The sequence below is a fragment of the Takifugu flavidus genome, chromosome 6 (assembly GCF_003711565.1).
Source record: "Takifugu flavidus isolate HTHZ2018 chromosome 6, ASM371156v2, whole genome shotgun sequence".
Classification (NCBI taxonomy): domain Eukaryota; kingdom Metazoa; phylum Chordata; class Actinopteri; order Tetraodontiformes; family Tetraodontidae; genus Takifugu; species Takifugu flavidus.
The window spans coordinates 5,464,965-5,587,663 of NC_079525.1; the positions used below are offsets into that span (position 1 = coordinate 5,464,965).

At 43.8% G+C, this 122,699-nt stretch overlaps 15 protein-coding genes and 1 long non-coding RNA gene across 28 annotated transcripts in view; 6 read left to right on the forward strand and 10 right to left on the reverse strand.

Moving 5' to 3' along the window:
* The window catches only part of myo15ab (myosin XVAb), a 31,247-nt gene extending 5,712 nt beyond the window's left edge, over positions 1-25,535 (forward strand). Inside the window, exons 4-76 of the mRNA XM_057034922.1 lie at positions 1-398; positions 497-616; positions 756-1,073; positions 1,185-1,382; positions 1,491-1,732; positions 1,836-2,229; positions 2,320-2,402; positions 2,739-2,802; positions 2,916-3,025; positions 3,314-3,388; positions 3,573-3,663; positions 3,777-3,782; positions 3,868-3,971; positions 4,185-4,248; positions 4,453-4,566; positions 5,239-5,400; positions 5,535-5,648; positions 5,728-5,786; positions 6,089-6,212; positions 6,308-6,403; positions 6,735-6,866; positions 7,247-7,372; positions 7,448-7,525; positions 7,831-7,982; positions 8,528-8,573; positions 8,670-8,794; positions 9,375-9,492; positions 9,602-9,777; positions 10,601-10,685; positions 10,784-10,816; positions 10,889-10,970; positions 11,083-11,213; positions 11,352-11,447; positions 12,123-12,251; positions 12,337-12,443; positions 12,574-12,752; positions 12,828-12,900; positions 12,980-13,171; positions 13,682-13,755; positions 13,837-13,910; positions 14,672-14,774; positions 15,155-15,223; positions 15,315-15,379; positions 15,467-15,853; positions 16,112-16,193; positions 16,277-16,372; positions 16,506-16,566; positions 16,871-16,964; positions 17,051-17,168; positions 17,779-17,894; positions 17,977-18,036; positions 18,225-18,300; positions 18,402-18,517; positions 18,605-18,723; positions 19,069-19,210; positions 19,333-19,444; positions 19,536-19,610; positions 20,177-20,382; positions 20,448-20,566; positions 20,761-20,830; positions 20,959-21,031; positions 21,301-21,374; positions 21,469-21,551; positions 21,665-21,795; positions 21,876-21,970; positions 22,086-22,163; positions 22,246-22,342; positions 22,980-23,140; positions 23,206-23,339; positions 23,791-23,924; positions 24,449-24,582; positions 24,785-24,925; positions 25,019-25,535. The exon at positions 1-398 is cut by the window's left edge and continues 1,693 nt beyond it. Coding sequence (XP_056890902.1) covers positions 1-398; positions 497-616; positions 756-1,073; positions 1,185-1,382; positions 1,491-1,732; positions 1,836-2,229; positions 2,320-2,402; positions 2,739-2,802; positions 2,916-3,025; positions 3,314-3,388; positions 3,573-3,663; positions 3,777-3,782; positions 3,868-3,971; positions 4,185-4,248; positions 4,453-4,566; positions 5,239-5,400; positions 5,535-5,648; positions 5,728-5,786; positions 6,089-6,212; positions 6,308-6,403; positions 6,735-6,866; positions 7,247-7,372; positions 7,448-7,525; positions 7,831-7,982; positions 8,528-8,573; positions 8,670-8,794; positions 9,375-9,492; positions 9,602-9,777; positions 10,601-10,685; positions 10,784-10,816; positions 10,889-10,970; positions 11,083-11,213; positions 11,352-11,447; positions 12,123-12,251; positions 12,337-12,443; positions 12,574-12,752; positions 12,828-12,900; positions 12,980-13,171; positions 13,682-13,755; positions 13,837-13,910; positions 14,672-14,774; positions 15,155-15,223; positions 15,315-15,379; positions 15,467-15,853; positions 16,112-16,193; positions 16,277-16,372; positions 16,506-16,566; positions 16,871-16,964; positions 17,051-17,168; positions 17,779-17,894; positions 17,977-18,036; positions 18,225-18,300; positions 18,402-18,517; positions 18,605-18,723; positions 19,069-19,210; positions 19,333-19,444; positions 19,536-19,610; positions 20,177-20,382; positions 20,448-20,566; positions 20,761-20,830; positions 20,959-21,031; positions 21,301-21,374; positions 21,469-21,551; positions 21,665-21,795; positions 21,876-21,970; positions 22,086-22,163; positions 22,246-22,342; positions 22,980-23,140; positions 23,206-23,339; positions 23,791-23,924; positions 24,449-24,582; positions 24,785-24,925; positions 25,019-25,120 — 8,867 coding nt within the window. The 3' untranslated portion in view covers positions 25,121-25,535. The remainder of the gene's footprint in view (positions 399-496; positions 617-755; positions 1,074-1,184; positions 1,383-1,490; positions 1,733-1,835; positions 2,230-2,319; positions 2,403-2,738; positions 2,803-2,915; positions 3,026-3,313; positions 3,389-3,572; positions 3,664-3,776; positions 3,783-3,867; positions 3,972-4,184; positions 4,249-4,452; positions 4,567-5,238; positions 5,401-5,534; positions 5,649-5,727; positions 5,787-6,088; positions 6,213-6,307; positions 6,404-6,734; positions 6,867-7,246; positions 7,373-7,447; positions 7,526-7,830; positions 7,983-8,527; positions 8,574-8,669; positions 8,795-9,374; positions 9,493-9,601; positions 9,778-10,600; positions 10,686-10,783; positions 10,817-10,888; positions 10,971-11,082; positions 11,214-11,351; positions 11,448-12,122; positions 12,252-12,336; positions 12,444-12,573; positions 12,753-12,827; positions 12,901-12,979; positions 13,172-13,681; positions 13,756-13,836; positions 13,911-14,671; positions 14,775-15,154; positions 15,224-15,314; positions 15,380-15,466; positions 15,854-16,111; positions 16,194-16,276; positions 16,373-16,505; positions 16,567-16,870; positions 16,965-17,050; positions 17,169-17,778; positions 17,895-17,976; positions 18,037-18,224; positions 18,301-18,401; positions 18,518-18,604; positions 18,724-19,068; positions 19,211-19,332; positions 19,445-19,535; positions 19,611-20,176; positions 20,383-20,447; positions 20,567-20,760; positions 20,831-20,958; positions 21,032-21,300; positions 21,375-21,468; positions 21,552-21,664; positions 21,796-21,875; positions 21,971-22,085; positions 22,164-22,245; positions 22,343-22,979; positions 23,141-23,205; positions 23,340-23,790; positions 23,925-24,448; positions 24,583-24,784; positions 24,926-25,018) is intronic.
* A 6,235-nt stretch (positions 25,536-31,770) lies between these two features.
* Positions 31,771-35,251, forward strand: alkbh5 (alkB homolog 5, RNA demethylase). The gene is made up of 4 exons (XM_057034874.1): positions 31,771-33,094; positions 33,184-33,264; positions 33,344-33,466; positions 34,422-35,251. The coding sequence occupies exons 1-4, from the start codon at positions 32,376-32,378 to the stop codon at positions 34,582-34,584; spliced, it is 1,086 nt and encodes a 361-aa protein (XP_056890854.1). The 5' UTR covers positions 31,771-32,375; the 3' UTR covers positions 34,585-35,251.
* Positions 35,252-36,097: 846 nt separating this feature from the next.
* Positions 36,098-41,607, forward strand: mief2 (mitochondrial elongation factor 2). Its single transcript, XM_057034846.1, has 8 exons — positions 36,098-36,233; positions 37,430-37,591; positions 38,235-38,400; positions 38,526-38,620; positions 39,506-39,682; positions 39,756-39,919; positions 39,995-40,147; positions 40,245-41,607. Exons 2-8 carry the CDS (start codon positions 37,454-37,456, stop codon positions 40,750-40,752), a joined length of 1,401 nt encoding a protein of 466 aa, XP_056890826.1. The 5' UTR covers positions 36,098-36,233; positions 37,430-37,453; the 3' UTR covers positions 40,753-41,607.
* Positions 41,608-42,238: 631 nt separating this feature from the next.
* LOC130526811 (guanine nucleotide exchange protein SMCR8-like) lies at positions 42,239-48,937 on the forward strand. The gene is made up of 6 exons (XM_057034760.1): positions 42,239-42,904; positions 43,518-43,930; positions 44,348-45,081; positions 45,173-45,583; positions 45,675-46,161; positions 46,234-48,937. Exons 1-6 carry the CDS (start codon positions 42,722-42,724, stop codon positions 46,673-46,675), a joined length of 2,670 nt encoding a protein of 889 aa, XP_056890740.1. The 5' UTR covers positions 42,239-42,721; the 3' UTR covers positions 46,676-48,937.
* On the reverse strand, positions 47,365-53,296 carry zgc:112980 (uncharacterized protein LOC503706 homolog). Of its 3 annotated transcripts, XR_008950866.1 has the most exons (20): positions 53,207-53,296; positions 52,304-52,440; positions 52,115-52,223; positions 51,945-52,038; positions 51,698-51,848; positions 51,488-51,605; positions 51,286-51,411; positions 51,151-51,213; positions 50,952-51,074; positions 50,328-50,483; positions 50,188-50,241; positions 49,820-50,052; positions 49,664-49,743; positions 49,470-49,559; positions 49,305-49,382; positions 49,140-49,244; positions 48,938-49,043; positions 48,196-48,303; positions 47,729-47,779; positions 47,365-47,634 (listed from the first exon to the last, which is right to left on the reverse strand). XR_008950866.1 is itself a non-coding variant. In XM_057034797.1 (18 exons), exons 2-18 carry the CDS (start codon positions 52,431-52,433, stop codon positions 48,251-48,253), a joined length of 1,866 nt encoding a protein of 621 aa, XP_056890777.1. In that variant the 5' UTR covers positions 52,434-52,440; positions 53,207-53,296; the 3' UTR covers positions 47,365-48,250. The 3 variants fall into 3 exon arrangements, 2 of the variants coding, with proteins under 2 accessions (XP_056890777.1, XP_056890776.1); XM_057034797.1 differs by having other exon boundaries at positions 47,365-48,303; positions 49,820-50,049; XM_057034796.1 differs by having other exon boundaries at positions 47,365-48,303.
* A 378-nt stretch (positions 53,297-53,674) lies between these two features.
* Positions 53,675-57,249, reverse strand: ptcd1 (pentatricopeptide repeat domain 1). The gene is made up of 8 exons (XM_057034786.1): positions 56,670-57,249; positions 56,454-56,594; positions 55,900-56,118; positions 55,685-55,786; positions 54,833-55,489; positions 54,622-54,738; positions 54,300-54,482; positions 53,675-54,016 (listed from the first exon to the last, which is right to left on the reverse strand). Exons 1-8 carry the CDS (start codon positions 57,147-57,149, stop codon positions 53,759-53,761), a joined length of 2,157 nt encoding a protein of 718 aa, XP_056890766.1. The 5' UTR covers positions 57,150-57,249; the 3' UTR covers positions 53,675-53,758.
* A 675-nt stretch (positions 57,250-57,924) lies between these two features.
* fbxl18 (F-box and leucine-rich repeat protein 18) lies at positions 57,925-61,751 on the reverse strand. Of its 2 annotated transcripts, none has more exons than XM_057034788.1 (7): positions 61,600-61,751; positions 60,759-60,956; positions 60,279-60,425; positions 60,059-60,194; positions 58,888-59,966; positions 58,403-58,621; positions 57,925-58,325 (listed from the first exon to the last, which is right to left on the reverse strand). In XM_057034788.1, the coding sequence occupies exons 2-7, from the start codon at positions 60,803-60,805 to the stop codon at positions 58,169-58,171; spliced, it is 1,785 nt and encodes a 594-aa protein (XP_056890768.1). In that variant the 5' UTR covers positions 60,806-60,956; positions 61,600-61,751; the 3' UTR covers positions 57,925-58,168. The 2 variants fall into 2 exon arrangements, with proteins under 2 accessions (XP_056890768.1, XP_056890767.1); XM_057034787.1 differs by having other exon boundaries at positions 60,279-60,628.
* A 1,435-nt stretch (positions 61,752-63,186) lies between these two features.
* Positions 63,187-66,773, reverse strand: actb1 (actin, beta 1). The gene is made up of 7 exons (XM_057034863.1): positions 66,558-66,773; positions 65,555-65,680; positions 65,229-65,468; positions 64,542-64,788; positions 64,251-64,442; positions 63,981-64,162; positions 63,187-63,846 (listed from the first exon to the last, which is right to left on the reverse strand). The coding sequence occupies exons 2-7, from the start codon at positions 65,675-65,677 to the stop codon at positions 63,703-63,705; spliced, it is 1,128 nt and encodes a 375-aa protein (XP_056890843.1). The 5' UTR covers positions 65,678-65,680; positions 66,558-66,773; the 3' UTR covers positions 63,187-63,702.
* Positions 66,774-69,040: 2,267 nt separating this feature from the next.
* On the reverse strand, positions 69,041-77,526 carry si:ch211-14k19.8 (uncharacterized). The gene is made up of 11 exons (XM_057034743.1): positions 76,831-77,526; positions 76,212-76,595; positions 74,089-75,927; positions 73,928-74,010; positions 73,784-73,842; positions 73,195-73,358; positions 72,680-72,845; positions 72,395-72,586; positions 70,937-71,158; positions 70,522-70,681; positions 69,041-69,926 (listed from the first exon to the last, which is right to left on the reverse strand). The coding sequence occupies exons 1-11, from the start codon at positions 76,871-76,873 to the stop codon at positions 69,852-69,854; spliced, it is 3,387 nt and encodes a 1,128-aa protein (XP_056890723.1). The 5' UTR covers positions 76,874-77,526; the 3' UTR covers positions 69,041-69,851.
* Positions 77,527-77,936: 410 nt separating this feature from the next.
* Positions 77,937-81,523, reverse strand: LOC130526850 (perforin-1-like). Its single transcript, XM_057034829.1, has 10 exons — positions 81,418-81,523; positions 80,777-81,027; positions 80,624-80,703; positions 80,433-80,478; positions 80,181-80,317; positions 79,951-80,089; positions 79,599-79,679; positions 78,896-79,389; positions 78,719-78,812; positions 77,937-78,474 (listed from the first exon to the last, which is right to left on the reverse strand). The coding sequence occupies exons 2-10, from the start codon at positions 81,023-81,025 to the stop codon at positions 78,259-78,261; spliced, it is 1,536 nt and encodes a 511-aa protein (XP_056890809.1). The 5' UTR covers positions 81,026-81,027; positions 81,418-81,523; the 3' UTR covers positions 77,937-78,258.
* A 252-nt stretch (positions 81,524-81,775) lies between these two features.
* pin1 (peptidylprolyl cis/trans isomerase, NIMA-interacting 1) lies at positions 81,776-84,792 on the reverse strand. Its single transcript, XM_057034915.1, has 5 exons — positions 84,624-84,792; positions 83,789-83,871; positions 83,143-83,251; positions 82,953-83,060; positions 81,776-82,491 (listed from the first exon to the last, which is right to left on the reverse strand). The coding sequence occupies exons 1-5, from the start codon at positions 84,679-84,681 to the stop codon at positions 82,382-82,384; spliced, it is 468 nt and encodes a 155-aa protein (XP_056890895.1). The 5' UTR covers positions 84,682-84,792; the 3' UTR covers positions 81,776-82,381.
* Positions 84,793-86,018: 1,226 nt separating this feature from the next.
* LOC130526936 (uncharacterized) lies at positions 86,019-86,763 on the forward strand. The gene is made up of 3 exons (XR_008950901.1): positions 86,019-86,076; positions 86,340-86,538; positions 86,628-86,763. It is a non-coding gene; the product is annotated as an uncharacterized LOC130526936 (long non-coding RNA).
* A 300-nt stretch (positions 86,764-87,063) lies between these two features.
* LOC130526814 (proto-oncogene vav-like) lies at positions 87,064-97,380 on the reverse strand. 2 transcript variants are annotated; one of them, XM_057034765.1, is made up of 29 exons: positions 96,680-97,380; positions 96,143-96,238; positions 95,948-96,064; positions 94,612-94,728; positions 93,074-93,132; positions 92,760-92,825; positions 92,570-92,678; positions 92,382-92,474; positions 92,235-92,303; positions 92,041-92,144; positions 91,745-91,844; positions 91,458-91,553; positions 91,306-91,374; positions 91,148-91,234; positions 90,978-91,063; positions 90,758-90,893; positions 90,569-90,678; positions 90,370-90,471; positions 90,203-90,297; positions 90,105-90,127; positions 89,997-90,021; positions 89,779-89,915; positions 89,280-89,345; positions 89,119-89,150; positions 88,280-88,390; positions 87,873-87,960; positions 87,650-87,788; positions 87,343-87,494; positions 87,064-87,259 (listed from the first exon to the last, which is right to left on the reverse strand). In XM_057034765.1, exons 2-29 carry the CDS (start codon positions 96,227-96,229, stop codon positions 87,206-87,208), a joined length of 2,529 nt encoding a protein of 842 aa, XP_056890745.1. In that variant the 5' UTR covers positions 96,230-96,238; positions 96,680-97,380; the 3' UTR covers positions 87,064-87,205. The 2 variants fall into 2 exon arrangements, with proteins under 2 accessions (XP_056890745.1, XP_056890744.1); XM_057034764.1 differs by having other exon boundaries at positions 92,382-92,477.
* A 103-nt stretch (positions 97,381-97,483) lies between these two features.
* sh2d3a (SH2 domain containing 3A) lies at positions 97,484-105,934 on the forward strand. 7 transcript variants are annotated; one of them, XM_057034770.1, is made up of 19 exons: positions 97,484-97,641; positions 97,833-97,924; positions 98,006-98,123; positions 98,664-98,722; positions 98,837-98,979; positions 101,547-101,586; positions 101,732-101,848; positions 101,974-102,117; positions 102,421-102,686; positions 102,763-102,848; positions 102,926-103,039; positions 103,248-103,405; positions 103,506-103,685; positions 104,001-104,162; positions 104,239-104,354; positions 104,481-104,652; positions 104,741-104,852; positions 105,007-105,192; positions 105,375-105,934. In XM_057034770.1, the coding sequence occupies exons 2-19, from the start codon at positions 97,835-97,837 to the stop codon at positions 105,557-105,559; spliced, it is 2,448 nt and encodes an 815-aa protein (XP_056890750.1). In that variant the 5' UTR covers positions 97,484-97,641; positions 97,833-97,834; the 3' UTR covers positions 105,560-105,934. The 7 variants fall into 7 exon arrangements, with proteins under 7 accessions (XP_056890750.1, XP_056890748.1, XP_056890751.1 ...); XM_057034771.1 differs by having other exon boundaries at positions 97,542-97,682; XM_057034768.1 differs by having other exon boundaries at positions 97,494-97,641; positions 97,833-98,123.
* Positions 105,935-106,856: 922 nt separating this feature from the next.
* On the reverse strand, positions 106,857-118,402 carry trip10b (thyroid hormone receptor interactor 10b). Of its 3 annotated transcripts, none has more exons than XM_057034817.1 (16): positions 118,112-118,402; positions 117,561-117,611; positions 113,998-114,113; positions 113,855-113,908; positions 113,446-113,593; positions 113,303-113,365; positions 113,033-113,137; positions 112,785-112,913; positions 112,519-112,665; positions 112,090-112,251; positions 110,173-110,196; positions 109,422-109,531; positions 108,833-108,965; positions 107,923-107,990; positions 107,468-107,574; positions 106,857-107,385 (listed from the first exon to the last, which is right to left on the reverse strand). In XM_057034817.1, the coding sequence occupies exons 1-16, from the start codon at positions 118,124-118,126 to the stop codon at positions 107,240-107,242; spliced, it is 1,578 nt and encodes a 525-aa protein (XP_056890797.1). In that variant the 5' UTR covers positions 118,127-118,402; the 3' UTR covers positions 106,857-107,239. The 3 variants fall into 3 exon arrangements, with proteins under 3 accessions (XP_056890797.1, XP_056890799.1, XP_056890798.1); XM_057034819.1 differs by having other exon boundaries at positions 117,561-117,788; positions 118,112-118,396; XM_057034818.1 differs by lacking the exon at positions 110,173-110,196 and having other exon boundaries at positions 118,112-118,401.
* Positions 118,403-118,808: 406 nt separating this feature from the next.
* LOC130526899 (microfibril-associated glycoprotein 4-like) lies at positions 118,809-120,535 on the reverse strand. Its single transcript, XM_057034904.1, has 4 exons — positions 119,941-120,535; positions 119,721-119,861; positions 119,491-119,624; positions 118,809-119,173 (listed from the first exon to the last, which is right to left on the reverse strand). The coding sequence occupies exons 1-4, from the start codon at positions 120,108-120,110 to the stop codon at positions 118,893-118,895; spliced, it is 726 nt and encodes a 241-aa protein (XP_056890884.1). The 5' UTR covers positions 120,111-120,535; the 3' UTR covers positions 118,809-118,892.
* Between the last annotated feature and the right edge of the window lie 2,164 nt (positions 120,536-122,699).

A 122,699-nucleotide genomic window follows, 5' to 3' on the forward strand; every position in this document is an offset into this window, starting at 1 on the left:
GCCCAGCCCCATTGCTTCATGATGCTTTACACAACAGGTCTAGTTTGCACAATGTCACAGCTTTAAGATCCCCTTTGATGCAACGACATAATCCTTATGCACCGGCTGGACCTCAGGTTCACAGTGCTCTTCAGAAAAATCCAAACCTACGCTATGCATCTTATCAGACACCCATCCAAATCCGACGCACGCCGTACGGACCTCAGCCCCCATCTTCACCTACATTGGGAAGGGCTATACAAAACCCGCAGGTCATGCAGGCATCGTACCGGCTCCCAGACGGGACCTTGGTGTCACCATATGCAGATTCAGGTACCTCCCCGATGCTTAGCAATGCGCTGCAAAATCAACAGATACGTGGGGCCTCATACATCTTGCCTGATGGCTCAGTTGTCAGAGTACGTAGTAATGAAAAAACCTCAAAATACCTTAGAAATCATGATAGACGAACATGTCTTTTATATGTCTTTATGTTTCCTGGCTGTCCTCAACATAGGACCCATATCTGCCTCAGAAGCCTATGTCTCCCAGCCTTTATAAAGCTCTTCAGAACCAGAATGTCAAGACTGCCTCATATACACTCCCTGATGGCACCATCATAGACCCTAGAGAGCAAGTAAGCATGATTTGTTTATATTTTTATCATTAAATATACATTTCATTGTTGTATTCCTTTATTGTGTTTGTTGCTGTTGTTTTTTAATAACTTGAAGTTGATTAATGATTTTTCTTCTGTGTCGCCTCGGCTCATTAAGCAACCAGTTTCCCCAAACCTGGCCAAGGTGCTGAATAATCCAGCTTTGCGTGAAGCCTCCTATTCTCTCCCAGATGGCACCATTGTGATTGACCCACGGAAACCGAAATCCCCAACGCTGAATGCAGCACTTCAGAACCCATATCTGAAAAGCGCGTCTTACACCCTCCCTGATGGTACTATTATAATAGATCCGCGAAAACCTGCCTCTCCAAACCTGGGTAGTGTTCTTCAAAGCTCTGCTCTTCGAGATGCCTCCTTGACCTTACCACAAGGGATCAATGACCCCAATACACCCATTTCACCGAATCTAATCCAGGTATGTCAACTTCAGGTTTTTCACTAACATCCACTCCACATGTAATACCATTCATTTTTTCTTTTTACTCTACTGTTGATCCTTTATTATGAACATTTTCTGATTATCTAGGCCCTCAGTAATCCAGCTTTGAAAGGAGCATCATACACCCTTCCAGATGGAACAGTTATTGTGGATCCAAATAAACCAAAGAGCCCAAACCTGTTAGCTGCCCTGCAGAACCCTTATCTAAAGACTGTGTCCTACACTCTGCCTGATGGAACTATCATCATCGACCCACGGAAGCCAGTTACCCCTCAGCTGTCTAAAGTAATTTTACAATAATTACCTTGATTTCATCAATAACATGGTTCCATGTATTTGATAACCAGACTCTTAAAAATAAAAACACCAGAACTCAGATGTCTTTTTACGCAGGCTCTTATGAATGAGAGCATTCGCGGTGCCTCATACCAGCTTCCGGATGGTTCCCTGGTTATTCCGGGCCAAAAGCCATCCTCTCCGAACCTTGCTGCTGCTCTGAGACAAACCCAGGGAATGCGGTCCTCAAGTACCTTCCAGTTGTCTAAAACGTCTGGCCTAACAGGAGCACCTAAACCCTCCACTCCCAAAATAGCATCGGCTCTGAAGAGGGAGGATCTTAAAGCTGTAAATTTCAGGTAGAAAACTTAAACATGCGTTAAGTAGAAACTAAAAAAGGAGAATGATCTTGTAGAAAGTGTGAAAAGCCGAACATCAAGTAAAGAATTCTTGTTTCCACAGGCTACCGGAGGACTCTCTTCTTGTGCGTCGGTTCCACAACCCAAATCTATCTGATGCCATTCAAAACCAGCATCTCCGGTATGCCTCATACAGGGTGCCAATGGGCCTTCAGGGTGAGGATAATCGTTATGCAGTAGTTCCTCCCTATGGACCACGCTCAGGGCACTGGGCCAGGAGTGCTCAGGGAGAGGGGGTTGGGGGAGATGACATTTGGTCAGCTGAGAGAGTTTTGCCACATGGGACAGTCCAGAATCTGTCAAAGTGGTCCATGTACAGAGAGGATGGGGTATTAGGAGGATATACACCCACCTCCAGAGCTGTAGATGGACAGCCAGAGGACACTGAATGGACTCCGGAGAGAGAAAATGTACCTGGTCAAAGTTGGTATGATAAGGTGTGAAGTAATGTATTTATTCATATGCACTGTCAAGCTTTAGCAATGTAGGGCAGAACTGATCAATAAGAATGTTTCATGAATGTCCAGGTCTACGCTATCATATGCATGCCAACAGCATGCCACAGGCCAAAGCGCTGGGCCGAGGGAATGGAGGACATGACACAGCTGCCGTAAGTAGCTCATGGATTTACAAGAACTTTAGCCCAGAGCATTTGACTCTCTTAAAAACCACCACCACCAAGAACTCAGGCATGTAGGCTTTAACACCTTCAGAAGGAATCCCGAGAATTAAGTGTAAGAGCATGCACATTTTATCAAAATGGTGAGATTAATCTCACTTCATGTGTGTGCACCCCTGCATTTGATACTAAAAAGGATTCATTAACAGAATAAATACATGGATGTAAAATACTTCCTCTCCATACAATAAATATATGTATAAATTTGTCCCACACAATTTTTATTTCTGTCAATGTGTCATTAAGTTCTTCTGTATTTGACTTCAGTGAGCTGAATGAGACTACAGTTGTGATGAACCTGAAGAAGCGCTATGACCAGGAACTCATATATGTATGTTTGATTCTATTGATGCCTGCCATGACCATGACCATGACCATGACCATGACCATGACCATGGCCTGGTGCAGTTTCTCATCATTCCTTTTTTGTCCCTCTACTTTCAGACCTACATAGGCAGCATCCTTGTTTCAGTAAATCCATATAAGTTGCTCAACATTTACGGTACAGACATGGTTCTTCAGTATGCCAGCAGCAGCCTGAGTGACAACCCTCCGTAAGAGTCAAAACTGTGTGTGTGGGCGCGTGTTCACATATGGTGCTCTCTGCCTGACATTTGCTTTGTGTCTGAGTGTATTGCTCTATGTGATCCTACTGTTAAACTGCATCTGAGTGTGTGTTTTAAGGTGTAAATGCCAACACTCTCAGGTGTTATTAAGAGGCTCCTGTTTCTCTGCTTTGTTTGGTTGCTAGGGGAGAGTTTGGGTGATGGATTTCACTTCTTCAAGCACAAATACACTCAATATTTATGCATACAATGCTTTTTTGTTTTGTCCTCTTGCAGTCATCTTTTTGCCATTGCAAATATCTCTTATACCACCATGATGGATGCCAAAAATGATCAGTGTATTATAATAAGGTGGGATTTTATTTTTAAATTACCGGTACCCTGGTTTGGATGCATCATATCATTTTACTTGGTTCAATGTTACATCCAGATTTGTTTGAGGATCCTGCTATTTGAGTTACTTTGTTAGTTCCATGTCTGACCACTGTATCACAGCATGCACAGACTTGTCTTTACTGATTATGTGCTACCACAGTGGAGAAAGTGGGTCAGGAAAGACCGAAGCAACTAAACTGATCATGCGCTACCTGACAGCCATACATCACAAATCTAACATCATGCAGCAGGTAGTATTTTATTAAAGTTGTTGATAATCTAAATGTTTGCTTACGCACACCATCTATGCTACAATCCAAAAAATCCTTAACTCTCTTTTTCTTCTCCTGTCTTCTCCCGTCAGATTGAGGTAAGCTCGGTTCCCTTGTAGATTTTGATGCCATTCCACTCAGTATCGTAGTTAAAGGAGACGTTTCTGTTGTGATTGGACACAGATACTTGAGGCCACCCCCCTGTTAGAGTCATTTGGGAATGCCAAAACAGTGCGCAATGACAATTCTTCGCGCTTTGGCAAATACACACAAATATTCATGGAGGAGTGAGTAATAAGAAATTCTATTATTCCATTAAGTTGACAACTCTTTGCTCATACTTGTGTGAAAGAGCTAAGTGGTGTGAAGACTTCTGTGTTTCAGTATTACAGGCCGATGAGTAGTTGATCTAGTAGAACTGTGTCAGAGAGATCGGAGCCCATTACGCATGCATGACCTGTTACTTAACGCTGACTCCGTGCCTATATGTCATTTACAAGGGGTGTAATCAGCGGTGCCATAACATCTCAGTACCTGTTGGAAAAGTCCCGCATTGTCTTTCAGGTGAAGCTAAACACAGACAAACAAATTGCAACTTAATATTTGTTCATAAATTTATGTCATCTCAGCATACATACTAGTTTTTTCTGCATATGCACATACATGAAGACATACATATGCCACAAGATATAGAAAACATTTAAATGGTGTATCCATATGATGCATATCATACCTGATGTATATATGTTTCTTGTTACTTTTCATCAGGCCAAATCAGAGCGGAACTATCACATTTTCTATGAGATGTTGGCAGGTCTTCCTCCAAATGAGAAGCACCCACTCTATCTGCAGGAAGCTGAGACTTACTACTATCTGAATCAGGTGGTCTTCAAATTCTCTGCCCACAACAGCCACAGAACACAGATCAGTGGACACTGTAATCATTTTTACTGTCATGTTAACAAATGATGTGTCAGTTTACTGGACTTATGTTATTAATTCTAAAAAGTGATTAATGGCACCACCATTAAACTGCTGGATAAAGAGCAAGCGACTTTTGTATTCTGGAGGGAGAGGTGTAATTTCTAGATCTTTTTCTAAAATGGATATGTACCTTGCTGTTTCTGCATTGGATTTTGGTCAATACCGTGATGTTTATTTTATACTACTGTTTACCCAAAAATAGGTCCGAATGTTTTTATCCAGGTGCTCATTGGATAAAAAGTTCTTATGTCAATGTATTTTTAAAACATATTAAAAGCTAAGTAGAATTTTACCAACCGGCTGGCTGAAAAGTAGTGCTTCACTGCCCTCTCTGGTTGAAAATGAGCCTTTTTATTTGCCGTGGGGGTAATCCCAATCAGCATCAATGATGAAATAAACTGTCCCGTGCTGACCTCTATGGCTGTGTGAGGGTGAAGAGCTAAGTCACCGTAAAAAAACCTGGGGCTGTTGATTAATAGAGGTTGTTGATAATTTTTAATTAGAGGAGTGATTAAACAGTCTCAGGGCATAATATTGTGAGTGTGTGTATGTGTGTCTCCCTGAATATAGGGAGGGAATTGCACCATAGAAGGAAAAGATGATGGAGAGGATTTTAGACGTCTGTTGAATTCCATGGACATCCTGTGTTTCACTCCAGAGGAGCAAACCAGCATCTACAGGGTGCTGTCCTCTGTCCTTCATCTGGGAAATGTCTACTTCCAGCCACATCAGGTCTTAGTTGTCATAAGCACCCACCTGTTACTAGATACAAAAAGTTTGTCCAGTTTGTGTGACAACCAAAGGATAAGCTTGATGATATTGATATGTAATAATGAGGGGCTCTGTGTCTGTGGATGTGGGTACAGGCTGAGGGTCAGGAGGTGGCATCTGTTGTGAGTGCACAGGAGATCAGGGTGGTTGCTGAGCTGCTGCAAGTTTCCCCCGAAGGACTTCAGAAGTCTGTCACATTCAAAACAACAGTGTGTACCACACAAAAATGATTTAAAACTACATAATGTAGTAGTTGGTGTTAGATAACTGATGCATTTATCCCTCCAGGATACAGTAAGGGAGAAGATCTTCACTCCACTCACTGTGGATAGTGCTGTGGATGCCAGGTGAGACTGCGGATCAAGGTCAAAATATAGTGTCTGTTGAAATGACAAAACTACTTTTACTCAAGCTACTTGTGCTGGAGACCAAAGCCAGTCTGGCAGACTGTCCCCATTATTGTGCCCCATCCCTAAAATCACAGTAAGAGCCTGAGAAGCAAGACGATTAGATATTCTCTTCTAATCTTTGTGGAGGCACATAAGGACAAAGGATGTTAGAGCTGCAAGAAAGATTTTTCAGATGTCCTCTGTTTCCATAGGAACCAGTATTCTGTTTCCATAGAAACCTTGTTGTGTGTTTCTCGTAGAGATGCTGTTGCCAAGATCCTGTACTCGCTGCTGTTTAATTGGCTAACAGAGCGTGTCAATGGACGGGTTTATCCACGCAATGAAGCCCTTTCAATCTCCATATTGGACATATATGGATTTGAGGTCAAGCCAAGGAATGATCTTGCATGTTCCTGATGCAATTAAGTGGCGTTTACCCGCTCCCATGTTCTGAACTGTCTCTTCCTTTTGCCCTCCAGGACCTACAAGTGAACAGCTTTGAGCAGCTGTGCATCAACTATGCCAATGAAACGTTGCAGTTCTTCTTTAATAAGGTCATCTTCCAGGAGGAGCAGGTCGGGAGGATTACAAATTAACTTTTTCACATTATTAAATTATTTACAGGGAATTGACGGTGAGAATTCACAGCATTTAGTAGCTAGACTTCTCATTATGTCATTAAAATATTAAACCCTCCCATTTTGAAATGAGGTTTCCTTTATTTTTGTACGTACAGCACAACTGCTTAAGTTGTGACATCTTAATGTTTTAATCTAAACCCAATCATCAAAATGTGCTTAATGGGGCCACAAATGAGTTGAAGAACCTCCTTAAGTTTAAGGGAGGATCATTTATTGTTCCATGACAGAAGCTTTCATTAACAGAACTTTTGCGCTCTGTGTGTAGGAGGAGTACATGCGGGAGCAGATCCAGTGGCAGCAGCAGCCTTTTAGCCACAACCAGGCCTGTCTTGATCTCATTGCAGCTAAACCTCATGGGATTTTGCGGATACTGGATGACCAGTGTAATTTCCCACAGGTACACACTTGGCTAATTAAACCGAACTTTAAAACAGAGGTGATATAAATGGAAAAACAGTCACTCCAAAAAACACAGGCATAAAAATACCCCCATTTCAGTTATTGGATTTCTTATAAACCTCTAAAGTGCTTTACAGCAAATCAATACAGAGCTATCACACACACTGACTTAATTCCCGCCCTGCTGCTGTTATCATTTTCCTGAGGCTCCATATCCAGCTGAGATGGTAGCAACATGCTATGGATTTTCTCCAATCCATTAAGTGAAATTTGAACATTGCATTACATGAGTTAATGCCCGAGGCTATCTGCTAAACACACAGGCAACATGTGCTGGTATCAACTTCATCAGCCTATATATCTTCTTATTATTGCCAGGCAACAGATCACACCTTCCTTCAGAAATGCCACTATCATCATGCAAACGAGCCACTCTATGTCAGGCCAAAGATGCCACTGCCAGAGTTCACCCTGAAACACTATGCTGGGAAAGTCACATATCAGGTGATTTTCTTTCTCAAAAGCTGCAGATGTTAATCTGTTCACTCTTGAATTGGTTTTAATACATTTCTGGTACAGGTGCACAAATTCTTGGATAAGAACTTCGACATGGTCCGTCAGGATGTCTTAGACCTCTTCATTCAGAGCAAGAACAAAGTAAGACATCATTTTTATATGGAAAGAAAATTTCTTAAATTATCTGTATTTGTTTTACCCTGTTTTACTCCAATATAAGATTTAAGACGACCGTTCTTCATGATCTCCCCTCAATAATTATAAAAACTAAGGTACAGTTAATTAGACCAATGGTTTGACCATGTAAGGACTCACTCATCTATGTAACGCATTTGTTGCAGCTAACAAGAATGAGGTCTTGCTAAATCTGGTACTTTTTAATGGTGTATTTTGGGCTGACTGATATTCTTCCTGCCTTGTGTTTCTTTGTGTCACTGTGTTTGCAGATGGTATCCGGCCTCTTCCTAAAACATTCCGAGTCTCTGTCTCAGCAGCGGTCCAACATGAGGCGCAGCAGCACAGCCCGTCGTTATCAAGCCAACACCGTCAGCGCGAAGTTCCAAACCAGCCTGCAGGAGTTGCTCGACAAAATGGAAAGGTTTGGACGCAACACCGATTGAAGTCCAGCTTGTATGGGATGACTTCTATTGTCCTTCCAGCTGATTTGCTCGTCCACATTGCAGATTAATTGGAACTGTGGGCTTAATTGCTGCTGTGGACATGAACCCTTAAGCTATATAAAGTGAATCTATTGATGACTCATCATGGCTTGTTTGCTGCAAACAACGGTCTCTAAACATCGATTACATCTCAGTGTACCAGTGGACTAACGAGTTTAAATCTTGTAAGCCCCTCTGTTGCTACTGTTTGGATCATTTATCTTGGGAAGATTAATGTTGTTAAGAACCATACGCTTAATCTGTCTCGTAGAAATGCAATCAGAGGACTCAGGAGCTTTTCTGATGGTTTTTACACATACACATAAATGAGAATAAATTGGGATATGTGTGTAACTGCCACTGGGAGACGGTGCTTCTTTTTCTGCTTCCTGCTTGGAAAGAAAGCAGAAAGATTTGTGGTGTGTTCTGAGCTCCGGACTGCTCATTTTGACCATATTTATCCATCCATTTTTACTGTCAACAGGTGTAGCCCTTATTTTGTGCGATGCATCAAGCCAAACCATCTTAAGGTATATTTCAAAGTTTTTTGGTGTGCGCAGGTTTGCCATGGATTTTTAAGATGCTAACTAATGTATAATGTTTTATTCATTTACAAATGTATGTAGGAGCCAGGGGCATTTGATATGGAGCTGGTTAGCACACAGCTACGCTACTGTGGTATCATGGAGACCATCCAGATCAGGAAGGAGGGTTATCCAGCCAGGTTCCTTTTCCAAGCCTTTTTATCAAGGTTAGTAACACATCAGGTATGACTGAAGAGAAATGTTAGCTCTAATTGAACTGCTTATCTTTCCATTTCACAATTTACAGCAATGTCTGCCTGTTGTAATCTGGTATTCGTTGCTCCACTTTCAGGAGAGTAGCAGAAGCAGAACACACAACAACAGAAAGTCCAAATTATATTTTGACTAGGGTAATAACATTAATAAAATACCAACTCCCTGGAGAAGGAGGAGGCGAATGAGCCAAAGAGGATACCAATAGGTTCGCAAGTCTAAGATGTTGAATATTCCTTGGAGAAATGCAAATGTCAGTCAACCCAATAGATCTGCTTTGTATACACTAAAGAACAAACTGAAGATAGAGTGAAAGAAAGTAACACAAATCAGCTGCACTTGCAGTCTAGTAACGCATCTCCAGGGAGGGTTTGATGACTTCAGACAGCTGCTGACTGCAAATGATTTTCATCCAAGTTAAAACAAAGACAGAACAATAGCTCTAAAGTGTGAAATCATATTAAACATTGTTTGGTCTCTATTGTAAAGATTTACTATTGGATTTTCATTGTGGATTCATTTTTGGACCCACAGGTATAAAGGCCTGCTCTGTCTGAAGGATCTTCCTCCTGCAGATGGTGAAAACTGTGTTAAAATGCTTCACAAACTCGGGCCGGTCAAGAGCGGTTCCTATCAGCTGGGAGTCAGTAAGGTGTGTCCTCTCAGCACGCATGTACAGAATCAATAGACATTTTAGAAAGATTGCCCACTATTGTGTGTGTGTGTGTGTGTGTGTGTGTGTGTGTGTGTGTGTTTGCTAGATATTCCTAAAAGAAGAGCTGTATCTGCTGTTGGAGGGTAAGCGGGACCGCTTGCTGAGCATCGCTGCCCTCACACTGCAGAGATACGCGCGCATGTATTTTGTTCGGAAGAACTTTACTCGGTTTCGCCGACGCGTGATCATGTTCGAAGCTCGCAGCAGAGGCTACATAGAAAGGTAAGCTTTCACCAGACTGTTGCCCATAAAGGTGGCATCATTTTGTTTCCATACACATTACTGTTTTATTGTTACACATTCATGTCACATTTGACCAGATTGCTCAAGAAAGGTTTAAGAAGATAGATTCTTTAACTATCAAGAATAAATCTGTCAACGTGATGATTTCAATTATGGAAGAAATTATTTGTCTTCCTTTAATTGAATTTCAAAACTTGCAAGGACTATTCAAAAATACTCTTCTCAAATATCTGTTTTCTTTCATCACATTTTTGCTTTAAAGTGAGTTTTAGCTTCCAGCTATTGTTTGTTTGGTTTTAGACAGCCAAATAGAACAGAGCAAACCTTATAAGACATTCTGCATCTTTAGTCCTTGGTGAAAGCTGAGTGAGCTGAAGGGCTCGTGACTTGCTAATCCATCAGAGATGATGGATTCCTCGACCAATGGCGATCCCCCCGAACCTGGACCCACAATGCTGATTAGCAATTTATTTGAATGTGTTAAAATTAATGTCCTTGCCTGATGAGGATGCTCGAAGGGCCGTAACCTCAAGGTCATTTTGAACCTTCAATGGAATTTTCAGAGAATGTCTGTCATGCTTTGATGAATTTAGAGAAATGGCCAAAAACTCCCTCTGTAAGTGTGATTAACAGTTTCAGTTGCACTGATCGATGCTGCAGTAAAGTGTCAAACAAGAAAAGTAAAACATCCATGAATCTTTCATGACAGATCTTTGTATGTTACCTGGTGGGTGTTTACATTTGACCATTTCCCTTTAAATGCATCTCTGAGAACGACCATCTTTCTCTTTCCTCCCAACAGAAAAAAGTTTGCTTTGAGGAGAAAGTGCCTCATCAGGTTTCGCTCCCCAGTGCTGCTCATCACCGTCTTCCAGCGTTACATGAGGGTATGCATGCTGTGTATATGTCCATGTGAATGAACAAACAATTGCCTTTAGAGCAAAGAAATGAAAAATGATGTGTGTTGATTTTGTCTTCCCGTCAGACAGTGGTGGAGCCGCTAAGAAAGGCAGAGGAGGTCAGTGACGAGTGTCTGAAAGGGCAATTTAAGTAACATCAGTGTGTAATCCAAGTGTGTGTCTGTGTGTAGGATCGCATGAACAGAGAGGTGGTTAATGTGACAACGCTGCCCATCCCTGCTGAGCTGGCAGCACTGCTACATGCTGCCTCAGGTGCCCTCACAAGTACACACTGCGACAACTGCTCTTCCGTGACCCGTCAGTGCTCTCTGATGTCATCAGGCTTCTTTTTTGTTTGTGTGCGCGTGTATGTGTGTGTGCGAAGGTGGTGAAGAGCTGCATTCAGATTGCTTGGCAGTGGTCCAAGCGCCGACAGTTCAGGTTGACCCTCAGCTCACCCTGCCCCTGGATATCAACAACTACCTCATGACACACTACATCCGGGCCATATTTAGGGTAAACACCCAAAGCACATACACTGAACATGGCTACCTGTGACACATCATCAACACACAAACAAAAGGACACCCCTGGGGAAGTTCATCCACTACTACTAACAGCCGCGTCTGAGTAATTACTAACTGTGTGTTGCAGGAGCCGTTGTTTGGAATGCTGACAGCCCCACTGGAGAGTTCACTCATTCGGATGGATGACGAGCAGAAACAAGGAGCTGTGAACACCTTCAGTTTGGTACATGTGGCATAACACTGCTGGAAACCACACCAGACATCAGCAAATAAACATCAGCTGTAGTTTAATCACCCTTTGGATGAAGAGGGAGCTGAGCCAGAAGGCAAAGCTCTTGATCTTCATTCCTACCCTCTTCCATAAGAACAAGGTCACAGATACAAGTGGCTGACATGGGTTTTCTCTGCAAGTTGGCTGGGGCTTTGCTTAGAGATAGGATGAGAAGCTTCGACATTCAGGAGGGACTCAGAATAGAACTGCTGCTCCCGAGGATAGAAAAGTTGATGTGGTTCGGGTGCCTGGTGAGGAAGCCACCAAGGCACCCTCCTAGGGAGGTGTTCCAGGCGGGGAGGAGACCTCAGGGAAGGCCCAGGTCCAGGTGGAGAGATTATATCTCCACTCGGATGGATGGTGGATGGATGGATGATGGAGGGATGGATGGATGGATGGATGGATGATGATGGAGGGATGGATAGATGGATGGATGGATGGATGGATGGACGGATGGATGATGATGGAGGGATGGATAGATAGACAGACACAGATGGATAGATATAAATTGAAACACGATTCTTTCACTCGCAGTGAGATACATCAACACTGTATTATAATACAGTGTTGATGTATTATGTATGTATTATAATACAGTGTTGATGTAAATGTCTTTGTTTGTGATAGATTATGAGATTTATGGGTGATCCTGACTTGAATGGGGCTCAGGAGAACTTGTTTGGGAACTACATCATCCAGAAGGGACTTTCTAACCCGCAGCTGCGAGATGAGATTCTGGCTCAGGTAGCCAATCAGGTGAGACTGTTGCAGTTGCCTCTGGAACTAAATGGAAAAAGCAACATTATTTCTGTAACAGTTATTTCCTCATTTTCCCTGTCAGGTGTGGAGAAATCCTAACATTTTGAACTCAGAGCGTGGTTGGCTACTTCTCTCCTCCTGTCTCTCCACCTTCCTGCCTTCACAACGGATGGCCAAATTCTTGCTGAAGTAACAAACTCCGTCATTATTAATAATATTAGTCATGATTATAACATTACTGTCATATTTTACCTACTGGTTTGACAATATCTGTTATGTTGATATTATTGCAGAAGGGTGCTTGTTGTGCTTCTTGTAGGTTTGTGTCCGACTATGGTCCCGAGGACTACAACTGTGTCTGTCAGCATCGGCTCATTCAGGCTCTACAGCGCTTGAACGTCGGGCCGGAGTATGTTCGGACTTATCCCCCCTGTCTGCTGGAGTGGACTGCCAATCGCAAGAGGGCTACCACTGTTCTTCACATATACTGCTTTGATGGTGAGCACACACACGCACACACACAGACACTTATGTTCTACCGTCATCATTTACAGTATATTTTCCCTCCTGCAGGTGTGTCATTCCTGTGTCCGGTGCATTCCTGGACGACAGGCGAAGAAATGGCCAAAGACATTCTACAGCACAGGTATGTTTTAACTTTTGATCTTTATCACCATGTATTTGGAAGATAAATTTGCTTGCATCGCCTTGTTTTTTGTGTGCAGGGGAGTGTTGGAAGGCCGTCGAGGCTGGTCTGTGTTACTGAAGGAGACGGCTCAGTGGGTGGAGCTGGAGGGCTCTGACTATGTGCTGGATCTAATGTCAGACCTGGAGCTTCCTGCTGACTTCCCTAAACGCAGCAGCTACTTTATCATCTCTGCTCAGGAACCCACCAGAGTGCGGCCCAACGCCAGCATGTGAGACAGAAACAAACCTTAACAGGACAGCCATCAAAATAATGAGGCTGTCTCAACTCTAGTTTGTATCGACACAGCTTATAAAATGCTGCTTCAAAATTCTTCACAAATATTAAGTATCCACAGGCAATTACATTTCTGCAGATGATCTAATCTTGAAACCTCTGCGGTGTTCATAGCAGTAATTCTTCAAGCTAATTTGCACAACCTTAATTGAAAATCTTGTTTCTGACCCACCTTTGGGACCTTGCAGCAAAACGTTAAATAATACATGAATATTTAAAACATACACGGCCTCAGCCTACTTCAACATTTAACTGTTACTTATGCATGACACATTAATTAGCAAAGTAATAATGTAATATATGAAAATGTATTATTCCCGGCGGCTAAACACTCATTTACATGTTGCTGATATTGTTTGTCTTTAGTGAAGCAGATGCTTTCATCTACGACTGCACGTTCGGAGGGTTTTATCTCAAATGGTGTTTATGCTGTATTGTTTTACAGAAGCCTGTTGGGTGGTGGATTTGACCTGTCTAACGATGTCCTCTCCTCCACCATACCCGGCACCGATGGCCTGGGTACATGTTTCAGCAAACATTTGACGAGCCAGTGATTTGAAATGGAATCAAGCATGAATCATCCTCCTGTTCTATCAACAGATTTTGAGCCACGGAGAGGCATGGACCGCTATCTGGACAGCCTGTTTGACCCTGTACTGTCCGATGGAATTGAAGTATGTTATATAATTAATTGCAGTAACGCACTAGAACAAATGGGATAATTTTAGTTCAGTAGGCCTTTGGTATATTATAATGAGAGCAACGGTGCAGTGAGTCCTGGTGAGGCTGGATCTGTCCGTATTCAGCTGGGACAGCGAAGTGGTGAATATTAGTCATGCTATCGGATGTGGCCGACAGGAATGAGCGTGTATCAGATGTGTTCTACGGACCTCTTCTGCCCAGCAACCTAATACGTTACTCAGTTACCGTAACTGTAACAGCCATCAGATTGCCACATTGATTTCCCACGCAGGCCATGTTGAGATCTGCTTACAAGGAGCTGACACTTTAGCAAATGAAGGATTTACTATTTAATGAGACATGGCTAACGAGCGGTTATTGCTAAGTGGCTGATTTCGGGTAGGATAGCTTTCACACTGCAGAGGAATTCCAGTATGAATACCTCTGCAGTATGAACCAGTATGAAATGAACACAACAAAAAGTGTAGAGAGGGAAATATTGAGGCCAGAAATGAGCACGTTAATCCCAGCAGGTGATCTTTTAGATGGCAATATTAGTATTTGAGAAAACGTCATATGATATTCTGATATTCTACATGACAGTAATTCAGATATACCTATTTTGGTTAGATAAGTGCTGAGAAATTTACAGTCAGTAGTTATTTCTTAGGCTGTCTCTGTTTATGTGCATTCATATCGTGAGCTGTTGTTAAGCGCTATACTTGTCTGTCCGTCTGTCGCTCTGTCTTCACAGGACACACAATCAGCTACAGGATTGTCCAGCAGAATGAAGGGGGCTGGGGGAGTTGGAAGGGGGTGGCATCAGCAGTCAACTGGCCCCCCTCCTCCACCTGGGGGTCAGTTTAAGAAAATTCACTCCCCTTGACTATAAAAAACAACACTGGAGGCAGAGTCAGGACCCTAGTTTTAGTCTCAGTCAGGGTATCGTCAGATTTATTCTACACTATAGGAATGATTCAAAATATCAAGAATCAATATAACAACAATCCACAACAGTAACTCAGGAACAATTACACTTTACCCCCAATTTCCATTTTCTGTCATGTCTGGAAGGGAGAGCGCAGCAAAGATCGGGGGGAAACAAAGCACAGTGGCGGTAACAGGGACAACACCAAATCCTGTGCTCATTACAGATACTGACACCTCATTCAGTTAATGAAGTGAATCGTGTAATTTTCACTGTCACGTGTAAAGACTAATGCGCCGTTGTCCATAGCTGTGAGAGTCCTACCCGTGGGTGGCCTGATGTCTCCACCCGTCGCTGCAGTTGCACCTGTAACACTGGGTGTGTATCAAGCCGGATTTTAAGCATGAAGAAAATAGCTTGGCTGACATGCTGCTTTTGCTCTTTTTTTCCTCATACTTCTTTTCACCAGATGCCCAGCAGGCTGCTGTGTCTCAACAGCGGCAGATTATCATGGAACAACAGGCTGTTACCATGGTAAATCTTCCCCGTGGAAGAGAACATATTCTGTACTGCTCTTGTGTGGAGTTTAAAAAAAAGCATCCTATTGTTTTATTTTCCTAGAACCAGCAGATGGTAATGCCACCAATGGCTGTAGCCAGTACCCCGATATCAAGCTCTCCTACCACCCCAACCACAAGCCCCCCTGTCAGCCCTCTTCTCCATCACCCTCCCAGCCCATATGCTGCCATACCCACAAGTCCATACGCTAATATTCCACCCAGCCCCTATGCTAACTTCAGTCCCACTCCCTACACTACAGCAAATGTCCCACCCAGCCCCTACCCTCCAACCACTCAACGGGAACAAACACCTTTGCCTCCTGAAGTGCAGCCTCCCGCAGAGCCGGCAGCAGAGCCTCAGTCTGTATCACCCCTCCCTGACTCCAACCCTCATCTGAGCTCTATTAAAACACAGCCAACACAGCCCAAAGCTGAAGCATCTAGTCAGGTCAGTAACTCTGAGACATGTGAGTCAGTAATTCAAGGGGATGTTTTTCCAAAATTCAACAACAAACAGGTAATATTACAATGCAAACAAGTAGACAAACACTGATTAAACATAAGTTTCATCAGACTCAGAGGGACAGTTATTGATAACAATTTAAAAGAAAAGTTAATTAAAACCTTGAAATTTACCCAGTGATGTGTGAAAATGGTCCAAAATCTCTCAAGCCTTCTCACCTTCTCCGCACCTTCTCTGTTTCAGGTTCAGTCAGGTAAGGACAGCGGTCCTCGCAGGAAGGCTCCAGGCATCCCTGTAAACAAAGATACACCAGCCACAAAGTTGGGTAAGCATGAAGTCCCTGTGACTAAGTCTGAGCGAGGAGGACTTCACAGAATGAGCTTTTTTTTTATGTTTCTTTGGTTTTAGGCCCTGTGAGGCCATCCCCTACATCCCCCGCCGGGGATGTGGTGAAATACTCATCACAGCTTTCAGATCACATTATTCCAAGCCATGATGTCCAAGGTATCTGAATTCAGGAGCTATAGTTGACAGTGCATGAAGACAGGATTTGTTGTTGTTGTTATAGAAACACGGAAGAAAAAAATCTTATGGTATATTCAGTTTCATTTTATTGTGGTTTGCATTATTTTTTAAGACATCATCAAAAGGTACAACTCACCACCTCCAGCAACAGAACCAGTGCCACCTGGCAAAGGGTGAGTTTTCACAAGCACACAGACAAACGATGGCGGTAACAGACGAGGACTGAGAATATCAATCATATCTAAGAAATGTTAAATCTGTCCACGTCAGTCATAGCTGTTCATGCTTTCTTGTGAATGTACTGAAAGTCTGAAACACAACATTACCACCAGCAGACACTGGCATGTTACTGCATGCAGTGAGCACAACGGTGTGAGAATGACAGTATTAACATACAATCTGGCAAAAACACACAACACAGCACCACATCTGTGCCGTGCATTGATATTCGGGGTTCTCTTGTGTGGCTGTGTTTAGAAGACAAGAAGGGAAGTTTAAAAAGAAGCAAAACCCCCGTGATGAGGCTTTACAGATCCTCAGACCTCAGATGGACAATCCTCCCGCACCGCAGGTGGATGCACACGCCTGAAATCATGAAGAATTGTAGAAATATGTGGAGTCGCTGAGGAGTTAAGCAAAGCTTTTGTGTCTGTCCAGCCGAAACCTCCTGCCGTCACTTCACAAGTGCCCTCCACAGTGAAAGAGACGGAACTCAAACCCACAAAAAGTCCAAAGAAGAAAGCTGCAGACCGTCCCCTGCCCATTCCTCCCCCAGGTACTCACAACAAATCACTACACATGTTTCTCCTTTTTGTCTTATATGTGAATAAAGGTCATTTATTTATGTCTAGTAGAGCATTTGCCAACGCTCAGCCTTCAACTATAATTAAAACTGCTTTGTGCACAAATTAATTTAATTACAATGTGGTGTGTTGCTTCCACCCATGGTTATTTGTGAGGCCTCCAAAATGTGAGTACATTCTAATTAAGTAAAAGGTAAAATAACTGTGTAATATCTTTAACAAGAATAGAAACCTGGTAGACACCGGGCTGAACATTGTGGCACTCATAACCCCAAAAAGCACCTTCAGTGGCCTTGATATTAAACCTAATAAGTCAACAAGCTGTAGAAAACGGATTGGAGTTGAAAGCATTGTTTCATGGCGGTGCACTACACCACAGGGACTATCTGCTGATTTGCAGATTTCAAAAGCACATTTCTTCTCTGTTGTCCAAATGTAATTGGAAAGGTGAACGACAATAATCAGAGGATAAAAAGCTGTCTTATGCTACAGTAAAAACAAGCAGTGTGACAGAGCAAATAGCCCAAGATGCTAAATAAAACGGGGCCAACTGAGACGCCTGTCATGTTGTTTTTGGTGCAGTTTCTCGGGAGCTTCCTGTTGAGACAGAATCCATCCAGACTCAGCTTCACCAGAGCACCAATGAAGAACACTACACCTACACTAATGTCCCCTGGAGACTATACCTCAGGAAGGAGGTATGTGCAGCTTCAAGACACAAACACACACCTGTAATCAAACTCTCCTCTTATCCGGCCATCTGTCATTTGGTTTGGGCAGGTTTTTTATCCAAAAGACAGCTTCAACAACCCTCTGGTGCTGGACCTAATTTTCAAACAGGTGCGTTTTGAGGTCAAAGCATGACATTTTTTTCCTACTATTCAAATTTACTTTATATTTGATGTCAATTTTTTGGCTTTGAGGTCTTCAACTGTGGTCTGTATTTGACAATATAAAAATCACACAGTGATCAAACTAAGGATTATCCCTCCACTACCCTGCTCTTCTGCCTCTGTCCTCCTCTGCAGATTGTGAACGACACTCTGTCAGAGGCATGTGTTCGCATCACCCGGGATGAAAGGCAGAAAATGAAGGCTCTTTTCGGTAGTCTGTCTGTTCTCTGCAGACTTTTTTTTTTAAAGCATACGCTCTAATACAAACACACCTATTTGGCATTCATGAGTTTCTGTCTGTGTGACTGACAGCTAAACACGGGGTAGAGCAGAATATGGATCCAGTTGAAGAGCATGTCAAGAAGACTATTGTCACTGCAGCTAGGGAAACCTGGGAAATATACTTTTCCCGTCTCTTCCCTGCATCGGTAGGTGAAGCGTGTCCACAGAAGATTGTGATTTTGGGTCTGATTCTCGTCACTGTCTTGCTTGTATGTTTATGTGTGTTTGTGCAGGGTAGCGTTGGAACAGGCGTGCAGGTGTTGTCAGTGTCCCACAGTGGCATTAAGCTGTTGAAGACTGTAAAAAGCAGCGCTGCAGCTCCAGATTACTTCAGAGTGCTGCGGCCTTACACGTATGTGTGGCCTCCTCTGTTTTTGGCATTGTTGTGCCTTCAGATATGAGTAGTTTGAAGTTAAGGGTCACTGTAAAGCACTACATGTTTACTTTTTCACTATCATTAGGAGAACTATATGCAACTTCTCTTAAATTTACCAAATAAACTCACAGCATTAATGTGTCTCAGCACAAATCACAGCTTTTGACCAAAATGTGAAAAAAGTAGATGCGTTTCAGAGTCTACTGCATTCTCCCTAAAACTATACATCCTCACAAACAAAAAGATTATATTACATATTAATTTAGGGGTCCTATAGTTACTCATGTTTCAACGATCTTTCCTTTAACACTGTCTTTGTAGCTATGCAGACATCCTGTTTGTAACCATCCCATCTGAAAACATGCTGGAGTTTAATTTGACAAATGAGAAACTCATCCTATTCTCAGCCAAGGCACCGCAGGTCAAACATCTCATCGACACCTTCATCAATGAGATCAAAAAGGTAAATGTGCGCTCACGCATTAATTCTGTCCCTTACTTGTGCTTTGATATTTCGCAGACACGTGAATCACTAACCAGTTTCAAAATGTAAATGTAATGGTACGATATCGATGTTCCCTTCAGGACTCAGAATATGTGATTGCAGAGCGTAACTTTGTGACAGACGACCGTTCCATGCTCAGCTTTCATAAAAGTGACATCATCAGGCTGCAGGTTATGGACGGGCTGGAGAAAGGTGAGGCGGAGGGGTATATGTAGCTGAAATCCTGTTATCTTCTGAGTGAATTTCTGATATACACAGGTGTGTTTCTGTGTGTGTCCACCAGGTTACAGCTACGGATGTGTGGTAAAAAAGAAGGTTGTGTTTTTAGAGGAGCTGAAAAGAGACACTTCAGACTTTGGTGAGAGTTCATTTATCCACATTTTATCCTCACATCTGACAAAAACAAAAGTACTGTTAGCATTGCGATCAAGGCATGGAAGTAAGAAGGATGACAAATCCAGCTGTTGAGATTTTTCAGCCTGGGTTGTTTTTAGAAGTACAGTGAAGACATGATCATACCTTAAGGCAGGAATGGAGACGGGTGGCGCTGACAGTGCCCGCAGCCCTCTTTAAAAACAATACTACAGGCAATTCTGAAGATGGAAGCTGCTGACACAATTTAAAAAATATTGATTTGCGTCATTTCTCGAGGACACGAAAGGTGAAATGTGTTTTAAAGCCAGACGTCAAATATCTCCCACCAGATAGAGAAAGTAGGGCCGACTCTATATGATGTACTGGGGTTATAGTAGGAGTATTATCTAATTATCTCAGTGAAAAAATATCAAATATATAAAAGCTTTTATATTTGTTTGTAGAAGACCTGTTTATAAAAAGTAACATTTCCTCTATAAGTTAATGGTAACTGTTTAAATCCTTTTACAGTTGGTTGACTGTATGTTGACCGTCTGTTCTGTGTGCCAGGTTGGAAGTTCGGTGCTGTGTTCAGTCGCTCGGGTGCGTTCCCGGCTGATTGTGTCCATCCGATCACTCCTCCCGACTTCTTGTCGCTGCCACTGGACCGCACGACTGAGCCGCGAGGAGGAGCCGGACAGTTCGCTGTGTCATCGGCTGTGGCTGTGGCTGTGGCGTCCACCACGGCTGCGTACGGGATCGATCAAACCATAGAGGTAGAAGCACACTCACACACAGAGATTTCTTTTCTATTTTTTTTAATGAATCTTTTGATTTTTAGAGAGTTCCCTTAGATGGTGTCAGTGATGGCGAGCTGGATGAGACAATGCTGCAGGACGCCAGATACGATATGCTTGAGTTTGCCAAGAAGTACTTCAGACGTGGACCCATAGGAAGAGGGTCAGACAAAGAAAAGCACATGCATCCTCACTGTCATATATAAATATTTACAAAGATATTACTTTTTAGACACTGTGTAAAGTAATATCTTTGTAAATATTTTAAGTGGCGTAATTGCTGCATTTTTAAATATGTTTTATTGCTAATAAGTCTGCTGTTACTGTCTCCTCATGTGTTGATCACGCTGTTTTCAGGGATTCCCTGAAGAGTAAAAACAAGAACAGAGAATCCACAGAGCCGGCTGACATGATCAAGTTCTCCAAGGTAGCTACTAAAGCTTAAGCTGTTCAGCAATCTGTTTCCTAAATGCTTTGTGTGCTGTTTTTTGACTTTTTTTTTCTTCATTGATTTGTTTAGACTGTATTTATCCTTCACAATCTTTTTTTTTTCAGAATCCTCTGACTGAGTCTCTCATAGAGTTTGCAGACCCAGTTTTAAACAGAGTGGCAGCAGATCTCTTCTTGAGTAAGATCCCACCTTCTTTCCTCCAGTTCCATTATCTTAATATTTTTTCCTTGTTACATCTCTGTTTTATTTTCTTTCTAATATAAATAGTTGAAGGCTGTAGCTTGTATGTGTGTTTCAGAACAACAGATTCTAAATGTATTTTAAGCCAAGTAGATCTTAATTAAGTTGTTAAAACATATATCATAAACCTGACCAGACTCGTGACATGATGTTGGTGTGTGTGTGTGTGTGTGTGTGCGTGTGTGCGTGCGTGCGTCCATGCACAGTGGTGATGCGTTTCATGGGTGACTCTCCATTAAAGGGGCTGTCAGAACAGGAAGTGGTCAGCACCTTTCTCAAGGTAAATACAGGCAGCTTTCTTCCCAGGTTAGCATTATGTCTTTGGTAGCTGCTGCGTGCATGCGTGTACATCTGTGTGTGTGTCCTCATCTTAGCTCATAGGAGAGTTTACCTTGATGCGGGATGAGGCTTACTGCCAACTCCTCAAACAGCTTACTGCTAACACCAGCTCCAAACCGTAAGTCGGCTTCAGCACATTAATGTTGTACACATGCCAACACACACACACACACGTATGCTCCTCGCGTCCCTGATCCTCTAATCCTGAGTGTATCTGTGTACTTTGTGCAGTGATAGTTGTCAGCGAGGGTGGAGGCTGCTGTACATCATGACTGCTTTCCATCAATGCTCTGAAGTCCTCAAGCCTTTCCTGTTGAAATACCTAGGACAGGCCTCTGTCAGTGCCGGGCCACAGTATCAAGGTACACACACACAAACACACACACCCACACACTGTGCACCTTGGCAGATTCAGCAGTTGTGTCTAATGTTACCTAAACAGGCATAGCTAAAGCGTGTGAGCAGAACTTGAAGAAGACTTTCCAGCATGGTGGGCGTATCGTTCCACCAAACAGCATGGAGCTGAAGGCCATGATGGTCAGTGTCAAATTATAGCTTATTTAGATTTTAGACCATTTTGTTAGTTTTTAAAATGCAGCCACAGCTGAGCCCCTTTCTGTCCATTAGATACATCTACATTTGTCCTTTACAGGCGGGTCGCAGCTCAAAACGTCAGCTGGTTCTTTTTCCCGGAGGCATTGAACGCCACGTGAAAATTAAAACATGCTCTGTAAGTTTTCCAACAATAATAACGGCCCATTACGGTCCTTTATACGGATCTGTTGATCTTATAGATTCTCCTTGTTTTTTAGGTTGCTCTGGAGGTCATTGAGGAGTTGTGTTATGAAATGGGTTTACACAGACTGGAGGCCATAAAAGAATATGCCGTATTTTTAGTCACCAGCAGAGGTGAGTTTTTGTGCACACATGGGAATCTTCTGCTTGTTTTCATAGACGCAGACCCAAGCACAGATCACATATCAAGCAGACAGATCAGTTTCTAGTTGTCTGAAGAGTCGTTCAGGTTCACGAGACTGATCGACACAACTGAGCACCAGCTAATTCCAAATGTATCCTAATTACAGTGAGGGGACCTTTATTTTTTTGGGTCAGAGAGGAACATGGACAATGAACAACATGGGCCAGGACAGTATACTTAATGTCATCAGTGTTGTAGTGAGAAAGCATTTTATTTCATAACAGATTCATCTGTAGCAAGAATAGTAAAACCTTCTACTTTTATATAAACGTGAAGCCAGAGCTGCTCCCTCGAGGCTTCAACAGCATTTTGACTAAAATTTGCAGTTCTGATCAGTGTGTTTTGTGGTTAACTTTACCACCAGGCTGATGGACAGAAAACAAAGTCTTCATTGGCAGATTCTAATCTTGTACAAACTGATTACTTTTATTTTTGGTCTCTGAAGGTTTCCCTGTAATTGTAGTTGTAGTTTCATCTGTAACGACACGGATCTCCTCGTGCTCGTGTGCCATTTAAAATGACACAGATAATTAAAAATTCATTCTATGTCCACGCGGATGTGTTCAGGTCAGAATGTCCGTCCTCTGAACAAACACGAGTACATCCTTGATGTGGCGACTGAGGCCGAGTTAGTTGACAGCACCTACAGTTTGTGGTTCAGAAGAGTCATCTGGTCTCAGCCTCTCAAGTTTGAGAACGAGCTGTGTGTCACAATGCACTATAACCAGGTGAGACTGGGGTGTTTCTCATGCATGAAGCGTATGTGTGTATCTAACTGTCTGTGCGTGTTCAGATCTTGCCAGATTATCGAAAAGGTCTCTTAAATGTTCTGCCGAACGGAAAAGTGAGCGAGCAGCAGTTCCACCAGATCTCTAAACTGGCAGCCCTGCAGCACAGAGCCAAAGACATCATCTTCATCCCCAGCATGTGAGGAAACAATTTTAAAAAAGCTTTCTTATCAGAAAGAAAACATTCACGAGTGCTGAGCCAAGTGGCGATATTTTCAGTTACCACAGCCTCATTCGTGACTGCACTTCCTGTGTTATGTATTCCAAACCACATCAATTACAGCCCTCTATTAGAGTGTATTTTGATTCAATTAAAGGTCTTGTGTTTGTCTTTTTTAATTAGCACAAAAACAGTTAAAAACCTCTCTACTTTTTTCTTTTTTTTCAAAATTTTGTCAGCACCAAACACTTGGGTCCTTTCGGGTTCTGGTAGTTGTTATCACTGTCGCCTTCTCCCAAAGCTGAGAGCTGAGAGCGGAACAGAACTGCTCGGCGTGTAAATTAATTCTGACTGATGTTGAGAAATCACTGAGTGAAGCAGACCTCCGTTTATCTTCTTTTTTCCTCCTCTCCCGCTCTCTATCCTCCAGACATGAACTATCGGAGTACATTGCCACACCTCTGTTCAAAAAGCAACCGCCTCAGCAGTGGGTTGCCATGGTGACGCAGCACATGCAGCAAGTGCAGGCCCTGAACCCACATCAGTCCAGAGCACAGTTTCTTGGTAGGATCTAACGGAACTACCTAGAAACAGATGTTAAATGGAATATTAGGACATGCTAAATGAATATTAGCATCATCCCAAACATGAACCAAAACTGTGGTATATGACAGACAAACTCTGCCAACTCCTCTTTGTTTACTGCAGTTTAGCTCCTAATTTAATGTAACAATTTAAAACAATAAAGACATGTGAAACCAGGATTTTGAATGCTTTTACGTCAACACTGCAGAAATCTTTAGTTTTCACAGTAAAAGACTTGGTTACAGAATGTTCTTGCTGTTCCCTTGACAAATAGAACCCATTCTAAATCACATCATACCAAGTCAAGAGTCAAACTTTATTCTATTCCTAGACTATATAAAAATAGATTTCATTATAAAGTTAGCAAAACTCAAAGTTAAAACACTAAACATTTTCATTCTCTGAAGAGTCTCAAGTCAGATTGTGGCGACATCTGTTCTAATCCTTCTAAACATGATGTTGTGTGTGTGTGTGTGTGTGTGTGTGTGTGTGTGTGTGTCCAGGGCTGGTCAGCGCATTCCCCATGTTCGGCTCTTCGTTCTTCTACATCCACAGCAGCAGCTCCACCACCTTCTACGCTCCCACTATTCTCGCTGTCAATCAACATGGCCTCCACTTCCTGCACAAAAACACACATGTAAAGATGCAAACACACACACAAACACACACAGGTTTTAATGTGTGTGTATCTCCCAGTGTGTCTTTGTGTGTAAACACTGATAGATTTTAGCTGAGTTCCCTAACTGGTACAATAATTGTATGGTTGCAAGTACATTTTTCCTTTTACTACAGTGTTTTGATCATCCTGAGGGGCTTTGATGTAATGCTCTGTGCTGCAGGAGCTGATGTCAGTGGTCCCCCTGGTGGAGGTGCAGTCCAGTCGCACCCAGAGGCCTTCCACAGGAACCAGTTACCCATATGTTGACCTTACTCTGGGGGACATGAATACACAGCGGGTGGTTCAGCTGCAGCTGGAGCAGGTATCAGACAAAATCAAACAGGAAATGCTGCTCTGAGGACAGATATTTTTTTTCCAGTGGAGTTCAATGGAGCATGTTTGTCCTCGTCCACAGGGCCTGGAGCTGTGTCGAGTCATCGCCATGCAGGTGGAAAACATGATGTTCGCGCGGGAAAAAAGACTCACCCTGCCACCCAGTGAAATCACCATGCTATAACATTTAATTGTGCTTAACTGTACGTCCAATAATGTAAAAAAAAAATGCCCACGTTGGACACAAACACATTAAGCCTACCTCTCCTTATGTTCAAGTGTGCCTCACACACATATGTATAAGTATAGATGAGCCTCCCTTTTTACTTCCATTTATTTTTATTTTCAGGTGCAGTGAAAAGTCCTTAAACTCTTTTTTTGTCACCTCAGTACCTTTTCAATTGTAATGTAAATGTAAATAGTTTTACAGGATTACATGTTTTCATCTGCGCTAAGGCTACTAATTACGGTAACTAGAAGATGTGTCATGGGCCATGCACCTTGTCATCATAAATTTTTGTAAATGATGATGATAACATCCTTTTTTAATATTTTTTCTAATGATATTGTTGAATACAATACTGTATGTGGTGTAAAAATGTGGTTCAACTTTAGTTTTTACAAAAAGTACTGAAATAAATCTAGAGACAAAGAGGGTTTCTGAAGAAGTCAACAGGGTTCAAATATTAGTTTGTAAATATCGCTTTTAAATATGGTTCCTAAATGGGCCTATACGTTATAGTTTTAGATTATTTACAACTAGTAGTAGTTTTCTGACAAATCTGTTGTTTTTTTTTGACGAATCTGTTTTTCATTTTTCATAGGAAATTATATCGTTTGTATCCATTTAAATGAATTAATTTATTACTATATATAGTAATATTATATATTTTATATATATACATTTATTTGTGTGTGTGTGTATATATATACATAATACGGTACCTTACATTAGATTATGTTGGATTTTTGTCATGGTTATCAATATCAACTACAACAGTGATGATGATGATAATAATAATAAAGATTAAAATATTGTTATTATTATCATGATTTTTATATTTTATTTCAGTTTATCTTGTAAATGGGTTTTTAACAACATACGGTATATGGAAACAGGGAGGCTGCACAGCACAGAAGCTGCACAAGGTGAGAAAAGGGAAATTTGACCTGTACACATGACCTGTGACGGATGCACATGGTGCTCTGTACATGGTTTGGCAATTCATCACAATTAGCATTTACAGTACAGGTTTAAGCTGTCTGGGTGAGAGTGAAATGTAAAGAGGATCCTTCCTGCTCTGGCCTGCAAGCCTCTTGGAAAACCTTTCAGCCCAAGGTTACGCTTAGGAATGGTCATGAGTGCTGAAATATAACAGTTTTTCCCAGATGACTAAAATAAATAAATAAATTTACAGCCACCTGAGTCAGTGCTGGGCACAAATGGGTGATTTTTAAATAGGTTAACACCCTGACACATGTTTAGACGTATATACTGTACATACACATGTTTCCCTTTTGAAAAAAAGATTAAAATAAATCAGTAAACACTAGCATAATTGCATAAAAATACTAGAAAATTAAAGAAAAACCGATAAAACTCATTTTATTTTAATTTAAGATACCGAAAATAGTGAAAATGTAGCTATCCAAGCCGTAGTTTTTGCCGCTGTTATGGCCCACTCATGAGGTCCACAAAGAAAGAGGAAGACACGCTGACCAGTTTAACCCTTTATTTCTTAAACCAAAAAGAAAACACCCAACAAAGGAATATGGCAGGTGAGGGTGAAAATCAGGGGTGTGAGCAAGTGCCTGGATGAAGTGAGTGAAGGGGTAAAGTATGCTGTAGGTGTCAAAGCCAATAATTCACCAAGAGGCAAAGCAACTGGGGACATCAGGTGGAGGTAGGATCGGGTGGAGCTTTATAACCTGCAGATCACTGGTGAGGCGCTCCAATTAGGTTAGCTCCACCCTGCTGAAACCTGTGGACCACAGACAGCACACAGCAAGACAACCCCACCGCTCAGGGGCCGTCACAGTCCGGTCAACCACCAGAAATCTATACTCATGTCACCCTGAGTCCAGTTAAAGTGACATTTGTTGGGTTCTGGGAGGTTGGTTACGGTTTTCTTCCTGCAGGGGGCGGATGGAGCTTCTCCCCTGCCGCAGCTGGAGCCGCAGCCAGACTCACCTGTGGCCTATCAGTAGTCTAGTCCCCTATTTAAAGTCTGTACTCCTGTTTGCCAGTGTTGGGATGTTTTGATGTTTCTGTCCAAAAACCTGATTCATTAGTTTTACTCCACATAGATGTCTGTTTTACATTATGTGAGCACATACACAGAACCAGTCTGGGACACTTTATGGTCCATGATTAGATGTGTTCAGTTTCTTTACAGTGGTGTGAAGAGAGTGTTTGTGTTGTCAGGTGGGGTTCATACGCTGAGAACCTATGAGCTGCTCCAGAGAGTGAGCCTGTACATCAAGGATGACCACAAGCAGCTGGTGGCCCTGAATGTTCTGCAACAGCTGGTGGTCCGCATAGACCAACCATCTATCCACCTCAACGGTCATGGCTTTGTTCTTTTTAACTTTGAACTACAAATTCAGAAGCCAGTGGTTTTTCTATTTACTTATTCCTGTGATTTTTGCTAGTGTGTGTCCATGTAGGTCTGCTGTGGATGTTTTTTGATGTGCTGTTGGATGAAGAAGTCATCCAGGATGAGACTTTCTTCAAATGGAAGTCGTCCACAGTCTCTGTAATATCCGTCCGCAACTTCTTCACCTGGCTCCAAGAGGCTAACAGACGGATAAACTGAACTTATGGAGCAAAAAAAAATTTTTTTTTAAAAAAATGTGCATTACTTCATTATCAGTAATATCTTTGAATAAAATTCAATTTATTTCCAAATACAAGTCCTTAAATATCATTTATGTTTTAGTGAAGTTGGGTAATGTTGTCTCGACTGGCACCATTTATCCTGATGTGATAATCACGTTTTACTTTATAAAGGAGTTTTGGTTTATTGAGGTGGAATGTTCAAGACTGTTATAAACATTTATACTAAAACTGCCTAAAAAGCACAATCTCTAACAAGTATTAATCGTTTATAATGGTTAATGATAAAAGTGCTATATAAAGTAAAACAGATTCTGATATTTTGAGCGTATTTCTTATATTTGTTCTCTTAGTAATACTAAAACATTACACTCAAGCTTGATATAATGGGATGGAAATGGGGGATTCAATTTCTTCACTTGGGCCACAATGTGGCATTGCTCATACATAATATTAGAAATGTAAACTCAAAACATGTAAAAAATAGTGTTTGTGTATAGTAATCCATACAATTACAAGTCCCCTCCCTGGGCTGCCACCTTATCGTGGTGGAGGGGTTTGCGTGTCCCAATGATCCCAGGAGCTCCGTTGTCTGGGGCTATATGCCCCTGGTAGGGCCACCCATGGCAAACAGGTCCTAGGTGAGGGACCAGACAAAGCGTAGCCCAGGACCCCCTAATGAAGATAAATAACATTGGTCTCAAGTTTCCCTTGCCCGGATGCGGGTCACCGGGGCCCCCTCCTGGAGCCAGGCCTGGGGGTGGGGCACATTGGCGAGCGCCTGGTGGCCGGACCTCTGCCTATGGAGTCCGGCCGGGCGCAGCCCGAAGAGGCAACATGGGACCCCCTTCCCGTGGGCTCACCACCTGCAGGAGGGGCCAAGGGGGTCGGGTGCATTGTGTTTTGGGTAGCAGCCGGAGGCAGGGACCTTGGCGGTCTGATTCCCGGCTGCACAAACTGGCTCTAGGGACATGGAATGTCACCTCTCTGGTGGGAAAGGAGCCTGAGTTGGTGCGCGAGGTTGAGAAGTTCCGACTAGATATAGTTGGCCTCACCTCGACGCACGGCAAGGGCTCTGGAACCAGTCTTCTTGAGAGGGGTTGGACTCTCTACCACTCTGGAGTTGCCGATTGTGAGAGGCGACGAGCAGGGGTGGCAATTCTGGTTGCTCCCCGGCTCAGTGCCTGTGTATTGGAGTTTACCCCGGTGGATGAGAGGGTAGCCTCCCTTCGCCTTCGGGTGGGGGGACGGATCCTGACTGTTGTTTGTGCCTATGGTCCAAACAGCAGTTCAGCGTATCCACCCTTTTTGGAGTCCTTAGAGGGAGTGCTGGAGAGTGCTCCTTCTGGGGGCTCCCTCGTCCTCCTGGGTGACTTCAATGCTCACGTTGGCAATGACAGTGTGACCTGGAGAGGTGTGATTGGGAAGAACGGCCCCCCTGATCTGAACCCGAGTGGTGTTTTGTTATTGGACTTCTGTGCTCGTCTCAGATTGTCCATAACGAACACCTTGTTCAGACATAAAGGCGTCCACATGTGCACTTGGCACCAGAACGCCTTAGGCCGCAGATCGATGATCGACTTTGTGGTTGTGTCATCGGATTTGCGGCCGCATGTTCTGGACACTCGGGTGAAGAGAGGGGCGGAGCTGTCAACTGATCACCACCTGGTGGTGAGTTGGCTCCGATGGTGGGGAAGGATGCCGGACAGACCTGGCAGGCCCAAACGTGTTGTGAGGGTCTGCTGGGAACGCCTGGCAGAGTCCCCTGTCAGAAGGAGCTTCAACTCACGCCTCCGGGAGAGCTTTGACCATGTCCCAGGGGAGGCGGGGGACATTGAGTCCGAGTGGACCATGTTCCGTGCCTCCATTGTCGAGGCAGCTGACCGGTGTTGTGGCCGCAAGGTGGTTGGTGCCTGTCGTGGCGGCAATGCCCGAACCCGCTGGTGGACACCAGCGGTGAGGGATGCCGTCAAGCTGAAGAAGGAGTCGTATCGGGCCTTACTGGCCTGTGGGACTCCTGAGGCAGCAGATGGGTACCGGCGTGCCAAGCGGAGTGCAGCTACGGCGGTTGCCGAGGCAAAGACTCGGGCATGGGAAGAGTTCGGTGAGGCCATGGAGAACGACTTTCGGACGGCCTCGAAAAGGTTCTGGACCACCATCCGGCGTCTGAGGAGGGGGAAGCAGTGCACTGTCAACACTGTGTATAGTGGTGATGGTGTGCTGCTGACCTCAACTCGGGATGTTGTGGATCGGTGGAAGGAATACTTCGAGGACCTCCTCAATCCCACCAACACGCCTTCCAGTGAGGAAGTAGGGCCCGGGGACCTGGAGATGGGCTCTCGTATCTCCGGGGCTGAAGTTGCCGAGGTAGTTAAAAAACTCCTCGGTGGCAAGGCCCCGGGGGTGGATGAGATCCGCCCAGAGTCCCTTAAGGCTCTGGATGTTGTAGGGCTGTCGTGGTTGACTCGACTCTGCAACATCGCGTGGACATCGGGGGCAGTGCCGCTGGATTGGCAGACCGGGGTGGTAGTCCCTCTTTTTAAGAAGGGGGACCGGAGGGTGTGTTCCAACTATAGGGGGATCACACTCCTCAGCCTCCCTGGCAAGGTCTATTCAGGGGTACTGGAGAGGAGGGTCCGCCGGATAGTCGAACCTCGGATTCAGGAGGAGCAATGTGGTTTTCGTCCTGGGCGTGGAACAGTGGACCAGCTCTACACCCTCAGCAGGGTCTTCGAGGGTACATGGGAGTTTGCCCAACCAGTCCACATGTGTTTTGTGGACTTGGAGAAAGCATTCGACCGTGTCCCCCGGGGGGTCCTGTGGGGGGTCCTCCGAGAGTATGGGGTGTCGGGCCCGCTGATACGGGCTGTCCGCTCCCTGTACGATCGGTGCCAGAGTTTGGTCCGAATTGCTGGCAGTAAGTCGAACTCGTTTCCGGTGAGGGTTGGCCTCCGCCAGGGCTGCCCTTTGTCACCGATTCTGTTCATAATTTTTATGGACAGAATTTCTAGGTGCAGTCATGGTGTTGAGGGGATCCGGTTTGGTGACCTCAGGATCGCGTCTCTGCTTTTTGCGGATGATGTGGTCCTGTTGGCTTCATCGGCCCGTGACCTCCAACTATCACTGGATCGGTTCGCCGCCGCATGTGAAGCGGCTGGGATGAGAATCAGCACCTCCAAATCCGAGGCCATGGTTCTCAACCGGAAAAAGGTGGAGTGCCTTCTCCGGGTAAAGGAGGAGATCCTGCCCCAAGTGGAGGAGTTTAAGTACCTCGGGGTCTTGTTCACGAGTGAGGGAAGAATGGAGCGGGAGATCGACAGGCGGATCGGTGCGGCGTCCACAGTAATGCGGGCTCTGCACCGGTCCGTTGTGGTGAAGAGAGAGCTGAGCCGAAAGGCGAAGCTCTCGATTTACCGGTCGATCTTCGTTCCTACCCTCACCTATGGTCATGAGCTTTGGTAATGACCGAAAGAACAAGATCACGGGTACAAGCGGCTGAAATGAGCTTTCTCCGTAGGGTGGCTGGGCTCTCCCTTAGAGATAGGGTGAGAAGCTCTGCCATCCGGGAGGAGCTCGGAGTAGAGTCGCTGCTCCTCCGCGTTGAGAGGAGCCAGATGGGGTGGCTTGGGCATCTAGTCAGGATGCCCCCTGGACGCCTCCCTGGTGAGGTGTTCAGGGCATGTCCCTCCGGTAAGAGACCCCCGGGGAGACCCAGGACACGTTGGAGAGACTATGTCTCTCGACTGGCCTGGGAACGCCTGGGGATCCCTCCGGATGAGCTAGAGGAAGTAGCTGGGGAGAGGGAAGTCTGGGATTCTCTCCTTAGGCTGCTGCCCCCGCGACCCGACCCCGGATAAGCGGCAGAGAATGGATGGATGGATGGATGGATGGACAATTACAAGTGTGTGTGTGTGTGTGTGTGTGTGTGTGTGTGCCAAAATGGGTTTATTGAGTCTTCCTTCCAGACCACGTGACCGCGCGGGTCGCTGCGCATGCGTAAACCTCCAGTAGGTTACACGCGTTTATTTTCAGTCTTTCGGTAGGGGACGCGTAGTGACTGTAAACTGTGGGTGGTTGGGTCTTCCTCTGGTATTACGATGTTTTCTCCTCCGACGCCGGAGGAAAAAACTGACCGTTGTGTCCGGAAGACGGAGTTTTCGGGATTCGGCCGTGACATGTGAAATGTTGCTGCGTGCTTTGTCGGTGTCCGCAGTGGGCTGACTAAACCAGGTTAGCTTAGCAACTAGCCAGGCACATCGGGTAGCTATCGTTAGCTTTTCATTCTACAGTGCGTGTTTCTATATTTTAAGGCCGTTTGTTTAAACTCTGTGCTTTCGAAAACCCACAATAATATCAATAATATTAACCAATCTCTTTATCAGAGTGATATTTATTTGGCTGGAGCGACTTGGGGGACGTTAGATAGCTGCGTGTGGATGCTGGGCTATGCCGCGAATGATTTAGAAAAGATTTATTTTGATACCTATTGCGCTCAGATTAGTCACACTAAGAAAAACTTTGTGGAAATGCACTGCTGACATGCGCTAACGGTTAGGCTAGAAAGTCGCAACACACAAGAAGTATTGTTTAGGTTTTGGCTGACATGGCATCGAGCGGATACTTTGACCTGAGGGAGAAACTGAAATCCACCACTCCGCACAGAGATGAGAGGAAAAGCAAATACGTGGACAGCGCAAAAAACGGCAGTGGAAAGGGCCAGAAACGCAAGTTCCGAGAGTCCGACGGCGATGACTACGAGCACAGCGACGACAGCGTGGATCTCAGGGAGCAGGAGGCCCGCCTGGTGAGGGACAGCATCCTGCAGAAGAGCATCTTCTCACCGGAGCAGTGCGCCGCCATCGAGGAGAAGATCGACGACGTGGTTGCCCAAGCAGAGGCTGGACTTTACCGTGAGCATACCGTGGACAGGGCACCCCTCCGCAACAAGTACTTCTTCGGGGAGGGCTACACGTATGGGTCCCAGTTGGAGAAGCGTGGACCCGGTCAGGAGAGGCTGTACCGCAAAGGAGAAGTTGATGAGATCCCAAACTGGGTGCATGAACTGGTGATCAAGCCTCTTGTTTCCAATGGAGTGGTCCCGGATGGTTTTGTAAACAGCGCAGTCATCAATGATTATCAGCCCGGCGGCTGCATCGTGTCTCACGTCGATCCGCTGCACATCTTTGCAAGACCCATCGTCTCGGTGTCCTTCTTCAGCGACAGCGCTCTTTGCTTCGGGTGCCGCTTTCAGTTCAAACCCATCCGCGTGTCGGAGCCTGTGTTTGTCCTGCCCGTTAGAAGAGGGAGCGTGACAGTCCTCAGGTGACCGGCTGCATCTTTTGCAATGATATTGCGTAAACTTGTGTTTTTAATGTTGCTTTTGTGGACTAAAGGTCTTTTCTCTTTGCTAGTGGCTATGCTGCTGATGACATCACCCACTGCATCAGACCACAGGACATCAAGGAGCGTCGTGCAGTCATAATCCTCAGAAAGTGGGTTGGCGCACGTTCGGGTGTCTCACGTGATGTTGTGCTCTTTTGCCTCTGCTTGATTTTTGTTGTCATTTTGCAGAACCAGACCCGATGCTCCTCGGCTGGACTCACCTGACCACTGCTTGAGCTCATCTGCAGAAAGACCAGCTCCTCTGAAAGCCAAGCGATCTTATCGCAGAGCAGACCCGGATGCTGCTCACAGGTCTGCCAGAAGACGCAGTATATATTCAAGTTTAACAGGAAATGATCAGTGTCACACGATCGTAATTCAGTCACTTCCATATCACTGGTCTTTTGTGATGAGTAGAAGGCCGAGGAAGTCTGAATTCACTTGCGTTCGACTGTGTTTAAAAATGGATGCTTGTGACCTTAAATCCAAATGATGAGTTAGTCATCTTAAACTTGGTGCTTAGTAACTTCAGTGCCAGATTTCTTTAAACCTTACCCGGCTGGATTAAATGCCGTTAAACCTACAAATCGGAGCATATTATTTACACATGATCATTTTCTATTTGAAATTATCGAGGGTGGCTCCCCACCAGACGGAGACCTTTAATCAAGCCAGCTGGACCGAGATCAATTTGTACACAGCCCCACTTGTGTCAGGTCTGGGTTATTAGAAAACCAGTGAACTGGTGATGGCCTTTAAAGACCTGCACCCTTTCATATCAATCTGAAGGCGACCTGACATGCCTGTCCCACGCTTGAATTAGCAGCTTGGTCACTGTTGCGTAGAAGTCACCGTTGCAATCTCGCAGGGTCACACCTCATAATATTTCTGTCACTTTTTAACATGGCCCAGCTCTATAAATCCATCTGTGGAAAAAAGACATTTAATTTAAATTGGCGTCACTTGAAGTTTGAGCTGCGCTGCATGAAAAATGATTTTGAAACTGCGTCAGCGGTGTCACAGTGATCAACGGCTCAGTTATGTCAGACCTAACAGTAATTTAATCTGTGCTGCAGCCTTTTGAAAACAGATGGTTCTTCTTTCTGTTTAGACTTTTGATCACATGTAACTGAACTGCAACTGTGGCCCCCAGTAATGTTTCTCTTTGTTTAAAGAGGGTCTAAAGTTGAAAACCAAGGGTTCTTTTCAGGTGATGTACAATAAAAAAAAATTGCAGAATATTTACAGCTCCATTTTCCTCCATTAGGCCAAGGGTTCTTGAGATGGACAAAGAAGAGAACAGACACCCGTCAATGTCCCATCAACACCAACGCCACAGCATCGGCTCAGAGAACTACCGGAGGCGGGGTCAAGCGTCTGACAAACACCAGGATAGTTCAGGACGCAAAGTGAAAATGAGACGCCATTGAGCACCTTTCTGTGATAATTCTACACACTAAAACCTGTTCTTTTATGTATATTCTAACTCTTTGGACCAGTAATTTTGCTTACCCAACATCCATTCTGGTACAATAGCACAGTGATCTGATTTTGATATGTGTGGGTTATTTCAAGTTCATATTTGATTCTGGCGAATGAATTTGGTATCTGCAGCACTAGAGACTCAATGGTCAGGCTCCTGGAGGTCAACCTGTTTAGGTTCTCTAGTCATGTTTTATTTCTCTGTACCTAGTTTTTTGAAAATGGCAAATACTTTTTGTAACTGAGATGTACAGATTGCAAAAGGACTGATGTATGTAGGGATTTGTACAAAAGGAAACAAGCTGTAATCTAACTTCTTATAGTGTACAATGTTTGTATAGTCCTTGATTGAGGGGAACTTTTGTGCAGAATGAAAAATTTTGGGTTTTTTGCACCTACTTTGACCCCTGCCTTTCCTGTTCCATCCCAAATCTGGCCCCTCACAGTTAAAGCAGAGGACTCTGGCAGATGCGCTGCTATATGCGGAAGCATTTACCAAACACTTTTTAGAGTCCCAAAAGTGCCCTGCTCCTTACACTCCTGTCTAAATTTGTTTTATCTTATATAGAGGCAGCCATGTTACTGCTGTTCTGTATTAAATTTATTTCCATTTCACTGTTGTCTGTGTCATTGAGATCTTTCTTTAAGGAAACAGTCAAGATCTGCGTGGATGTGTGTGTAGAAAAGCAATTTGGTGTCGCAGTTTGCTGCGTAAACAAGGATAGGGTTCCTTACTTCCCCTTAGTCAGCTCTCTGGCAGAGATACTCAATAGCTCGCTGTTGGGTTAGTCTGGAGTTACACGTGAATAAAAATAACCTGGGTTCAGGGCAGAGACTGGTTACTAAAAACAGTTTTAATTAGTTCCTGTTTTTCGAGGCTATCACAGTTAAAATGTCAGGAGAAGTTTGAGATCTACCGAGCTGTGGAAGATCTGAAAATAATGGAGCATTTCCAATGGCAGCTTTAAAAAAAAAAATCACATTTCTGGCTTCAAAAGTGGCAGCTGTGTGAAATAAAACTAGATTTGTGAGCAGATAGACTCCTGGATACAACATCCCTGACAAGCTTGTTTTTGAGACATGAGTCATGAGACATGAAGACTTATTTTGTATCGCCTTCCTAAATCCAGAGTTCATAGTGTGAGACTATCAGACTTTTAATCTTTATATTGACAAACCAAACTCAGCAAGATATTTTAGGCGTATTATTTTAAAAAGATAAAAACTTTTTTTAAGAATTTTTTTAGAATAAACTTACTGTTAAGTCAATTTACTTTGTGTTCCAAATGTATGTAATACCTAAATCATTAAATTTATAGTATAAAGATAATAAGAGTGAACACAAGCCCAACGATAAAATAACCAGTTTTATAAATCATTTACGGTACTCTTTTGTGCAGCGTGTCCGGGCGCGTCCTGTGGGGGCGCTATACAACCATCGCATCCAATGCATACCGATAATTAAACAAAAAGAAGATAACGGGCCATCTCTATAGTACAGGTCCTCAATGATAAACTTTAGTTTTATGGATTGTCTTTAAAGGATGTTACAAATATCCTTACTAAATACAAATGGTGTTGATTTTCACATTTAGTGGTAAGTATTTTTTTTGAACGTCAAGTTTTAACTGTCACCTAAGGCTTATGTAGCCGACGAGCTGGTTAGCTCCACTGGCGTTAGCTGGACTTTACACTTGTTCGATTTCCTTTTGTGGCCTTTTAAAAAACCTACTGTCTTCGTATAATGGGTAGCTAAATATACGTGTTCATTCAAGTGCAGTTATTTTCTGGCTTTGGGGTAAAGTGCGTTAGAATGACACCTATACTGTTTTCCAGTTGCAGTAAATGCGTCGTGAGACTGTCATCAGTAAAACACCTTTTCCAGCCCACTAAGATGGAATGATCTGAATGAACTAGTAGAATTACAGTCTTGTGATTTTAAAATGTTTGAAACGGCCATTTGTTCCACTTGAGCAGTGACCATATTGCAGTGCCCTTGAGTATGAATTTGTTGTAACCAGGAAGACACAGGCATGGAGCAAGTTTATAAATAGAGCTGGTCTCCTTATTTGACATCCTGCACCCCTGACCAAGGACATGCTGTGTTGTCAAGTAGGCCAGCAAATTATATTGGCCTCTTTTAAGTAATGAATGTGTGTATCATAGTGATCTATCTGCTCCAGAACTAATTTCAATGTCACATGTTTATAAAATTAATATTTAGTCTCCACGATAACAGCTTATCTTTACCTTTGGTCATTAGTTCTTGTTGATGAGAGAATCCCCCTGCTGACATTCATGTTCTGGTATGTCACAGAAAAGTTGTAATTCATTAAAATTACTTTCAAATCATTTGAGGCCAAATGATTTTCTCTCATGTTATTGTGGTTGTAAACTAACTGGGATGTTGGTCCTTTTGGTTGACAAGAAGGCTTACATGAAAAATCCCTTCCCAAATATCCCTGTCTTTAAACTGCCTCTTTCACCACCTTTAAACAATCTCTTACACAACAGAACCAAATCTACAACCTTCGTGCTAATAAAAATAAGTGTTCTGTTTGTGTTAAACCTCAAACTGTTAATACATGTTGTTTGTGCAAATGTATGATAGCAGAAAAAACTGTTCTGTTGTTTTATTCTATTTTGTTTTGTGCTTCCTCTTGTGTAAAAATGTCATTTGATTGTGATGGTTCATGAGTTCTAGACCTGATTGAAGCTCCACAGAGAATCCGTTTTAGTCCTGTCTCATGATATTTTCTTCCCTTATGAATTCATGTATTCTACCTTTGTAAGGCTAAAAGTCAAGTCAAGGAAGCAATGAACTTCCAGAACACTCGCAGGAGAGGGGAAGATGGTGTTGCCATGGTTATCAACTTCCTCCTGTCAAATGCTCGGCTGGTTCTTGGAGTTGGGGGCGCTGCCATCCTAGGAATTGCTACATTGGCAGTGAAGCGGGTATGTAACAAACCACTATTTTCCCCCCAAATCAGAAAAACTGGTATGGTTGCTTTCATTGTATCTTACCATTATTTTACTATCTCTACCACATACGTATATTATCATCTCTTATACAATATTGATGTAAAAAAAAGTATTTTCCACATAGTTTGCAATAAAGGTAAGTTATAAAGATTGTCAACCTCACAATAGTGGGTGAAGGGCTGTAGGTTCTAATGCTCTCTTATGTTCAGCATAAAATAAAACCTTTATTTGGAGATGGGGCAGGACAGAGGTCACAAGGAATTTTAGGAAGATATGCTAGAACAAAAACAGCCCTTCCAGCAAATACCCAGTAACCTTCCAGGTCAGTCAAGTGTTAGACTGCCAGTTTAGATTTCAACTCAAATCTATTAAAGGTTTTAATCCAAACATGGCTCAGTCCAGAGGAAGTGCTGCAACAGCACTTGGAAGTGCCGCAGGTGCGGAATCGATGCGCTATTTTGTTTTTACACCAGCATTTCTTGGCTTTGGTCGATAGCAACATGTGTCTCGAATCAAACCATCCTGGTCTGAGGGGAATTACAATGGTTTGGGGAGTGCAGTGTTGTGCAATACAAATCTGACTGCGTGATTGTGTCGATGGGCTGCGGGCGTGAAGCTGATTGAGCGTGCAGGTCGAGCGGCTGATGATGAAAAAGTGGAGCAGAAGATCACTGAGAGCTGGGAGGAGTTGAGTCTGGTGTCTGCATCTCCCACACTCATCCAGAGGGAAATAGAGGGTGTAGTCATAAACCATGTTGCCAAGACAACTAAACAGCAGAAAGGTACTGCTGACACCTCATTACACACAGTTTGAGCAAAGTTGTATTACTTTACATTTCTAAATTATATACGTTTGTGTTAATCATCACTTTTTACTTGAAAACTGTTTTGACTCTTCCCTGATCAGCTGACCTGTGTCAACCTCAGAAGTCCTCCCTGGAGACAGAGTCCAACTGTGACTCAAAGCCCAAGAAGCTCCAGTTGTGTGCCCTCACGTTGCAGGTACGTCTGTCCTTTTCTCCTCTAGACTGCTGAAAGCGTAGATTAGGCTTTCAGCGTGAGCATGTTTTTATATAAGCACTTTATAAAACATGTTCAGCATGTTTTAGAAAGTGCTGTGCTTTGGGGCTACATATTGTTATGCACTAGTTAAGCTGCAGAGTCTCCCTGGAGCCCTGCATAATGATAAACAGTGTTTGTGCCGCCCTGATTGTGGACTCGCTGGATAGAAGTCAAGCATGAAGTGACTTTGCATCTGAACCACATTGTTCTGTACGGCTGCATGAAACAATCTTGCGAAGCAAATGCTTTAGAAACGCAAATGCATGCTTTGAAAATATGTGTAGCGTCATTCTTAGGGGAGATGTCATGTCATAAAATGCTTTTTAAGGAGTTTTAGTAAATTAGTTCATAAGAAAAACAACCCAATGTGGGCTGGGCGTGTACAAACTATGAAGTAAGTCATGTGAAAGCCATCACATCTTTTCCAACTCTTTCAGTTGTTTTGCTCTGATTCACTTTGACATTTTTCATCCCGTTAAGATCCTACTGCTATAATGCAGCAGCCACATTTGTGCTGCATTCCTATTGTAAATATATTGTTTTTGTTCTTAATGCATTTCATACATTGAGGTGCTAACATGACTCAGATGATTTAGCAAGGTTCATTATTTTGTGATATCAGGTTTGTTACAGTTTGCTGAGGTTTTTGACCAAAAACATTAAATGTTTCCTTACATCCAGATTATCTAAAAACAGCTCAGTACATTTTAAAGACATTTCAAAGCTTAAATAATTCTTACTTAACCCAAATATGACAGCTCCACAGCAGTTGGTTAACACGGATGAACTAAAAAGACTTTTCTTGCTTGTTTGAATTGTGTTTAGGACCGACTGCAGCAGTTCTATTGCACCAGGGCAGCGTTGGATCCACAGGAGGTCCAGAGGGCCCAGGCTCTGGCCCTGGACATCTGCACGGAGGTCCATGGCTTTCTGCACAGCCGTCACCCTGACATGCCCCTAGAGGAAATGAGCATCGGCGGTTCTCTTCTGGATAACCTGCAGGTAAAAACACCCTGCCTCGGTTCATTTCCTGGGTGATTAAAAACTTGGATGATGACTCAACTTACCTGTTCAGGTGATTTGCGCAGACCACGCCTGCCTGCTGGTGCCTCTGCAGCTGGAAGCCTCCCTGTGGCGTCTGGTCCCCGGTGAGGAGACGCTGCTAACACACCCACTGCACTGGATGGTGCGGAGGCTCAACATAGAGTATTTTCCAAGAGGACGCAGCTATTGGGACAGGTGATACCATGCTGATTAGAGGGCTGAAGACGGTCTGGTTCTGCTCAGTAAAAACACTCTCTCTCTGGCTGTCAGGTATCTGGTGGGCGGTTACCTGTCCTCAGAGGCTCTTGTTAATTGGTTCAATAAGGCTGTCATGGAAACTGTAAACTGGCCAACTATTGGCAGCTCTATGGACTGTCTTATTAGACCAGCACTGGGAGGATCAGACCTGAGGCTTGAGATCAGGTGAGTTTATTCATGAAGATCATGAAATTTGTTTTTAGGAATAAATTATTTTTAAATTTAGTATCTTTCTCGCCTTTTTTATGGTATAATCCTTTAGCCCACTCGACGAAAACGGGTCAGAAAGTGGAGATCAGCCTGTATTCGTCACTATCTTACCTCTGCTGCGGGAAGGGGACGTGGTTCTGACTGCGCAGCCTGAGCTCACCTCTCCCTGGGTCAACGCCTGGCACCTATCTCTGTATCCCTGGGAGACTCGGCGTTTGGTCGAGCTCGACGCCGCTGACAACGGATGCCGGATTAAGACGCTCAAAATCCTCAAGGCCGTGTGCCGTCTGAACCACGCGCTGCGGCCGATGGAAGCTGCCCCTTTGGTCAATCTGATCCTGCACCTGAGCGACCGTGAGAGCGACTGGTCCGACAGCAGCCTGGACGTGAGGTTTCAGCAGTGTATCACCGAGCTGATCGGCTACCTGGAACAAGGAGCGTTACACAGCCACTTCAAGCCTGCCGTTAACCTGCTCAACAGCCTGTCGGAGGACCAGGTGGATCAGATGGGCTTCATGCTTTACTGTGCTGTGTCGGAGCCTGAAATTCTGCTCGTGTAACGGGTCTGATCCAGGCTTTGATCTGTTCAGCAACCTCTTATTATCCCAGACATCTACGGAGAAGATGTTTTCCTGCTCTCCTCCTCTGCTGATGAAAGGCCGAGCTGACAGAACCCGGGGTGGGCTCGACACTGGAAGGAGCTGAAGGAAAACCCGAACTTAAAAAAAAAATCGTGCTGGGAAATTGGTAATCGACACGTTTTAGTATGTGCCTAATCACGTGATCAATAGGCTGCATGGCCTGAAAACATATGCCTGTACCCAAACATCAGAAGAGATTAGTTCTGGGGTGTAAATATTCTTCCATCTATGCAGAACGATCCAGTTGGGCTGGACCCAACTCAGTTTTGAGTGCATCCCATCCTGTTTAAAACCTCATCGACAGGCTGCCCAGACTCGAGGTAGCTTTCGATAAGATTTGACCAAATTTGGGTTAGATCTGACCGAGCGGACGTGAGCGAAGCGGTGCCTCAGAGCAGCAGCCGTCTGGAGGTGTACTGGTTAACATCATGCTGTCGTCCATTAAAACACCTCTGCTGTGTTCATGCTTGTAACCGAGCAACGGATCGCTGATGTGATAGATAACTCTTATCAGTAGCTTCGGCCCCGGTCGGAGTTTGCCTCATTTAACTCTTAGATGTATATATTTTATTATCATTGGGTTGAAGCGTTTGAGGTATTTCGGTTTCTGACGGCGAAAATTGTTTAGTTGGTTTATGCACTTACTTTTACATACAGAGTGAATGTGTGTGCTGGCCCGGTTGGTGCTTTTCTGAGGAGTAAAAGAACTTTTTTTTTCTGATTGAACAGGTAATCTGCAAATAAAGATAAAATATTTATATACATTATTGCTTATCCCTTTTTGCTTTAATTAAATAGCCTGAAATATTAGCCTCTTCATGCATTTTATTTTCATTGTTATAGACTTAATGGTGGTTAATAATAATCCTTTAAAGTGGCTCTAAAAGCACGAGATACATTCTAATATTTATAGCTGCCATGTAGAAAGACATGAATTTAAACCCATTATTCCCAGTATTAACACAGTCTTTTTTTTTTTTTTTAAAAAAAACTGAAATTCCTTGTTTTGTGCCATTATGGATATGGTTAGTAATAGTCTTGTGCTTACTGTTTCTGAGTTCACTTCACACTTCGGATTCAACATAAAGCTGGTTTTTCTTGAATTCAGGACAGAAAACGAATCTACCCGCAGCTTCCGGTTACCACGTGTTTTAGTCGAATTATAGTATTACTAACATCAACAAATCGGTCGTATTTATGTCTCCGTCTGGCTTAATCAACGTAGTAACTCATAATTTTATACAGGTTGATTTTGGCTCGTACTTGCTGCCTACACATTTTAGAATCAAACGGTATTTTTAGCTGGTGGATAACGAGAGTCTTTTATTTTGAAAGAGCGAGAGGAAATGAGTCGCGCTGATTCGAACTTAACTGAACGATTTTTTTTTTTCCTTCTATCGCCGCTGTCGCAACCGAAGCGCGCGTCGTTCGCGCATCGTCCGTCACATGGCCGCTGCTCGTCGGTGTCCTGAGAACACTTTTCCCGTCACGTATCCGTGACACCAGTGAGAGGCTCAAATCTGGCTTTCTTTTTCAAAAAGAGGAACACAAATCCCGGGACAAAGGTTGGTCAACCTTGTGACTGCTGCCCGCAGGGAACTTTCGTTTCTCGGATCAGGTCCGCAGCTTGTTTATGCGGCTGTCGGAGTCGCTCCCAAGGGGTCGGAATCGTCTTTCCTGACGCTCCAAACTATGAACTTTTGAGCGTCAACGGGAAAACTTTGCAACTCTGCACGTTGTTGCGGCGTCCTGTCAGTAAACAGCTGACTCACGGAGAGAACCGAGGCCGGGGGGCGGGCGGCCGACAGTCCGGGCGGCGGCACGGGCGATGTTCGCCTCCGCAGAGGAGGTGTAGTCCGAAGCCCCTCCGCCCCCCCAGGGCTCCAAGATGATCGGGTCACCGGACCTGCTGGCCTTCACCGGCGCTGAGGGGTTTGGAGAGGGAGAGGAGGATGAGGCGCAGAGTCTCCCCGAGGAGCTGTCGGTCCCTCTTCTCCCCCCATCCCAGCCCTGGAGCTCCTCCGCCCAGTTTGCCAGAGACTTCATACTGGTGGCCGAGTTCTCCGAACAGGTGATGGACTTTTAGCTGCTGCGGTACTCGGAGGGGTTTTAGAGTGATTTATTTACATGACTTTCCTTATTATTTTACCAGAATCAGATTTAAAAACAAAAAAACCCGTTTATTCGTGTCATTTTAATATTTATTTTTGTGACTTTTTTTCCGGTTTCAACTAAAGAAACAGGTGCAGAAAACTCGTGGGAACAGCCATTAACACCCTGTTAGACGTTCATTAGGAACTATGATTAATGTCTGGCAGCTGGCGCCAGTTAAGACTCCTTTTAGTAAAAACTAACCAGTTGCAGCTGTTTGAACCATCTGTTCACAGGAAATATGTTGGAACTCATTAAGAGATCGGAATATTACTGGAAAAACAAACTTTTTAGAGTAAAATGTACCTTTCCCATTACCCTTTATATGTGCAAACAAAGGTCCTGTTTTTGTCTTAGCTTAAAATAATTGAAATTAAAATTGTAAATGTAATAGATTAGAGATTTTAACAGGTGTTGGACTGCCCTACATGAAAAGATGTTTAAATATTTCCTGCAAATGATTGGTTCTCATTCTGCAGATATTTTCTATCATTTTGGTTACTAAGGTTTGAGTGATATTCTGGCACTTGCAGGTGGGACCCAAGCCCGTCCTGACCATCCCAGATGACCCCAGAGTCGTCGGATCTTTTGACCTCAACCACTTCTCCGTTCGCCTCATGTCCGTGGACTACCAGGCGTCCTGCCCCACCCCCGTCCCCCCTGCGTCCCCCGGGCCGCGTCTCAATTTCAGCGAAGACTCTCGGGTGATCCTGGGAGACTCGGCGGAGGACGCCTTCGCGTACGTACACCACATGACCCTGTATGACCTGGAGGCCCGTGGCATGGTGCGCCCGTTCTGCGTGGCGTACGTGTGCTCGGACCAGATGAAGCTGATGGAGAACTTCGGCGAACTTTCGAGCTGCTTCTCTCAGGCGTCCGACAGCCTGAAGACGGGGAACAGACAAGCGTTTTCTCTGGAGCTACAGAGAAAACTACATGAACTCGAGTAAGTTTGGTCTCCGTTGTCCATAAATCTGTTGGTGCCGTCTCAGAAGTTGTGGATCGTGGCTTTAAAAAGGATTTGGAGATATGATCCATCGAGTTCTGGATTCTAGAAAACGGGGACAAACTATCAGTTTCACTGAGGAACTATTTTCTGTCTGCGTCACCAAACAAAGAGAAGTGTGTGTTTAACACAGGTGACGGAACAGAAGAGACAAATATATCCCACCAAGACCAGTAGCCTCTTTCCTTCTGAGAAGGCAGGATATTTACGTGTAACCGTGGTGACGAGTGCAGATATGTGTAGGAAGTGAAAGTTAAAGGAGAAAAAAGCTGAGGGGGTAAACGTCTCTGGTCAAGTTGTTTTTTCTCTCCTGGGTTCCTGTAGAAACTGAAACTCTCCACCTTCTGCCTTTTTCAGGTTCACAAGGTTGACTCTGCTGGAGGAGACCGAACATCAGAACGTGGAAAACGGCTCCGCCGCGGCCGCAGGAAAAGGGGAGGAGCTGGAGGCTGTGGAGCATTTGATCTCCAATCACAGAGAGCTGCTCCGCCAGGTCACTTCCTACCCAAACAGGAAGTTGAAACAGCCTGACTTCCTGCCCTACGACACAACTGACTCTCTGACCGATCCGCTGCTGTTTCCCGATCCTTGTCACTCTCTCTCAAGCTCTGTCTCCGCCTCCTGGAAGTCCGGGCACCGCCTGAAGCATCTGCATGAGCTGTGCAACTCCTACTTCCTGTCACTGATGATGGAGCAGCTCGCCGACACCCTTGGGCGCCTCCGCGGTGACAGGAGCGTACTGCGAACCGCCCACGTCACGCGCGCGTTGTCCAGAAAACTCAGCCTGGTCAACTTCCTGTTTGAACTGTGCCCAGAGGACGAAGGCGAGCTACAGACCACCGAGGCGGAGATGGGGACGAAGAGCGGCGCCGACCTCTTTCAGTCGGACCCGATGAGTCTGGAATCGTTCCTCTCTTGTGTGGAGGAGATCCCCATCAAACTGGAGGCAGGAGAAGTAGCAAGACTCAGCCCTATGCACAGTGTCGCCATGGAGATGGCCAGCAGTGTCAGCAGCAGCGACAGTATCGAGGTGCTGGGGACTGAGAAGTCTTACAGGATGCAGCAGGTTGTAGCCACATCAAGCAGCAGAGGTACCTCAGAGTTACAGAGGAGGAGCTGGACCTCTCAGAGGGCAAACTTCTCCATAAAAAGGTGAGTTAAGGTCTCCTCTGTCCTCCACAGAAACTCCAGCCGGGACGGCGGACGCCTCGCACAGGCGACCTACCGCGGACGGCGGCGTCAGACGCGTGCGAGCGTACGCCAGAAGAGAAAACAGCGAGGACAGCATCGAGGTACTGAGCACCACCGAGTCCATCTTCCCTGATGACCTCACAGCCATCAGGGAGGAAGAGGCGGAGCAGCACCTCGGCCAGGAGAGTGAAGAGGAGGGGCCGAGAGTGCACGCAGAGGGGGCGCCGGACGCGACAGACCCCGGCGACGACGACGGAAGCAACGATCGTCTCGACACGCACGAGCCTCCGGAGCCGGCACCTGCTAATGGTGACGTCCTGAAAGGGGAGCAAATCGTCACGTGTGCAGAGAGCAGTCGGGTTCAGGAAGACGCAACCACGAGGCTGTCCAAAATATGGCGAGGTAGCGATTAATCATCACTTCTGGCTTCCTGTGGAAGCTTGTTGCTCATTTTGCTGATGTTGGAAGCAATGTTGCCTCCTACGTCTTCCAGGCGCAGCTCTGAAGTCGAGGCTCCAGTTGCCTGAGGGTCATCAGACGGGCTCTTCGACGCCCGACGTCCGTGTGAACTCTGCCGAGGCCGAGCGCTGGACCTCCCCCATCCTCCCTCTCAGACAGCTGAGCATCGACGAAGCCTCCGACCGCACCAGCTTCACCGGCTCCTCGGACCCACCCTCTCCCATCCAGTACGTCCACAGCAGCTCGCTCGTCTCTGATAGGAGGAAGAGGAGGAGGGCGGCGGTGCGCGCCCTCAGGTTCCTCAGACAGAACTCGTTCTCCCAGCATGCATTGTTCTGCCTCCTGAGCGGTCGGCCGTTAGTTGTCATCGGAGGGGAGGAGAACATGATCAGGAACCTGGTGGATGGTCTGAGTCTCTTCCTGCCTGCTCCCGGGCCCGATGGCAACGCCGTGATGGCATGTTTGAGCTCGCCGCTTCAGGTGACGGACCTGCTCACCTGGAGACTGATAGGCGTACACAGGTGTGTCTTCATGTTTCTTTCATTAGAAGACCAAAACACACTTCTGTATTAATCCGATCTTTTTTAAATCAGAACATCCTCCTCGTCGTCTGCCAGTATTCTCCACTCTCTGACCCGCTACAGTCGGTACTTGGCGCTGCTGGACCTGGACCAGAGGACGCTCCACTGCCCATCGTACTCCGGTTCTCTAATCAACAGGTTCGCCAACCCTCAGGCCAGAATCCAGCGCGGCATCACCTACCTGCTGCACCTGGAGAGCGGCCTGACCGCGCTGACCAATCAGGCGCTGCTGTACACTTTCTGCCGCGACCTGCAGCGCCTGAACACCGCCGGGGGAGAGGGCTCCGCTCTGGGGGATCACTTCCTGCTGGCGCGAGGTTACTGCGGCGACGACGTGAGCGTGATGCACTTCCTGTCCGACCTCATCAAGCAGCACCACGCGGGACGTGGGCCACCGTTTCTAAGGTTCTCCTACAGCTCGAGACAGCTGCACAGGAATACTCAGGGAACGTGACCACGCTAGAGCTGTTGCTGTGGACACGTCGAAGCACAAGGAAGCAGCCATTTTACCTGCACAGGGAACTTAAGTTGCTTTTGCACCAGTAGCTAACTGGTACTCATGCTGCTGTTCTACATATACTATGAAAGATTTCATAGTGGAGGTTGCCGTCTGAAACTTGGAGTTTAGAGGTTAGGATGGGAGACGTCCGTCCAGAGCCTGAAGCTCAGGTGCATCTGAAAGAGCAACTCTAATGAGGACATATCGTAACCTCCAGGTTTAGCCAGCACGTCTGGCAGAATCAATCCTGGTAATTTGAGATTGTAAAGAAATAAAACTGTTGGTCTAGTTAGCGCTCCCTCTTGTACGTCCGTCTCCTGGCTCAGGTCATGGAGGTCACAACCAACATCCCATCCTGAGAGGTGAAGGGTCCTGATACGGGACAGGGGGCAGAAACAGCTGAGCTACTTCTCTTTATACCAAATATGCAAACAAGTAAAATATGAGCAGAAAACTACTACTCAGGTTTTCAATCTGTGTCTTTGCCATCATTGATACGGATGGTGATGGTGAATATTTAGGTCTTCATGGTACCGTTTTCCCTGGGTTTACACTCCTGCATTTAGTTTACATTCTGAATTTGTGTATTTGATTTGAAAGTCAGTCGTTTACAGTCAGATTCAAAATGAAGCAAAACTACAGAATGCCATTCAAAGTGGTTTATTGTCCCCTTTTAAAAAACTGTAATGCAAATAAAATGGTAATTTTATGCATATATTTATACACGTTAGTTTAGACAGTTGAGGCAAAACAGTGAAAAGAAATCAACTCTGCTGACATCAACACCTGGTCCATCCAGGTAAATCCTGATGTCTGTCCAAAACAACCCCCCCAAAAAAATCCGTCCTCGTTACCACCACCGCCATCAGCAAGCATCGCATGATTCCAAGGCACGTTGGTGAGATCAGACCCAGCTGCAACCACCAAAGAGTCATTAAAACTCAATTAAAAGAAAATTAATTACTGGCTTTAACAACACAGGCACCAATTAGCTGAGGTAAAACTTACTGTGCGGTCATTTGTGCAAAAGAAGCCATTAATGGGAGACGCAAATCAGCCCTGCAGGAAGAAATAACCATGCCGACAACAGTGATTAACATCCTGTTAGACGTTCATTAGGAACTATGATGAATGTCTGGCAGGTGGCGCCAGTTAAGACTGCTTTTAATAAAAACTAACCAGATGCAGCTGTTTGAATCATCTAATCTTCACAGGAAATATGTTAGAACTCATTAACAGATGGATATATTACTGGCAAAACAAACTTTTTAAAGTAAAATGTACCTAAAAAGAAGTCTCCCAAACATGTGCAAACAATAACACAGTTCTGTCATAAACCGTTTTGCTGTTGTGTTCCAAACTTCAAAGGTCCTGAAGTCAAACAGCTGTTTTAAATTACACTTGTAACTGTAATAGTTCAGAGATTTCAACAGGTACTGGACTGCCCGACATGAAAGGTTCTTTAACACACTCACGACATGTGAGCCTTCCTTATCAGTCAAGTACGAATCACTGGTCCTGGAAGTTTTTCTAAGGCCAGCGGTGCAAAAGGGAATTAAGAAACTGCAAAAAACATCCACCACCTGCAAGAGAAGGAGACATGTGACGCTGAATGGTTGCTTTACATCGACAATGGTTTGTTTCGTCTTCACTGAAACATTCCATTGTAAAAACATGTTACTGGTGGTGGTAGCTCAGTCTGATGGCAACTGGGCTGAGAAGCAGAGGGTTCTTGGTTCAAACCCCAGTGCAGACAAAACAAAGGTCTTCCAGTAAGAGGAGAGGGTGCAGAACACCACATAAAGCACCCATGAGCAAACCCCAAATGCTCACATAGGGCCCTACAATGAACCAGCAACTCATCCAGGGGTATACCATGTGTAGCCAAGATGAAATAATTTCTGTTCCAAAGATTGTCTGCATGTTGCTCCACTATCTATACATTTTAATACAAGTGGATTCATTATGCATTTGTTGGCTGGCTGGGCAGAAGGGCTTTCAGTTACTGTAATCCTCCATCTTCGCCGCTAGATGGCGGTAAAGACGTGCTGCAGGCTCACAATAATGATGTGCATTTCACATATTTCCACTAGATGCCCACAATTCAACAAATCTTGTTATATTTGCTACAGGTTTATGGTGTGTTGTACTTGAACCATGTGAATATTTTGCACTGAAAATGGAGGGCTGAATGTACAATAAAGAGCATTTACTCACCTTTGGTGATTTTGAGTTCCTGTCTGATGTCCTGCAAGAAGGAGCCCAGATGCTCTGCTCCAAATGGCAGGTCCCCCCACAGCCACTGAAGAGCCCACAAGTTCCCCTTAAAGGCAGAAATGTTACTAGACAAAATCCAAAATATTCATCTAATGCGATATCATTCAGACACCGTGACGTGCTAAAGGAGCAGGGGACAAACCTGAAATGTACTGAGCACAGGAAGAACTGGTCTGAGAGGAAACTCTACGATTCTAAACCCTAATGCTCCCGTTACCAACAGCAGCAAGGCCTGATCTGGGTACTCCTGTAAACAAAAATAGAGCTTTAGATTTGAAACTGTAGAAGAAGACCACAATGGGTGTACCTCCAGAAAGGGCCGTGGGATCTGTATGTGTAGCTGGATCTGCTCGAGCAGGATTGCATTCACAGAATCCTTGGCTTCCTTAAATACAGTCAAGAGAGGGAATTAAAGCGACGGTAAGTTATGAAAATAAAAGATTTGAATTTCAAGCCTTGAACAGGTACATACGAGCAGGAACTTTGGGCTGGGGGCTGGGAGAGCAACGCCTGAGGCACCCAGGCTGTTGACCACTGTGAGTAAACTGGTCCAACACTGCGACTGAAGCGCAGTTACGCAATCAGTACAACAAAACATGCTGATCTGGATGCACGCAGTAAAGGCTTCTAAACGCTTCAGGATTCAGCGACTTAACATGCACCTACATCAGCGTAGACAGCAGGGCAGCATCTGTGAACCTTGAGGGCAAACTTCACCAACAGTTCACGCTTCAGAGGGACAGCACCTGCAGAGAGTTTCACCTTTAACATAAAATCTGCATTTGGATTTAAAAAAAAACCACAAACGATAAACTCAGGGACCTTTAATAGGCTCCCACACTGCATCAGAGCGGCAGAGGTGAAAAGGATGACTGGCGATGATGCTCTGTGGCGCCGTTGCCGATTTAAAGATATAAAAATAAATTAGGAAGAGTTGCGGAGTGAAGCGGGAAGCTGGGGCATTCACTGCTGGGAGGAAACCTATCAGAGCGGATGAGAAGTCCCCCGCCAAACACATGAAGAAGGGGATAAGGTCCCGTAACTGCTGGAGGCTGCTGGGGAAGAAAGATTGAACATTCCAATCAGCAAAAGTTGGAAACGTCACTTTCTATTCCAGTTTTTGTGGTGAGAATCATTCTATATGAAAAATGATTGTTGTAATACACATGCACAATTATCTGCACACTCACAATGCAGCCTCAGCAGACTGGACGACTCGCAGGTATCGACACAACTCCCTGTACCTGCAGACAGCACAAACACAAGCGGGTCGGTTTTAGAAGCTCTTGTTGGAACAAATGTGGCCTCATGCAGTTGTTTTTATTTGGACCTCTTTTGTCGCTGCAGTAATTCGCTTCTCAGAAAAATGACAGACATGTCTTCGGCCAGGACGTCCTTCTTTTTCCCTTCTTTTCGGACGCCCGAAATATTTTGCCCCTTCAGCACCGACACCAGCAAAATATCAGTCCAGGGACGGACACACAGGCTGAATCACACAAGCCAAAACAACGCAAGAAGTGTTAATGCTGCAGTCTCATACTGACCTGTCAACCAGAGTGCAACGTTGTAAATCAAAGACTCCAAATGATGTACATTTTAATTTTTTTGTACATGGGCTGAAGCACAATGTGTGCCCGCATGAGAGAAGGGGGTAAGTGAGCGTGTGCTTGTTCCGGGGGCCTCCTTTTTTTATGAAGTTGACTGCCTGTTGTTGTTTGTGTTTGCTCTTATGTTGTTTTGTTATATAGTGTAATAGTGATGTGAGTATTTCTGGCCTGTCTACATGTATATGTTGGACATCAGACATGTACGACCACATGGATTTCCTCACTGGGGATAATAAGGTTACCATATATAAGATAATAAAGTAATATTAATCATAAATTTTTAACCCTTGTGAGCAAAGTGACACTGAAGCAAAAGCTGTTCCTCTGACACACAGATAAACACATACCTGTTCCTGAAGTTCTTCAGCTCAATAGGTAAAGGAAACCGCCTGTAAAAATCCTGTATTTTTTGTCTGAACTCTGGGGTGAAATCGGCCATCACCAGCTGCCTCTGCAGCGACGATATGACCCTGGAAATAAAAAGGTGCTCATGAAAGTACAAATCAAAGCAACGAGACACAAGATTGCTGACGCCTGTACGTTTACCTATGAAGTAAGCACGCCTTGGCTTTATTAACATCAGCCACGGGGGACGGTAACATCAGACTACTGTAAAACACAAAAAGACATTAATTAGACATTAGACATTAATTAGACATGCTACGTATTGTGTTTGCGTACCCCGGACAGCTGACATGTCGGATAAACACCTCTGCGGCTCCGAGTCTCAAGATGGCGGCAGCTCGGTCATTCTGTTTATCAGCTTCATAGAGGAATGATGACACAAGTTCATACACGGGTGTGTAGCTGCATGACAGGAAGGTTTGGTGAAAAATGGCATCGCGTAACCTTGAGACCCGGAGTCATCGAACTCGTCACTCACTCGTGAATAAGGCGTTTTTGATGTTGAGCGTTTGGTCCATATTCCATCAGCGACTGTCCCCTCAGGAATATAGAAAACTGTACAAATGCCTCTTTTTTGAAGATCAGCAGCATTTTCTCTACAAAAGATCAAGGCAAATTTAAACATGCAACAACAGCCTTCATGATGTGGGCAAGATGCCCCTGGAGGCTCCAAATTACTGTAGGGTACCTGCACGACGCAGATGCTCGTCCACTTCAGACACGGTGAGGTTGAAAGCCTGCAGATCTCCCAGCACCGTGCTGTCCCTGAGGTTGCTCCAGTAGGTGCTTCTCTTGTGGCTGTTGCAGTGGCAGATGCCACCCTGACACCACAATACACACTGGGGGATACACAACGTTAATACAGCACTGAGGGTTTAAAAAAATAATCAAATGAACTGATTCTTTTGGGGACATCGAAGTGACTGATCACATACTGATGATGCCAGCTTGTCACAGATGTAGCAGAAGCACTGATCACAAATGAGCTGATTACCAGCCAAGGGGGCATCAGTGGCACGATCTTCAGCACTGAACAACAGCCCAGAAGACTTATTAAATGGACTGTTTCTTTTTCTGTAAAAGGTGTGTTTGGCAATATTCTTACGTAAAAGGATGAATGGGGCAGTCGTAGCGTGCGTGAGGCAACACCTCAGCACGACGGGAGAATGTGACCACCAGGTCTTCTTCCAACGTGCTGGGAGTTAAAGCAGTGTCTGAAACACAGGTCAGTGTTTACAACGTAGTAATAACACAACAGACACCGGTGGGTGACTAGAGTAAATCCAAATGTTACCAGTCTCTCTACTGTCTTCTGGCTCCACGATGTAAACTGAGGATTCATCACACGCTACGTCATTTTCAGGGGCTTCATCTTCATCATCGCTGAGGATGATGACTTCTATATCGTTTGCTGTTGTACCCATTAGAGGCCTAATGCATAAAATAAAGACTATCAGTGTAAATGTATCATACAGGCTTCGCAGTGGCTTTTTATGGTTGAGGCCTTCCTCTTTGAAAAAGCTTATTATCACTAATTCTGTAGTTCCAGTTATTATCCTAGACAGACAAATTATCATACTTAGAGGGTCCTCTAATTATTAGGTTAATATTTTTGTTATGCTGCTATGGGTCGAGGCTGCTGGGATCCAGAATCATGATCACCTGAAAGACCTCCGTCACCCTGCTGGGTCATGGGTCTGGGCTGACCCACTCAACTCTACCGGCAGTTTATTATAATTAATATATTTCTATGATCATTGCCTATTCTCGCCTATATCTGTCCTGCCACTTCTCCTCTCTCTTTACCCAGCCGGCCATAAGCAGGAGGGTCCCCCTATAGGAGCCTGGTCCTGCTCAAGGTTTATTCCTGTTAAAGGGGTTTTTCCTTGCCACTGTTGCTTGTTGGGGGTCAGGCCCTGGGATTCTGTAAAGCGCCTAGAAACAATTTTGAGTGTAACAGACGCTATATAAATAAAGATTGATTGATTGATTAAGGCCTTCGCTCCATAGATCAGGAGTAAGAGAACTACCATCTTATGCGAGTATAAACCAAACGCTTGATTTGCTATTTCAGACGATTTCTAGCTTTCACCACGACAGAAAGTAGGACGGTAAAGGTTTTGATATTGAAGAATTCATTGCTCAAAAGTTGATTGAAATACAATAAAAGTAACGAGGATAACATGACATTTCTTACCTTTACTGTCTTGTCTAAAGCAGGTAAATGAATTGTTTTTGGCGCCGTTGGTCTTTACTATACGTAACCGGATGTTGTGTCTTCTTCGCCGCTTTCCTCATTAGGGCTATTCATCCTGCTAGCGCCCCTTAGTGGACGTAGAAAACAGTAACGTCTAACTTTTCTTAACTAGAATTTCTTTACAATACTTCTTTGATTGAGTGATAGGGTTAGTGTTAGGGTTGATAAGCAGATTCTGTGTTGCTTATTTGAATGTTCATATATATCGAAAGGCTTTAAAATGAGATTCTATATACAGTAACAATTCTATATAATACAATTCCTATTTTATAGTTGAAATATCCACTAAAGAATGTGCAAAAAATATCTTGTATTGTTTTATTCCTCAAGTAATGCCGATTACTTTCTCTGTGTTTTTTAGAACTTGTGCCAGTATTTTTTACTATCTAAAATATACAGTAGACTGTACAGAATCTTTCAATCTATTTAATTTACAGTAAAAAGTCCATATACATTCAGAGAGTTGAGACAACTGAGACGAAATATTGTTTTTCAGGATCGATCTGATCGGTCACTGGTGCTATTCTTGCTCTTGATGTGAACTTTAACTCTCCTGGCTGCTGCTGCCTGTCTTCTCTGGGATTCAGTCAGTCCATCTGCAGCATCTGTTTTCACAAGTGCAGAATCGGTCTCCATCTTCAGCTGCACCTGCTCATCCTCTTTGCTGACAGCAGGCATCTCCTTCAGCCACTGGTGGTAGTAGCCACGGAAACCATCAATGTGGACCAGATAGTTGTTTCTGGACTTGTACTGCAGTAATAGAAGAATAGACCTTGCTAAAATGCCCAAAAATGTACAAAAGGCAGCACATTATGGAAGTAATAGTTAATTATTCAATGTCAAAAGTCAATAAAGTGAAAATAAGACAAGACAAATATTTCATGCATACGGATGTTTCTTGACACCAGCTCTAAATCTGAAAAGTTGTTGTCATAGTCTATTATTGTAGCACTTGCTTCAGCTTGGTGCAGCTGTGGTTCATTTAAACCTTCAGAGTTTCCAATTAGATTTTATGTTTCAGGAAGAGACCTACCTGGTTGTAACTGAGAGGATATTGGGCAGCAAATTCCAGCTGTTGAATGATGAGTTCGGTGGGCCAAACCTCCATGCTTTTCATGGTCTTGAGGATTGTTTTGAGGTAGACATAATCCAGTCTTTTAGCCGCTCGTCCAATAAGAGCGGAGAACACATGGCTGTTAGGTCTGACTCCTGCAGCCTGTGAAAACATCAAGAGTTAACATTTTAAATGTAACTGTTACTATCGTGAAAATTAAAATTTAAAAGTCTGTGATGATCTATTTTACCAACTGTCCATCCTGTGCTGCCAGATATAGTTTAGATGTGTGATACATTACCTCCATGTCTTTTAGCAGCTGCAGACCATCTTTCTGTCGCTCACAGCCTAATGCCAGACAGCCAAATGTCTGCACGTTCACACTGACGTTGCGCTGTTTCATCACACTCAACACAGCCTGGGAAAAGAAAACATCACAATGACATCAATGTATATTTCACCCATTCACACCCAGCAACAGTGTTGAAATCTTCAAAATGTAGAAAACTTACCTTTGCCCCCTCCGGGTCACCACTTCTAACTGCAGTGCGAATCGCAGAGTTAAAAAAGGGAACATCAAGCTTTATTTTATGTTTCTTGGCCACTTTCAGCAGCATTTTCAAAGATGTGTAGCCGGGCTCCATCATGTCAGCTAGCAGAGTCAGAGTTCGAAGGTCGGGACTGAGTCTGTTAGCTTCCATCTTGTCCAGGAAACCTTTAGGTCCTCCAATGAGCGCAAGTCTGTCTGATACTCCGTCAACAGAGCCGAGGGAGATCACACCACCCACCTTATCCTCAAATATGTCCAGCAGGTTCAGGCCGGCGCCATCAGCTGGATTAACAGGCACTGGAGCACTTTGTCTGACTGGTATCAGCTGTGTCATGTCCTGCTTGCTGAGGGAGTCCTCCTCTGTGTCTCTACCGTCCTGATTACACTCACTGAGATGATCGGCCTGGATGAACAATTGCCTCTCCAGAAGGTCAATGTCTATCGCATTTTTGCTTCCTGAAGCCGACAGATTTCCCCTCTCAGACTGCTGCGCAGGCCTGAGGAGCAGGTTTGTGGCCAGGGCAGGGTCACCAATCCCACAGTCCCTTGCGGTTCGCAAAAGCAGGTTGTAGTTTTTTGAATCCGGAAGAATCCCCGAATTCAACATCTGTCTCCAAACCTGAAACAAAATTACATTAAGGGGTGTGAAGAACAAAGATGGTAAAAGTTAAAAATTGCTAAACTAACAGGCTGAATATTTCCCAGTTGCCGTTTATGCCTCATCATGATAAAGGAAATACCGCTACCTTATCAGCGGGGCTACATGCATGTGACTGCATAAAGATGCATAACTATAAAGCCACCGTGTGCGTACCTGTAAGGCCAGTCTGAATCCTGCATCTTTATCGTTCACACAGGCCATCAGCAGGAAGTGAAACGTCTTCTGAGTTACAACATGGCCGTTCTGTAGCATCTCCTATCAAACACACACACAAAAAAAAACTCACCAGGAATCATAAATCTGCCACCATTCAGGTGAAAATCTCTCCCTCATCCATAACTTCACTTAAATGTCAGTGAGCAGCATACTCTGAGCGTGTGAATGCAGGCGTGGAGGTGGTTGGTGAAGGCATGTGTCTTGAGAAGGGCGTGGTACGTGATCGTGCTGAGTGGGTAATTTTTGCGACGCAGTTCCTGCTCCAACTTCAAGGCTTGCTCGAGACCAGCTTCTTTGGATGGCGACTCGGCACACGCGTTGAAAAGTGCTGTGTAGGTCGCATCTGTGGCCTCCAGACCCCGTTTCTTTAACTGCAAGATGCACAATGACAGCAACTTAAATGTGTGGTTTGAAAAGTTCAAAACACTCTATGAATATATAAATCTAATTATTGCTTGCTAAAATATATACAATTGAAGCTAAAACTAGTAATAATTCTACTGAGTTGTTAGTTTTTAGACATCACCAGAACTATTTCTCTAGAAGCTACACCTACACGAATTTTACACTGCAATATATACTGTTTGTAATTCAATGAATTGTTTTCATTTGAAAGAACTGCAAAATCCGTTTAAAGCATATTTAGCAGAGCGGTGGAGATTGCACATGTGCAGTGTAGATGTAGCCATAAATCATATGTACCTACGTCATTGTAAAGTTTAAAGGCCTGCTTGAGTTGTCCAGCTCGCCCACAGCCGCCTATCAGGACAGAATAGTTAAACTCCTCCGGCTGCAGCCTCTCCGCCTGCAGCATGTCTCTGCTGAACATGTCCAAAGCCTCCTGCAGCTGTCAGACAACAAAACCAACAATTACATAGAGAAAAACAAAATCGGACGTGATACGTCAGATAAATGTCCAGACCTTGTTCTCCTTAATCAGTTGTTTGCACTGTAAGAAGTACCAGTATGCTGTGTTTCTTCTCCCAGGTCTCCTGTGAGGTTTCACCTGATCTTCCTGTTCCTTATCCTCCTCCTGTCGGTATCGCAGTTCGTGAACATCGGGGCTGGTTTTCCTGAACCACTTTCTGGAGGACATGTCAACTGAGAGAGAGCCAAAATTCTCCCGATCTGGCAGGTCACGGGAGTCTGAAGGGTCCGGAACGTTGCCCCCGAGGGCAGCGGTGGAAAGGGACAGAGATTTGGCTGTAAAACCGCTTGGGAAACGCCATAGATTTGCTGTGAGGAGCCTGGATGTCTGGTGTTGTGAAAAAAATGCTATCCGGACAAGATTTGCGGTACTGTGTGAGCTTTTTCTAACCGACCAAGGCAGGGCCAACATAATACTCGGTGCTGAAACTGTCCCTCTGTTTCGTACACACGAAGAGACGACTGAGGTTAACATTTTTTTCGTCTTAAGTTTGTCAAAAATGCCAATTATTGTGTTTTGGTGTACCCTACTCACGCTGACGCCGCCATGTGTAAAGAAGCAAGTAAACGATCAAGACCTGAATAGTAGATTATGATCAATGCAATAAAGAACTTCGACCCAATCGCTTCTTCGGATAATTGGGACGTAGGTGGTGCTTTAATCCTTTATTATTCATTACTGGATTCGATATATTGTGGAATAAGTTGTAATTACTCTGTATTGCACGTCTATGTCTGAACGACTACATCGTCGATACATTAGCGGGACTGTGCAACTGAGAAAGTCGTCCCCGGTCACAGAAGTCAGCGTGGATGAGTCCTTTAATTTTGACCGTGGAAATTTTACTTAAGGTGAAAGTATGACAATACTCAGGGATAAGACAGGTCGATTTTTTTTCATCTTACATGTATGAACCCACAAAGATTCCAGAATATGTAATCACAAAGAAAGCTTTTATTTTGGTCGAAATATTGTCCTACTTTTGTAACCAACTATCCTTGTGAGAAACACTTAAAAATGCATTTGATTTATTAACAATACATTTTCTGTAGCAAGTGTATGAAAAGCTGACCTTATTACATGTTAATCATGGCCATGAAAGAATGACTGTATTTCTCTAGCAGTTTTTGATGGTTTGGTGTTTTGTCAATTTTACTTGTTGGAAAATACTGTATAAGTATTTAAAAAATATTTTGATCATAACAAAATACAGTGTGATTTCAAAGTGTGAAGATTATACAGCCAAGAATTAAAAATGAATCTACATGGAGTTTATTACATCACAGTATGATACATGTCACACAACATATTTTGGCACATTTTAAATGCAACTGATTGATATCATACATTTTTGGGAGCTAAGAGCCAGATGGCACCTAATGCGAACTGTCCAGGAAACATCAATCTTCCATTCAACATTATATATTTGTGGTTTTGAAAAAAAAAGCACCTTAATTGCTGAGCACCAATCACGCTTAAGATTTGTGCCGATGTCACAATGGTGACAAATGTGGTGGTTGTGCGACGTGACTCTGGAACAAAGTTAGCCGGTCTAGCAGTGTTAGCGGAATGCCTCTGATGACCGAAGGGAGGTCTTCGTGCTGTAATGGATAGATGACCACACTCAAAGCTGGACGAGCCTCTGAAAATCTAACAGAAAAAGACAACATTTTGCAACATCGCTTGTCTTTTAGCAACATTTTGGTTCTTCAAGTGCAAAAACTAACCTGTCTAGCAAAGCTTTTTCCAGCGTGCGACAGGCCACCAAGGTGCCGCCCATGAACATGTGACACATGACAACATGGCCGCATCGCGCCATGAAGGTTTCTGTAGCTGTTGAGTCAAAAGTCCCACTACGTGAGATAAGGCAGAGGCGCTGCAGACAGGAACAGCAGGACAGAGCCTCAAAGAAAGACGTGTTGGCGTTTAGGTAGGGCTGCTCCAACCTGGACACAAACATAAACTTTCAGTACATAAAGAGATGAACATTTACAAACTGGTGTTTGAATTCATATAGATCATAGTGAAAACACAACAACCAAACAACTCCACATCTGACCAAAAGCTAAGTCAGAAAGCATGGAAAAATTCTAAAATAGCCTCAGATTCTATGCTACACAATTTTAAAGGACATAAACAATGACATAAACTATTACTTCGGTATTTAGATCAAATTCTACTGTAGTGTAAAAGATACAGAGCATCTTCTGACCTTAGTTCCTGCAGTTGCGTGCACTGTTTAAGAGTGTCCAGCAGTGCAGAGGTGTAGCTCATCGTTTTCAGTGATCCCAGGTTGGCAAGTGATAACACCTGAAGGTCTTTGCACTGCTTGGCCAGCTGCACCAGACCTGTCCCCTTCAGGACACCTGGTAGTCCAGCCAGAGTCAAACAACGTAGTCTTGTCAAACCTCCGAGTGTTGCCAAGTGTGAATCTCCAACTCCACGTGCCCATGCGCACATACCACGAGGCTCCACACTCGCACGACTGCAAGGCTCAAGCCGAGGCAAAACAGAGATAAAACCGGGGCCTATGATTTCTAAGGTCTCCAAAAGAGGACACCCAGCTAAAAGCTGATTGAGCCCTGCGGTGCTGTCCCCGGACTGAGAAGAGTCTGAATCAGCCTTGTAATTCTGTAGTCCCACACGTGGAGTCTTCTTCAAGCCCAATAACAACGCTGAAGGAGATGTGTGGTGTATAGAAATCTGGGGTGTGTTTATGCCATCTGATAGAGCACAGGCAGGCAGGGTGAGAGACTGAAGATGTCGAAATTTGGCCAAACTGGCACACAAGTGTAAGTCCCCCTCTTGTCTGGTTATATTTTCATTGTGGTAGTGTGTGTGCATCAGGTTCAGGTGTTTAACACTGCAACAGCACTCTGCTAACCGACTAACTGTCCAAGAAGCCAGATGATCCTCCACACTTCTGGAGTCTGAATAAAGAACCTGGTTGATGCCACTGAGATTAAGGCTGGTCAGCTGCGTGGCGTCTTTCACCCCTCCCTCCATCAGTGACTGGAAGACCTGCGGCCAAATTGTGGGGCATCGGCTGAAGCTGAGGTGCTTTGGACTGTTTCCCTCCAGAGCCCTGCTGAGAGATAGAGGATCCAGCCAGGACCGCGGGAGCTGTAGGGCCTCCAAGTCACCACGCTGACCCAAGCTCTGAGCCAGTGATGGTGCAGCAGGCCAGTGAACAGGGTTTGGGCCAGGAATAGACACGAGGAAAACTCTGAGATGTTTAGGTACGTGGACACTGAAGACTGCCAAGTAGAGCAGGAGAAGTGTCTGGTTCACCTAAAAACATCAACAAAGAGATGACCAATTATCTGCAAAGTTCTGCGGACTGTGCACATTGGAGACATGAACTAGCACAATCACACACTCACCTCTCCTGGAGCTAGCCGGGCAGTGAACTCCTCCAGTTGTTGGTAGTGAGGCACGCTGCTCTGGCCCACCATTAACTGACAGCTAACACCAACACCTTCTCTGGTCACATCTGAGATGTCAAACTGCAACATCAGCCTGCAATGTGGGAACCCACACACTTAAAATGTGTCACCCTGGTACTTTGATAAGGCTCGGATTGTAATTCGATAGAGTTCTTACTTGCGGAGCTGAGCACAACATGGCACTACACCATAACTCGGCGTCATTAGCGTCTGCCTGAGCTCCGACAGGCGGCTTAGAGTATCCACTGCCTCAGAAGTGAGAGCAGCCAAGTTGAAGCCAATTTTCACATCAAAAGCAAGTGATCTGAGCAGAGAGAGGGAGGAAAGGAGGCGGGAGAGACGAAGGGAAGACACACGACATCCGGTGACATCAAGGTGTGTCACTCCTCTGCAGCAAGCAAGAACATCCACTGTACACCCAGCCAACCAGTAGCAACCATTCAGACTGAGAGACTGCACATGATTGGCCAGCTGCTTCAGTGTATTCCGAAATGACTGATTATTTGCCTGTGGGAGGAAAAAACAATTCTTTCTGCAAATTCCCTTCATGATGTGTAGCTCAATAAAAGCTTTAGCTGTATGATTATACATGCAGTCTTCAGCAAATCAGAAAGAATTCCTATTAAGGCAGATTTACCCGGTAATCCTCGGACAAGATGACGTTTGAGAGCAGGCTCTTATCATGGCACAATGTATGAAACTTGCTGCAAACTTTTGCTACATTCATCAACAGGTCACACACTGGAACATAGCGGAGGATGCAGAGCAGGATCTCGTCAGATAAATCCGATATTCCCACTGAAGTTGAAGACATCGTATCCACCTCATGTATGGCCTGAGTCAGACAAAGAGAGACATTCATAGGTGCCTCAACGCTACTTATATTTTCAGTCACAAATGACCAAATATCAGGTCTTCAGAATCCATTTATTGCTAATTCTACATGATTTTGTGTTCAACATATATCACAAAATTTGAATTATACAATGATGTGTAACATTTTTACCTGGTTAACATGTAATTAATCTGTCAGGAACACTGTCGGCAGTAATATATGAACATACATGTTGTAAAGTTAAGTGGCCGGTTTTACAGTTATTCCGGGCTCTACTGAGGCGTTTGATTATTTAGTTTCACTAAAATTGTGCACCTTAACACAGTTACATCCGAATATTAATTTGCTGTACAAGTCCAATTGCAATGCTTTATTATCTGGCTTAATATATGCAGTGACGCTGCATGGTAAGAAAACAACGTCAATTTATTTAGCATGTTCGTTTAATGACAAAGCAATTTGGAGTTTCAATGCATGAAGCAGCCATTCATAGGACACAATTTAAAATTCGGACATAAACTTTGTTTTAGAAAAACGAACACTGCACTGTCGCCTAGTTTAATTCATCAATTAGACACCAAACATAAGCTAACGTTCCTTAACTCTTTATTAATTGATTGAATGTGTTGGTTAAATCACCCACCTGCTATTGTCAAACAGCATCCACTGTATTCAACCTCACGGCGCCATCACTGACAGGAATTTGCGATATTCTATAATGTGTGATGCTTAATAAGATCATCCCACTTCATTAAACTACTGACGTTGACGGCGGACTGCACTAACTGTGACACCTCCGGAAGTGAGTGACGGACATACTTCCTGTCGGCTTCTGAAGCTACAGTACTCGCTAACAATATGCAATAAAGGTATGCTTTTTTCTGATAAGATACTTATGATTCGAGAAGATAGTTCAAGAAACAATAAAAACTTTATTTTCCGAGTATTCGAATTGTGGCGAGACCGTAACTGATGTGTTTGTGAAACTCAAGATTTCATTTACTCTATCGTGTTTAGAACAGGCATCTACACTTCTTATGCCTGAATTAGTAGTAAACTATACATAAAATACACTTAGATCACCCAGTCTTCATAATTTATTTGCATTCATACTCCTTGCAGTTTGTTCCATTATTCACCATGCTTGTGGTTCCCTTGTTCAAACCATCTTCAAATATGGAAGTAAAGCCAGTTTATTATGTGCATGTCATATCTAATAATTCCAAATATTTTAAGACAGTGTGGAAGTTTGATGACATCTTTTGTGGTTTGAAGAAACAGATTGCCACTCATTCCTAAATAGCTGCTTGTGATTAATAAATCACAAGCAGACTGTTGAGAGACTGTTGAGATTTTTAAAAAGAGGCTCAAGACACACCTTTTTAATCAGGCCTTTAATTGATTTTCTGATTATTTTCAATTTATTTTATGTCTTATCCTTATTTTACTTGACACTTTTACTGTTTTACTCCCTCAGTTCTTAGTCTCTCAGTTTTTAGTCTTTACACCTTTTATCCCATTTACTGTTTTAGTCTTAGTACTGTTTTACTCCCTCAGTTCTTATTCTCAGTTTTTAGTCTTTACACCTTTTATCCCATTTACTGTTTCAGTCCTTCCGTTTTTAGCTCCAGTGTCTCCTCATGGTGTTTCCTCATGGGGGCCTGCCAGGCTGGGAGATGTTTCCGGTCTACCGCTGGGGGTGCTGTCCCATTGTCGACCCTGGCCTGGGTGGTTAGGGGGCTCTGTGCTTTGGTGTGGAGCCTCCGGTCTGTCCGGGTCGGGCTGGTCTTTGTGGCGGTACCGCCTGTGGTCACGGACCGTGACCTCCCTCGGCCTGGTGGGCCTCCAAAGGTGGCGTCTCCTTCGCCTCAGGTCTCAGTGCCCAGCCATGTCTCAGCTTGTCTAAGCTTGTTTGTGTGTGTGTGGATGTGTGTTTAAGTGTGTTGTATGCATGTGTGTGTGTGTCTCCTTTTCTTGATTCTCTTGTTCTCTTTGCTGTTTTTATCCTTTGTGAGGCACTTTGTGCTACCTAGCGTATGAAGTGCCATATAAATAAAGATTGATATTGAATAAACTGTACAATTTGATTTTGAGTATTTGGTAAAGCTTGCCTTCTCAATTACAACCCTTTCTGATCAACAGGACACCATTATGTGTGCAAGTTAGTTACTTAGAACCTGTGGCTTTGTCTTGACAGTCTTTGACCAAACCAAATAAAGAACAAGAAACATTCTCAATCATGTGCGCTTTATTGGGTTGTTGTGTACACCACAGGGCTAAAGCCCAATGCACAATCCTTGATTCATTGCCCACACAAGATAGAAGCTTTGTCTTTTTTTGCATAATGACAAACTGGACCAAGTATCGTTTAAGGCTGAAAGTACAAAAACAACACAAGTTTCAGATTAATTAATTTACATATTAAGCAATACTACAGGTCTGCTGGGCGATGGGGCCCATCAGAATAACCTTCATAGAGGCAAATAAGGTGGTGAACAAACATCTGGAATGACACAAACACGACAATGGGCATCATGTTCCTCACACATTCACACCGCCTGGGACACACTCTGCACCTCTTGCAGAGCTTCCACCCCCCATCAGGGAGCCTGGTGCCATAGCCATAGTGATGAGGGGAAGAGTGGTGTTATGGGCTCAGCATACACCAGTGTGTTGTCTAGGCATGTATGCAGAGTCATTCATTTAAAATTTTAGCAGTGTGTTGGGGTGGGGACAGACAGTCTGTTTAGAAGCATTTCCTGTGGACAATGCTGGGGCCAGACTCATCATACTCCTGCTTGCTGATCCACATCTGCTGGAAGGTGGAGAGAGAAGCCAGGATGGAGCCACCAATCCATACAGAGTACTTTCTCTCTGGAGGAGCAATGATCTACAGGGAAGAAAATAAAACTCAATCATACATTTAACACAAAAAAGTTCACACATTGTTATAATATTTGTCCACTTGGGAAGCAGAGAAACTTTTGGAAACATTCACCCAGCCTGGCTTAAACTGATTTTTACCTTGATCTTCATGGTGGTTGGTGCCAGAGAAGTGATTTCCTTCTGCATGCGGTCAGCAATTCCAGGGTACATGGTGGTACCTCCAGACAGAACAGTGTTGGCATACAGGTCCTTACGGATGTCCACGTCGCACTTCATGATGCTGTTGAAGGTAGTTTCATGAATACCACAAGACTCCATTCCTGTTGTGTGGGGAAAAATGATAGGTTATCATTTAACTCAAATACAAGTAATTTAATTTCACTTTACACAATTCCTGAATTGACTTGCCAAGGAAAGAGGGTTGGAAGAGGGCCTCTGGGCAACGGAACCTCTCGTTTCCAATAGTGATGACCTGTCCGTCAGGCAGCTCATAACTCTTCTCCAGGGATGAAGAGGAGGCAGCAGTTCCCATTTCCTGCTCGAAGTCCAGCGCAACATAGCAGAGTTTCTCCTTGATGTCACGCACAATCTCACGCTCAGCTGTACAATAATAATAAAAATTAGTCATTGAATTTTGCAGGCTAATAGACTCCTGAAGGAGGTATATCAAGTGTTAGACTAGTTGGAATCCATGTTCACCTGTGGTGGTGAAGCTGTAACCTCTCTCAGTCAGGATCTTCATGAGGTAGTCTGTGAGGTCCCTGCCAGCCAGGTCCAACCTGAGGATGGCATGGGGCAAGGCGTAGCCTTCATAGATGGGCACTGTGTGGGTGACACCATCACCAGAGTCCATGACGATACCAGTGGTACGACCAGAGGCATACAGGGACAGCACAGCCTGGATGGCCACGTACATGGCAGGGGTGTTGAAGGTCTCAAACATGATCTGATGGAACAAGAGATCCAAATAGTTAAGAGTCAGAAAACTGAACAGTACCAAATTTGTGCAGATTAGTTCAGTCAAATTTTGGAAACCACTGCAAACCTTTGAAACTGACAAAATCCATTACAATAATGGGTTCATTTCTACTGTACAAGCATTAGATGGAAGTCTCATTCACTTGGACAAGCCCCAAGATATTACTTTGAAAACATTAGTGATCATGCAGCAGTATCATTCCTGGTGCATTACATTGCAGAGGAAGAGAAACCTGAGGCTTCTGCAGAGATGAAAAATAGATCAGAAGAGAACTGAAGAACCCTGGAAGTGTAAGGAGCAGGAGGAAACAGATTCAGCAATGGCAATTTCCCCAATAGAAAAACTTTCCCGTTTAAAGATTTAACTGGATAAGAAGCAGAGGATGTGTGAGAGAATGAGCCCGTTACCTGTGTCATCTTTTCCCTGTTGGCCTTGGGGTTCAGGGGGGCCTCAGTGAGCAGGACTGGGTGCTCCTCAGGGGCAACTCTCAGCTCATTGTAGAAGGTGTGATGCCAGATCTTCTCCATGTCGTCCCAGTTGGTGACAATACCGTGCTCGATGGGGTACTTCAGGGTCAGGATTCCTCTTTTGCTTTGTGCCTCATCACCAACATAGCTGTCTTTCTGGCCCATGCCAACCATCACACCCTGAGACACAAAGGAGGATTAAAGGTCATTTAAAAAAAAAAAAAAGACGTTTCTTCTAATTTTAAATAAATGTCAAGACGGCATACCTGATGTCTGGGGCGTCCAACGATGGAGGGGAACACAGCACGAGGAGCGTCATCTCCTGCAAAGCCAGCTTTGCACATACCGGATCCATTGTCAACAACGAGGGCGGCAATTTCGTCATCCATTTTCTGCACAGGGAGGAGAGGCGGCAGAGAGGGGAGAGAGTTCAATCACATGGGCCGCGACAGTCCGTGGTCACATCTGGCATTCATCAGCGCGGTGGCGGCCCTGTCATTACACCGGCCAGACGCTGGGTGGCGCACGTTGGCGGCCAGAGATGCGAAACAAAGGCGGTTTGTGCCGAGGCGGCCGCGGCCATGACCATATATGGGAAAAGCGAGTGCGGTTTGGAAGCGGCCTGCGAAGCCGCCCAGCGGCCGTTTAACGGCAAGTGACACATAATCGACCACTCCCTCCAAACGGATCAGCACAGATGAATTAACTACTGCCACAATATGAGCAAACAAACGCCGCATACCATCTCTCCAAAGGAAAATTAACTTATTTAGTCATCAGGTTGACAGTTCGGAGGTTTTGCGTCAACTTTCGTCATGTCAAAAGTTCATCTCAAGTCTTCGTCTCAAGTGATGGTTATTTCACAGGAGACTGACGTCGGTTTAGCGTCTAATTGGATCTGTCTGGGCTCCATCATCGGTCTGTGTGTGAAATCGGAGACCGAGACAGGGTCCCAGAGCAGACATGTAAGCCAGAAGGGCGACCCATAATAATAGTGTGGTGCCCTCAAACTAACCAGCTGATGACAAGAGTTATTTCGCACTATCCGCACCTCAACACTAACGGTTACCGGCATCCTAAATTTTAAAAAAAATAAAATCATGGGGATTTAAGTCTTATACAAATAAGTGGTCGCTGGGGGAAAAAACGTTTAATGACGTTAAAATTAAACTAACTGCATGAAAGGCATTACCTATGGTGTGAAATAGGTAGAGCTTCTTTTTTGTGTGCCGCATAGAAATGTAAAAACCCAGCAGGTATTTCTCTTACCTATGTGAAGGAGGGTTCTCGGCTTAGAAGGACTGTGAATCCGTTAAGATGTGATGTCTGCACTTGACTGCAATGGAGGCCGGGAAATTGCAGGACTTTTATCAGCGCTCGCGCTGCAGCCCCCTCTCCTTAAAAGGAGAACTTTCCGCTCGGCGCGCTCTGATTGGTCCAGCCGCATCCACTGGGTGTGGCGCGTGCTGGGACCGGTCTGCGCTCTGACACAACAAGAAGGGGACAAGTGTCGCCAAAACTAACCTTTATATTATCAATTTGAGCAATTTGGGCACGTCCAGCTTACAGCGAGGCATCTTACTCATCTGTCATATCAGGGTAGTGAGTGTGATTAAAACTCTGTTGCTCCTTTCGTTGACAGATCGGAATACAAATCTTGCAATAACGGGAGCAAGCAGCGGGAGATTATCTGCAGTCTTTCCCCAGTACATCAAACATTTGATAAATGCTTTTAAAAATGTTCTTCTATATGTTCATCCATATAAATCTATCTTCAAACACCAATAGAACTATTACTAATGTGATTTCTGTGGAGGTCACAAAATAAATGCCGCAAAACTGCAAGAAGAAGAAGGCTGACTGTCTCCTTCATGGTTGATGTGTGCAGAACACTTAGCAGTTCCACGACCTGTGAAGGCTACAATCCCAGGGTCACTGACCCCACTGTCAACACCCTGATTGACATGGCTGGTCTGACATAGCAGTGTTTCTCACAAACGCGAAAGCAATAGATGTGGTCAAGCATCAGTGTGTTTACAGTGAAAACATTCTTAAGTTCCAAATCTGTTAGCCCTCACCACCTGCCTGGTCACATTTCAGATGAGTGATCTGTGCTGTGTCAGACACTAATCTTACATAAAAAGATTTTGGTTTAAAATGAGCATTCAGGACCTATTATGAAATAAATATTCACATGTATAGCATTTGATATGCCTATTCTAGGGCACTCCTGCTTTTTTTTTAAATTATATATTTCTTTATCTCACAATGTGTGTGTGTGTGTGTTTCTTACATCACTAAGAAGTCTCACACAAAATGCATCTTATCTGTTGACCTGGGACTAAGTGGGTTGGTCTGGGTAGGGGATTTAACTCAATAAGGGCACTGGACAAAGACTCATAAACTCTAAATTCTCACTGGCTGTATGTGTTCCTAATAAGGATATATGAGAGCCAACTCACCAGGAGAAACAGGAAGTAGGTTTCACAATGTTTCACTTCAGCAAATGCATGCAGGAAGTGACCACACAAAGCTACAAATGCCATAAGTCATCAGCTATACAGCATTAGGAATGACTTCCCTCTACTTAATGCAGAGGGGAGTGAGCTGATCAGGGAATTGGCTTCTGAGACTGACATTATCCTCCTGAGACAAGTGTGTGCATACATGTACATATACACGAGCGCGCGCACACACACACACACACATACACACACACACACACACCCCATCAAGTTTCAACCCAAGGCTGGGCAGCCATCCCTTTAAGAAGTCCTTTGGATGACATCCATATAAGGAGATATTGGACTGAGTCACATGGGGGGAAGAATGCGCTGCTCAGGTCATGTGACCACTCTGAGGAAATGAATGAATCTCACTTTTTAAGGCTGTGTGTCTGCTGTGCAGCTTGCTTACCAGCTCTTGATTATTCTATCCATCATCATCATCACATCCCTAGAGACTTATCCCCAAAAGAGAAACAGCCTCCCCCTCCCCCCTATGTTTGAAGTTTGTACTTATTACCCCTTTTCAGGCATCGACAGTTTGCACCTGTCTAAAGTCACTTTAAAACTTGATGGGATGGTTGAGTCATTCATTCATGCACAAACATGTATGCGCCCTTTGTGTTGCTCAAGCCCTCACACCCAGAACTTCATAGGCTTGGCTCGCAGCTCTGACTACTACCGTAAATGGAAGAAGCAAGCAGGTATCTTCCATCCACTTTGCACTCATACGTTACTTAACCACACCCCTCCAACAAAACTCAGATTTTCACAATAGATAATGCCACACTTCCTGTCTTTTGAATTAGTCATTTTCCCAGGACATGGATTGATACAGAATTGCACAACCAAATTTGTTCTTGACATCTTGACCGCACATTCCTGCTCACTTTCATGGCAGGGCAATAAAGTGTGTTTGACTGAAAGGATTTAATGTATTGTCCCTTACATATTCAGGGAAAAGTAACAGGAAAGAGGGAATAAAACAAAAGCTGATCTGCATTTTTTTGTTTTTTAGACTTGGGCACTGATGCCAGACATCTTCAGATTGAATGTCTGGACTCCTCACAAGACAACTGGGTGTTTGAATTCTGAAAACTGGCTTTTACTTAATCCTTTTAACCAACACATTTCCTTTCTCCGGATTCATTATTGTGGGTTTTTAGATTAATGCATATTTTATTCTACAATTTCACACCTGAAAAGAAGTACAGTTTTAATCGCTTGCAATTAGAGCCTCTTATGAAATACAGTGGTCAGATTAATTTATTGAGTTTCATCTTCTAATTTTTGACATTTTTAAATTAAATTTGTGATTTACATCACCAGAATAAAAAAATATTTTTGCAGGTTAATATTTTACAGAAACAACAAAGCGTTGATTAATCTAAACAATTAAATATAGCAAAAACAACTCAAACACTCAACATTTTACAATTTTTCTTATATCCAGAGAGAAAAGAAGGCTGTTTCTTCATGGCAGGCAAATATAACATCTGTCCCTCTTCTTCAGTTTTTTGAATGATTGAATGATCTCCTTTTACATGCCCGTATTGTTCGTTACCACAGGTTTATGTTCATGCTCGTATATCAACTGAAGCCCAAGGTTTCAGATTGATTTTGGTTGACTTACTTTTGACTTATTTGGTGCCATTAAAATGAGGTGAAATGTCACAATAAAGAGCTGACTTCTCTTTGTGATCAGGCTGGCTTTATCTCCCCAATTGCGTATGGACTGGCCACAAATTACAACACGAGCAGGCAAAGGCGGGATGCACCCCCGAAACTTCATTTTTACGCAACAGAGGAAGTGGTGTCTTGACTTGGTATCAAGCAAACGTACATTTTAATTATGGATTTTATTTTTCCAGTGCAACCTTTATTTTGTCAGCGTCTACCAGCTAGCAAAGAACGCAGACTAAACATCTGAACAAAGTTACAACAGCTTTTAAAGTTAACGTACACTTATTCATATACACATTTACCATTTAGTGACCTTAAACAAACCAGGTTGAAAACACAACGGTGAGCTAAAGAGAAAACGGTCAGTCAATGTGTGTCAGGCAGTCCAGCTCTTCCCCAGGTCTACAAGCTCCATGCCTTCACAGTAGGACCGTGGCCTTGAAACTCTCACCTGGTTTCACAGGGAAACAAGAGAACATATTGAAAGCAGATGTACGGCCACCCCGACACTCCCTGGCTCTCACACACGGTTGGATTCCTGAACAGGCCTACTGGTTTCAGAAACATCAAGAATCTCAGAGCTTGAATGGCATGTCCGGGCACGTATGTGGTTTGTTCGGTATGTACCAGAGTTCTGTAATCTGCTCTCCCATCAGAACAAATCCAGCTCTGAGCATTTGCTAATAATCAATGGGTATAAACTTCTGCGATGATATCTGGATTATCACTTCCACGTTACTTTAATAATACATGTACTGTATGTGCCCAACTGCCTTGCTCTCTTTGTAATGTGGCAACCAGCAAAAAGGAAGTTTATTTGAACTTGTCAGACCAGTAAGACAAGTACAATCTAGAGTCTCTACAACACTTGCATTGTGTGTGATCAACTGACTTTTCATTTAAAGTTCAGGTGTGTGTCATGTTGTTTGTGCAGCACAGTAGAATGATAATGTGACACACACACACATACACACACAAACACACACACACACACACACACACACACACACACACACACACACACACACATACACACACACACTCACTGTGGGTGTCCTGTTGGATGCCAGCTGCTGCAGAAGAGGGAAGGGTGTCCAGTGAATGGGTTCCACAGGCCAGCTGCACACAGACAGGTCACTGGCCTTGCCGGAGTCCAACACTCCATCTCTGATGCTCAACTCACTTCCCCTCCAACCATATTGAGAGCTAATGATCAAACAAAGGGCCACAGAGTTATTAGACGCAACTATCACTAAAAATCCATCAGAAATAATGCTTACATAAGTGGGTTTTTTTTTTTTACACACTTCATTCAACCCGTGCATGTGTTTAGGACTGATTTTGGAACAATCTGTTAACATGCAAAATACACAATATGTCTTTTTATTTGCAAGATTTTACAGCATCTATCAGTACAAAAACAGATTACAGCCAATCATTCATTCATATTTTGGCGTGTACCTGTGGGGGTAGATGGTATTGATGCGTGTCCCATGGCTGGGGCAGGTGGATGCCAGCGACAGCGTGTCGTCATGGTAACAGCAGGGGCGGTCGAGAGCCCGCAGGTGCAATAACTCATCAGAGCGTGTAAAGGCAGGATTATCAAGCGAGTCTGCTGATCCTGCCCACGAACGCAACCAGAACCGTCCTGACAGCTCATCAAAATGGTTGAACCTGCGGTAGCTGCACACACACCCACACACACGCACAAAAAACCTGAATGTGGGGTCCAAATGTGCACAATGTAGTCAAAGCATGCATTGTATGCACTTCAATTTAGTCTGGCTTGAATTGTTTGTTTTTGTAGTCTACATTTGAAAGAAAAACAAAATCATATGACAGAAAGTGATTGTGGAGATGAAGGTGGCTGCGACCACCAAGGAAACATGCACATGTGTTTACCTCGATGTAGAAAAAAAGCAGGTGTGAAAGCTGATGGATCATTTTTACGTTAAAGTTTTTTACTGCGATGCATGACAGCGCATCAGTTAAAGGGTAAATAGATTAAATTAGACACTCATGTATCATCAAAAACAATTCACACATCATTCCACACTTGTACTTTTAAAAACTGCTATCAGAAGGTTTTGACCTGGCTGACACGTTAAAAAACAAACAGAGGAGAGACAAAGAAGGACTCTGCACAATCCTGGCGCAGACAACAAATGACACGATGGACGTGACTCTCTGCTCAGGTTTCCATTACTTCAATGCATCTTGTGTTATAACGTCTGATCACACATCAGCTCTGTGCACTTAAAAATTAAAATAAATCTGCAAAGTGTATATTTAAGGTTTAAAACTGTTGAAGTGAAAACATTTATTTGTTAGGATGGCTGTGACATTAAACCTCAGCCAATATCTGTGAGACATTTGTCAATTTATCTAGAAATTTAGCCTTGTCTGAGTCGGACCGTGGTTCAACTCTGTGGGTGCGTTGTGTCTGGAAACAGGAGGACCACAAAAATACAATTTATGTATTTTCCACGAAGAGAATAACAGCATAAATCTATTATCTATAAGTGAATTTGACTAATAGACCTTTTGGATAAATAAAAGCTTGGTTCAATGCATTACTTCATAAATCATCACTAGCAAAATTTAAAATGGTAAAAATGTAATTTTCATCTTTAAAATAATATATACAGCAGTACAGTTGGCAATATTGACTATATTTCATTCAACCGCAGCTAGGGTGCGACATCTAGTGGGCATTATTGCAACTACATAATGATTTTGTATATTGCGCATTATTATTATTATTATTATTATTATTATTATTATTATTAGTAGTAGTAGTAGTAGTAGTAGTAGTAGTAGTAGTAGTAGAAGCAGTAGTAGTAGTAGTAGTAGTAGCAGTAGCAGTAGCAGTAGCAGTAGCACTTTTGTTGTTTTTTATGTTTGTGAGGTGACGCCTACCTGCTCCGTGTCTGGTCGACTTTGGCCTGGATCAGAATGGCTTTGTAGCGTCTCACAGCCACAAAGGCCAAAATGCCAATTACTGTCACTATGACAAGTAAGATGGCCACACATGCGCCCACGAGCCGCGCTCGAGTCATCCTCAGGTCACACCTCTGACCCATGTACCAGAAGTCGTTTCCTACGAGGCAGCTAAGGTGCAAACAACCCACAACCGTTCATTCACAGGCCTTCCTTTAAAGGGCAGAAATAAAATCACACATGGGCATGTCTGTGTCTTTTTACCGACAAACTGGAAGTTGGCCTGGGTGGTGTGTGCAGATGCCGTGATGGTGGCAGTAGTCAGAGTGGCAGACAGAGGAGCAGCTGTAATTTGAAGTTCCAGGCTGTGATCTGCAGTTATAACCCGCTTGGCACTGCAGCAACCACTCGCACACGTCGGCCTGTAGGCCTGGTAACAGGACGTGACAGCAAATCACATCAAATTGAAAGAGCAAATTGCAAAGGACTCGACTATGTGGATACCACTGGCATGTGTTTGCACGCTAGCTGCAATAATCAGATGTGTCACAACTGAAATGTGATTTTAAAAGAATCACTCTAATTAAGTTAGGGGATTTGCAGGATTCTCTGCAGGACTAATTAAGTAAATACATTTGAGAATGTAAGCCATTCACTTAATATAGCAACTGGGTCTGAGCCAGCTGAAGAAAAAGAGGTAGAAAAGAAGTATTCATGTCCCTGCCGAGGTCACATTAAACCCCTTAAGACAGCTGAGGATCCTTGTCCTCTAGTCTTACCTCCAAGTGTGACGTTGGTGATCTTGGCTGATCTTAAACTCCTCCCCTGGTGAACCGCGTGAGCTAATCCCGTACGTTCCAGCAGCGATGTGGGTCCTGTCATGCTGAGCCACTGCAGGGCCTTGCTGGTTTTAAACTCCACCAGACTCTGCACCGCGTGGCCACTTCAACAACAGCATCACAGCACGACATGACAACAGCACCACGTCACCGCAGTAGCTTATTCACCTCTCAATCTTAAAATGCCATCGCAAAACACGTCTGCCCTCCTGACATGAACAACAACCAACAGAATATTTCAGTTAACCCATCACAACTATATCATACAGTAGGATAATATTCACACATCTTTTATGTTTTCAGATGAGTTCTCTTCATCAATTATGTTATTGGTTATCATGTTAGCTAATTAGGACAAGAAGCAAACAGCGTAGGTCCTTTTCTTGATCCAACAGCAATGCTTGTGCCATATTTATAGCATATATATCAGTGATATAGTATTATAAATGATACTATAGAAGTAGTAGTATTTATATATCTCTGCTGTCCTGTACACCAGCTAACACATCGATGGTCTAGAAGCCCTCACCTGCTCCAGACTCCCTGCAGTCTGCTGAACCCCGGGGCCCTCTGCAGATATGGCTCCAACTACAGAAAATAAGGAAGAGTTCTACATTTAAACACCTCTCTCTGTGTCACATCTGTGCGTGGTTCTGTGCTGGACGTCTCTCACCCAGGCTGCCGCGTCGTCCTCTAAGCCAGAGACTGAGCTGGACTCGTCCACGATGATTTGCAGCAGCAGTTCAATGGACTCCACTGGAGACAGAAACCAAACAACGTCACCACGACAGACCCGGGGCGTACCGTTTAAATTACAGGTCATGTTTTTGGCACCTTTGATGGTGGGGGGCTGGTCGGGCACGATGAAGAACTTGGGTGTCTGGCTGGCTGTGGAGGTTGGACCATCTGAGGAAGTTGCTGTGTGGCGCCCGGCGTGGGCATGCTGGGTTGTCCCGGGTTTCTGTGAAGGTCCTGCTGGTGTGCTGCTGGGAGGCTGCGGCCAAGACTCCTCTTTATCCTCTCCATGTTTGTGTTCCGACACTGGAGTTGTCGCCGTCGACAAATGTGTCGCAGTACTAAATTTGTGGGATTTGTTGTCCGTAGCCAGTGCGTTGGCGCCGGCCGATGTGCCGCGGAGTGTGTGTGGAGTGTGTGATGCTGTAGATTTGACTGTTGATGGTGTGACTGGTGTGGTTTCATGGTCCAAACGGACTGAGTGCCCGGAGGATTCAGGAGTTGTTGCCATGTGCGTGGAATGTGGACCTGTATGTGTTTGGGGTGTGTGTGGAGGTGCGGATGAGTGTGTCGATGACAAATGCGGGACTGGAGTGGCTGCAACTGTGGGCAGTTGGTGATGTAAGAGTGTGAAAGTAGGACCCTGTGAGCTGGTGCTGGCTCCTGTAGCGGCTGCGTTCTGGGCCACATCTTCGAATGTTACCGCTGTCTTGGGTGTGGAAGAAGCTGGAATGATCCAGTCAGACACCAGGGAGACAGATACTGAATTCCTCAGCGTGGTGGGCGTCGAGTCTTTGCTGGTGTGTGTGAATGGTGACGTTAAATAAGAAAGCAAGGACCGTGTGGCGAGCTCTGCGCTCTGTAGCGTGCTGGTCCAGATCGGCGAAGGGGAGGTGACAGGGTGAAACACCTGTACGCCTTCCGATTTATCTGAGGAGTCGGACACAGACGTGCGAGTGGCGTCGTTTGACGTGGCAGATGGTACCGAGTCATTATCACTGGCGTTTGGGTGAAAGGACATGGCCTCTACAGCAGCGGGGAGATCTGTCGGGTGGGAGGGAGATGAATAAATCACGCCGAGGTTTTGGACGGCTGGCGCTGGCGTTGACGCGGTCGGCCCAGAGCCCGGATCGCCCGCCTGCTGTGGGGTTGGCGTTTTTAGAGGTTCGGAGGTGGTAGCAGAGGTGAGATCAGCGTTATGTCCGTCTGTGCTTCTCTGGCTCCTCCAGGAGTTGCGTTGTTTCTGTCCCGGGGTTAGACTAACATCACGGCGGTTCAGGGTGGTCTCACCCTTCCAGGTGATCCCGGACGGAAGATCAGGCAGAGAAGAGGTAAGACTGGGAATGACGGAGCTGGACGCAGAGGGATAATCCCGAGAGCTCGTAGATATGGCGGTGCGACCGGCTGTAATCCTGGGGACACCTGGACCGACCCTGGTACTGGAGCTACTGGAAGGTGAGGGGTTCAGAGGCTTGTGGGTGCCCGGGAATTTGTAGCTTTCCGTGTTTGTTGACTGCGATGTGTGAAATGGGCCTGAACTGAAAGTGTTTTGAAAATATGGGTGTGTCCTCTGGCTGGCAGATACGGGCCCATCAGTGAGGTGAGTGGCTCCAGATGTTTCCGCTCTATTGTTGGTCGTTTCCTCAGGAAGTAGCAGCGCTTCCCTATCGGTTTCCCCAGCCGCGGTGCGTCTCTGTGGGTGTGAGGTGGGATGTAGCGGCCCTTGCAACGGAGAGGTGCTACTGGACCCGGCTTGGGGCCAAGAAGCCCGCTTCTCCTTGCCTTCGTGGAGGCGACCCCTGCCCCCATCTGTTCCTGTCACCACTTCGGGACCAATGGGCAACAAGCTGGTCAAGATGGTTCCCGTCTGAGCCCGAGGATCAAGGTCTGGCCGCGCGCTGGTGCGTTCCTCTGTGGAATTCCACTCATCTTCCTGAACTGGATCGCCAGGAACAAACATTAAAAAAGAAAACAGAGCAGAGCAGGACTATGTGACATGAGTGGAAACCATAAACAGGCGAGAGTGATCTGAACTTTCCGACGGAGAGTTTTACAGCTCACGCCACAACAAACACCTCATTTTCCAGCAAATATATGATTTTCCTACTGTACACAAAAGTACGCACCCCTCAGCTCAAGACTAATCACATTAAACTCAAGTGCCAACAAGGGAGGACTTAAACTAGATCAGTAAAGTGGGTAATTGTGTCATGGGGTCCTACCGTAATATGACAGCCGAATTGAATTCGGCGACTGTCCAGCTGCTCCCCACAAAAGGGTGCCTTTGTTTCCATCACAGTGGGAGAGCGCCACTGTCCCCTCGCTCTCCAGGATGTGGTCCTCCTGATTCCAGACACAACGCACCCACACAGTGGAACCGCGCTCCGACTCTGACAAGGCTAAATGGACCGTCCAGCCCAGAGGAACATCTATTATCCAAGTGCAAACTGAAACTGGCGGGGGTTCATCGGTCTGGCTGCCCGTGTTGTTGGTGACGTTGGCGTCATTGAGGCGTCCAGGTAAAGTGAGATTGATGGTGCCAGCAGGCCTCTGGTCCAGGCTGATGTTTCCACCGCAGTGATGCTGGGACAGGGACAATATTTTATCTGGAAGGGAAAACAAATGGTGGTGAAAGAGAAGCCGCGTAAATTGTCAATTTAAAAAAAACAACTTGGGTAAAATAAACATGTCCAACCTGAAGTCTGACTTTTAAATCAAACACATCGTTACAATGACAATTAAAAGCAGGATTCCAGATTAATTAGAAGAAAACGGGTAATGAAAATAGCATATCTCATAAAAGAATCAGAAAGATCAAAAATAAAGACAGGTTTATTTTACCTGTTGTGATAATAAAAAGCAAAAGACAGGCGTGGAGCTGCATTTCCAATCCTCAGACATTTCAGTGTCGGGGAACCGGTTAATCCCAAATCCATCCAGCTTTTATTCCAGATCTTCTGTGTTTCGTCGGTCAGAGGAGGACAAGCGGAGCGCGCAGAGCCACAACTGATCTCCGCCTGTTTTTGCGGATCTCCACCAAACGGAGAGGCGTCAGAAACTTTCCTCCTCCATCATTTCCTCCTCACGGAAAGCGCAGCGCCGTCCGGGGCTCAGACGCCCAAATTAGACACACGTGCGTCTGCAATGACGGACGCGGAGACGGCGCGTTTGGAGCGGCGGCCGCGCTGCCTCCGGGCTGGCGACCCCTGCAGCCGCTCGGCGTGTGTGGAGATGACAGACCGCTGGTCGCGACGGGAGCTGGTTTTTACAGAGCCCTTAAACGCTGCACAGGAACCGGTTAACCGCGGGAGGCGCAGAGACATGAGAGGAGGGACTTCATTAGCGTTTTACATCCCGACCCAGCAGCGTCGACACCAGCGTCCAGGCCTGACTGTGAACACCGAGGGGATGCGACGGAGGGCTGCAATCTGGGGTTTCCGGCGTTTTAACGCAACATGTGGTGCATCCTGATGTGCAGATATAAAGATTTTTTATTTGGCAGCACACTGATGGAGTGGCTGCAACCGCGGGCGTGTGAATGAATCATCCATTTACAGTCTCTATCTATCTATCTATCTGTCTGTCTGTCTGTCTGTCTGTCTGTCTGTCTGTCTGTCAGCAGACAGTAGTTTTACAACTGATGGAATAAATCTCTTTTAAAAATAATCATTAAAATCCAATTTTCTTATTTAAGATTAAGATGTACTTTATTCATCCCCGTAGGGAAATTCAATTATTTATTATATATAATATATTTAGTTTTGTTTTTTTTTTTCATTTACTGCATGTACATTGCTGGGGGGGTGGACATCTTCAACAGGACATTTTATTTATTTAGTTTATTGAGGGACAGTGTGCAACGACATTTATCATTTATAGGTATAGAGGATGCGATTGCGCCGGATTTAGCTATAACTGCTGATCTCCATTGGCAGACATGCTGTAAATTGTGTTTTAAGTGTTTTATTTGCATAACAAAAAGAAATTGAAATGTACACTTATTGTAGACATCAAATACATTTTGAATATTCGGCTCAAAGAACTTCACAGAAGGTGAAGCAGGACATGATAACTGCTGCAAACATTCTGACTATCATAGTCTTAAGTCTTACTGACAATGGAACGCTACACAAATATACGTAAAACAGGAACTTCAAATAAAAAAGAAGGAGTTTTCATTAGTTCTACCATTCTTGAGATCTAATAACAAAAACTGTTGACAAACGTAATTCATGAAACCTTTGGAACTTGGTTGGTGAGTGTTCTTCATCACGGCGTTGGTTTGTAACGTTCACACCTGCTTCCCGTCAGGTGTCGGTCGCAGGTCAGAGTGTACCTCACCTGGAATCCGCCTCTGCCCCCCTGGGTCGGACAGGTGACCGTGCGTGTCCCCTGTTGTGGGTACCACGTACAGGATCCCAGACGGTCATCCCAGATCAGGTCCTGGTCCCAGACCTCCACTTTCAAACCAAAAGTTGTTGGTACCTTTAAAAAAAAATGCAATTTTTTCAAAGACAAAAGAATATTTATGTAAAAATCATAGTTTGCTTGGGTAATTGTACCACCAGTACAGATAAATGACATGATTGTGTCAATTTCTTGACTGATCTTCAGGTTTAGAGTGTTTGTAACCAAAATATGCACACAAAATATGGATTTTTTAACAATCCCAACCCATCAGTTAAAAAGATTCAGGCTGGGCATCAGCTTATTGTGACCCCTGACTGACCTTGCTGAGGTGGTAACGTGCGTTCCACCACGGGTTATTTGATCTGATCATAGAAGTCCTGTAGTAGAAGGGACCGAACCACATCTTAGCGTAGCTGTGAACGGGAGGAAAAAAAAGAAACCGTGATGATCCATTGCTGTTGTGTGATACAGACGCAGGTGATGTTGTGCTACTCACGCCTCAGTCGCACCGATCAGGTCTCCTTTCAGATTCCACGCTCTCACGATGGTCACATCCAGTATCCCCCTCCAAGCCTCTTTGGGGCAACAGTTGGAAGCCAGGTTGGGGACCGATGAGCAGGATGGTTCTTTGGTTGATTTCTTTATGCCATTGTCCTGTAGGTACTGCTCTATGGCAGCCTTCATTCCCAGCCTCTTCAGATTCGACGGCACAAGTTCATAAATTGGCCTGAGGGAGTATGAAACGATGTCTGGGTGGTCTTTGAGGGTATTCAGCCAGTTTCTGTAGCCAACGGAGTCATTACTCGTCAGGGAGAATTCCCCCAGCCAATTAGTCCCCCCCACCACCTCTGTGTAATGTTGAAAGAGACCAGAGCCGAAAGAGGTGGAGACGCCTTGGTTGTTTAGAACTTTTTTGCAAGACTCTCGGTTTGCGGACAACTTCAGCTTTCCCAGACCTATGCCTATGCCTAGGGACAAACAGGAGTGGACCTGTGGAAGGAAGGAAATCAGACGCTTTGCTAGCCAGCACAAAAAAAAACCCCATCTAAAATCTATACATGAAATCAGAATGTATCATTGCAATGTCTGAATACGAGAAAAGCAAACAGGATTTACTAGAATCTTTCTTGAGATTTGGAAGGTAAAATCAGGTTTTATTCATTCATTATTTTCATCTTATTTAAGAAAACATTATGTACCTCACTTGTTGAGAGCGCATTCAGTGTGGACAAACAGGTACGGGAAGCTGTGATTCGCCTGAGTCGTCCTCCAAGATAAACCTGAAACAGTTTTATCAGAACAAGTCTGTGAGGCATTCTCTATTTGGCTTTATTATTTTCTTAAAGGCCTTTAACACTCGCTATACGATTTACTATATGAAACACTGGCGATATGTCAGGTCGCCACTAGAGGGCGACAAATCACCTCATTTAAGTTCTCTAACATTATAGACATTTATCGTTAACTGGAGACATAATGGCAGTTAGGTTGTCCCCACCCCATGCATGTTCTCATAAAGATAGACACAGAAAAAATTGGGTTTGTCATAACCTGGCGGATGTAGTGTGTCCCATAAGTATATATGAGCTGATTGTACTGAGCCCTGGTGGAGTTGCTGTAGACACTTGGCAGTCTGTCCAAGTCCCTGCGGAACTCAGTGCTGAGGGTGGGCTTGCTCGACACACGGTAGCTGCAGGGGAAATGCAAATAAACTTAAAAAAAACAACAAAAAAACTGTGTTTACACTAACGTAACGCGTTGAGACGTGCAGGAAAGATCACCTGTAATAGCCGCAGGTGACCCTGTGAAGGCTGAAAAAGTGGCGGTCCTCGCCGGTCCTTCGTATTGCATATTTATATGCAGATGATTGGGTTCCTCCCACCTCCAGATTGGCAAATTTGTCAACATTTAGGCCAACCTGTTTAAATAAAAACGTTTATTAAGTGCACAGGTTTATTCAAATGTATATTCATAGACGAATTCAGTGGTAATGAAGGCAACCAAAACCAATTTTAGATGTAAATGTGTCCTACCTTCCAGTCACTACTGTCCTGTGAGGTGTAAGTCTCAACCAACGAACTGGAGGTGAAGAAAAACAATATATAAATGCGATTAAATCTTGCTTCTTTAGAAATTTACTTTTTTTTTAAAAAAAAAAAAACTTTATCAAAGAAAACATGTTTTATCTATTAAATACGTGCAGTATGTACACAGATGCATGTACCTGACAGATTGGTGGAGGCTGCCGTAGATGTCAGCGCGGCAGCGGCTGAACGGGCGCCAGTCTAGTGCTGAGAGAGGCAGCTGCAAATGAAGAACATCCACATGAATCCCAAACCTCCGGGTGCGTTTGTTGTCTAATTACAGCAGTAATCACCTTCTGCAGCTCGTTGCCTTGCAGGGAGTTGGAGCACAGGGTGCAGGTGCCAGTCGGGCTCAGGTAGGTCTTCACGTCAATCATGTAGGCTCCCTTCCGCTGCAGGGTGACCACGTTAAAGCCCTCCCCCACCAGGTTGTGGCCCGGAACGAAAGGGGCCGACTGACACTGGCTGGAGTTCCCAATCCGACAGGGGAGGACGGGGGTGAGGCAAAGGAGGAGGAGAGCGGGGGTCGTGATGGAGAGCATGGCTGAACCCGAGGAGACAGAGAAAGGTTACACAGTTGCAACAAATTAAAAAAAAAAAAAAGAGTTTTGCTAAGAGGTAGAACTCGGGTCTGTTTAAAGGAAACTCTTTTGAGGTTGAGGGTATTTAATTCCTCCATATGTCAGAAAAACGTTTCTTTAATTTTGGATTTTGCAAAAAAAAGACCGAATCTCAGTTATATTGCCAGTAAAATCGAATAATTTAAAGATTATGCACTGATGCATTTGCATATCAGACTCTTTATTGTATCACGCACATCTACAAATTACAAGTGCAACAAGTCCAAGTTTGCACAAAACTTCTAAGCTTACTGTCGTTTTAGTAGCTTAAAATCTCTGTAGTCTGTGCACCTTTGATGGAGGAAAGTTTTTACCTGTATGAAATTGCTGCAAACCAGACGCTGCTGCTACACTGTTGAGGCCAGAACCAGCATGAGAAGGATCTCAACTTTAAAATCTGACCAAAGGATGAGGGTTTTTATAACCAAGCTACAAACGAAATCAATAGAAAAGGCTGATAAGGGTTATAAAAGGTTATTAAAGGCAATAAGGAAATGACCTTGAATTTTATTCCTACAAAAACAAGTTTGAAGCTCCTGCCAAAGAGAAAGTTTTATGGCACATAGATCTGATAGATTCCATTAAAATAACATTGTTTTCTTCAAACATCCTGCCAAGTTAACAGACTCAGCAGTGCATGAATTAATCCATAAAAACAGACCAACACAGCACTTACAAAAACAATTCTTTAATTAAGACAAAAAAAACAACCTTAATGACACAGTTGATCTGAACAAAGTGAGGTCTGTTTTTTTAGACCTGCAAAAGGTGGGATGTCATTTGTGGTGGGTTTGGTGAAGCGGAGACACTCGTCTGTCTGTGGGTTATGGGCAAGATTCTACAAATGGCAGCAAATATAAATCCATGCTGCAACGGTCCTTTCTCCCGATGTAGCCGTCTGGAAATGTTAGAAAGCGTTTCAGCCTATTTTATAGAGCAATAATATTGATGCTGGATTGGCTGGGCACACAGCAGGAAAAACAAAATCACAATTCATTTTAGATTTGTAGACATGCACCTACAAAAACATCCTCCAAATTTTCATATGCTGAACTTGCTGTGGTCATTAAAAGCTCTGGGTCCTACAGGAGTATGCAGCATTCCTTAAATTACCCATACAGGTTTAATAATAGCTTGAGTTAAGTAACATGTGTAACGTGGAGAGTTGTACAGATATTGTCATGAGGATTGTGGGTCTGACTGATCGGGGCTGTGAATGCTTTTGTACTGTATGCGACGACCAAACAGGAATATAGGAACAGCGGGCTCTCCCTCTTCTCAACCGGTGCGAAGGATGATGTGGACGCCTGATTCGGTGGAAACGGGACCGCTCATGTCGCCCACCTTTAGGGCGAAGGCGGCATCTTCAAAAGGCTTCTGCATCTGACCTTAAAGGCAAAGACAATTAGATTCAAACTTAGATTTAAGTATTCATTTATTTTACCATTTACACACAGAATTACTGCAAAAGTGCTGCCAGTTTAGGTGGCACAGCCATAAATTGTGCAATGTGACTGTTTTAGGGCCCAGGTTAATCATCATTTAAAAGCTCTAAACAAAAATAATCCAGCACATGCCCACGTGTTGCACATGTTTTTCAGCTGTTAATTGTAGCCTATTTATTGGTTTACAAGTGCATTGCAGAGAGCTGTTTTGCTCTAGGTGGGTGTGCCAAAACATTGCACAATATTCACTTTATTTTTGAAAGGAGAGCATCACATCTTGCAAAAGGCAGTAAGGACAAATAAACAAGATCAGAGCTTTTCTATTACCTATCTTTATTAGAGGATGCACTCAGACATTGTTTAGTGTAACTATTCTGAGGAAACGGACTAAAATCTGTGTGTACCTCTGCCAAATAATCCCAGATTTCCATTGTTCCTGGCTGAGCTGCAGTCACTAAACTGGGAGGCCAGAACCTCGAACTCCTTTCCAGATTTGATGTCTTCAATGTATCCTGTGCAGATGAAGAATAAAACTAAAGATAACTGAATCACCATAAACCATATATAGTATCTTCCTGCTGTAATGTGTCTCACCCAGAATGATCTCCAGAGCCTCTTCTTTAGTCCGTGTGACAGTTTGTTGCCTCCACGATGACGGACGACGTGACCGATTATGCTTCACCAGAATATGGGAGCACTGTACCTGGGAAAGTGATCAAAATCAGCGTCAAAACACATTTACAGACAAAAACCTACCAGACACTTGACATGCAATAAGCACTGGTAAAGCTTTTTCTAATACATGCTGTTCATGTCCATTATGGGATTTTTGGTGTGAAGCTCAGCTAGCTCTGCATCAACCAGAGCTCTCTTTAGTTTGCTGTTTCTTTTAATTAAAAATGCTCCAACAGCTACCACTGGTTCTCCTGATGAGACTTATTATTTGATGTGCTGTCATATTAATAGTAATTGATAGTGAAATAGAGAGTGACATTTTATTTTGGGGGTTAAAAAACAAACAAAAACCTGAAATTAGAATGGTTGGTGCTCTACAAGGCTACAGCTACATCGATAAACCACAAGAGGTCGCTGTTCAACACTAGCAGCAGAGCTTGCAACCAAAGAAAGCCTACTTTAAGTTACTGAACTAGTTGATGTTTGTATAATTAAAGGATTCAACAGTATAATACATCGTTCCAGTCGTCTTCAAAATGTGTTTATTCAAAATTTGCATAATGACCTTTTCTGGTTCTCCACGACCATCTGCTACTGGGCGTTCCCACTGGCTGGCATTGGTGCTGTGATTAAAGTAATACACATTGCCTAAAGATGGAGGAAGGAGGAAGACAGAGAGGGAGAGAAATAATGACCATAAGACACAGATTGATTATAGATGTATTTATTGACTATCATACTGAGTCTGGGCAGCCGGTTAAAAACACAAAATTGTTCCAATAAATATACAAACAGAAAGCAATCTTACTTGATTAAGAACATTAGCCCAGAATGGGCAAATGACTTTATAGATGGGTCAAAGAATCCCTAACAACCATGCTAGAACATGGAGAGTGAGAAAATGAGGGAACGGTTGCTTGCAGAATGCAGCTTGCTATATGTAGACATGCTTGATGCATGTTAAAAAGTTAGATGTGCTTAATATATTAAATCACAGGCCTCCCCTTACGACAGTATCCCTTAAACAATTTTCTACAAATGTAAACGTGATGATATTTCCTTTTTTCCCCCCTTATTACTATATAAAACAGATGTCCAATGTGCAGGTGATACGCTGGAGAGGAGTGACGTCATAAGGCCCTGCCGTAGCCAGTCTTTCGTGTTCACAAAGTACCGACTGACTTTTTTTTTTAATCAAAAATGTATACCACATTTATTTTTATAAAAACCATAACATATTAATGCATCAATTAGGATTTCATTTCGTCCTACCGGACTTAAGTTTTATCAGGCTTGTTTCCACAGTGAACCATGACAGTGCAGCTGCTAGCTAAGAAGCTAACGGCATATTGCACATTAAGTTAAGCATATTTAGACTCTTTTATGTTCTACTTAAATACCTGTACTGCGGCTCATTCTTTTCTCCCACCCAGATGGTAGCTTCTCGTCGTCTGCCATTGCTTTTCTATAACAACGATTTCAAAAACAATTTCTGAGCAGCAGCCGTGTCACAGTTGGGGCTGCAGTAAGTTTAAATTACGACAGTAAAATCATGTAAGCTTTACGGTACCTCTTTTTGCTGTGGATTAGGGTTGCCTTTTGGCTTTTTAGGTTCTCTAACCTACCATAGGGTGATTATGACTGTCAATCATATCTTTCCTTTTTTGCCTATTGATTCGTTCAGAAGCTGACGTGCGTTTTTTAAATTATTATTATTATTTTAACAAATATTTACAAATGTACAAGGAAAATAAGCACAGTACAGTGTCTTATACAATTGTACAGGCGACAGACGCGTTTAGATTGATAGCAAATATACAGAAGCTCAGAAAATATTACAGAAAAGTTAACATGCAAATAAAATAAGAGCACATACTGTCGTTAATCGTCTAATTTAATGTCTTACATCCGATTCGGTAGGTGGCGGTAGTGCTCCCTGAAATTGGCAGCAAACTTCCATTAAAGCGAAGAAGAAGATATCAACACAAGGGGGGGAAGTCGTCGACGAAAACGAAGAACTCTCCAGAACATTTCACAAAATATTATAATTTGATGTTTCTTTGTTCTGGTAAGACCGTACCGCTTATAATAGATTTACAAAACCTCTTTTTTGCAGATAGGGATATTTGTGTTTCCTAACATGGCGCACAGTTATTGATACATTGCTAAACCATGTTTGCTAGCATTAAAGTGTCAAATATTATCGGCTGCCTATGTGTAAATTCGTAGTTGCAGCAATTATGCGTTTATAATTACCCACAATTTGTATTTTTGTAAAACCCTGAATAATTAATCAAAAAAAATAAAATAACGGGGCTTAAAAAAATAACGACACATTGTGCCGAGCAGAAAGCTAATAAATAGCAACATTGGATGATGCTGCATGCTGATCGTTCGTTATCATTATTAACATTTTAAACAGGCTAGCAAAACTAATATACGAGGGCGAGCCTCGATGGAAGGATTGTTAATTAAGGTGCCTATCATGGACTATAACTCCGATTTTGGAGAATCCTTGTAGGGAAATATCATGGTTCCCCATTAGCAAAAGATTCAAAGCCAAGGGGCTTATATACTGTAGAAGGCTTTGAGTTGGTTTTTAGTTCTCAGATCAAGTCAAGTGCTTTCATTGTCATTCCCTCTTTGTCACCCCCTCTTTAATCTTAAATGTTCGTGAGGGCGCGTGTTTATCAGGTACATGTATGTAGTCCTATCACTGTTTTAAGGTCGTTAATTTTTTGATATTTGTTCTTTTTATACGCTCATTCTATTTTCCTTCAGCTACCCAGAACCAAAGATGATTGAAGTGGTTTGCAACGATCGATTGGGCAAGAAAGTCCGGGTCAAGTGCAAGTATCCTTTACATTAAGCGTGAAGACGGGTAGGGCTATTTTGTCACCTGCAACCTTAAGTTGATGACTCTTCCACGATGAGCTTAATGGCCGTATAACAGAGATCTACAGGCAGGCGCTTGTTTTTACCCCGACACTCCACAGCAGTTTACTGTCAGATTTGTTCTCTTTAAGCAATTAAAAGGCTCGTTGTTACTTAAGATCCAGTCCGTGTTGGCAGATGAGATTGCATTCAATGTTATTTCCTTGACCCTCATGCGTTAGCCCTCAGGACAGCATTGGGGATCTGAAGAAGCTTATTTCTGCGCAGACAGGAACACGACATGACAAGATTGTTTTAAAGAAATGGTAAGAAGCTCATCTGGAGTGCTAGACATCTGTGTAGATCAGGAGTCTCAGCTAGTGCTTTCCTTTTGTTTTCGCAGGTATACAATCTTCAAGGACCACGTTACTCTGGAAGACTGTATCCTTTTCAACCGCTTAAAAAAAAAAAATAATCGATATATTTATTTACCCTTTACCGATTTGGTTTACTTAACCATGATCCTGCAGATGAAATTCATGATGGGATGAACCTGGAGTTGTACTACCAGTAGATTAGAACAAATCAGCTCTACTCGGATAAACCTTTTTATGTCGACTCAACCAGAGGAGCCATCGGCTCTAGAGGATGAAAAGCAGCCGACATGACCTTTCTCAATTATTTTACCTACCGATAATATGTAAAGATGTTTTGTTCTACAATGTTTGTGTTGATATTTTGGAATTAAAACTGATGTTTACCTCCCTACCGTGCTAATTGTTTCCTTCTTTTGGCATGTGATGAGTCGGACTCTTGTTAATTGATGTCGTCAATGACAACCTCACTCGCCTCTTTCCCAGCAGTTAATCCACACAGCAACGCCCCAAAGTGAGGGCAAAGCCCCAAGATTAGCATTTGTGCTTAAATATTAGCATATGCCACGAACCAAGATGGATGTACATAATAGTACTTGTCACAAGAAGGTTTTATTCACATATTTGTAACAGCACCTCTTGCACACACACGGTCATGTAGATGGGTTATAGCAGTATAAACCAACTTTCACAGTCATACATTATGTAGTATCCACACATACTAGGTTGCCACATCAGCAGTATTCGGAGAAGTCCTCGTCCACATAGTTGGCTGGAAATAATCCCACCTGCCAACAAGAGCAGCACAGTTAAAAGGTGCCCGTGGACCAATTTCTCTCTTTCACGTATGGATGTGAGTCAAAGCACGTACCCGGCCGTACACTTCGCCCTTCCACCATCCGCTGTGGCCTTTCTTGGAGATGATCTTGATGGTGTCTCCTTCCTGCAGCGACAGCTCTGAGCGGTCCCTGGCTGAGTAGTCGTACCGCGCTCTGGCTACACTGAGGCCCTTCACGCTGCCTCCTGTCAGGCCATACCAGACCAATAACAGCAATATTGGGAAAAGACATGGACAACATATCTGAGTTTAGTATTGTAAGCTTTTCTTCTCCCTCTATTTTCTGTGATTCGTCCCTATTCCCGAAGCGGTGTGTGACGTTGACAGAGTGGTACTGTACTTGGAGTGGTGTTGGGCGTAGTGCTAGTAGAGTTGGTAGAGTTGCTTTTCTCTGATTGCTTGAAAGGTATGCACAGCGCGGTGTCCACCTCCTTGAAGTACTCCTTTAAAGAGTTCTGCTGGTAAAACTGAATCAACTCCTGTGAGGGACAGTAAATTCTCTGGTCAGAATAATCACTGTAAACACATATGAGTGATTTTTCTCAGGAGGATGACAGACTTACCAATAATCCCCTGAAGGCTTTCTTGTCATTGATGCGGAACAGACCATCACTGGTTGTGATCTTTATGTGTCTAACGTCCATGTTGAATCTTTAAGAACAGGAACCAGGTGATTATGGTTTAAGGTGGGCCATTCATGCACTTTCACATTACAATAAACCTACAAAGAGGAGTTCTGGCTTTCCCATGAAAGAATCAATACACATCCCCTTTGTTAAGGATACCACACTTTCCTGCTTTTAGAAGGAAGTGATACCTGAGCTTAGCAAGAATCCAAACAATTGACTGACAAAGTAGATCCGGTCATAGATTGGACATGGCTGCATTTAAAATAGACCAAGTTTTAAACTGCATTTGAAAATGAAATGGAAACTGACCTTTCCTACAGTTCAGCTGTGTGAGCACTTACTTGATGCTGATTGCAAACTCTCCTCCATCTTTCTGCCGCACGAGGAAGGTCCCATCAGAACGAGGCGTTAGGAGGTTTTTGGCAGCGGCTCTGTCCAAGTTCCCTGCAAACCTTCCAACACAACAACAACATAGATAATTGGTGGAGTCATTTAGGTTACTGTCGTTATTTTTAATGTCATGTGTTATTTCACCACAAGGGGCGCTACAATGCACCATCAAATCTGCTGAAATCACTTCTATTTACAGTGAACCCTCGTTTATCGCAGGAGTTGCGTTCCAAAAATAACACGCGAAAAGTGAAATCCGTGAAGTAGTCAGCTTCATTTTTTTTTATTATTTTACAATGCAATACTGAACTATAGAATGAAACCAAAAATCAAAACCTGTTTTAAAGCCCAAAATTTGTTTAAAACAATAATTTTAATCTAGTAATACAAGGTTGGAAACATTGTCACTCGCGTATTTCACAGTCCCAGCTGTGCCTCTTCGTCCTGACTCCGCTCCGCTGTAGCGTCTGTTTCTACTGAAGGCGCAGGAGTCTTTCTCCGAGAGAAGAACATTGTTATGGGTAGTTGTTGGCGCTCTTTCTTTTTCTGAGCAAGAAGATTTTTATAAACGGATATGCCACCTTCGATTATATTTGAGAACTGCAATGAACGACTCGCAAAAAAAATCCGTGAAGCAGCGAAGCCGTGAAAGATGAAACGCGATATAGCGAGGGATCACTGTAATTCATTATTACTCATTCTTTAATGTTGTATTCTATTGGCAACAATGCAATGCAAACCACATAATAAATTAAAACAGTTGGGACCAAATGAGGAGAACCATACTCACCAGGGAAAGTCAGACAGGTCTGGGGTCGGCCTCTGTCAAAGAAGGAGATCATACTTTAGACATTTGTTCTGAGAAAAAATGGTGAAGGCCGTGTCTGCTAAATGTACATACGGCTGCAAACAGCGGCTAACAAAGACTTCTGCTGATTGCATCATACTCACAGGGACATAGGGCTGAACCCTTTGACAGGGGAACCATCCAATGTGTCCAAGACCCAGGTTCCTTCCCTGAACCACAGGCAAAAACGCACATTTGAATAATATAAACAAACACAAAATGAAACTGGATTTTGACTGACTTAGATTACTTTGTACGCAAAGTCAATTTTAAAAGGTCTAATTTTTTTCCTCTAAATAGAGGAAGTGTATTGTTGCGAGAGGAAATGATCAATGTGCAACATTTGAAAGTCGTAGCTGAACTCTATGAATCTAATTTTACTGAATGACTGTGTGGGATGCCTGAATCCACCATCCCACACTCAAAATACTCAGGTTGAACTTACACAACAACAAAACGTGTGAGTGGGATTCAATAACTTACAACAGCCTGCAAACACAGGACCAAAAGGTGCTGGTTGGCTAAATGGAATTTAACTATTTCAGTGACGAGTGGAAGCCAATTATTGTTGAATTACTGACAGGCTGTAGGTTTGAACATTACCTCCCACCATGACAAGTCCGCATCCGCCCGCGTCAACTCTACGATGTCACCCTTGGAGAGGTGAAGCGGCTGCCCAAAGCCCACTGGAGGGGGAGGCAGCCCATAATAATCCTGACACACCTCCATTTTGGGAAATCCTAACATGGAGCGTAAAGGAGGAGAAAAGATGTTAATCTTGAGGCTTTTTTAAAAGGTGCTTTTTAACAGGTATTTCTTACCAGGGTTGACATATCCTGAGGACCTCTGTGTAGCAAAGAGCATCAGAATGTTAACAGTTGAATGTTAACAAACATATTCAGATCAAATGAACTCTAGTGAGTTTTTACCTTCTTTATCGTACCAATGGATTCTGTAAAATAAAGGCAAGTTTTGTAAGAATGAGCAGTTTTGGTGAATCCGTAAACACCGATGCGTGAACACTGACCCGAGTTTCTTCCACAGACATCGACTCGGCCTAAACACTCTTTATGGGCTGCCATTTTACAGCGCGTGCAGCGATAGCCCTGGAAAAAAATCCCCCTGGAAACAGATGGAGAGATTCAGCCTCAGACTCAAAGAGAAGGCGGAGAGAGGTCTGGAGAGAAGGAGCACCTTAACAGCATGGAACAGGCCTTGCAGGAGGCCGTTCCCTCAAAGCAGTGCATCTGGAAGTCGTGCCTGTTCGCCGTGGAGTTCTCTGGACACAAGTTTGATCTGCAACAGCAAAGGAACAGTTTACATGAGGTTAGAGAGGCTTGGACGCCGGAAAGAATGCAGCTCATCACTTTAAATACGAGGCGTGATTACTCACAGAGCCATCTCAAACTGCTCCAGCCATTTTTTTTTTAATTCTCGGGTTTTGAAGTATAAATCATACCCAGTGCCCCCATAAACGTCCAGCAGTAGGAACACATGGGACCACTGTTCAGGCAAAAATACACACATTAGCTTCATCGCTGTCTAAAAGGTGGAGCAGATGGACTTCAGAGCAGTGAAAAACCTTCTTATTGTCCTTCTCTCCTGAAGGTTCGTCTCGTATCTGGTAGGACTGCAGTTCGATGATCTCCTTCAGCTCAAAGGTCTCCCCGCTCTTCTTCTTACACACAAACATGGCTTTATCAAAGAGAAACGCAAACCTGAAGAACAGCCACACATATGCAACGCCATTAAGACACGCGGTGCTCACACTTGGAAAAAACAGAGGCGTTAAAAACACGCACCTGTCGTGTTTAGACTTTTTCTCTGGCGTGCAAATTTTAAGCTCTCCGTCAATCTTTGGCCGACCATAGAGAGCGAGAGAATGGGTCTAAGGCACAGCGGAGGTAAGATGAGCAGAGGAGAAAAGAAAACACACATGAAAACGGTGCGAAGTGAAACACAAGACCCTCACCATATTTTCTATGGATAACTGAAAGGTGGTGATCTGTCTGATGATCTCATTATCCCGTTTCACCTCGTTGACACACTGCGCCAAGTCCTGGAAACACACGATAGATAAATTGATATATCATAAGAATAACCTGTTAATAAAAACACATACACACTTACTCTCATGGCATCAAGAGCTAAGCGAAGGTTCTCCTTGTCTTTAGCATCAGTGGTGTGCTTGACCAGCTCCTGGAGAAACAAATTATAGAATAAAACACAAATACACGAGTCCAACGCACTGTTAACAAAATTCCACAGTTGTATAAACGTACTTGTAACAGCAGGTGGTATTTCAGGACCCTCTGCATGGGGACCATGAGCAAATCTCTCAGAGAAAAGCGCCCACTGTTTGCTCTGTTTGAGCACTCCTGTCACAGAGGAAGCGGTTAACACTTTATGTGACTACGGTGCTGGACAGAGCTCAGTGTTTCTTCACATGTTAATAAAAGTTTAATAATAGCCGTGAATATGCTTAAGCACAAGTTGGGAGGTTAGGTGTGAAGAAACCATGGTTATAATGTTTTATTTTAACGAGAGCGCCTGTTTCACTCAGCCTTACTTCCAGTTTCATTCTGATGTCCTCCCTCTGACTGGAAAGCTTGTCGAGGTGTTTGGTTGCCATTTCCACCTGACTGCAGTAACTCCCGTAGAGCAACAGTCTGTGAGAGGGTTTGACACAGAAAAGCAAAGAAAAACACTTTCAGAGAATAAAACACACACTACCATGAAAAAAAAAAAAAAAAAAAAGTTTTAATCTTATCTCAAAAAAGCAAAGTTCTATAATTTCTGATGGAATTGAGCTTAGAGGAGCTAAATTATATAATTACGTAAATAAAAATATTCCTGTCTTGGTACCTCTCTTTATAGTCAAGAAACACCTGGTAAAGGTTCCTGGCTCCATAATGTAGGATGGAGGCCCGAACGTCCCCCAATAAACTACGGTGGATCTTGGCCAAATCCTAAAACAAAAAATACACATGTAGACACAAACACATACACAAACTTTGTACACAACTGCAGACGTGAGAACATAAGATTATCTCCCGTACCTCTATGTTGCTAAAGATGCTCTCAATGTCTTGAGGTTGGAGAAATCGTTCAAGAGGTTTCCTAAAGTGCTGCAAAAGTGTGGAGGCAGATTTGAACGTGTGCTTTGTTAGAAGTATGTCCTTAAAGTGCTCCCCCCATGTGCACACCTGCATTACAGATTCCAGTGTCTCCGAGTATTTTTCCTCTGTCTGTCGGATCTCCTGCAGGCAGCACTCGCGTTTGTCCACGCCACATTTTTGCTGCTGCAACAGGTTTTTGGTTGCACGTTCATAAAGTCCAGTGATGCCACGACCGAAGGTAAAATCTGGTTAAAGGTCAGGTGGACTCCACTCACTCTTTCAGGAGGTTCCTCGATCTTCATCAAGTCTTCATAGATCTCGTCTCCTTTGTCTTCTTCATCCTCCACAAAGTCATATAAGTCATCATCTTCATCTAATGTCTCACTGATAAACACACAGTACGAAAATGCACGTTAATTCCTTGTCTTAACATGGAAAAATCATAACACTGCAGCTGTTGCTTACTCTATGTAATCAGACAGGCCGCTGTAGATCTCTTCATCAAGATTGGAGCCTTCTATAGGAAAAGGTCTGCAGGAAATTGTGTTAAATTCTAACTTTAGCAAACACAACATTTCATAAATTATCCACTTCTAACCAAGAATCTTTAGTTTAGATTGGCAAAACTCATAAATCAATCTGTGATTTGTAACCTGACCCTCGTTTATAAAGTTTAATAACAACATGATGCTGCTAAATCCAGTGATGAGGGTATAGAAGAAGGTTTAACAGATTATAACTATGCTTCAATTATGTAACAAAGGAAGGAAATCACTTACTGAAGTCCTCTTTGTGTCGCAACATGTGAATGGGAAAGGATGGACAAGGTTTCTATGACCTGCCACACGCACGCACGCACGCACGCACGCACACACACACACACACACACACACACACACACACACAAACACACACACACACTTAGTATATGGCGTATAAGGAGACACGAAAGAGAAACCGTTTTACACTTCACACTGACTGATAACATCTGCGAACTTCTTTTGTTCAGAACTGTTTTACTGGGAACTGCAACTTTTTTTTTCATTTTTGCAATTTAGGTTTCATCTTGGAGTTCTACTCAACAAAATGATTTCCTCGTAATGAAAAAAATTCAAACTTTTGTGCTGAGATGCTTCTTGTTTAGAGCTCTGCTTGTGAGAAAGACATTGCATATATTTGGAGACCACAAAATTTACCAATCAGCATATTTAAATGAAGGATACTAAACTTTCATGGCTACAATTCGACTACACAGCTAATGAGCAGAGCATTAGCATGCACCATCGTTAACAACCACTCATCCTTCTCAGGACATAAATATAGGTCAGAAAAGACAGATAGTTGTGCTGATTTATGAGATCTGATGTGGTCAAAGGAATATTTTCCTAATTTTGGAAGTAGCCATCGTCACTGTTGTGCTGTTTTTCATTTGTCTAATGCAGGGGTGTCCAAACTTTTTTCACCGAGGGCCAAATACATAAAAATATAGGAGGGGCTGGGCCACTTACAAGAAATTAGGTATATAGCCTCTAAGAAGCTAAGACTAAGAAGTCCAATACACTCAAGCAAAAGTTGAAGTACGGGCCATATTCTATTCTATTTATAAAATGTCTTGCGGGCCAATTAAAAATGGACGAAGGGCCACAGTTGGCCCGCGGGCCGTAGTTTGGACACCCCTGGTCTAATGGAAGTCAAACTGAAGCACTGTAGCAGCACAATGTGTCCAGGCTTGTAGCATCTTTAGCAGAAAAAACATCATTCATGTCAATCCTAAACATGTTATATGATCAATTATTGATCATAAGAGATTATTGCATTAGCATCAGGTGTACCTCCCTTCTGTAATTTGTGCTGCACCAATTAGCAGAGACAATTAAACAGAAGTAAATGGAGGCAACAGTAACAGTTAGTGCATCTTGCAAATAGCATTCAACAAGATGCACTAACTGTTACACACCTTTGCTCAAGGAAGCTTTCCCAAACACACAATGACATGATAAAGGCAAATAGAATTAACTCAGTTCCCCATTTGTCTTTTACATGCAAATCAAACAAGTCTGCATGAGAATATGCTGTATTGGGACAGACAAGAGAGCAAAAGCAGACAGCAAACTACTGAATTTGCTGGTTTCACTCGTTTGATTAAATAAAAATACCAAACTACTTCCTGTTAGGGTTATGTGGGTGTCTGTAAGCTACAGCCAGGAGCCAGGACTCTCCCTTCACACAAGACCTTTACCATGAATGCAGGAGTGTTTGTGTGTCAAAGGAGTTCTAATTATAAATCACAAGTAGACAGAAAGATGTTGCTTTGTACCTTTCCAAAGTCCCGAACGTCAAACAGGTCGAAGGCCTCAAACAGGTCACTCTTTTTGAGATAAAATTTTGCCAGGCAGACTCCCAGAAATGTCCGGATATTCTTCAGGCACAGAAACTAAGAACAAGAAAAGAAAAAAAAGGTTGTATTGCTTAATCTACTGAGGGCTTGTTTGCTTAAACAGAGTTACTGGTTGGAGTTCAGATCACATCGAAGCAGAGTCATAGAAAGCCCACATTGCGAGCCTCTCTAAGGCCCTGGTATTGTGGGCAAGCTGCACAGCTGCAGCAACACGAACTGCTATCGGTTCACACAGCTACCAGATGCATTGGCTGCAAAGCCGACCGCAGACAGCACCGAGTAAAATACGAAGGTGGTCAGATTCGCTGTTTTCTTTACTTCCTGAACCTGCTGGTGTCGCTCGCTATCGTCTCTCTGTATGTTCAGCATTTGGAAATGAGGAAGCGTAATTTCAAAAAAAGGGGAAATGCTGTTCTAACCGATATTGCACAGAACACTGCTCAGAGATACACTCTTTCAGCAAGAGCTGGCCTAAACTGTGTGTGTGTGCATTAATGTGTGTACGTCAGAGGGGTCTCCTGTTCATCATCGGATGTTTCTCAACCACTCTTGGCCTTAAGGGATATCCCAGGGTTTCACACTTTCCTGAGGTGATTCACCAAAGCTCAGTTCTGACCGCTTATTGAAGGACTTTTGTTCAGAAAAATCACGTGACAGCCCATCTCATTCCTGTTGCCTTTATTCTTTCCAGCCTTGATAGGGTGCTTATTTCTGGATTAGGATAAATAAAATCTGACAAAAGGATTTACAAAAAATATGGTTTCCGTGTAAATACAACACCCGTTTTGGAATCAGTGAACTGAAAAAATGCCAAAAAAGTGCATTTATATTCCTGTGGTGAACATGTTTACACAGATAAATTTGTCCACATAGAAGCTAATCTATGTAAAAATCAAGCTGAGCGGGGACAAATGTCTTTAGTAAAACAACTTTTCAGTCTTGTCACATTGTTGAGTCACAAAGAAAAGCATCCTGCCTTTTGAAACAAATTTAAACTGAAATAAAGATTATCCTTTAATTACATATCTTTTTTTTTACATAGATGTTTAAATAATTCTCCAAACAAGCAAATAGCTACAGAAAAAATGAACTTTTAGGTTCTAGTGGAATCACTTTCTTCATTTTGAATTTTGTATCGCTCTACACATTTGCCTCTGATAAAAATCTGATTATTTTCCTATCAGGACATTATCAATGCCTCCTGGTCACTATAGAAACAAATTGGAAACTGTTTCTCCATGCGCATGTGTGTTACCTGGGACATCTGCGGGCGCAGGTTGATCTCCCTCAGGTTGACGGCCTGTGGTAGTAGGTTGTTGAGCAACTGGCAGAGCAGCACGCCATCTCTGAGAGCCTGAGCCAGATCACAAACCTGACACCACACACACAAAGTTAGACGGAGGACCCCAGAATGGAAGGCTGTATGTCCGCAGGTGTGTGGCCGTATCACCTGTGCATTCTCCCATGTTACCCGGTGGTTATCAGGAAGGACTCGACACTCGATCAACCACGCCGCACACTGCCGCCACAACTCCATCTTTGTTTTCTAAACAGTATACAGAGATGGATGCTCACTCAGTGAGTCTATACAGATCATAACAAAAAATGGGTAAATGTGATGAAATCTATTTTCATCAGAAGCAAGAAAAGAACATTTTAGCATTCCTCGTAGTTTTTACAAATGGAGGTCTGAATTACTGCTATTAGGGGGTGAAATTTACACATCCCTTTTCTCGCAAGTTCAGCGTCTCATGTCTAAAGTTATATAGTGCTGAAGCTCACAAATTGTACTAACTCATAACCTGAATCGGCGAAAAATAAAGCTAAGAGACCAAAGAGTACAAAGCCCAGAGTAAACAGTGAGTAACTGCATTGTTTGTTCACATTAAAACATGAAAGAGGCCTTTTTTAAAATGGAGAATGTAACAAAAATTGGTTTCAACTGTACTGATACCAATATAAAACAAATACTGATGTCAGTTCTTACCTTCGGCGTCACCGGGCAGTTCTTCGTTCTCCTTCCTTACCTCTGTGTCTTCCGTTCATTGTTTCATCATCAGACTTTGGTGCTCTCGTTCTTTCTTCCGTGGTGGGTGTTCTGCAGAGCTGCACCGCGTCGAAGCCTTTTAACTTCATCCCGCAACTTCCTTTTTCCTCTGGCACACCCTCTTACAGTTGCATTCACACTCACACATTTCCATATAATCTTTTACTTGTTACCATGAATAATGTACACTTAACTTATTAACGCCATTTTGTTTGGATTTACCTGTGAGGCATCATCAGACTTCTTAAAATGACCTGAATTGTGTTCACTTTGATGTCTCTGGCATTAGAAAGTTAAATAAATGTGTTGAAAAAGTCGACCAATGTTAAATTACCACCAAAACGAAGCATTTAATGTGGACAAATACCCTTATTTACAAGGGTCCCCCCCTACAAATCAAGTTTAAACTGGTACGACTGTCATGCCTTAGTCGAACGCTAGGCGTCAGTATTTACACATAACTTATACTGCAAGACTGGACCTAAACATAGACACTGGTTGCATGCCGATCTGAAATTGACATGCTGATACCTTTCATAATTTCATGACCTTTTTCTTCTTTGCTTTCCTTTTTTAACCTCAAGACATGTCTCAGCCTGAGCTCTCCGCCTCCTGAGAAATGGGGCTTATTTCTGCACTGTGATTTGTCGTTGTTCTTGGGGTAATGTGCGATCTGATTGGCTTGTGGAGTGAGCCCGATGGTTTGAAGGGGACCGCTTCCACTCTGACCACAAGGATAAAGTGACAGAGAGCTCTAAAGGGAGAGGCTGTAACTTGAAAAGAGAGCAGCTGCAAATAAAAACAAACAACAGATTGAGAAAGTTAGCAGAATTATGAGGTTATAATACAACAAAAAGGACAGAAGTGAAATTCCAGAGTATCAGGCTGGACACTCGTGACAGGTAGGTGTGACATACCACAGCCAGAGGAAGCCAAACACAAGGTTTCTTCACTTATTATCTGTGTCTTACTGGCTGATTTCTTACACTTTGAGGGTTAAATTGATGTTTTCTTTGAAACTTGCAGGAGCAAAAACATGTACAAGCATGAGTGCTGGTATGTAATCAGTATCTCTCCTCTTTTTGCTGTTCAGACATGAATAACCGCTCCATCGCGTGGTGGCTGAGGCAGATCGGCCTGTCTCAATACACTAAGACACTAGAGAGAGAATATTATGGTCTGGAGGTAAGCGGAAGTGTCAAATGCTATCCTCGGTTTTGCTGTCTAAATTTTAGGTTTTCTGTAATTGTCGCCCCCCCTTCCAAGGGTTTGCTGAATGTAACAAATGGAGAGCTGAAGGATGCAGGAATAGATGATGCGGGACACAGAGAAACCATCCTCACTCAGCTTTCAAGGCACAGGCAGAAGCTGGACCCCCACACCCGTAATACGCATATGCAAACATCCATGCGCAACAGAGCTGAACCATAATTTGATTTCATTTCAAATTAAATGTTCACCATAAACCTACAGAAGAGCACGTCATCCAACACCAGACACAGGAAGTGCAGACATACTGATTTGAACAAAGAATCAGCAACTATATTCCAACATCTTACTTTTCTATGAAATGCATGTTGATATGAAAACTCTCCTTGCCTAAGGGGCTAATTATCCATAAATCACACCTGACTTAGCTTTGTCAAATATTCATGTGCTACACTTTACCTTATTAATATTGTGATATGGATTCCATGCTATTATTCCCACTGTACTGTACACAACATTGTGTTAAATACTCAACTTTAAGGTCTCAATTTTATTTGCTGTTAATTTAGTATGGCACAATGCTTTAGTTATCACCTTTTTTATGATCTAGCATATAAACTGTTTAAGCAGGTTGGACTGTGAGTGTTGGGAATAACTATTAACACTAGTTGCAGCAAGTGTATATTAATATTGACTTGTGTGTTATGTATGTCAGATGTGGAAACAGGGTGCAGAGCCAGCCGAAAATACTCCTTAGGCTCCTCTGTGGATCTGGTGAGAACACAGCTTTGCCTCAATAGACATACAATTTTATGACTGCCCAAAACAAAAGGAATGACTGGCCAGCTGTATTTGACTCAATACCTGGGTCTGTGCGACTTCCGGCAGGTGAAGCTGAGGAAGGATCTGTTTCGTCAGAGCGTTCTGCCGCGCCTCCAGCGTGCTGATAAAAAACACCAGCTTTCCGCCTCATGTGGCCAGCTCCGCCCACAGGATGAGGGCCCTTTCAGCATGAAAGACAACAAATGCAGGTAAGACGAGTGTGTGTGTGTGTGTGTGTTTAAGAGCACAGATTTTGTCTGAGTTGAACCCTGTTGAATTAACTAGCCCCTTATATAACACAGAGAGCAAAGATATGGTAATTTTCCAAATTTTGACTCAAAATCCTTTACAACTTACTCATCCAGCCATCCCATTTTTTATACACTGACACACATTCACACACCAAAGATCAGGAGCCATTTGGAGTTCAGTATCGCCCTCGAGGACGCTTCACTCACCGTGCAAACATGCAAGGACTGCAGTCTGTACCCACATGCCAAATGCTGGAATGTCCCCTTTACTGCTTGAGCCATGTCTCATCAGACTTGCCTTCCAAATCCAGCAGCCATATGTGTGATGACTAATAAATGACTAATCACCAAAGAAGAGTGAGACATGATGATGTAATGTTATATATTGGGCCCTAAAAAAGGTTGTCATTCAAATAAAAGAACATCTTGCTTAAAAATGACCAGTTTCATGCCCTGCCATGCCATCAGCTGCAAGAAAAACTGCAAGGTTGCATGTTGTGTAAAACATCATTAAAATAGATCAAATGAAAGTTTGACCTGGACATTTGACACATTTGGTGAACAAAGTCTTTTACAGTGGACTGAGTTTCTTTTACACACTGAGCTTGGGTTCTAGGGTAAAATTACTGCAGAAAGTCTTTCCACATCAAGTTCAGACAGATCTCAGCTGTAAAGTGCTTAGCACCAAAATTCTCAGACCAAATATGTGGGGCTTAGTCAGGAAGATAGCTGTTTGGCTGATGCATGTTCATAATCAGGACGGTAAAAAAAAGGGGAAAAATCAAAAAATAACCATGAGATTTAAATGGTTTTGTTAAATGAATGTGTTCATCTGTATTGTATGAGAGAAAATCTGATTTAAAAACTCTTCTTTATCCTGCGGTGGCTTTAATAATTGAGCATAAGTGCCTTTATTTTAGAATAAATGAATCTACTAAAGATTTATATTTCATCATGTGAAATAATGTTTTGACCATTTTTGAACCCCCAAAACATTAAAAATGATTTATCATTGTGACTATATTTCGCCCCCAAAAAAGTAAATGATCAAAGTTTGATGAGTTTTTAAAAAAAATAATTAAATCCCACATTCCTCCATACACAACTACCCACCATGAACCCTGACTGTGGCCAGGTGACAGTAGCTCGTCTTCGGCCGGTATCTGAGGAATGTCGGGGCAGATAGCGGCGTTTCATCGGCTTGCCTGGGGCGGGGAACTTGTGAGAACACGCAGGGAGGAGGACGAGGGGGGCTGGAAGGGAGGGACCGACCGTCCCTGGTGGAGAAAGCTGAAGCACCACAACGTTACAGTTGTTGTTTGGCGGCGACACCTTGGTCCCCAAACCGAAAAACATGCCGGAGATGATGTGAGGACGAGCGACAGGTAGGATAGCTGCGCGATGCTAATGCTAAAGGCAGACTTTAGACGGCAGATAGACTCTTTAATCAACGCGAGATTTTGAGTTTCCTCAAAACGCCGGACGTGATTTATTAAAAGGTAGAATTATCAAGAGGTTTAAATGCTATTTAAATGCTCCCTGCGTCATTATCGCCCGGAATTGTCGAGTTTTACCTTTTTGCTACCTGTAAACTTTAAAGCTAACGTGAGCTACCTGTTGCACAATTATAGGACCAGCCAAAAACCTAATATGTGAGGGGGAGGGGCAATTTATCGGTATTTTGAGGTTTTAAAATATCCGGAATAAAATTTCCCATCTACATCATTCTGAAGTAGAGCTTTGTGGTGCCATTTAGTGTTTCTCAATAGTGGTTCTATTGTAGTTGCACAGGTGTCTGTACCTGACCAACGCCCCTTTAAACAGGATGTTATGTCATAGTGCGCCATTTAATAGCTTTACATAAAGCTGTAAAATTCGACCAAGCACACCTTCTTTGATTCCTCTCTAGTATTAGAATATATAAAATATGGTCCAAATAGAGTCATTTAAAACAAATAACCAAATTTAAATGTGATGTCACAATGAGAATCTCTACTAGTATTAAAAAAATATTGTCAGACAAAATGAAATTATGCATGATTTCTTAACATTCCAGGAGCTGGGGACTTTATTTGTAAATTTGAAAATAAATGAGTATCTTTGTCCACATTTTTGGATATTTCTGTCATCGTAACCAAAGGATTTAGGTCGTCCTAATAAAATGGCAAGGTGTAGTAAGGTTCAGTGTAGGAGAGGGAAACAAGCAAACATCACCACACTAGTTTTCAACATTCCCTAGATACAGAATTTGTTCCAGATGATTTAACATATTCCCTCACAGAACTTGAGCTAGACATGCAGGTCAATCTGCCAGAATGGGTTTGAGAGATGTTCATGAGATTGTGTTTACAGAGTCAGGAAGGTGGAAACTTTGGGAGGAAGGAAGGACGGACACCGGCCGTAAAAAAAAAAAAAAAAAAAAAAAGTCCACAGTGACGGACAAAGAGCTTGGCAGCAGCCTGGTAGAGATGCATAGGAATATTGTTTATATGTTCCAAATAATTAATTATTGCTTTGTTTTACAGCAAGAAGAGGGGCGTCAGTGGATACTTTAGCCACATAAAGGTAGGAACTGTGCAGACACTCCTTCTATCTGGCTCTTTGTTTACTGGATTTTACTGGTTTGTGGTCCTTCCTATCCTGTCACCGCAGGACAAAAACAAGCTGAGCGCCCACAGTCTCAGCTAGGCTGCTTCTCTATGTGCTTTAGATTTTTGGTGGACAGAAAGAGATGGATGCTTTGAAGAAGGAGCTGGAGGAAGAGCTGAAGCTTAGCTCTGAGGACCTGAAGAGCCATGCATGGTACCATGGACCTCTTGGCAGAGAGGTGCTCGATATTATCCTATTTAAACTTGCCTTATGCTTCCTGTAGATTTGGTAGTGTAAGATGAACTTGAAATGGGTTCTAGGTGCAGTGTGATTCAGCCTGTAACCCCACTGACTTGTTTCCAGGCTGGAGAGGCGCTGTTGGAGAGGGACGGTGATTTCCTGGTTCGTGACTCAAGCTCCACCCCCGGGGACTATGTTCTGACCTGTTTTTGGATGAACGGGCCCATGCACTTCAAGATCATAAGAGTGGTTCTTCGGCCCAAACAGGTGCGTCTGTGTCATGGATTTCACCTTTTACTATTTTCCAGAACAGAGATTTTGCCATATGATGGAAAACAGGCTTGAAATGTTATCGAATATTTGCACAAACAGAAGCAAGCAAGCCAGGCTTTTATAAACTCCATTGGAATTCATTGAGGAGCCCATTTTAATTTTATAATTTAAATGCACTGGTTAAAAAAAAACCATCATTACATGCTGGTTGGATCTAGAAACATCTGTTGCAGCTGCTGAGCTCTTGGTTTGGAGGGTCTCTGATGCATTTCCTGTTTGCCTTCATCTGCATGACAGGGCTACTCCAGGGAGCTGTTCCAGTTCGAGGAGGATCGCTTTGACAATGTGCCCGCGCTGATCCGATTCCATGTCGGCAGTCGTCGGCCCATCTCCCAGGCCTCGAGCGCTGTGATCTTTCACCCCATCACACGCACCCTTCCTTTGCGTGTCATCAGAGAGCAACAGGCGGGTGCTGGGAGCGGTAAACAGGCCAAATCCAGCAAGAGACGCAGTTTAAGCACCGCACATGCGGACATGCTGCAGATCATCAATCCCCTGCTAAGGTGAGAAGAGCCTGGGTGGAAGGCTTGTTCGCAAGTACAAATAAAACGCTTACCGTCTAAATTTTCTGTGTGGCAGGAGTGGAAGTCAGCCTGCAAACTTGGAGAATGTTGGACGCAGGCCTTCACTTCAGTCTGCGCAGTCTGACAGCAACATACGAACTGGTACCATTTTAACTACAGTACATACCAGTGCCAGCGTCTCGATTTGTCATTTCTTTTTGTTACACTTCCTCATCCAGGCACACGCCAGGTTACACGAGCGCAAGACCCCGGCCCCGCCCCCATCTCTCCCGTGTTTCGGACTGGTAGTGAACCCTTGCTGAGCCCACGACACACGCGTCCCTCCCTTCCAGGTAACAAGTATTATCGTGCATGATCTGGGACCCTACTAGAATGTGTATTTGCATGACTACAAAGTTCCGTTTTGAACCCAGATAGTATTTGACACACGAGGGATTCATGGCAGGTCAGGGTCAGACAGGAACGCTGACAACATCCGTCCTGCTGTCAGGGGGTATCGTCTCGTTCTGGCTTGTATCATATAAACTCCCTCCCCTGCAGGTGTTGGAGTAACTCTGCAAGGATCAGATGGACAGCTACACCCCAGAGCTCCACCTAAACCTCTCAGGATCTCAGCTGTCTTCCCTAATGCTGTCATTCCTCCGCCTATACAGCGGAATGAGGACCCTTCCTCTTTCTATGATGAGTTGGTCGTCCAGGTAACATTTTCCTTCATTTCTTTAAAGTATCATTCTCTTTGTTTATCAAAAACAAAAGGAACTTCCTGTAAATAATCTGAACACTTCCTGTTGCATGCAGATTCCACAGGCCAAGCAGAAGGGTCATGTGGATAGATTACGTGCAGAAGAGAAGTGGCAGAGCCGGGCTCGCCTCACAGAGACGTCCTTTGGCTTTTTGGAGGCATCTTCGCAGCTGCCTGTAATACCACAGAAGAAGATGGCGGACAAAGTGGAAGACTGCCATTTCCAAAAGCCACAGGTTTGTACACACCTAATTCTGCATGTAAAACACTTCTTGAAATGAATAAATCTTGACCGGTGCAGTTAAATAAAAATGTAACAGCCAGAGATTGATAAATAGTTGTGACTACTCTCTTTAAGCAACTTACTAGTAAAACCTGTTTATCGGTGATAATGGAAAACAGCAGATTATCACTTAAATTGGGCTTGCTAACTGGGAAAACCTGCGGCTAATCTTCTCTCAGAATAATTAGCCAGTTTAGTGAATTATGATGCAAGTCATTCAGCCCTCAAGCTCTGCTACACATTTTAAAAGCGGTTTTCACTCTCACAGGTGGAGACAGGATCTTGTTTCCAGTTGGATCGGTTTGATTCGCTGCTCTTGCCACAGAACAACCGACCCCTGGAGCCCAGTGTCCTGCTGGTGCTCAAAGAGCTTTTCAACCGATCAAATGCAAACACGACGGCTCTGCACATGCTCAGCGTCGACTGCCAGGTAGTCATAGAGTCTGATGTCTCAACAGCTTTTTACTTACGTAAGTGTTGCATCGTAACGGTCGTCGGTACCACAGGTAGCGCGGATCACCGGGGTCACTGAGGAGCAGAAGACGCTTATGGGAGTTGAATCGGGGCTGGAGCTCGTCACTTTGCCACACGGACGACAATTACGGCAGGATTTGCTGGAAAGGTGAATGCTGAGAACACGGGTTTAATGAGCACAGTTGAAATTGTGTTGTGTTGAAATCCATCAAGGAGACTTGGAGCAAGCCTTACACACCTGTAAAAGTCATGTGTTACTTTTTATGTTTGTTAGGCATCATCTAATCTCACTGGGAGTTGCTGTGGACATCCTGGGCTGCACAGGAACTGTGAGCCAGAGGGCCGCAGTTTTACACAAAATAATCCTATTGGCTCAAGCTCTGAAAGAACACACCCACAACCTCTACTCCTTCTCAGCAGTGATGAAGGCTCTGGAGATGCATCAGGTCAGTAAAATAAAGAAGTTGTGGTTGAAAACAGGAGTAAGCTAGGAACTGGGTTTTTCACTGGCTGTTTTCACGTTTGTGGGTGTAGATTACACGGCTGGAGATGACGTGGCGTGCATTAAGGCAGAACCACACAGAGATGGCGGTCTTATTTGAGAAGACACTCAAACCCTTCATGAAACTGCTGAATGAAGGAAACGGTGAGCGTCGCAGTTTAAATGTTTCGTTATATTTGTACAACACGTTCTCTAGAGTTCAGAACAAATAACACTTTTGTGCTCTCATGTTAAACCAGGAAAATATTTTCTACTCTGGCCCAGTTTTTCTGTATTTATGCCCTCGTTTTCTGTGTAGACTCTGTAGTCGATGGCCCTGTAGCTGTTCCACACCTGGTTCCCCTCCTGATGGCAATGGAGGGTGATGACCCGGTGGAGAACAGCGAACGAGGCTGCCAGCTTCTCTACAACATCCTCCAGTCCGCCCGCAACGCTGCGGTGCGTGCGCAGGAGTACCAGGAGCATGCACATTCTCTGCTCACAGGTACGTGTGCACGACCACAGACACGAGAACAACCTCTGACCACATGGTCATTCTTGAAACTTGCATAAACTCAATGTAGAGCTGTGAGTGAGATGATTGATGTAAAGAAGTCAACTATATTCAGATGATCTGAACGGGAAGATATGGGAGAATCATAATGATTACGTTCTCGTCCGACACAGGCTGGGTTCCAGTTCCTGAACTTCTGGAGGCGTTCCAGACCGAGTTTGCCCTGCGGCTCCTCTGGGGTCAGTCTGGGGCAGCAGGTGACAAACGGGAGCGCTATGAGAAGTTTGACAAGGTTCTTTCTGTCCTCTCCAATAAACTGGAACCTGTGGAGCACAACCCGACACATGCTGACCCCTGACCTGAGCCTCAGGCACTGTTTTACCGAGTTTTTCCTCAGGAGAGGAAAGTATAAAGATGGAATGAGAGTGGATTCTGTTTGAACTGTTGTCACTGCTTCAATCACACGGATGGAAAGAAAGCTGAGACTGGGATGGATGACAGACTGTAAGACTTGACATTTACTGCGGGATAAGACTGCAGTGGATTATTTTTTTCCTTTTTAAGGAAATCAGATATTTTTTTAAAATCTAAAGATCTGTTTCAATGCGTATTACTGAGGTGTGAATGTTTCACAAATTCACCCATTTTCTTAAAGACCAACAGTGAGGAAATTGCTTTTGTAAACATGCTGCTGCCATTAAAAAAATTAGACAATAAATTGATGCATATTGTGGATTGTCTCAAATGATTGCAAAAGGAAAGAATACATGCAAAGAGGTTTCTGCAATTTATGGCTGTAAGGAAACATGTACATACATAATATGTACATTGTCTTTTACCATCTGATAGCGCGGAACAGATCAGTAAAGAAAGAGATGAATACACTTCTATTGATTGTTTTCTTTGTTTCAGCTTCTCGTTTATTTTGAATTTGACACATCCAGGATGTATTAAAAATGTATCCCCCTTTTTTCCCCCTCTATATGGAGCATAAACTTAAGAGCATTTTTGGTGGTTTCACTGGTTTAAACAGTGAGTTCTAGGACTAAATTCCCCTTGAGAATAAGTCTGCCATTAAGTTTCAGCTCAGAATTTTTAAAAGTTTTTATACAAACAGGTCAAGATCCACAGATGTAGAGGCTCAGTTAAAAACAAGACGGGTATAAAAACAGAACTGTTGTGACCATTCTGCCACGCACTCTATGTGCAAAACTAGAAGTGACATCAAGAAATAAATGCAAAGAGGACACGGCTGCATCGAGAGGCAACATGACGTTGTACCTGCAGGAGAATGAACACCTATGCAGGTTGGCTGCATCTCAAGAGCAGGAGGAAAGACATGGATCAAGCAGCAAGGCCATTATCTGTTCTTTTTTTAGGAAAAAGTGGTCACAGTGACATTTAACATCTGCCTTTAACCCATCCACGAGGAACACCAAGCAGCGGAGATGCAGGAAGCAGATCCAGAAACAGCTCCTGAATTCTGAGTACGAGAGGACAGACACGCCGAGCAACCCTGGAGGTGACAGAGTTCCTCACATAACATGAACTTCCTAAATACGCAGGCTACGTTTGAATGGTTTTTCACCAGTTTAACTCCAGATCAAATTGTTTTCGCTTCTATTTGAACCAATGGAAGGCATCTAACTCTGACATAAAAAAGTTGTAAACTCTTCTTTTAATGTGACATTCTGAGACTTTATATGTTGCACATTCCCTATAGAGTAGTGGTTTCCATCCAGATACAAGTCATAAACATCACTGTGATTAAAAATGTTTAAAAAAAAAAAAAAAAAATCACAAAACAGGAAAGAAAAACTTCACCTTGTAAAAAAAAAATGGCAGTGGCAGTGGGAAAGTCAAGTGAATGGATATATGGACATAGAAATGTAGCGTCAGGCTACTGTGACGTTAAACATGTCATACATTGTGCACATTCATAAACGCTTTATAAAATCAGGCAGTGCTGATGGGTTGAGGCAGTCTCTCCTGCTGTAGCGAGCAGAGTGGTTGATTGCTTTGGTCTCTTCAGACAGTTTTAACTATCACGGCTGATGTAGGATGAAGGTATAAAGCCCTCTTCGCCGTTGCCTTTCAGGACCCTCATCCAACCATCTCCTTTGTCCTCCTCCATGATGCTCAGCAGCTCTCCCTCTGCGATGGATACGGTGCCCTCGCTGTTGCCTGAAAGAAACAAGCGCGCCCCAAGTGAGCAAAAACGGATGAGGATCAGGACGAGCGGCGCAGGCGTCACACCCAAACGTACCTTCAAAGTTGTACAGAACTGTGCACTGGCCGAGGGGGGGGTCTACGTCCTCAAACTCGTCATCAAACTCTGTGTAAAGGTTCCGTGTTTGGTCAGCTGCTACATTACTAAATACATTGTGGGGAAAAAAAGGGAATTTCCTCATTATCATCAGATACATTCACCTTTTGAGAATCACTCGTCATAAAATGACCCCCTATTGATTGTTAAAAATCATTTCAACCCCCAGCAGGAAGAAAGCTAAATATTTAGCCACCCTTAAAAACACTACAGTTAAATTTAACACACTTTTCTGATGCAAATTCCACCTGCAAAAAAGAGCTCATTTCCTGAGAAATGTGTCTTCTTACTCATACAATGGAAGGAGGTGGCCAAATCTTTGTTTACTATTGGTGTTGCTGGTAGACTTAGTAATGAGTAAACCTTCATTTTCAGAAAAAACAGATCTTTCTTACACATGTTGAGCATTATTGTTGATGACGTTAGCAGATTCCTCTCCTCCAACTGCTTCCGATAGCCATGTCTGGAACAAAGCAGGAAGTGAGGTTAATACGTACCCATATCCAAATGGTCTGTCCACTTCCTTTCATTGCCAGGATGGATTTTGTGTACAAATAATCAGGATTTTTGGTGAGTAAAATCAAAAATCCTGATTATTATACTAAAATGTTGCTATATTCCTAAATAATTTAGCGTGTTGGGGAGGGTCAGTGTGGGGATTTCCCAGCATGCTTTGTGGCAGTGTGTCTGTGGGTTCAGGTTGGTGTTAACATTTACAAGAACAAAAACCGGGTTATCTTTTGCAACTTTCAATGTTAGTGTTCTATTTATTTAGTTCTGGTTGTTGATGGTTTTAATTACTGTTTGCACTTGCACACCATAAGCCAGGTTATGTGTGTGATTGAAGACCTTCCTTCGTTCATTTATCTCCAGTTTCTGTTTAATAAAGTGACGCTCTTCTGCAGTCGAACTGCTGCATAAGCAGGCATGAGTCTGTGTCTGAGTTCTTCCGCTACCTAAAACCCTAACTCGCCACAATAATATTGCAGTTTTATCAGGTAATTTTGATGCATTTTATGTGTGTCGCAGCTGTACCCACAGTGGAAATTTTATAGCCATAAAATGGTTATTGAGGGTTGGATTGATTCAGACGCACTACTGAAGGCCTAGGTGTGAAATGCGCGGCCCGCCACTGGATTATTTAAAACCTATTCATGGACAAAATATAATTAACATTAGTCTGTGATTCAGATATTTTTAGGCCAGCAGAGAAGGCCTTGCAGGCCCTGACGGCCCACCACTGCCATATACTGTACACAGTTTGTGTGATATAAGTAAATGTAAAGCTACAGCCTATGCACCAACCTCATATTTGGCAAGCTCTCCCCTCAGACGGCCGATGTGATGGGTAGTTTCTGAAATCTGAGGCTCCAGGCTGGTCGGGTCTCCCAGCTGAGGATTCTGCTCATACACACCCTTCATCTTCTCCAGCGCGTCACTGAGGTCAGATCAGAAGTGTTATTCGGGAAATTGAAGCTCCCATTAAGGAACGTTAAGGGGCTGTAGTATGGAGGCTACCAACATTCACACCATCCATATGGATTTGTGCTTATTAGACAGGAAAATGTTTCCAACTACTTAAGAGCCACTTGATTTTGCCCAAAATGTCATTCAAGTTCACTCCACTTTGTTAGCATTTAACATTTGCATGGCTTAGCGTCAGAGACACCATCTATTTGTATTCAATACATTTATTATGAATATATAAATACAAAATTAATTTGGTAAAACAAGATTTATTCTGCTGATTCAGAGGTGGTAAATGTTTGACACCAATAGCGCAAAGGAAAAGATTTAAAGAAGACTCGAAAAGATTCCTCTCCACCATTGTGTACAAATGTTATGAGAAATAAAGATTGAAAGTGGTCTGAGACGGATGCCACGCTGCCTTCACCTTTGGTCCTGCGTCTTCTGAAGCTCTTTGTTAATGTCATCAATCTTGGCCTGGAGCTTCTTCTTCCTCTGCTCTGGAGGGAGGTGAGAGAAATCCTCTGCAGCCGGCGGCTACAGACACACACACAAACTTCCCCTCACATCATGGTTCCAAACAGATCCATGCTCACCACCAGGGGTCATTCTAGCTTGACTTTTTAAGTTATTCGATATATTTTTACATTTTTTAATATTTCCAGACACAGAAAAAGACTCTTTCCCCACATGCCATATTAATTTACATTCATGTGCAAGAATCCAGTTCAAAGTTATAAATGACCATGCCATCAAAGAATAAAGAAGTTTCTGATGAAAAATTCCTTTGATTTACATTAAAGCGTAAGTGCACCCAGGAGAGCTTCCACTGGACCAACGCCTGCACTCATAAAGCTAACGAATTAGCTTTATAAGAGACGCTCTTCTGTGGTGGTTTTGCATCTAAATTTAGCAACATTGCACAATAGATGGTTTTGTTTTTAACAATTACTGCTATAAAGCAGAGTAAATGTACAAGATCCTCCCTACAGAAGTCAGTGCGGCGTGATCCTGAGCAGAGTTACTCCTTAAAAAACCACCAACCCAGCACCAAATGTTATTTGACCGTAAAATCCAGTGGATTGGATTTAGTTGGATTCCAAATCCGCCAAATGATCTCTTAAATCCTCCCTTCTGACCTTTGATTTCAACCCTCTAAATAACCATTAAAGTATTACCATTTGTTTTTCAGCGTGAGACGTCTACACAAAGGGAAAAGGACATTTGAGGTGAGATATAACAGACATGAACAAACACACAATAACAAAGCAGGCAGGTTTTGTTTGGTATCTATCGAGTGTAAATCTGGGATGTAAGGGAGAGAAAGAGCGAATGAACTGAGATTCAGAGGAGGAGGAAGCCCATTGAGTCACAGACATGCAGAGATTCATGACATTTAGTAGTTGAAGAGTTAAAAACAGCACGGGGCAAGTCTGCACAGCAGACAGGAATTAGAAATGGCCCCTGAGGGCCTCAGGGTGGTAGAGTAAAGCTTGAGAGGAATGTGTTTGTGTGTGTTCAGGTATCGCTAGGCCTGATGGCTGCCAGTTTCTTTTAATTACATAATGGAACAAAATCAAAACATTAGTTTCAAATGCAGCTGTTTATGTGGATTTAATGTGGATCTTATTTTAAATGTGTTTTAAAATATCAGTAAGCCACCAGGAATGCATTCTTAGCATCGTTGTATCCTCATGTTCCACTCATGCAGCTCTAAATCCAAAGCAAATACGTCCAACGAGTAACAATGTTAGAAAATAGGTGGATTAATCTGTCCTGCAGGGGGCGGTAGTACTCAGCTCTCAGCACTGCTCTTGGAAACAGTTTGTGGATTCAACCGTCACTGTCAAACATTCTCTGCTCAGACAGCCACGAGCATCGAACTGTCACTGGCTAATTTCCTCTAAAGTGTGCAGTTTCTCTTTCACACATGCAGCTTTACTCTACATGGGATTAAAGCTGAAGGCTGAAGTCATCAAACTGGAAAAAGCAGTTCCTCCAAACTTGTAGTAGTAACCTGACACCTTTCTGAGAGCAGGCTCTCAAGCTAACCCGTTTGGTGACTGTTGAGGCAAGCTGTTCTAAATCCAACGCAAATTAATGGTAATAAAAATAGCATTTTATTTCAAAGTACATGTAAAGAAAATTGGCATTGTTTTGAATACAAATCAACGTAACTTTCGTCCTTTCAGAGGACGCGAATCTGAAAGGACGATGGGACAATTATAGTTAGGCGATAATGACTCAGGCGCTGAGCTACGTTTGGAGAAAAACAGGACAGAGCGGAATTTCAGGTTGTCAAAAGCAAAAGAATGTGAAGCAGAGAGGAGGGTGGGGGGTAGAGGATCTCTGTCCTTGAAATAATGCAAATGCTGGAGATGTGGCGGAGCATCAGAGACCGAAGGCCCCGATATCAGAGGTGGGTTACGGAAAACTGCTGGACAGCTGGTAGATATTTTCTGGCTGATGAACCGTGAGGCCCCAGCGTGTAAAACTGAACAACATTCTTGGAGACACCCCAGTTTCTCCCACTAGTTCCCTCCCAGGTTGCGTTGTATCCCCCTGGTTTTTTACTCTATAGACAAACGTGAGGGGAGCCGCAATTTAAAGTTTGCCGACGACTTGGTCATTGTTTCCCTCCTCGCCAGCAGAAATAGACTGACTGTCACAGACTGCTGCAGGTCATTCTTCTCGGAAATGAATATCTCCAAGACAAAAGAGATGGTTATTGATTATGGGAAACCTCCCAGAACCATCTCTCTGACTTCTATTGAAAGGCGGCCTGTGGAAGCTGCACAGCGGCGTAAATTTCATGGTATTGTTTTTGACTTCAGATGGACCCTTGAACACAACGCAGATGCAGGTGGATTTACCGTCTGCCTTTCAGGTACAATAATCTGAAACTGTTCCAATTCAGGTCCGAGCAAAGGCTCATAAATTCTGGGCAGACCCGACCTGCTTCCTGTTCAACGACTCTTTAAAAATTCCTTCAGGTCGTTGAGTTCATTATCCCTGCTGTTATTGCTCTGTTCAATTCCCTCAAATTTCCTGAAGTTGAAGATGCGATTCAAGTTTAAGAAGATGTGTGACTTCACCTTGTGCTTCTTGCCGAAGGGCCAGAGTTTGGCGCGCACTTTGGGTGGGTTGAGGCTGGAGTCAGAGGTCGCCGCTTTGATTCCTTGAGAGTAGTCTTCAAACTCCACATCTGCAGGTCGCTCGAAGCCCGATTTATGCTGCTCAATAAAGAGCATGGAGTCCTGCAGGGACAAATGCATCACAGCACAAAAGGGGGTTTGATTTATGGTGTGTGAAAATACAGAATCATTCTGAGCAGCAACTTAACAGCAACAGCTAAGAAACACTGTTGGTACCGACCGAGCTTTTCAATTTCACACTGCAGGAAATGATGCTCTAAAGATGCTAAAGTCAAAATATGACGGAGGTAGGCAGCACTTTATATTTAAAGAACAGGTTTCGCCTAAGAACAAGCCGCTTTAATGTAAACAGAACAATCAATCTCCTACCTGTTTTTCGTTTATTTTGTTCCCTGCTGCTGCGATGCCCTCTAAACACTTTGAGATGATGGGCAGCACCTTTTTCTCGACGTCTGAGAACTGGCAGTATCCTTTCGCCAGGTGCCGAATCCTCTGCTCGTCCATCTCCTGCATTTTCTGATGGCAGACACATCCAAACGACTCCTTAGATCCCACCCGACACGCACAGGTTCTGCTTCAAGTGCGAACGGAAATGCCGCATCCTCCCTGCGTGCCATCGTGTTTAAATATCTCACGTTGAAGATCTGCGGTATCTCCGTGTAGTAGAAGTAGTTCTGCTCCTTGTTGTACTTCTGCAGCTCGGCCGCGTAATCGTTCCTGCTTTCCTCTGCCGTGTGCGTCCGGGCGTGGGCGTGGTTCTTGGCCTTCAGAACCACAGGAGGGAAAAGACAGAAGAGAAGGTGAAAGTTTAGGAGACAAGTTAAAGAGCCCCAAACTCAGCCTCATGGGCAGCGACACAGCCATGGAAACGAGTGGTTCTTACTTTCTCGACATCCATCTTGGTGGCGTTGACGTCATGCTCCGTTTTCTCTGCTTGCTGTGTGGCCTTTTCAGCTTCCGCCCACTCCTTGGCAAAGCGCTTCTTAATCTGCCAGACACCAACAATCAACACAGTATTAACAATAAAAAGGCAGCAACTGTGATTTTACCCCTGATGGAAGCTAAGCAAATGTATACGTTACACTCCCGTTGGGGGGGATCGACCCGGTCGTGAGGTGTATACAGAACATGACACATGTCGCACGTGACTCACGCTTTCTAGGTGTTTGAAGCTGCTCTCTAAATTCTGCTGGGCCTTCTTGGCTTCAGAAAGGTGCTGAGGAGAGAAGAGATTTGAGATGACGCCCGGCACCAGGGCCCAGAACCTCCCCCTCTCTCCCCCCCTCCCTCCCTCACCCCTTTGCGCTCCTGCTTCAGATCCTGCAGGTATTTGTTGAGCTCCGCGCAGATGCCCGTCGTCATGTTTTCGGCCACGATTTCGCGCTGGCCGGCGTAATCGTTCAGCTCATTCAGGATCTCCTGGAACGACGCGTGGTTGCTGAATCTGCGGAGTGAACACACGAAATCATGCTGATATTGAAAAAAAGCTAGTTCAGTCTTGCAGGTCCACGCCAATTAGCTTAGCATTTAGCTGGTAAATCTTTCAGTTTTTTCTCTTTATTGGTATGTCGGTACATCTGAGTGAAGAGAAACGTGCTCGGCGTTCCAAGATCACGGGTGAGCCCTCCGGATCAACACCTTTCAGGAATGCAGACTTATCTGATATCATCCTGCTGTAAACATGAAACATGTGTTCTCCTCTTACTTGCAGTCGAGTTCCTCCTTGCTCCCTCGCTTGGCGTACTTCTTGGTCAGATTCCTGCATCAAAAAGCAGGATTGTGGGATTTATGGTTGACGGCGCCTGGCATTGCGGGGTCGAGGGGAAACATAGGAGCATGTACACACACCTGAGCTGCTTGGCGTAGCCCAGCTCGATCTCCGTCCTCTCCTTCACAAATTTGACGTAGAGCTCCAACAGGTCGATGCCCGATTGCGTGTGCTTTTCGATCTGGTCGCATTGGTCCTGCGAGGGCGGCAGCACATGCGGAGACGGAAAAAAACCTCTCCGTTTTCCTGCATAATTTTCCTCCTTGTTTAAATATCAGTCATTAAAAATGTCAGCTAAATTTAGTTCAGCGGAATGAAAAAAAAGCACAACCCAAAAACTTTAAGATACTCTGATATGACTCCCGACTCTGTGACATCACCCGTCTGCAGAGCCAAAAATGAGCTCTTATTTACATATTTAAAATAAATAAGCTAGTTTATGGCTTCAGCTGGTGCCTCTGTTATTGTTTTACTGACACGCCGGCTGTTCACTAAACACTGCTGACCCCCTCTCTGACCCAACTGTTGGAACCTCATCAGGGTCGGGGAGGGGGTCACCAGACACACACCAACATTCACACAACCAGATTGCATGTTTTTGGACTGGGAGGACATGAAAAGACTCAGGAAGTACATGCTATTGAACTGACAAAGGTCAAAATGGAATTAAACCCAGAACCTTAGGGCTCTGAGGCGACTGTGCTGATGGTACCAACAGAATCTCAGCCAGATGGACACGGCGCTTAAACTCTGCTTGCGCTTTAAAGATGCGGTGACGACTTCTGACTAAACTGATGGCGGCGTGATGCTGGCTGAATTTTGGAGCTCTGAGATCAACACCCGGTCCGGAGAACACCCGGTCTGAGAAAAACGGAACGTTTTGTACCATCGGACATCTGCGGACGGGAAGAGCAGCTGCTTCTGTGACAGCTGAAGTCCGCGATCGGTTAATCGATGTTTCTTTTTTGCTGCCTCGAAAATGTCAGCAAATAAACAGCTACTCTCAGTGGAGTCGAGGAGCTTGTGCGCACACACACACACACTCACGCACACGCACGCACACGCACACACACACAGAGGAAAAACAAAGCAGCATTCTGCATTTCTCTACATATGTCCCTACACACAAACACACGTGTGTGCTCACAGGGTGGAGTCTCTCTCTGTCTTTAGTATTTCACAAGAGGCATGACACCAGCACCACCCTAACAGTCTGACCCTCCAGATTCTGGGTCGAATTATCCAAACCATTTCGTTGTCCACCACAACTCTCATTATGGAGACTGTTCCTGACTCTCAATCAGGTACAGGACAGAGCAGACGACTGTTACCTGTACAACTGGTTCTAATGTGCAAGTGTGTAGGGAAGTGCCTAGGTGTGTGTGTGTATGTGTGTGTACAGGCTGCAGGCAGGAACCAAAGAGGAGGGGCCAGCAGATCCCACAGTAGGACCCGAGCACGCCAGGAACCAAGCGGATCATGAAGGATCAAAGGACAAGTACAAGGAGTTCTGATGGAGTTTGTGTGAAATACACTCCCTCGCCTTTGCTGCTGTGTTGCTGTTTTACTGTTTGTAAAAGCTCTGGTTGCGCTTGCGGCCTGTAATGTGGAAATGGTGGCAAGAGAAAGAGTGTTCTGGAATGAGATAATAATTAGCTCAGTGTGAACCTCCGCCCTGTAACTGATGGTCCCCTGAGCCTCTCCTGGAACCAGGACTGGAACCAGTCAGACTAGTCCCACCCCCCCACCGTGACGCAACGCAGAAGCACGTGTGCTTCCTGGACCAGGCTGATCTCGGCTCCCCAGCACATCCATCCCAATAAAAGCTACAAAACCGCAGGACAGCGGTGTACGGCGTTTCAGCAAATATCATTAACATTTCAATCTCCAAATATTACCACAAATTAATGTGAACCTGGGCTGTAAAATTACAGGTTTATTATTTTTCAAATGAATAAATGTGTTTCAAAGCAGCAGAAATGTTAATGTTTACGTTTTTACATTAATGGCTCAGCATTATGCCCTTTAATGATATCAAGATGAATGTTTGATTGAATTTTTCCATATAATTTCTTCTGTATTTCAATACGCAATAATTGTGATAATTCAATTATAGATGTCTTAATGACTGATCGAAAAAACCATGTGAATATTGGTGGATTACACCGGCACCGATTTTATAAACTATCCACAATTACACCTGCCTCATTTTAGCAGCATTAATATCTCAAGCATCCAGAAATATAAAAAATAATATATATAAAATATAATATTACTGTAATGTTCTATCGGGGTCTGATCTAAAGTTTAACACGAGACACAGAGCAGGCTGCTTATCTAGACCATGACAATAAAAGGAAAAATGCAGTTGCAATTAATCTGACCAACTTTACGACTGGGCCTGGGTGTGTTTGGATTGCGTTGGCAACCTCATATTCAGTAACTTTGAGCATAGGTCAGATCGACAAAGAAATCCTTCAAAAAGTGCGTTGAATGTAAGAAGATGTTGGAAAACTGACAACAAATCATCTCTGAAATAAACACATCTCCGTGTTTTTTTGTATGTTCATAAATTAGCAAATGACGCAAAGGCAATCAAATGATCAATGATTAATCAATGATTAATGTGAGGGGTTCGAGGGCTTTTGGTGATCGATTTATCAGGGGAATCGTGATAAAATGTTTCAGGTTCACAACTATGAGGATTTCCTGCCTCAGTCCTGAAAGAGGTAAACAGGATGTCTTCTCCATTGGCCTAAAATTGTATTTTCTTACATTGTTACTTAGGAATGCAATGAGATAAAAATCTGTGCCAAAAAGTGAAAGCCGACATTTTAAAAACCATCCTATGATAAAATTGATGATAATAAAGGTTCTTAGGTACAAATGTTCCATGTTTAAATGTTTAAATGTTTCCAGTAAATATTAAGGATCTGATTTTTATATTATTTGATGATAATATAAGAAAAAATGCAACAAACTGTCAAAACAAGTTATTAACAAAATAAACTAAAAGCAATTTGAGGGATTATGATTCTTAGAAAAGCTTTAAAGGGGCAGAATGTAGCGCCATGAAAAAACATCTCACACACCAGTTTACCATTTATAATTCAGGCTTAGATTCCTTTTTCAGTTCCTATTTTATTGTATTTTCTCCTTAAAAATAGTCATATTTGCAGAAACCTCAACATAAAAATACATCATATTACAGTATATCCTGGGGACTTTTATAGTTTAACCCAAAAATGGAACCAGGGTCAATTTTCCTGGTGATCTTTTAGAGAGAAAACTGTGTGTATGTGTGTGTGTGTCCGACCTGGTCATTGTCCCGATGACGTCAGAGATGCCGACTGGCTGACGTCATGAGAAGGCATCTCGCCGCCACCTCACAACTATTGTCATGAGGCAGAGGTCGCGTTCACGCACGTAAGAGTTACAGGGGCGTAAACACCCGGTGTGGAGTCGGTGCGGGGCAATAACCCCCCCCTTCTCCGATAAGGTCTGAGTTGCGAAATTCCAACGGAAGGTTTTCCATAGGTCTCCTGCTGTTGTCCGTGTGTTACCGAACCCCCAAGTCGAGGGGGGAGAAAACCCGGTTCGGTGCAGCAGAGTTGTGTTGACGTGTGTCAGCTGTCAGACTTACCCAAAGGTCTGTTCCCCAGTCCATGTCTGCAGGAGTCGTCCTTATGACGGGCTGGTTGGGGAAGGGGGGGGCGGCGGTGGCAGCAAGTGGTGGCCAGGTGGAGGTTGGGAAAGCGGAGGAGAGAAAAGAGGAGAAAAGTACTGCTGTCACCCAAAAAAATCCACTTAAGTTCGAGGCTCGGCAATGGAGTTGGCGGAGGAAATGTTTGGAGGAAGTCTACGCCTTCTCCTTGGCACGGACGCCCCCGTCCAGAGAGAGAGAGAGAGCGAAAGAGAGAGAGACAGACAAAGAGAGAGACAGACAGACAGAGAGAAGGGGGAAGTTGGGAGTTTCTGTTCGTATAAAACTTAAAGAAACAGCTGGACGCCACTGGCATCACATAAAATCCGATTAGCCTCAGGCATAAAAAAAAACAACCTTAAAAACCTCTGTAAATTGCTGTATTTGACTTTTTCTTTGTTTTTGACTGTAGGAAATGAACAATACAAGCTCTTAAAGGGACAGTTCACCCAAATTCTAAATACATATGTGTGTGCGTGTGTGTGTGTTACCAATGTTTGCTGCATACAGAAAACAGTTTCCTCCAGTTTGGGCCCCTCTGGATCACTGATTCCACCCACAGGCTGTGGTTTGACCGAGGTGACCAGGTGTGTCCCTGATGTGTTCACGCTCTCATCGCCAGTGACGTAAACGCTGCCTGTAGATCCATCATACTTCCATAGATTCAACTTTTAAAAACCGAATGGAGCCATGTCCACCGTCATATTAAAGGTGTCCCCTCACTGTCCCTGCCTCTACTGAGAGCTTCCTCCCCTACCTCATGATTACGGTGAGCTGGGACAGGAAGTCATACCTCAACCCATCTGCAGGGGGCGTGCACACGCGCAATGTGGATTACCGTCACGTGACAGTTCGTCCTAAAATGTTCATGCTTTAAAAAAAAACTACTTTTTTACCTTTTATTATATTACGTCGTTGGCTGTATTATTTTATTTAGTATCATTTTCAGTGTCTGTCATTTCAGTTTTTGAGCACGCGCAAAGTGACGTCAGCCTACCTGTTGAGGCCACGCCCGTTTGTTCCGTGAAGGTGGCATCAGGGCGCCACCAGGTGTTCATTTCCGGATAGTTTAATTCGAAGCAAATGCAGCCCAGAAAACATTTTTAGCTTTTACCCACAAACAGGAACCTTTAATGTAAATCAGTCTTCTTTTTAAACTGTTCTTATGTTGTGTCAGCATAGATGGACTTTGTATTTATATAGCTTTATTAGCATTACAGTGTTAGTATAAGACACTCATTAAAAAAAAACTCATCTCATGGACTAATGACATTAATCAGACTGATGTGTGCAGGAACAATTATTAGCTGATCTGATCTTCATAGAAATGGCTTTGAGTGAGTGGTTCCAGCCCTTCCAAGTTTGCCAAAAGACATATACCTTTTCAAACCTAACGGCACCGTGAGGGGCGTACATGCCGTTGGGTTTCACCATGTGGCAGGCGCCATACCAGAATCCACCAAGGCAATAGTGAGCACAGTTTTTGTCCCACTTGTCCTGATCTTTGTCAAATGTTGTGAACTTCATGTTGTTGTGTCCTGCCAAACTGTCCCCTGGAGGAAGAAAAAAAGATCAATGCTTCCAGCAGAGGTGAAAGATCAGAATTGTAGAGAAAATATTGCAACTGATTTATTAAAATAATACCTCTAGAGAAATGCACCTACAAACCAAGGTGAGCTGGTGTACACAAGGATTTTGTACGTAAAACAAAAGGTTTCTCCAGGATTTGCACTTGTTCAGTTCATTCTAATCTGAAGAAAATTTGCAAGAAAACCACCCCAACTTGTGCCGTCACAGATGGTAACTTGAAAATTTTGGCTTTCTTTGATATTAATTGGAACACTTGCTTTCTTAAAGTAAAAGTGATCACCTGCATTCCCATCCATGTAGTTCCCCAGGTGAAGCTGATACCCGTTGTTCTCAGGATCAATGGAAAAGGAGGAGTAATGGGCGAAGGCCTTGGAACCATCCCAGCCCTCTATTGTTTGTTTGTCATTGTTTTTCCTGATGACCAGCAATAAGATGTTTTCCAGACCATGGTTGCAAATTGAAGGTTTCTGTTTGAAAGTTTCCAACAAAACCAGCTGTTATCAGTCCAACCTGCGCTTCAAGTCAAACTCAGCATCTGTAAACACAAACTCACCGAGCCAATATTCACCAGCTGCTTTGCCAAATCCAGCTTTATAGTGGCTCCATGGCCTGTAGAAGTTTTCAGTCCCATCAATCCTCCTCTGAATCACCCGTTAGAAGAAAACCAATTCAGGAGTGAGAAGAATATCCACTGTTTCAATCTATTAGTTAACCAAAACATTAGCTCACCGTCCATCCCCCATCATCAGTGTTCATGTCACAGTAGACAACCAGGGGTGTCACCCCGCTGGGTGCTGTGCAGTTGTGGTGGCGAATGTCATCGCAGTCGATTGGCAGAAAATACTGCGAATCTGAGTGAACTGAGGTGGCAAGAGCCAGAAGAGTGAATGCTGCCTGCATGTGTGAGGAAAGAGGTGATGTAGTCAACTGCCCTCTGAACAAATAATAACAAAATCTTCAGAAATCACGTGTGTGTGTGTGTGTGTGTGTGTGTGTGTGTGTATTCCTCCAAATTCCCCCAAATGTATATTTAATAAGTTCTTACTGTAATCATGGCACTGTCTCCACTGAGGTGAGGTAAACTGGTCTCTGTTAAGACTTTTAAACAGTTCTGTTGACAAAAGCATGTGACCCTGACACCTGTTTGACAAGTCATAAGGTTGATCATTAATATTCAAGGCGTCATAGATTACTCTGTTGATCCTACAGACCTTGGCATATCATTAAGGCATTTGATTTATTATTTAGGCAAACTTGAAAAAAAAAATCAAATTATGTTCCTGGCATTATATGTGATGAAGTGAACATAATTTTTAAAACATCAACAAACGTAGGCACAGACATCCCAGAAAGATCTTGTATTTAAATATATGTGGTCCAAGCTTTATAAACCGCACTAAAATACAATAGGCTGCAGCAGCATTTCCTCCTCTTTTGCGCTGAATAAACATAGAATTCTGTTTTGTTCAGTTGGAGAGTGATCTATTAGAGCCAGCGGGGCTGTTTGGCTGTTACCCACCCTCCAAAAGCCTCCAGACTGATCTGACTTCATGATATAAAGTCACTGTGTGACTGAATCATGTCACACCTTTGTGTTTTTCTGTGGGTGAAGGCTGACGGTGGAGGAAAGGTGCTCGAGGGAATGCTAAAAAAAGGGGATTTTCTAAGGGATAGGGCTGTCTCTCAGAAAAGGACAGTAGTATACATAGTAATGTGTAATATGACATGACACGGAGAAATCCCTTTATAAAAGCACTTAGCTGTGCTCTATTTCCTCTCCCTTCACGTCTCCTCTGATCTCATTTTTATTGATAGACTCTCCTCGGACACAGAAATCAAACGCAGAACCTTCTGATGGACCAAGAAAAGGCCAATGATAATCAGTCGTACCCCTGTCCAACCTTAAACCTTTCAGCCTTGTGGTTTACGATGGTTTATGGGCATGTGTTGGCTCGGAGCGGGATGCTGTTCTCTGCCCGGTTCTGTTCCTGTCGACATATAATCCATGCTAATAAATGACGTTTGAGGGTTATCAGAGTGTAGCTGGAGGGAAAATAGGCCAGATAGAGATGCAGGCTGGAAATGGAAATTTCTGTGTAAGGCAGTGAGGGAGAGGTCTCTGAAAGGAACATGTAAAATGGAAGCTGTTTATATTTATAACCTCATTCGGGTTTAGTAGATGGTTATGGATAAATGGGCAGATTTGTATTCTGCTGGTCATCCTTAGGTCTCATTATGTAGCCGCAGCACATTCTGGAAACTGGCTACAGTGAAAAATCATTAAGTAACATCAGAAGTGCATCTGTAGCGTGGGACGATAAGGCCGGGTCATCTTAAAGATGTAATGACCCTAAAGTCAGGAGTTTGGCAGGGGACAGTTGGGTTTTAGAAGATAAATAAGCTGAAGCAAAGCGCATCAGTTTATGGTGTGTGAAAGGATAAAAATGGTTGCATTAGTGAAAACAGTGTGAGCCCCACACCTATTATCATAGCTGAGGTTCCTTTGAACAAAGATCCACACTGTGATCCAGCGATGAAGAAAGGATCCACTATACTGGAGCACTTTCCTCCACCGCTGGGTGGCGCCACCCTTCCTCTGATGCCCCCGGCCTCTCCTCAGCAGCACTCCCACCCTCTCTCCCTCCATCCTTTGAGGGGGAAGATTACAATTACCAAGGAGCACAGCGAGGATTACCAGATCAATATCAGACACGGTCTCTTCATTCCCGCGTCTTCTACATGGTCTATCCCTCCATTTCCCCACTTCTCCTTGAATCTGTCACTCGCGCGCTCTCTGTGGTTAATTTGTCTTTTCACCCTCTGCCCTTCAAGTTCTCTCACTGCTTCGGGCTACGCGAGAGGATCGTGGAGGGAGAATCGCTTGATGAACAGAAGGACATGAAAAGAAAGAGACGGGAGGGCTGTAATGAGAGATTCTCCTCCCTTACGCTCAGATTCGGTTGATTCACTGTGGCCCGCAAGCACACGCACGGAATATATCCCACTAATCATACCGTTCCCGCCGAGCTTTGGCTCCAGGAGAAAAGGCCTAACCTATTTTAATGACACGGAATGGGGGCTGCGTGATGGAGAGAGCACCTTGAGATGTTTTTCTGTCTTCTCCTGTGGAGTGAGACCTGAACAGAGCAGGAAAATCCAAAATAAACAGAGATGCCCTCAAACAGATCCACACCAGTCGTGTTGGTTTACCTCCTACGTGCACATAAAATGTCAGTAAATTGTTACTGTAAAAAGATAAGTCAATAAACCCAGGTAAACATTTACAGTTTTGTGTGTGTGTGTGTGTGTGTGAGGAGAAAGAGAAGGGTTGGAAAGAACTCATCTTTAATGCATGAGCTTGTGTTGCGGCACTCACAGCTGCGTTCAGGTCACTTCTCATCTCAGTCACACACAACTGAAGGACCCAATGTGTGTACACACACCTAAAGACACCCTTGACTTAAGAATTCCTCTAAAATCATAAAGATG

Coding starts and splice junctions, on each gene's coding strand:
- alkbh5 (XM_057034874.1), top strand. CDS start 32,376: ATGGCATCGAGCGGATACTTTGACCTGAGGGAGAAACTGAAATCCACC. Junction 33,265..33,343: donor GCAGTCATAATCCTCAGAAA/GTGGGTTGGCGC, acceptor GTCATTTTGCAG/AACCAGACCCGATGCTCCTC. Junction 33,467..34,421: donor GACCCGGATGCTGCTCACAG/GTCTGCCAGAAG, acceptor TTCCTCCATTAG/GCCAAGGGTTCTTGAGATGG.
- mief2 (XM_057034846.1), top strand. CDS start 37,454: ATGAACTTCCAGAACACTCGCAGGAGAGGGGAAGATGGTGTTGCCATG. Junction 39,920..39,994: donor GGACGCAGCTATTGGGACAG/GTGATACCATGC, acceptor TCTGGCTGTCAG/GTATCTGGTGGGCGGTTACC. Junction 40,148..40,244: donor GACCTGAGGCTTGAGATCAG/GTGAGTTTATTC, acceptor ATAATCCTTTAG/CCCACTCGACGAAAACGGGT.
- LOC130526811 (XM_057034760.1), top strand. CDS start 42,722: ATGATCGGGTCACCGGACCTGCTGGCCTTCACCGGCGCTGAGGGGTTT. Junction 43,931..44,347: donor AGAAAACTACATGAACTCGA/GTAAGTTTGGTC, acceptor TGCCTTTTTCAG/GTTCACAAGGTTGACTCTGC. Junction 45,584..45,674: donor GCTGTCCAAAATATGGCGAG/GTAGCGATTAAT, acceptor TACGTCTTCCAG/GCGCAGCTCTGAAGTCGAGG.
- zgc:112980 (XM_057034796.1), bottom strand. CDS start 52,433: ATGGGTACAACAGCAAACGATATAGAAGTCATCATCCTCAGCGATGAT. Junction 51,075..51,150: donor AAGGCGTGCTTACTTCATAG/GTAAACGTACAG, acceptor TTTTATTTCCAG/GGTCATATCGTCGCTGCAGA. Junction 49,245..49,304: donor TCCCACGGCCCTTTCTGGAG/GTACACCCATTG, acceptor TTTTGTTTACAG/GAGTACCCAGATCAGGCCTT.
- ptcd1 (XM_057034786.1), bottom strand. CDS start 57,149: ATGTTAACCTCAGTCGTCTCTTCGTGTGTACGAAACAGAGGGACAGTT. Junction 55,490..55,684: donor GATTCAGACTGGCCTTACAG/GTACGCACACGG, acceptor ATTTTGTTTCAG/GTTTGGAGACAGATGTTGAA. Junction 54,017..54,299: donor ATCCTCTCAGTTACAACCAG/GTAGGTCTCTTC, acceptor CTATTACTGCAG/TACAAGTCCAGAAACAACTA.
- fbxl18 (XM_057034787.1), bottom strand. CDS start 60,935: ATGTCTTCAACTTCAGTGGGAATATCGGATTTATCTGACGAGATCCTG. Junction 60,629..60,758: donor TCTTGTCCGAGGATTACCGG/GTAAATCTGCCT, acceptor TTCCTCCCACAG/GCAAATAATCAGTCATTTCG. Junction 60,195..60,278: donor TGTTGTGCTCAGCTCCGCAA/GTAAGAACTCTA, acceptor CCCACATTGCAG/GCTGATGTTGCAGTTTGACA.
- actb1 (XM_057034863.1), bottom strand. CDS start 65,677: ATGGATGACGAAATTGCCGCCCTCGTTGTTGACAATGGATCCGGTATG. Junction 64,163..64,250: donor CTTCCAACCCTCTTTCCTTG/GCAAGTCAATTC, acceptor CCCACACAACAG/GAATGGAGTCTTGTGGTATT. Junction 63,847..63,980: donor CAACCACCATGAAGATCAAG/GTAAAAATCAGT, acceptor TCTTCCCTGTAG/ATCATTGCTCCTCCAGAGAG.
- si:ch211-14k19.8 (XM_057034743.1), bottom strand. CDS start 76,873: ATGCAGCTCCACGCCTGTCTTTTGCTTTTTATTATCACAACAG. Junction 76,596..76,830: donor GCTTTTTATTATCACAACAG/GTAAAATAAACC, acceptor TTTCCCTTCCAG/ATAAAATATTGTCCCTGTCC. Junction 74,011..74,088: donor CCAGCCCCCCACCATCAAAG/GTGCCAAAAACA, acceptor TTCTGTCTCCAG/TGGAGTCCATTGAACTGCTG.
- LOC130526850 (XM_057034829.1), bottom strand. CDS start 81,025: ATGCTCTCCATCACGACCCCCGCTCTCCTCCTCCTTTGCCTCACCCCC. Junction 79,390..79,598: donor ATGCGCTCTCAACAAGTGAG/GTACATAATGTT, acceptor TTCCTTCCACAG/GTCCACTCCTGTTTGTCCCT. Junction 78,813..78,895: donor CTGATCGGTGCGACTGAGGC/GTGAGTAGCACA, acceptor TCCCGTTCACAG/CTACGCTAAGATGTGGTTCG.
- pin1 (XM_057034915.1), bottom strand. CDS start 84,681: ATGGCAGACGACGAGAAGCTACCATCTGGGTGGGAGAAAAGAATGAGC. Junction 83,872..84,623: donor AAGAATGAGCCGCAGTACAG/GTATTTAAGTAG, acceptor CTCCATCTTTAG/GCAATGTGTATTACTTTAAT. Junction 83,061..83,142: donor GGCTCTGGAGATCATTCTGG/GTGAGACACATT, acceptor TCATCTGCACAG/GATACATTGAAGACATCAAA.
- LOC130526814 (XM_057034764.1), bottom strand. CDS start 96,229: ATGGAGTTGTGGCGGCAGTGTGCGGCGTGGTTGATCGAGTGTCGAGTC. Junction 92,478..92,569: donor TCGAGGAACCTCCTGAAAGA/GTGAGTGGAGTC, acceptor AACCTGTTGCAG/CAGCAAAAATGTGGCGTGGA. Junction 87,789..87,872: donor AAGCCTTCAGGGGATTATTG/GTAAGTCTGTCA, acceptor TGTCCCTCACAG/GAGTTGATTCAGTTTTACCA.
- sh2d3a (XM_057034768.1), top strand. CDS start 97,835: ATGAATAACCGCTCCATCGCGTGGTGGCTGAGGCAGATCGGCCTGTCT. Junction 101,849..101,973: donor ATGGACCTCTTGGCAGAGAG/GTGCTCGATATT, acceptor ACTTGTTTCCAG/GCTGGAGAGGCGCTGTTGGA. Junction 103,686..104,000: donor GCCATTTCCAAAAGCCACAG/GTTTGTACACAC, acceptor TCACTCTCACAG/GTGGAGACAGGATCTTGTTT.
- trip10b (XM_057034817.1), bottom strand. Junction 112,914..113,032: donor CCAAGATGGATGTCGAGAAA/GTAAGAACCACT, acceptor GTGGTTCTGAAG/GCCAAGAACCACGCCCACGC. Junction 107,575..107,922: donor AACAATAATGCTCAACATGT/GTAAGAAAGATC, acceptor CAATGTATTTAG/TAATGTAGCAGCTGACCAAA.
- LOC130526899 (XM_057034904.1), bottom strand. CDS start 120,110: ATGCAGGCAGCATTCACTCTTCTGGCTCTTGCCACCTCAGTTCACTCA. Junction 119,625..119,720: donor GAGTTTGACTTGAAGCGCAG/GTTGGACTGATA, acceptor GCTGGTCATCAG/GAAAAACAATGACAAACAAA. Junction 119,174..119,490: donor CTACATGGATGGGAATGCAG/GTGATCACTTTT, acceptor TTCTTCCTCCAG/GGGACAGTTTGGCAGGACAC.